Source organism: Pagrus pagrus (genome assembly GCF_965226575.1).
Source record: "Pagrus pagrus genome assembly, chromosome: 11".
NCBI lineage: Eukaryota > Metazoa > Chordata > Actinopteri > Spariformes > Sparidae > Pagrus > Pagrus pagrus.
In genome coordinates, this window is record NC_140195.1 from 18,371,145 (window position 1) to 18,515,323 (window position 144,179).

A 144,179-nucleotide genomic window follows, 5' to 3' on the forward strand; every position below is an offset into this window, starting at 1 on the left:
CTGACTTTAAAACGATTGTGAACGATCGATGTATTATTTTCGGTCGAAGGTCCGGTAGCATTGGGCTTTAAAGCACTCATAAAAATGTCATTTTTCGGGGAGTTATAGATATAAATACATAATTTTATGGTAGAAATTGTTGCCGGGCTTTAAAAACACTCTTTACTCATCTATAAACTGTGAATGTGACGACACAGCTATTCAAACGAGTTTTAGATTCAGTCTCATGCTCACTTCCTCTTGCTCACTAATGATGGTTCCTCCATTTTACGCACCGACGCGCCGTCCCTCGCAGTCCCCCCTCCTCTGCGTGGCTCTCGCCGAGCCTCCGCTGTTTAAATGGGCCAAGTTGAGAAGCGGCGGAGAGTGCAAATCTTGTTTGGTCTGGGTCTGTGAACTTCAGCGTGACTTCAACGACATACACAGGGGTTAAAAACAACTCTTTCCAAAACTTTCAACTGTATTAATGTTGCGCAAATAAGCTACTCAGGGACCTCAAGGCTGATATGTTCGGCTTATGTTTCTGATTAATGCCATATGCCACACTAGGAAAAAGGAGATATGTTTTATTATCAGTTTCTTTTTTTGTCGCCTTCACTGGCTGTGAGGTTGTATCTTGGACAGATTTAAGCGCCCCGTAAGCGAATCTATTTTTTTTATTTTTTTTTATTTTTTAAAGATTTTGAGTCTAATCAGTGAATATTTAAAAAAAAATCGTTCTCTAACTTCCCCAGAGGCAAAGAAATAAGAGGCACGACGCGTAATGATCACCGTAGGTACCATAATGTCCAGGGCTCAGGGCTGCCCAGCATGTCAGGTATTAACAGAGCGAGCGTGATTAAATGTGGGAGGTAGGAGCTGTGAGGCTGGCGGAGCGCGCTGCTGCCGCCGCTGCGAGCTGGAAACTACTGAATGGGAATCTATCCGGCAACTTCACCACACCGCTGTCTGACGGCGGCGACACGGGGGCTCTGCGTAAAACCAAGCGGCGCGTCTCCGAGTCTGGGTCAGCCCAACTCACAGACGGAGAAGAGGACGCTCAAGTTGGATCGGGCGAGCAGCTTTTCACTTGTTACCGGCGCTCGGCTCCCACTAACATGCCTGCCATCAAAAAGGAGAGGCTGGATGGAGACGACATGGCACTGACTGCGTTCAACCAGTCCGAATACCTGGCCCCTTTAAATGCCACCGCGATCCCCGTGGTGACCCCGCATCAGCCGCCCTACGACCACATTTTCGCCCATCACCGCGCGTACTTGGGGCTCCACGACTCGGCGCTGCATCACCAGCAGCACCTCCACCATCACACGGACGACTTAATGCTGGAGAGGTTCTCCTCCATCCCCGACTTTCAGCCCTTCTTCGACAACGGGGAGCCGTGCATCGAGGTGGAGTGCGGAGAAAACAAGGCTTTGCTTTATATCAATAAATTGTGTCAAGGCAGCAAAGGACCCTCAATTAAATACAGGGGCGAGTGGCTCACCCCCAACGAGTTTCAGTTTGTCAGTGGACGAGAGACTGCCAAAGATTGGAAACGGAGTATTAGACACAAAGGTAAGAGCAGCCTTCACTGTGGGTACAGAGGGACACCTGGTCATCAATTAAACACTTTTTAGACGCCGCTTATTCCGGGCACAAACTTAGTCTCGTGGTTGGGTGCTGAGTTTTGGAGTGAAAGGGTTACAGCAGTCAGTGCGCAAGGAGACAGATGAGAAAAGGCGCAGATCCTCCACATACCCTCCGAGGCTTTGACACACAGTTTGGGCTGCGATCGCACACCAAGCCGGGGCATCTGGAGTAGGCTGCACCGGGACTGAGGTGAAAGTTAGACATAGATAATTAATATCTGACAGTTTTAAATATGTTTTTTTTTTAATCGTTCCGTATGTACCGCTGCGCTTGTGCATGGGTGTTGACACTTTTACGCAGCGCGTGTTGGCCGCGAGACAGATTTTTATTTACAAAATTCGCGTTTTGTTGGTTGTTACACGCGATCATTACATTTATAGCTGATTTTATACACAGGTGTTAGATTTTCTCAAAAACATGAACAGCATCAACACTGTTCCGCTTTATTTTTATGTTTGCGCTCATTTTTCTACAATAATTGCGCTTGATGTGCGCACCCCCTCACCACACACACGCATTCACTTACGCACACACACAAGGTTACTCAGGCAGAACTGACACGCGTTAAGATGTGTGAGTGTGTGTGTGTGGTGTGTGGGGGGGAGGGTGTCGCCCCCAGGTCAAAAATGGTAGCCTAATAGTTTAATATACAGATTCTTACAGACAGATGACAGTTGGCTTCTGTCTCTCTGGCTCAACACACTGGGCTGCTGGTGGAGTTCAACTTTATGGTAAAAATGTAGAGAGGTGAGCCAGGTCTGTCTGCAGGGACCGACTCCACAGTATACTGTGTTTATAGGATCATTTTGGGCAGGATGTGTGTTGAAAACTTTAAGTCTTGGAGATGATGAAGGGCCCCCTCGCACCTTATCACATGCTGTGTCATGGAGGACATGTGGGATATGACTGTGTTCTCTAAAAGTGTTTCTCTTGTTTTTTTTTTTCCTTCAGGGAAAAGTCTCAAGACTCTCATGTCCAAAGGAATCTTACAGGTGCACCCTCCAATCTGTGACTGTCCTGGTTGTCGGATTTCATCTCCAGTGGTGAGGCTATTTCATCTTCTGTCGTACTGGTGCTCTGTCTGTCTGCATGTGTGGGGAAGCTTCATAGAAGATTGAGTTTTAGTCTGACTTGAGGACATTGGCTTTGCTGTGGATATGTCGTATATGTATAAAGTATGTTGGGTTAAAAGATGCTGGATTGTTCACTGTGGTAGTGAAGTATTCACCTCATTGGTGAAGGTTGTAACTTTTCATGTATTTCTGTTGAAAAACCTAGATGTAGTCCGGTGTTTCTTATTGTGAGTTCGTCTTTGATAGAAGGTAATGCAACTGCTCTTGATTGTTTTTTGCTCAGTTATATTGATGATGAATTCGGGCTGGGCAATATGTTGATATCATATCGATATTGTGGTATGAGACTATGTATCGTCTTATATTTTGGATATCGTTATACCGGAAATGGTGTTTGTCTTTTCCTGGTTTTAAGGCTGCATTACAGTAAAATGATGTCATTTTCTGAACTTACCAGACTGTTCTACGTGTTCTGATACTTGTCTTTGCCTGCTTCATCATTATCCACATCACTGGTGATTATTTATTAAAAATCTCATTGTGTTATTATTTCGTATTAGTACCAATAGTCATCCCTATAATACTGTCCCAACATCGATATCGAGGTATTTGGTAAAAGAAATGTTGTGAAATTTTATTTTGTTGCCCAGTCCTCGCATTTATGAAGTGTGAAATATATCGAAATATATATATCATGTATCGTGATATAGTCTAAAAATATTGCAATTTTAAGGCAATGTCCGAGTCCTATTATGACTGCTTGGCTATTATATCAAGTCAAATCAATTGTATTTGTATAGTTTTTATATATTCCGAAAACACAATCTGTACTTTTGATACTAATGTTTTGTTTTTTATTTATTTCTTCCAAACTTACCTCAGACCATATAACACATAACTTTAAAGGGGCACTATGTAGTTTTTGGAGAAGAGATTCAAACTCAGAATTTTAATATTTATGATATGAATAAGGAAATAATACCTAATTACTCAGAAATATTTATTTTTTCCATAACTGAATAAACAAACTGTCCTCAGAGGAAAATAAGGTCCCCAGAACACTGTTTGAAGCTAAAAGGTGGCAGGGTCCGCCACACATAAACAAAGTAAAACAGGATGAAACTGTGTTGTCCTTTAAGATCAGTTTATTTGTCATGAAAAGTAAAAGAGTTTGTTTAGAAATACAAAATTAGTCAATGATTCTCTTCCAATCTTCTTCCCCAAAACTGCATAGTGCACCTTTAAAGCTTGTGTGAAAGCAGGACAAGGCACACTGATATTTTATTGTGACAATTGTGTTCACCCAGCTCTGTAAGCTCAAACCAGTGAGTATGAGTATATGAGTGTATATTGGAGCATCGTCTGTCTTTGTAACCTTGACAGTGAAGGACCCTACAGGCACAGATGTCAGCGTTGACACTAATTTTTCTCAGCGTGAATATCAAATCCACTTTCAGCCTCTCACTGATGCAGAGTATCAAACAGCCTTTTTTTTTCCATTCAGAGGCACTGAGCTGTCCAGTCTGGCTGCTTGGCGTTAGGTGTCGTTGGTCGGTGCTCTTTTGTCCCATTGAATCAGTCTCCTCACCTGGCTGTTGAACTTTTGTTTGCCTTGTGCTTCCCTCAGGGCTCGGCCATGGGGCACCATGCCAAACCTTGAGGCCTTGCAGGTGTGTCACGATTACAGCATCACCGCTCTGTGCGTGTGTGTGTTTGTCTGTGTGTGTGTGTGTGTGTGTCAGCTTTGAGCAAGCACACTGCCGGCTCACCGTCGCCAAATCTGTTCACACAGGTGCGGCGGGTTATATGTGTGTGTGTGTGTCTGTGTGTGTGTTTTTATCACCACGAAGCGCATCTGTCGTCGCTCCCAAGCACTAATCTTGAGGGAAGGGTGTAAGAGGCTTAGCGAGCTACTGAGCGTGGCTACTGCTGATTATTGTGTGCGAGGCACGCAAGGCAAAGGCGGTTTAGATAAGCCGGAGGTGTTTGAGTGATACAGGTAAACTGGTGACATTTTTCACAGCCAAGAATGAAGACCTGCACCCTAACACGCTGGGTTCAGCCAAAACGAATTACCTGTGGGAGGCAGGGGGGCAGAGAAAACAGACAGTAGAAATGCTCATGTCTTATTTTTTATTTTTTTTTACACAAGGATTTAAGAATCCTTCGCTTATGTTTAGGCTTATTACAGATATCAGAGTGATTAGGTTTTGGCTTGCTAGAGCTCGCACAGTTCCACTTCAATTATAGCCGTGACGGAGTACAACTTTGTTATTGACGTAAGCAGGGATATGGGAGCCTTAAGGTTGTTGTTGTAGCCTACTCTCCCTCTCTGTCTCTTCCTTTCCTTTCTGGTGGTGAAGCTTGAAGTCTAACCCTGCAAGTGAATACCACCGTGACACTTTCTCACACACACACACACACACACACACACACACACACACACACATACACACACACATACACAAAGTATGTTGGCAGTTCCATGCGAGGCGGTGAGGGTTAGGCGGAGGAGGGAAGGCAGCGGGACTTGTATGGCCTGTACTGGCGTCTCCCTCTCTCCCCACTGACTCCCCTCAGGGCATGGCAGCCAGCACTCCCTCACTGATGAGCTCTCTCTCTCTCTCCCTCTCACACTCTAGCACACACACACACTCACACACACGGACACACACACACACACACACACACACACTATATGCCTGCCTGCCTACTGACACAAATTACCTCATGCAGTCATTTATTTTGAAAGTTTGACGGCTGAACTTTGAGTGATCTTGTTTCGCTATAGGCATGAGGCAAGCGATCATAAAAAAAAGTGCAGCAGCTGGTGGGAAGACTTTTCACCTGCCCGCTCACAACTCGGGGAAGTTAATTTGCCGTGTCGGCCCGGGCACAAGCTGTTTATAACGGCACGACACAAACTGAACTGTTGTTGCGGCTTTGCATTTAAATGTGCCGATGATTTTGATCCGCAGTTTCTGATGGATGTGCTGCTGATAACTAGCTGTCGAGCTGTGTTAGGTGTGTTTGTCGTCACAGGTTGCCCCTTTTAAGTTGTTAGATGCTGCTTATTTTGTGTCATTCTTTTGAGTAATACTCAATATCATGTGTGCATGTTGAAGTTAATTTGTAGCTCTGTATGTTTGTATCTGTGTCTCCATGAGTGCATGTCTGTGATTATTTGTACGCCTGCGATGCCTGGCTGACTTGCCTGCTTGCTGTGTGTGCGTGTGTGTGTTCGTGTGTGTGTCTCCTCCCGGGAGAGCTGGGCTTCCTCTGCTCTGTTATTTCAGCGGAACTGGCGGAGGCCGGGAGGAAATTACACTCCCCTCCTCCGGCTCGTAAAGACCTCCTCCAATCAAGGGCTCCTCTTGCAAAGTGGAACCTAACACACACACACACACACATCTCCACACAAACACAGCCGTGCACGGTTTTGCCTATAACTTGCAGTCTATCTCATTACATTTTCATAATGCCATTTCCAATAGGGTTAATGGGGAAAAGATAATTAAAATTAAAGTGCACCATATTGAGTCGAATAATAGAAGTTGAGCTGTTATGTGATGTGGAGTCGTCTTCGTAGATCAACTACCTACTGTATACTGCTTCTGTTTAATATGTTGTGTGTTTGTGCGCGTGCTTGCGTGCATGTTGCTGAGGCTATGTTGCTATGGTAACACCCGAGTCGGTCATTGGCCCAGGAGTGTGCAGAACTGTGCTCGTGTTGAGTGTATTTGTGCGCTTTTGTGTGTCAGATTAAGTGTGATTCTAATGATCTGTTCATTCACCGTGGGTCTTAATCTCGCCGTTAGAGACGCGTGTCACACATAAAAAATATCGCAACTGTCACATACACACCAACATGCTAAAACTCTCTGGTGCCTCTTGTTGTCTTTCTATGAATAATTCAGTTAAAATAAACACTTTCATTTAGCACATTAGCATGTAGCTTCCACTTAAGGAAGATGCCAGAGAGCTAAATGTGTGTGCAGTGCACGTTGTATTGTGTGTGTAAGCTTATGTTGCACACTGTATAACTGATGATGTATGCGTGTTTGGGTGTGGACCCTGTTAGTAGGCCGCTAAAATAAGATGGAGCATCTGTCTATCAGCCAAATGTGGTTTATCACGACAAAGCCAACGGCAATATTTTTCAAAACCATCCTCCCAACATCTGTGTGTGTGTGTGTGTGTGTGTGTGTGTGTGTTGTTCATTATGTGATTTCCTCTGATAGTTGCAGGCCCGCTCTGTCACATCAGGCCTTTGCAGACAGTTCTGTCCTTTCATAGTTTTACTTTCATACATCCATCAATACAGTCAGACAAACACACACATACTGTGTTAATGTGCACAGCATCACAAGTAAAACTATCAGTGCTCTACAGTTTTATGTACACTTTTTGATTATTATTAAAGTTTGTCAGTGATGTAGTTAGACAAGTTTTGAATTTGTTGATCATTATCTGTGTACATGTGTATTTGAACAATGGCAAACAAGAGCAATATTGTTTTCATTCTTTATTTTGGTGACTCCTTTATTTAGGTACCAACACGATATGTCGCCTGTAATCACGACGGATACATGATACTAAAAAGGCAAAAGCAGGACTTGTGTATTTTATCTTTTCACTGCATTGTGGTTTCAGTTTCATATAATTTGACAAGTGAAATGATACAATGTACAAAAAAGTGCCCAGAGTCTTTGCCTAACGCTGCTTACTACACACACACACTGAATGCGGCTTGTCCACATGCGTCATCATTCCAGTGTAAAATAGTCATAACCCGGCAAAAGGCAGAACTGCCAGAAAGCAGAACAGTTCTGGAGCTAAAATGTTTAAGGTCAGATACAACTATGCCTCACTGAAATTTGCATGACTTCACTCCGTGTGAATTAAGATTTACGGGACGTTTACACCACGAGAAGTCATAAAGTAGTGACTCCGGTTAGTCAAATTGTCAGGGGCATCTGTTGAGAGAGCCTGTATGTTTAAATAAAATATTGATTCGCCGCCAAATTTGCCGATACGATATAATGCTGTATCGATATTTTGTCCCATGTGCTAAAAAAGCCAGTATGAGAAAGAAATTCGATATTTTTAGGGTCATCCTGTTTTCCTTCATAACTCTTCATAACTTAACTGATGCTCATCTTTCAAATTGTGTCGCTGCATACAAAGTTGTGCGTCACTTGTCTAGACATCAGCGAAATGGATGTTCACACCTTGAAGAGGTGTAGTTTTAATAGTGTGGTTGTGTATTTAGTAAGTTGTTGCGATGCAATTAATAGAACTACTTTGTGGTAATCTTTACGTGAGTTTAGATAAAACATCAGTTGAATCTACCGACCACAGCTTCATGCTCGCCTCCGCTTCCCCCCCACGTGTTTGTCTGGGGAGAGAGCGGCTCGTTACCTGTCCGTAAAGCTCCCCTGCAGCAGCCTCGGTGGGCCAATCCAAACACAGAGAGAGTGTAAGGGAGGAGGGGGGAGGAAGGAGAGAGGGAGAGAAACTAGACGGAGAGAGGAGAGCGAGAGGCGCGCTGGCACGCTTGACTGCACCGCCACTGACCTCCCAGCGCCGCCCCAGCAGCCCCCCTCCTCCTCCTCCTCCTCCCCTCCACCTCGCCGCCTCTCGCCCTCTCTGCACCTCTCCCCCTCCCCCTACTGCTCCCCCCTCCCCCTCCCCTTGCCCTGTGCCGCTCCACTGGGCTGCAACTGCCCGCTCGGCTCAGCGCGTGGGGGCCGAGGGTGCAGGAGAGCATGAGTGTGTGTGTGTAAGTGTGTGTGTGTGTGTGTGTGTGTGTATGTGTCTGGGGGAGGCGGGGGACTTGGTCGCATGCCTGTCCGCCCTACAGTGCTTTCTCACTTTTTTTCTCTTTCTCTCACACGGCCTTGAACAACCAAGTGTTGCCTAAAGTCTGTACATAAACCACACACACACGCACACACGCATGCACATACACACACGTACACAGTTATCCGGAATCAGATTTATTTTGCCAAGTATGAAGTACATTTGCACTTATAAGGAGTTTTACTTGATTAGATTGGTGCCTGATCTCCTGGCAAATTTATAGTTGTGTTTCTGAAGTCAAGAACGGTGCTTCAGTCTAAAAGACTTAATCGGACCAAAATAAATCTTCAGGCTTCAAAGGAACCGACTGAAAATATAAAGCAAATTGCTATTTATTTTTATATATATATATATATATATATATATATATATATATATATATGTATGTATATGTATATATGTATATCTATATCTTCAGTATATCCATCTGTATGGTTGAGTGTGGGGAAACATTTACAGTTCTCCATAAATGAAAAATTTGATTTGTCAAGGCTCACCTGTTGACAGAAATATGTGTTAAGTTGATGTTTTTCTGATGCATATAAATACATTAACATATAAATGTGGTTTTGCCCAGTAATTGGAAAATGGGGTTAAAAATGATTCTACTGTATAAATGACTATACAGGGCTCCAGACCAACTTTTATCACTAGTAACACTGGTGCTCCCTGTTGAAATTTTGTGGAGCACCAGCACAAAATTTAGGAGCACCACTGAAATCGACATGCAACGCAGCACATTCATATATTTTTATTGCTTTGGCGGCAAAACGTTACCAGCAGAAACGATGTTGCTGTTTCACATGATTATATGATTTGGGGGCATATTTGCAAGTTGCACTGGTGCTCCTAATTATAAAATTTAGCCGCACTGTCTCCAAAAATGTGACTCCATGGTTGCAGTCTAGAGCCCGTGTGTCAGTGCTAGTTTGTTTGTGTGCTTTTGGTGAGTGCATGTTTGTGTTTGTGGTCGGGGAATGTAAATAAAAGTGTCTATATGAACATTATGTTCACATGCCAGAATAGTTCAATGTGCTTCTAATTATAAATCTGCAGTTTATTCATATTCAGCAGCTCTTAGTCTTTGGTGTTCTTGCAGATATTGCAATAAGTGCGCGCTAATAATTTGATTGTAACCAGATCAGGCAAATACAAGGCTGGTCGGTTTACGTGTGCACTGTACAGTACAGTGTGCCTTTTGTCTGATTTCTTTCACTCGTTTGATTCTGAACATGCACCAGAAAGGTCAGGGAGAACAGTGGATGCAAATGGATGATTTAATACACAAACCACCAAAACTATTTTGGGATGAGAGCAAAGCAGCTTCCATGTCACGATGAACCCAAAGTAATAGAAACTGCATTAAGGTGCTCTGTGAATTCATAAAAGCAAAAACAATAACTGGGTCTCTTTATTTTCTTCTACTAGAAATCCCCACAGACATTATCCTGACTATCAAACACATCATATAAACTTTATTATTAGGTTACCAGGGAAATCTGGTTACTGCGGCCCCATGTAAACACTTTAATCAAACTATTACTTTAATCTGATTATTTGCAGTAATCTGGTTATACTGGTCATGTTTGCATACTGAGCGATCTCAATTTGAGGAAAGCTGACAAATTTGTAGCTAATCACCTTTCATAGGTGCACCTGTGAAAATGTCAGGACGGGTGAGTCAGAGATGAGGAGAATGAGACTAAGCAAAGTAAGAATTAGTCATTTTTTGGAGGATCTCAGTCTCACACAAACACACAGCAGACAAATTGTTTGTTATAGCCTTGCTTCAGAGCTCTTATGTGAGCATGGTAATGACCGCTTCAACCCCCCCACCCTCCTCACACTCGTTTTTTTCCTCTCTCCTTCTCTGTCGTCTCCTCATTCCCCCTCCCCCTTTCCCCTAGCGCTCGCGCCAAGTCGGCCCGCCATCCCGCCTCCACACACACACACACACACACACATGCTGCGAGGTAACGGCAGACAGGCGCGTGACTCATTAGGCATTCGTCCCCCAGGGAGATCGCTGGGGGGGCGCGTGCGAGGGAGAGAGAGCGCCGCAGCTGCAGGAATGTCACGGGCGGCTACCGCTGTGTGTTCATGTGTGTTCGTGTGTGTGTGTGTGTGTGTGAGTACATGTGTGTGTGGGTGTGTGCTTGCTAATGCTTGTTGGAGCCAGCGGCAGGGCACTGCACCTTTCAGGAAATAACGCAAGGAGAAAGAAGAAAAAAAAAACACATGCTTATTAGTCCTCTTTTCCACCAAGAGCTCATTTAAAAGTCTGAAATAAATTTAGAGAGAAAACATTAGATTGCCTTATAATTTCTGCTCGTAGTGAAACGCCTTTGCTGGCCAGCGTGTAGCTGTGATATTAGCCCATATTTCTTTTCACTACAAGAGTGTTTTGTTGCCTTTAAACCAAACCCTTGATATAAATGTATGAATTCAGGCCAACAAAATGAGATACAGAAGCGTATTCAGTGTGGCTGCTAATGTACGCATGTTGCTCATCATACATTAATGTTTTTCTTTGAAATATTAAAGCTTTATTACCCATATCTACCTATTAACTGAGGATGTATGCTGAATGATGTTTTTTGCCCATAAAAGACCAAATCATAGTACTGTAGACTTCTAGCCGTTTCTCAGTGTGAGCTCAGATCGCAGTGTATCCAAAACTTCACTAAATCTCAAACTTGCACAAGACATTTACTGCCATTCAAGACCTGAAAGTTGGCTGAAATCACGATTTTTTTTTCTACAAACCATTTCAATTTCCACATTTCTATCAGATGTCCTTGACTTTCCAAATCAGTTCAGACTCATAATCATTTTACTTTGTCATGTTGGAGTCTTGTTGTTACAGAATCCTAAAAACAGTGAACAACTAAGGAAAAAAGACAGTAGCAATTTGAAAAAGGATACATAATTATTAAATTCCTAGTAAAGTTTACTGTTTCATTCATATTTAAGTTTATCGAGTCTATTGTGAAACTGTGAAACATCCTGCCTCCATTACAAGTTGTTGATAACCACAATGGAGCGATCATTGTACAAAATGTATGCATATCTGTTGATGTAGCAAAGCTCTTAACTCCACAATATTGGTATCAGCATCGGCCCCAAAATATATAGTATAGGACAGGCTCTAATATTTAGAGGCACTCTTGAGCCATTTTAGTTTGAAGTTACTGTATCAAACTTTAGCTGTAATTTGAACTGTATCTATTGGAGAATTCATGTATTACATGAATATTAGAATGTGAACGAGTGTTTATGTGATTGTGGGAAATGTTTGTGAATGTTGTCATGCGTGTGCTGATATGACCATTATAATGGTGTGTCCCTGTTGTGTAATAAGTTGGTCAGTGTGTCCTCATGCTTGTGCATCTCTATGTACTTGTGTCTTTTTTTGAGTGTAAATGTGAAGCCCAGATATATTTCTTGGCTGCCTGACTGTCAGACAGAAAGCGTGGGAGGTGATATTCATAGAGGTGCTTTTAGTGGGACTTTTATGAGAGACTTTTTTCCATGGCTGAAAAGGAGGTTGACCACACACAGTAAGGTTGCCTCAGCTCTGCGCACACACGCGCGTGTGTCTGTGTGTTTGTGCGTTCGCATATGAGCCTGTGCGCTCAGGCGCCCTTCCTTTGAGCGCTCCTACGTGGGCTGCCAGGGGTGTGTTTTGCTTCGTGTTTTGTTTCGGAGAGCCCTCCCCCGTGCTGCGGAAGTGTTGCCGGAAGCAGTGGGAGCTCACCCCCAGTTCTGCGTCAGTGCCACTAAAGAAAGGATCGGGGCTTTCCGGGAGGAGAGAAGAGGGAGGAAGGGGGGGGAGGGAGTGACGGGGGCTGTCAGCCTGGGTATGTCACGGCCATGTGGGTGGTTGTCTACACGCTCATACACACACAAACACACACAGAGCCACAGTCACGACTGGTCTTAGACGCTCTATTCCTGTATACACTCCACTGCTGGCGTGCTCCAAGTAAAATCCCCTGTTTTAGAGGGGAATTCTAAGGAGCAGGAACAGGTGTGTGTGTGAGAGAGTGTGCATGTGCTATTGTGTTTTACCCTGACGATGGGAAGACAGCAGTAAAGAGAGTTGGAGGTGGAGAATTTGTATTTAACAGATGTGTGTGCCTGACAGATGTAACTGTGGGTTGCGTCCGTTGTTTCCGCCCTGTTGGAGCTCCGGCATCAACTTCCTGCAGCCGAGGCCTCGTGTGGAAGTAGCACAACTATCAGAAAGTGATCCACTGTCCTCAAACGCTGGAGCAGAACTTGTAGAAAGCTCTGACAGGAAAGAAGAAAGGAGGAAAAACCTCTTTCCTGGCAAGGCATGATACAAAAAAAGAGAGGAAAGAAATGTGCAGAACTCTGTGGCCTGCTCATCCTGGGGGATGTTTTCATCTTTCTCTGTCTCTCTTCCCCCCCCAACTCTTTTTAATGTCTGCCATTTGAGCGACTCCAGAGGGGCTGCACCTGTTTGCCTCTTGGCTAGGAGCCCCCAAATCCCTCCTCCTGCCCCCGCCTGCCACTCATGCTGCCGCGCCTCCTGGGATGGAGGGAGCGAGGGAAGGAGGGAGGAGTGGTGGAGAGCAGGGTTGCGTGTGGTGGAAGGGATAGCTGGAGGGCTCGAAGGCGTCCGGGAGTAAGAGCAGAGATGTAGGCGCAGAGAGAGGGCGGGGGGGATATAGTTTCAAATCCAAGTCCACTCCACACCGGACAGACCTTACTTCTGTGGAGTTTCTCTCTCTCATGTTTTGACTCCCCACATTCTCTTTCATTTCTGTATTTTCTCTCACCTTTTCTCTTCTCTCTCGCGTACAAGCCCACATCCGCTCTCCCTGTCTTCCCTGTTAACTTTTCTCCTCAGCCTACCCTTCCCCTGCTCTTCTCCAATTTCCTCCCCCGGCTCGGTCCTTTATATTCTCTCCATCTCTCTCTCCCTTCATATCTCTGCTCTTCTCTCCCTCGCCCCTATCTCCCCCTCCTCCCTCCTCTCTGTGATAGGACCATGTTAATCTGCAGTGACCTCTTCAGGTCACATTAAAGGTCGCCCAGCTTCACTTCCTAACGCCCCCAGGGCCACAATCTCCTCTTTATCCCCTCTTCTCTCCGCTTTCTCCTGGCAGCTTTGGGGGAAAATAAACACTCATTTCACCAACCAACTTTTCTGCCCCTCACTTCGGTTTTAGAGGAAAAAAATTATAGCAAATATGACGTCTGTGTTGCGTGCTGGGGAAAGAAACTGCTTGTTTTAAAAGGTAGTTAGTTCATTATTGACCTTAAATAGACTATTGGAGGGATTCCAGTGTTACATTATCTGGCTGAGGGCTGAATGCTAATTTTACAGATTAGCTTGTTTTGGTTTTAGTGTAGCTCATTGGTGCCAGCTATACCGACGTTTCCATCATTACCATTGAGGCGGTCTGTGGTAGGCTCTGATGAGTGTTGGACAATGCAATATGGCAGATGGCCTATGACGATTTCTACAGTTAAACATGGAATTGGATGATCATATTGTTGTTTGGAAGGAGGAGGCTCATGGGCTACTACCATAGAGATACCATAATTTCAGTGGACCCTCGATGAGGTTAAAGGTGCAATATCTTCAAACTTTAGTTGAAAACATTCAAAAATGTATTATTTATATTATTCATAATAACAGTTTTGATATTATGACGTCTATGAATTGTGTTGCAATTTGTCTACTAAAATTAGCATGCTAACCAGCTAGCTTTGGCTCGTCCCATTCCCAGTCCGTTGTAGTTGAGCTAACTAGCTAACAGCAGCTACAGTTAGCAACAGCTAGCGGTTACTCTGATCATATGCTGCCCTCCATTTGTTTAGATTATGAATTTGACAAGTGGCCAATTCTTACATATTGCACCTTTTAACCAGTCGTCAAACCAATATGACGGCTATGCACATACTCATAGAACTGGAGTTACATTCAGAAGCTACCACTCTTACCAACAATATTCTATTGATTTATAGCAGTGGGTCCAAACACTTAGTTGTGATGTACTCCTCCTACACACCCCTGACAGACGGTGTCAGATACCTGTTTATTGAGACTCGCCATCATGTGTTCTTTCTGATAAATTTAGAACTGGATGTTGTTTAACACTTATTATATAAAAGTAGATATGATTAGATAGTTTTTCATCACACAATTGAATTTGTCTGAATCTTTTAGCCATTCATCCATTTTTTAGCTTTTATCAAATTGCAGTTTCTTTTTATCAAATTAGTGACGGATCTATTTTTCCACGTATCTACATTTTAGAGAACTCGGTGTGCTGCAACTCAAAGATTTAAATACATGAAAACAAAGTGATGCAGATGGATTATACACAAGCAAACTGAGAAGCTGTTTCAACAATTTGACAACCTATATATGAATCCTGTTGTTCAAGTGTCTCCTTTTTCTTTGTGTCTTGTGCAGAACCGCGGGCGCTTGGCTGAGAAACGCACCATCCCCCTGCCTCCCAACAGGGTGCCCAAGAAGGAGCTGGCCTCCATCTTCAGCAGTGACGACAGCGAAGGCAGTGAGCGGGCCAGTGGGGATCATGCCCACATCAAACAGGAGGACGAGTTGCATTACAGTATCATGAGAAAGAGGTGAGGCACCTTTGACTTCTATCACCCCGGCATAATGTTGAACAAGCACATTTGACATTTGGGTCCCGTGTTATTCTCATACCAGATACCTGTTGAACTTTTCAGCTATTTTCATCCCCTTTTCTGTGCGTGTTTAGTAGACACTGACACACATTAACGTTAATGCGTAGGCTTTTACTGTATATGACTTGTAGCGAAATCTCCACAAGAAGTAATGTCATGCTAGCCTCTGAGGTGTCACTTGTGTTAGAAATAATTAACAATAATAAATCCCCTGTTTTGCTTGCCTCTCTTCGGTAGAACTTTTTTTTTTTTTTTTTTAAATGGCACCTCAGACGTGTGTGCAGTATTTTCATCAAAAGTGATTTCAAGATAATTTTGAGGTGTTAAAAGGCACATTCTGAGACGAACAGACAAAGAACTGTGTTTCAAAAATACACTCATGGCTTTTGCTTCGGGATGTCTGAAGGAAAGACGAGCGCTGAGCTTTGAAAGTGTTAATTGGTTTGTTGGTTTGCATTTTGTTGCTCCTGCCAAGTCTCAGTGTATCTGTCTTGACTTGATATTGAAAGACTGAGTCACCTGAGTCACCGCTGTCTGCTTCATCACATAGTGAGCGCTGCTTGGGAGCGGTTTCATACAAAACATTAATAAGACTCTACTTCATGTCTTGTTATTGTTATTTTTGACTTGGTAATAAGGGAATAATACAAACAAGACTTGGACAGGCTAATTAATTGAAGATTAATAATAAGAAAAAGCATATGCTGCCTCAAAAACACTTTGAAACACACAGTCCGGCATGTATTTAGTCATCCTCATCCTTCCCACTACAGTCTTTTTGTTGTTCTAATCAAATCAAGTGGAATTTATTAGGAATGCAGCTTCAATGTTTTCAGAAATGTCTCCGGTTTATTCATGAAATTAAATACGTCGCAGTTTAGTGTGAATCGGTCATTGCCTGTCTGACTAATTGTCAAAACTGAAATTTTCCACAATAATGGACACAGAAGAGTGCTCAGGATCTGTCAGCTTTTGTCATACAAATGTGGACTACATTTACTAAAAGCCTGTTTGGATTCAAGTGAATCATCATGTTCACATCTCCATACATGCAAACACACTCGCATGCGGGGTGACAGTGAGGTCACCTTATTAGGATGAAGCAAATGTGCTCTGAGGACACCGCCGCCTCGCTCTGATGTAGTTAGGCAACTATAAATTTGTGGGAAAAAAATGTCGATCAGTGTTTCTCAAAGCTCAAGATGATGATGATGATGATGACGTCCTTAAATGTCTTGTTTTGTACACAACCCAAAGATGTTCAGTTAACTGTCATAGAGGAGTAAAGAAACCAGAAATATTCACATTTGAGAAGCTAAAATTCCTTAAAAATGTATTTAATTCATAAATCGACGATCAGAATAGTTGCTGATTAATTTTAATAGTTGAAAACTAATCAATTAATCATTGCAGCTCTACTGTGACGTGGATTTATGTATATATTATGTTTTCTTTTTTCAGTCTGAGAATAAACATCACATGGATTTGATTATTCGGTATGTACATATACAGACTTGTATGATTCAGAAATCAGACAGGCTTTGGACAGATATAATGCAGAAGCCGTTCATTGATTAACCTCAGAAAGTCCCCAGCTGCATTATAAGCAGCTTGTGCAACCTCATTACAGGAGGGGATGTTTTTCATGTCTTGAGACTTGCGTGTGACACGGCGGACAGCACAGCAACTGTGAAGCTTTAAATGGATCCACTAACCTCATTTAGGAGGGCTTCCCCTCCCCCTGACACTTGTGCCGCTGGCGTGTTAAGATGATAATGAATTTAAAGAACACTTATGACTAATATGTCAGGCTTTTACCCTTTGAAAGGCGACGGACTCGCTGGAGCCGCAGCTCCGGTCTGTCCCGGGCATCCGTCTCAGCCCTGCTTTATCCCCCAGCGCAGGTCTGGACGAACGGGATAATGGGATGTCCAATCACGGAAATGTGATTTCCATTGACCGCAGCTTCGTAAGTGAGTCGTAGAAGGGTCTTAACAAATTGGATTTGGCCAATGGATGTGAAAAATACAGGGCCTCTGTATACATGTGTGATGTATCTGTGCTGTCTCATCCACACATCATCAAGGCTGGCGGCAGCAGTGTGTCACACCCACTTGGTTGCTGCAAACCTGCCTACTGTAACTGCACTTAAATCTACATGGACTCATCCAATCCAACCCAATCACCAGAGTAAAGGCTGGCAATATACGTTTCAGCAAAGCACGGATATGCTGAAACTTTCATTTCTTTATGTTGCATCTTAACTTTCTTTAGGTTCAGTTTTCAATTTTCTGTTGTAACAATGCTGTAATTATTGTCTGGTTAGGTTTAGGCACAAAAACAACTTGGTAAGGCCTTAGAAAAGATATTTTTTTGGCTTTTTGGCTATTTTTGGCACAAACATGGCTAAAAAATGGCCCAACATCTCATCAAAAATATCTCGTTTTCAATTTATCAGTGCCTTTTTTTGTTGCCATAGTAAAGTAAAATGCCAACATTGAATTCTGACATCTGCATTACACTAGGAGACTCTATTTTTCCACTCACTCCAGTTCTTCAGTGCATAGTTGAATATATATATATAAAGGAGATTGTTTGGTTCGTTCAGGTGGCCAACTGTTGTGCCTTAAGAGGATTTGTCTGTCAGTGTCAACAAGCGTTGCTTTTATAGCCCATCAGTCTCATCCGGATGTCGTCTCAAGTTCATTATAAACCGATCCACCTTCTTATAATCAGATTAATGTTAATAGTCGCCGGCTTTACAGACAATTAGTTTACTTGGTGCTCCATAGATCCACGCTCGTCCTGCTGAATAAGCACAGAACATCTAGACTCTGAAGTGCAGCCAAGCCACGGAGCCAACCAAATAATCATTATCACATAAGGTGTGCTGTACACAGAAGCTCCTCTTGGTTTATCAGAACTAAAGTCCTGTGTGTCTTCTGTAAACACCACATGACCTGAAAGATGGAAGCAAAATCTAGTTGTTGTTATCACCTCGGTATTGCTTTGGTATCAGCGCTGCAGATTGTTTGGATTCGTTAACTCTGATTTATGGATTTCATTTCAGGGACTAAATATTTGATGGCGGTAACTTAGGATTTTAGTGTCTCACTCAAGGGCAAAACAAAGCCTACCTTAGTGTTTGTTTCAGTTGGCCGTAGATAACAAGGCTTTGATTGAAAAGTGCTGACTGAGAGTCTGGGTAATTACCCAGCAACCACCGTGGATTTTATAAGTTACACCCGCTGACGTCTGCCTTTCAGCTGTAGAAGAGGGAAAAAAAATCCACCATACCCATTATTAACGCTCACCTAAACAAACAAGGGCAGTTTTTCTGTTTCGCAATCTTGATCACTTACATATGCAAATGCTTCCATCTACAAAAAGTCTCAGTAGATTAAATAGGAAGGAGAAGGCTGTCTTAAAATCTGCAGACCTCTACCACAGTCTGATGAAAGCAAAAAAAACTCCAGCTGTTCGACATAGTCTGCCTGTCAGAGGCTGTCACGGGGTCCCCTCATACAAGACCCATCTTGTCCTCTGCTCATCGAATCAGCAGAGAGTAAATTTGATTCAACTTAACCTGCTAACATCCCTAATAACTGGTTTTGATCCAGCATTTCCATCTTCAGCAGCGAGTTTTTGGTATGGCTGGGCAAAAAATGTAAAAACATTCTTCTATTCAGACTTTTAATTTTAGTTGATTTGATTGTTATTGTTAATTTTAAAGGCGCTCTGTGGAGCGTTTGTTTGCAGACTCCATTTCTAAACTAACATTAGCTACTGTTACTCTCTGTTAGTGGAGCGGAGAGAAACATTGAGACGAGGCACTCGAGAACGTGCAGAAAGTCACATCCTTTGGACTGTTGCAGATAATCCTACCTGAGTCCTTCACAAAGAAATCCATAGTCCGGCAGCAATCAACAACTTAAACAAATCGTCCACAGGCTTGTATCGTAGGTAATCGAGAGACTGAGAATTGTCATTTATCACATTATGTTACAATCCACACATAAAAAAGTGATTAAAACATGTAAATTGCTACAAAATGTTACACCTATTTTTAATAAAATTCAGGAGAGAAAAAGGTTGAAATTTTTCTTTTAACATTGTAGTTTTATGATTTAAAAGGTTTTAAAGAATTTACTTGTAATTGTGCTTTAGTAATTGACTTATTCATCCTGCTACTAATGCGGCATAGTCTGGTTAAGTGAAGTTGCTTCACTATAATTCGCCCCGAACCAAAAAACTGCCATACTGGTAAACTAGTCTCACATAGCTCACCAGACACACTTCTTTTTTTTTTTTCTTTTTTTAAAATTAACAATTTCCTGGCCATCTGCACCTATTTTCTCACCCCACGCTGTTTCCGTCATGTCGTTAACACATTAAATGATTGGCTGTTTGTGTGTGACTTGTACCATGCTCCATTATCCAGGGATATGATTGGTGGTTCCGAGCCAGGGCGTATTCGTTACGTGCTTTCATTGTGGTTTACATTAAATGTATTTTAGTGAAATTATTTAACTTTCTATCTAACTAATTTCCTTATCGCTGTTGGTGAAGTGTCTATCGCTGGTACGTATCACTTTCGTTTTATCGCCCAGGCCCAGCATTAAACATTATAGGTGTCATTTTGAAAATAGCCTTGAACTGCTGTCTGCTTTTTACCCCAGTGACATGTTGATGCAGCTGTGGTGCTTACTGAGAGAAAACAGCAGCTGATTAGTGACATTAGAAGCAAACAGAGGACGCTCATGTTTCTTAACATTGAGAAGAATCTGAAGTTACTGCTGCTGTTTTCTCAGTTTCCCCTCACAGCCCTCTTCTCTGTATGAAAACACATCTCATGGCATTTGTTAATGGGTATGCTGCCCTAAACCTACGTCACAACCTCAGAGAGAGAAAGACACTGACGCTGAGTTAGCTACTGTATGTCTATTGCATTTGACATTTTGTCCTCTGGCTTTATTGAACAACTGTGTCATTGCCTTATGCCAGTAAGAGGTCACGGACAGTGTGAAATTACTGGAAATGGCTCTCCCCTAAAGCACTAATTAGCGAGCTTGGAGGTTTTTTATAGCTTTCTAGAGGAGCTTTCCACTTCAAGAATTTTTGGCCTTGTTTACACGCGTTTGCCATGGCAACAGAGTCACAGCAATTTAGTAGCTGATTGGGCGTTGGCTAGCAGCAAGACGCCCATTGTTTCCCGCATAGAGCAGTGTTTTGTCCGTCAACTCCGTGTCAAAACATTGGATCAACAAAAAGATGGTCAGCAGTCTAGTCTCAGATTTGGCGTCGGCGTGAAGTGTGAGGTTCCATCATTTCCACATGTAAAGAACACAGTGTTTACTGTTCATGTGCTGTCATACAGTATGTTGAAATCAGCTGAAGATAATAAGAGCTTTGGTCTTTCGTACAGTCGCTACAGTGTGATCTGCTGTAAAAAACTGGTGATTTCCTTTTTCAGTCAACATGTTCCATTAAAACTGTTGAAGAGTTTCTTTCTGTATAAGAAAAATGAGACAGATCATAGCAGTAAAAACAATAGAATTAGAAAAACAAGAAAGGTAATCGCTCAAAAAGTGTGAGCCAGAGGAGAAATTAACAGTAAAACCAGCAGCGTGTGCAGGAGAACCTAAATGCAACATGGTGGATTTACCGTATCTTCTATTTCCTTGTACTTTTCTCTCCTCCCTTGGCTGCCTTATCGACCTCATGTCAGCCTGTAGAGCAGAGGAACAACAAGGAGAAGAGAAGCCGGGCTACTCTTACTTATTTATGTATCTATTTCTGTATTTATTCATTACCCCCTCCGCTTGCAGGGATCCCAGTTGCGCGTTGCATTTCGATCCAACTGTGAGCAGCATGACAATTGTTTTTTTCCGTTGCTCATAGGAATCAGACAAAACATTAAATGTATACGGAACCGATCCGTATCCCTGCTTTAAGCTTTATGTGTCCTGATCTCTAAGTAATTCCTTAATGAAAGACTTGCAATTTATGTTTTTTTTCTGACAGAACATCAGAGAAACTTTACTCATTCCCTCTTTTTCTCCGCATATTGCCCAAGTCCATACCTTGCTTTGCAGTGGTTGTTGAATATTACATATTGCTTGCCTGGTAGTATTTGAATGAGCTGTGGACCACCTGTGCAGGTTGGAGTGTGTTCGGGCTGTTGCCTTGAGAGCAGAGGAGGGCGCACAGTAAATCTGCGAGCACCAGATGTTACACAGCGCTTGCGACCTGTCTCTCTCTCTCTCTCTCTCTCTCTCTCTCTCTCTGTTTCTCACTCTCTCCCTCCCTCTTTTTTCTTTCTTCTCTCTCTCTCTCTCTCCTCCTCCACTCCTCCACCTTCACTTCCCTGCTGTCTGTCTGTCAGCACTTTCCCAGTGGTGGTGTGAGACATGGCGTCAGGGCGCCTGGGCTGCCAGCTTCTGCCAGCTCACACTGTGACCTCCAGCCCCGCCACCTCAGCTCCGCGTGCCAATGCCGCAGCAGGCCACTGCTGGGCTTTTATACTGAGTCGACTCCCCGTGCCAGGAGGAGTCTTTTCTAGCTGTTTGGCCCATTTAAATCGTAATGCCTTCTTTAATGGGTCGAAGGGAGCACAACCTTTCTTAACTACAGAAAGAGCACCAATAACTGATCTGTGTTAATCCATTCTTACAGGAACACTAGACATTATATGGTTTTCTTATTTCTTTTTTATGGAGATGCATTATTCAGCAATACATAAAGATTTTAATCCTAAAACTGTAGAAACATCATTCAGAACATATTGTAATATTGAATCTTATTGAAGTTATCCCCAGTAAGGTCCAACCATGTGACTTTATCTCAGGACAAATGTGTGGTAGAGAATGGTGAGAGACAAATAATTATTTGATCCCGTTTGAACTGAAGAAGTCATGGTTTGTCATAAAACTAATCAAGTATAGGACTGTGAATGTGAACTAGAAAGGCAACACACCCAACAGTCGCGCAGGTGATGTTGTTTTGGTTAACGTTCACCAAAACCCAAACTGAAACCTTGCAGAGCCGGTCCAGTGTGTTAGCTTGCTCACAAAACTGACTGACTCTCCTTTCACATAACTGTAGCTGTCAATATTGCCAGACTTGTTTTGATTTTCACCTTTTTTAATATGTTTTCTGTGCCAAGGTAATGGCCATGTAGGTGTTGGTGACATATATTGAGTGAGACGATGTAGCTCTGAGCGGTTTTATAAAAAAAGGCGGTTACCATGAGTAAAAATTATGGATTTCTCTGAACATTGTTGGAAACGTTTAGTATAATGTAAGAACACAACTCAACAAAATGTAAAACATAGGTTAGGTTGTTTTGAGACATTTTGATGCGATATTTTTCCTTTAGGGTGAATACATTAGAAGCATTCAAAGTAGAAATTAGAGCTGGATTTCACCTACAAAAGTGTCTGCAGCATCAAGTATAAAAAGGTTTCAAGTACTGCAAATGCTTGGCTGGATTCTTTGCTCACACACTTCCTGACGTAATCAGAGGAATTTTTGACCAATATTCACTTTAATACAGAGTTTGTGTTATCATCTCAGTTGTGCTGGATATTAGTAGTATCCATGAGTATTAAACATATTAGCTGTCCGAGTGTCTGGGTCAGTGTGTCTGTCCTGTGGCCCGGGATGACTATTGACCAGATCGGGGATGAGCTGAGGATGAGATGATTGTCTCCGGCGTGCACCTGGATGATAAGAAGGCAGCTCATGTCCTTCTTAGCTATCGGGCCCAACAGCCAACAATATAACCCTCCCGCCCCGCCTCCATCCTCTCTGAGTCCCCCGTCCTTCCCAGCTAACCCCAAGCCTTAGGAGCTCCTTAGGGAGCGCTGACTCAGGTGACTGGGTTTTAAACACCGTCCCCACCCCCCCCTTCATCTTCCAGGGCTTGAGTATGACCTTGCCTCCACCCAGAGAAATGGAGGGGGGGAGGGGTTCGAGGGAGGGCAGAGGCGGGTGGGGACAGGGCTAGGCCCTCATTAGCCCAAGCCGAGGCGGGGCAGCTCAGGAAAAGTGCGCTAATTACCCCACTAACAATGTCCTTGCCGTTCATGGCTTAGAGCGGCCACTTCGCCACGGGATAATAACCCCATCACCTCTCTGAGAAGTTCAGGATGGCATTATCATGATCACTTTAAATGATGGACAGAGGGTGGGGTTATAACGCAGCCTGCTGATGGATGGATTGGGCTGCAGTCTCTCACAGTGGAGTGTGTAACTGCAGTGTGTGTGTGTGATGGGTGTTTTGTTGGAGTCACTGGATGACGCAGATACATTATTATATGACTTAAAGCACAATTAAAAAACCTTCCCTGCATCTCATTTTCTTTTTGAAGAAAAAGCTCGCAGACACAGATAGCTACTAATTTTAGCAAGTTGCACTCTAAAAAAGAAGTCTGTCATTAGTCTAAAAAGTTTGCATTCGCCGTCCAATCAAGCGTCTCCTCGCTTAGCAACCGGCGGCGACTGTTTTGTCTGAGACTGTTTTCTGACTCATTGGTCCTCTCTGTGACTGAAAGGTGACTGGTGAAGCCGGCAGTGGCCAACATTAGGCCCCTCTATGCTTTCCTTCATCTTTGCTGTTAGCGTGTGGAAAACAGCTTGGCGACCGACAGCCTGACATTACAGCGGGAGCCTGTAATCATGGGACTGTAAAAACCCAAATCCAGCAGCCGCAAACAGTGTGGCCTCGTCATAGTGGTGGCAGCTAAGAACCGTTCACCGCTTCTGTCCCATAAACTGTGCTTGCTGTGTCACACCAGACCCCCTTCATAGATGATTCTGCTTTCAATAAAGTTGCCCGTTAAGGCTATAAACAAGATTCCTGCTGACACGAGAGGATGCCGATACCGTTAATCTGACAAATGTCTAAATGCTGCACCTTCTCAGGCTTGAGTGTGCATGAACTTTTGAGCATGAGCATGTATGTCACAGTCATTTAACAGTACATGATAAAATATGCAGCCCTGCACCTCTCCTACCGCACAAGCTGTTTGCCATTATACTGTGACTACGCTCGCACTGCGCGGCCGCTGTGCTCCCCTCAAACTCTAAGCGCCTATTTCCCATCATTATGCCATTTAATGCGATCAGGATGGTAATCAGATTGCACATGAAATACCTCCATGACACAGTTGTGTGGGTCCACTGGTGTGGGGAGGTTAGAAAGGCGGCTGGTGGAGCATTTGGAAGGGCAGTGTGGCTCCAACCAGATTTGAGCCTAATCTGTAAGACCTCCTCCTGCTCCTCCATCGGGTGCTGAAGGGCAGGACAGGGTGTTTGAGAAGCACAATAGAAGATAAGACAATTTCTTTCAATCGCCAGTGTCATATACCACATATTCATTGTGTTGCCCTTTGAATATTACATTCCTAATAAGTAAGTCAGTCCTGTTCAGGGCTTAATCGTCTTTTATCTTAAATATCTGTCGTCTGTCATTTCACATTATTCAATTGTCATCGTTCGCTAAAACAGCTGTCGGCGGCCTGAATTTAAAAAGAGCCATAATCAGGTTTTAAGCTGCTAAACGACTTATGAGTTGTGAATATGTTCGTTAATGCATCTTAGTGTGGAAGATGAGCAGGGATGAGACCCAAAAGTGCTGGATGCGGTAGTCTGTCAGAGTGTATTACACACCTCAGAGCTAAGAGCCGGTTGACAGGACAGCCACTTGTAGCTGCTGTGTCTGTGTGGAGGTATGCATTTTTAGAGAGGATGTCGCTGTCTGGATGGAAGATTTTCAGGGTGAGCAGTGTGTGAAATAGTATGAATTTATACACCGGTTTGGATTTGCGTTGTGGAATTAAGTTTGTTTGGGGCTGCTTTTAAATGTGTTTATCCTCTCTTTCCTGTGCGTGTGTGTTACAGTCGTGACAGTGACCTCTCTACAATCATCTCCAACCTGCACCACACCAGACAGCACGGCATGCCAGAGGGCCAGTCAGCGTCTGACCACAACACCAGTACTGGACACACAGGTAGGACCCCAGTGGTGTTTGTGTGTGTCTGTGTGTGCGTTTGTCAGGATGTCTTCTTTCTTCTCCTGCATCTTTTTCTTCCGTCACATCTAGGTTGATGATGTATCCCCCTCGACATCTCCTGTAACATATGTAAACGTTCCATTACCAACTTAATTCACCCTAATTTGTGTGATTGGGGGAATTGAACATAAGCTTATTACTCATTCCTTAACGTCGCTCTCAAGTTGATTACTTAATGTTCTTCCCACACTCTCTGCCACACTCCAGGATTTTTTTTTGTTAAACCCCCTGTTTTAAATTACCTCTGAATAAATAGCTTTGTTTGCCATTAATCCAGTTTCATGTGAGCATGTGAGGAACCATGGTGTGTGTGTGTGTGTGTGTGTGTGTGTGTGTGTGTGTGTGTGTGTGTGTGTGTGTGTGTGTGTGTGTGAGTGTGTGTGTGTGTGTGCGTGCTAAGAGCTTTTTCTTGCAGCTTACAGACAGAACACAGACAGCATTTAATCACAGCTATTTGTCAAGTAGCTTGTATGGGGATATTGTGCAGCCATCAAAGACATATGGTTGTAAAACAGCCTCAGTGGGTATCACTATTCAGCGATCAACCTACAGGATTGGATGTCTCTGGGTTATTTGGGCCTATTTTTAGGACATAATTTTGTGTAATGTACTGTATCCTAACAAGGTATGATTAAAGGCAAGAATGCCTCGCCAGCACCCTGAACAAACTTTACATTATCAACACATTATCATATTATTGCACAGTATTTACTTTGTGGTTTTTTTAGTACTTTTTATTACCATTTTGATCTGATGTGTGAGTCACACTTAGGTCATGAGTTTTGTGGACAAACCTGAAGTTTGTCTCAGCTCTGATTAAGGGCACTGATTTTACAAAATGTATCAGTCTTGTTGCAGGCTCGTAGATTATTTATTCCTCATCAAAATATTTGCCTGGACATCTTTTCTCAATGCTCAGTCAGTTTACTATCATTTGTAGTCATTGTTATCGACGTAGAATATAATAGTTGAGATATTTTTATCTTTAAGATCTGTGCTGACTTTTACCAGCAGGAAAAAAGTTTATCTAATATTTTGATCCTGAAATGATTCTGATCCAGAATCAGCCGAATTAAATACAGGCCACCATCAAATCCAAATGCCTTTTAAACAAATACATTTTTCGCCTAATTAAAGAATAATTTGCTTATTTGTCAGTGAAGGCCCCACCTTTGCCCGGGGTTTGACCCTGTCTCTTCTTACACCATGAGCCAGAGGCACAGCCAGTGCCATAATCAGCCCAGCCCCGACACCTCCGCACCCTCTCTCTGTGTGCTCCTCTCTTCTGTCTGCCAGATTAATTGTCCATACGGTGCCTGTGATATCAGCCAGGGCGGGTGGGAGTTGGAGGGTATTAGACTGCTCAACAGCCATCCCAGCCAGTGTCTTAAACCCCGGTTTGGGACGGATTTCCACCCAAATACCGGCCTAATCAGCCGCTAAACTTAATGGAGAAATCAGAGCCCTGAGTAGTTATCCTAATGGAGGAGGACACAAGGGGATAGAGGTGGGTGGGCGGATGGGGGGGTTGATGGAGGAGGAGGTGTGAGCACAGTGTGGCCTAAGCCACAGGGGGTCCAAGACCCTTAAAATCTGTCCGTTTGACCATTAAAGGGAGAATTAACAGGGCGGCTCGCTCCGTGTCTGTAAACAAGTCCAATCGGATCAGCCACCGGCTTTAATTCTGTCTGCCAGTGAAATTAGACACACACAAACACACAATTACACACAAATGACACATAGTTATACACATGCGTGCCCACGCAAAATCAACACAGGTTCAAATTTGCGTACAAATACATAGGTGGGTGTCTGAAGCTTTAGAGCAGTGGATTATTTGACTTTGAGATGGAGGAGACGGTAAACGCGGCTCGCTGTCTTCGGTATTGTGTTTACTCTGTTCTGTCAGTCAACCCTCCTTATTTGACTTATCCTCCAAAAACGTCTATCAATGAGCTGTGGATGGAGAGAAAGAGAAAGGAAAAGAAGGAAAAGTCTGCAAGAGAGAGACAGAGAGAGCTGCGGTGATGGAAGAAACATTTGGAAATGGAGAGACAGAGGAAAGAGAGATGAATGAGTGCGGTGGTGGTATCAGGGGAGGGCAGGCGGCAGCTATGGCGGCGGATGGCTGTGTGTGTTTGTGTGTGTGTGGGTCAGGAGGAAAGGGAAGCAGGCTTGCCGGGTCGTCTCTGCGCCGGAGTGGGCCGTTAATTAAATCTGAGGGACAGACAGGAGGGCTGCCTCCCTCCTTCTCTTCTCCACTCCCTCCCTCATTCGCTCTCTCGCTCTCCAGCCGCTGGCTATTCGGAGGCTCTATGAGAGGCGCAGGGGAGGGAGGAGGGAAGGAGGGAGGGAGGGAGGGAGGGAGGGAGCAGGGGCGCCGACGCTGAGAGTCTGGCTGCCTGTGGAGACTGTAAACCGTGGCTCTGCGGTCAGACCGGAGACTCAAACAGGCAGATAAGGTGTTTTTGGACCGCCACACTCCCTCTCTCCTCTGCTCCCTGCACTCAGACTCCCAGAGGCAGTTACAGCCTGTCGGTGTGTGTGTCTGTGTGTGTGGTTGGGGGGGTTGCAGCAGTGGTTTGGGGCTTGAGCACATTTTTGTGTGTGTGTTTGAGCGCGCACACCTTTCCGTGTGTGGTTTTAAATGCCTGGTTTTAGATGTTTGCTTGCGTGTGAATCTACAGCCCAGCATGTTTGTGCAAGACCTTTTTTTCAAGCTGATTGTGAGTGAGGATTGCTTTTAAAGTATTACCAGCCAGTTATTACATGATCAGCATAGAAAGGCGATATTAAACAAAAGTAAACACTCCAGGATTCCTGGATATAGAGGCAAAATAGGAAATGTGGGCTGTAAATATTTGAAAACGTCCCACTGCTTAATAGGAATGTAATTGTGCTGCTATAACAAAATGGTTTCTCATGGTTGGTGTTTATTAAGGCATGCTAATGCTTCTGCCAAGAGATGAAATTCACTGACGAATAACAAGTTGCGAGTCTTATTTGTGCGTTTGAGAAACAGTAACTCGTGTTTTGCGAGTGCTCTGCTTAAACGAGTATCTAGTTAGATAATTTACTTTATGTGTTTGAGTGTCGTAGGCTGAAATGTTAATATCTGTACTCGTGATGAAGGAAAATCCTCAGCTGACTGAAGTTTATTCATTCGAGTTCATAAAAACTTGCTCTGTAAATAGTTCTCTTTGTCTTATGTTCAAAAACGTTGATCTGAATCAAATTCACGCTTTTAGTTTAAGCACGGATATAGATCATGGCATACTCACTGCTTTAGTGAACTTGAATGTGAAAATGTTAATTGCGTTAACAGCCTTTGATAACCTGGGACCTGAGCCTTGTTTTGTTTATGAACACTCAAAACAGATGAAAGCTGGGATGACAGACACGGAAAGATTAGACAAAGAAAGCAGTACATTAAAAATGGCAGCGGATACCAGGTGATTAAAAATGTAGATATACTTCAAATTTCCCATCAGAAAGACTTCATAATGAGGTGCAAGTTATTTTCAGGCCAGACACACGGTTCATATAATGCACTGAGAGGTTTGCAGCCAGTTTATCTGACATAGAGTTTATATAAACAAACTCAAAAGTGAATGGTTCAGTACTATCTTTTATCAGAGAATAATTTATGCTATTACAAGTAAGATAAAGTAATTAGTAATTTACTTTTTCCAATTAACTATGATAATAAAGGTTGTCACAGCCCTGGACTTGCTCTAAACAAACAAGTGTCAGTGCTGTCTGAAACATCTTTTCTTGTGCAGCACCATCTGTCAGGATTTCCATTCTTTAGTTGTGTTATTTTCACTCCATCGTTCTTAAAGGATAAGTTCACCCACGATGGAAAATTCAGTCATTATCTACTCAGCCCTTCACGGCAAAATACAGAAGTAGACAGAGACTTGGTATAAAACGTAAAAAATAAAATAAAAATAAAACTAAGAAATGGCTCCACACGGCTTGTCCAGCATAATCCAGCATCAATCCGAAAATTGATTTGAGACGATGTGACTTACACCCTCTACGTGCGGTCGAGCTAATGTACTCACCTCAGATGGGGTGAGCGCTAATGCCTTTAGCCTAGCAGCTGCAGTGAAGATTTCAGCTTAAAAAAAAAGGTGTAATGAATTTGTGATCTCTGGGCCTCCAGAAACAGCTTTGCTGTGAAGCTCTAGAAATGTTTTGTGGACTACGACACTTCACTTTCCATTTGCATGGCGGTGGGTAGATAATGACTGAAGTTACATTTTTGGGTGACCTTTTCCTTTAATGTCTCTCTTCCTGTTGAAAAGACATAAAACATGACAAACAGAGGAGCGGTGTTGCTGTGTGCGTAAATGTTCACGTGACGGCAGTGGCGCATCCTCCCCACAGCGTGAGTCTCGGCACCTCTCTCCCCATCTCCATCACCCACCCTCATCCCCCTTTCCTCTCCCAGCTGCATCGGCCTGTAAGCCAATCAATGGCAGGGCTTTCAGGGCCGGCGGAGGCCCCGGCGCACGGAGGGGGGATCAATAAGTTATTAGCACCATTCTGTCAGCTGTAATGTGGAGATTGATCGGGGGCTGCGGCTGGCGGCCCACCCCGCGTCCCCGCCTGTCACTCCCCCCCTCCTTCTCTCCGCACAGCCCCCCTCCCCCCTCCCCGGCCTGATAAAGATGACAGATTAACGGAGTAAGAGAGGAATTAAGGAGTCTGGCTGTCTGAGCTGTCACCACGCTCCATGGGATGGAGAGAGGAGAGGAAGACGACTAAAGTTTGAGGGAGGAGAGGAAATCAGAGAGTGAGAAAGAAAGAAAGAGGAATGCTCCCCCTGCCTGATGGTTCACCCTGGTGGTGTCACATGAAAGCGAAGAGGTTTAGGTCCTGCTGTTTTCTCTGTCTCGGTCTGTCCAATGGTTTTCATCCCTCTTCTCTCTCAGCGGGAGGAACGGCAGATTGGGAGGAGGTTAACTAGCAAGGAGGAACTGAGGCTGAGGCTTGTGTGTTTAGGTCGACTTCTGAGAAAAAAGTTAGCTTGCAGACCAGAAATAGCAAAGAGAGCTATATCATAGCTCCTAATGCTTTTTGCACTTAATTACCACATTCTTTTGATGCTTAAAATCACAGCCTTGGAGCTGAAATAAAACTCTTGGCTCCATAACCACTAATTCTTCAGCCATATTAACAATCAGGTGATAGGGAAATGCCCCGGGTAGCAAACTTGACTGTAAGCGGTGTTAGTGGGAGTAAAAGGGTTAGCATAGGCGCTAGCAAGAGCTCAGGGTTGGGCATTAAAAGGGAGCGCCGGTGCTCTAAGAAGCCCCATTTAATTGGCTTTAAAAGCTTTCCGCCCTCAAATCTCGGGCCCTCGGGCACTCGCTCAGGAGACGCAGTGTCTTGAGTGAGGTCGGTTCAAGAGACGACTCGAGTGTGTGTGTGTGCGTGTGTGTGTGTTTGATCATGAGAGGCTCTGGGTTTGGGCGTGTTTGGGAGGAGAGGGGGTTTAACTAATGGGGGTGCTCTCTCTCTCTTTGTTAATATTTCACTAATAGGATAGATGGAGACCTTTTCAGTGAAAGAAATGCACTGAATATGATTTGAAAACAAGAAGAAAAACAGAATGAGAGAGGTGACAGAAGAAGTAGACATTGTGAGAGACAGTCACTATGTGTGTGTGTCCATTAGCGCTCACCTCCTCCCCTCACCGTCTCTTCAGGATGGCACAGGGAGTGGATCTCCTCAGGACCTGAGAGGCAACATCAAACACCGGATCATTAGTGAACCTCCTCCCTCTCCTTCTCTCTCCCTTTCTCGTTTGCTCGCTCGCCCTCTCATCAACACCAGGGCTCCTCCAGCAGCCCAACAAAATCCTCCGAGTCCCCTCTAAACCTCTTCTCTGTCTCTTCCCCCTCCCTGTCTATCTGTGTCTTGTTATAGAGAAGAAAGAACATAAGTTTGGGTGATAGGTTGAGGGTTAAAGGTCAGACTCCACTCCAGCTTCGCTCCTCCGTTGCTGACTGTCCACCAGTAGCCAAGGTAACAACAATATCAGGAGCGGACACATGACAGAAATCGCCAAATGTTGTTTGCTCGGGTATTGCGATGAAATTACGGTGTGTTATTTTTTTCGTACTCCCTGTTCTGTTTACACATGCTGTGCAAATGATGAAAAATTGCTTTGTTGAAAAAGAGAGACAGAGGGAGAGAGGAACCATTCTCCTTGAGGGAAGGTAAAAAACAACGCCCCCCCACCCTCCACCCTCCACCCTCCACCCCCCATCCCTAAAAATACGCACCGAGAAAGTGAGAGAGAGAGAGAAAGCGGGAAGAAAGAGAAAGAAGGGAAGCAGTTGCTGCTGTGGCTTGGCAGAAACGGAGCCCGAGAAAAAGCGGAGATAGAAATACAGAAAAAAAAGAAAGAGAGAGAGAGAGAGAGCAATGACAAACGGCTTTTTCCTTCCTGCCGGCGCTGCGTGCGATGTGCTCGGCATCCCCTCCCTCTCTTGATTAGGCCCGTATTGATTTGAGGTGTGTTTGAGAGGGGGGTTGGAGGTGAGGCGACTGGGCGGGAAGGAAGAGAGGGATGAGAGGGGAGGAGAGGAGGTGGAGGCAGTAGGGGGTGCTGTAATTGTACACTAGATGCTCCTCTTTGGTGGCAGGGGGGGGAACAGGGGAGGAAGAGGAGGGTGTTAATGGGAGGAGATACAGAGAGCTCCTGATGGGAGGAGGTTTCAGACGCAGCTAGAGGAGAGGAGGAAGAGGAGGAAGCAGATGGAGACACAAGAAGATCAGAAGTGTGTTTATGAGGGGAGGACAGCAACACGAGAGAGGGGGGAGTGGCTGTTGTGGAGGTACAAAAACTAAAAATAACCATATGATATAGACATAATGTAGGCTGAGAGGGATTTCTCAAGCAGCTGAGAGGCTCTCGTGCACTTAAGTTCAGTCAGAGGCTTTTGTGCAAACATCTGGAAAAAGAGAAGAAAGGAGAGAGAGAGAGAGAGAGAGAGAAAGAGAGAGAGAGGAAGAACAGTGATAACACTTGAGGACAGACTGTTGGAAAGAGACGTTTGAGGAGACACAGAGAGACGGAGGCCTCAAAAACACACACACACACACACACACACACACACACACGTGACTGAGCCGGGCAGATCTGTCATCCATGGCGGTGCAGGCCCCCTCTCATTTCTGACAGAACAGGCACATCTCCAGACGCCCGTGGCTTCCTTCACTCGCTCCGTTTCTCTCTTTCTCTCCACCTATCACTTTTTTCTCTTTGGCTCCTTTTCTCGCTCCCTCTCTCCCAACTCTGCATTTCTGAAGCAGCCGCCATGTACACAGGTAGACGTGGAGCAGAGCGTCAATATCAGAGCTTTTACTTTGGTCTTTTTTTTTTTTACCGACCGCTAACTTTCGCTATCTCTCTGTGTGTTTACAGATGACCTTCTAGGCAAGAGGAGAAGCTTCTCTCCCAACAGCAGCAGCGAGTGTCCCTCTGACAGCAAGAAGTCACGTAGCGTTTCCCCCAAAGGTAAGAAAACGCAGGGTACGAGTGTGTTGTGATGTGCTTGGACGTGCATTTTCTGAGAGGATACGGAAGTAAGAATGTAGGAAAGAAGACAGGGTGAGTGAGCCGCAGATAAAAAAGAGGGAGAAATGAAGCGTTATTGGTTTAGCTGATGGTGCTCAGTGTGTTTGGGTTAGTGAGGCGATGGGAACACACACACGCACACACACACGCACACACACACACACACACACACAGTCTCACTTTCTCACATACTTGAAGACACACTTCCATGCCATCTTTCTTTTAACCCATTCCTCCCTCTACATATTTACAGTTGCACACACTGCCTATTCCTTCCGTGCGTCCTTCACATTGGCGTGGACGTTAAGCAATACAACCACTAGGGGGCACAGCTAAGAGTAAAACCAGTCTTGCATATACCTCCATTTTTCCTTCACGACCGTCCAAACTCCTCCCGACCGACTGTTTGTCTCTGTACCTGGGCGAAGTAACATCATACAGATGTTTAAAACTTCTTACCGACTCACATAACCTCTCCTCAAAAAGTTCTGTCATGTGGTTGTGTCTTGCTTGAACTTTTGGCTACACTGCCCCCCACAACTATCAGAGGTACTGCCCCGTTTGTCCGTATCTGTAAGTAGGGACAGAAGGCTCCATCCGTACCCGTATGTGTAGCTAGCGTAGAGCATAAATGAGCCTTTAGTTTTGTCTGTAAGATTCAGCTGAGATGGATATTCTGAGCATCAAAAATGAGAATCTTTGGTGCTCAAAACATTGAGAAATTATATTTTAAACACTGCAGCAACTTTTCCGTCCATGTACAGTCACTGGATTACTCAGATCCATCAAATACTGCGCATGTAATCCCAATGAAAACTATCATTTAGAGAGCATGGCTGGTTGTCATCTCTGCGTTCCTCCAAACTTATACAGTAATATAATATCGAAATGATAAAATATCTTAGACAAAAAGCCCCTGTAAATAGAATAACCTAATTATAAATCCTAATAGATACACTTTATTGATACCATCTGCTCTCTATACGACAGAACAGCATAAATAATGGACCCTGAGAAGGCGCACCTTCCTCTGTAGCGCTGCAATCCGGTCGCCATCCTCTATTATTCATATCTCCTTCGTGGGGCGTGAAACCGGGCGCCCGGCATGGAGCCAGCTCAGCCGCCGGGCCCGTCCCTCTGGGCTCCTGAGGAAGACTTCCTGACTGATGCATTATACAGCAGGCAGAACCGCAAAAACCAAGGGCAGCTCGCCGCACATCCAGCCTGAACAACATGCAGGCATACACATACAATATCAAATAGCTCATGAGTGAAACGTTCCTCTATGGTGGTTAAGAATAGATAGGTGAGAGCGTGCGAGTGTGTCTGGACGTCAGATTGATTGTAGGGCTCAGCAGGAGCCTGCTGTTGACCTTTGCCCTCTGGGTGACCTTTGACAGACAGCAGCCCCGCCTGGAGCCTCCCTCTCAGTACTCATTCCTGGCCATTAAAGTCTTACTCAGACACATCCCGGCTTCTGAAAGATGCATGGGTTTTCGTGAATGTGTGTGTTTATGAGTGTGTGTTTATCTGTGTCTGTTTGTGTACTCAGACTGGGCTTCCTTTTAAGGCAAATGGGGGCTCGTGTGTTTTTATTTCGACTTTGTGTTCTTGCGCTTGTGCAGTTAGGTTTTTGGATTTTAAAGCAAACAACCTCTGTATACGCCTTGTATATATTCTTCCTTTGCTGTATATTTGCATACAGGAGACAGATAAGAAAAGACTGTGTGTGTGTGTGTGTGTGAGAGAGAGAGAGAGAGAGAGAGAGAGTGCAGGCTGCTGTTCAGAGAAGTGCATTTAAACCATTTCAACCCCCCCTCCCCAATCCTGTGTCTTAACCTTGAGCTCTGTCCACACCCAAACCCAAACTCTGCACCTGCATGTGTGTTTCTATATGCGTGTTACATCTTCTTGTGTCCAAGTTTGGCGACAGACGCTATCCTTTAATGACTAATGCAGGTGGGGAAGTAGATTGAGAGAGAAAGAGGGGGTAGTGTTTGGATGGAGCCAGAGAGATTGGATGCCGCTGCGTAAATGATGTCTGTTTTTCTTTCTGTGTGCAAAGTCGGCACCCCCCGCTGTGTTTAGAGAGCAGCAAAACTTTAGACAGGCACAGACTAGTTGCGTGCACACACACACACACACACACACACACACACACACACACACACAAACACTTGAGGACCTTGGGTGGATTAGCTGGAGCTCGGCGGTGGAGACAGAGATGCCTGCGTGCTTGCTTCCTCCCCCACCACCTCCACCTCCGCTCCTCAGCGCCACTCCTGCTCGCCTGCCCGGGGCCAGGCTCAGGTTTCAATAAGAAGGAGGGTGGTAAAAATAACCCCTGCTTTCTTCTGCTTCTCCCTCCTCCTCCTCCTCCTCATCCTCTTTCTCCCTCTTCTAACTCCCTAACCACCTCCCGTATCCCCCCACCACCCTTACCTTAGATCATGTTACTATTGACAGAGAGAGGGAGGAGGGAGGTCAGAGAGAGAGATTAAGTGTGGGGACTGACAGCTAGATAGATATCATACACCACATCATCTTCACAACAGCTTAAACACAGCACAGCAGCACTACACGCACACACACATACGGTAGAAGAAGCTAAGCCTTGTTTTTAAAGTCTTTTGGGTTGTTTTTTGTATTAAAAACAGTCAAAATACTGTATAGTACGACAATCCAACAGAGTTCGTGCTAGGGTCAGGCTCAGACCATTAACAATGCATGCCTCATCCAGAGAGGTTTCCCGTCCATCAGCGCTGTCTTCTTTATGAATGATCCGTGCACATGCATGTTTCCTGGCTGATATTTGAGGAAGCCTGAGTGCAGTGATCAACAGAAATGTGCAAGATGGAAGGTGTGTAAACTGAATTCAGGGCAACTCTTTGCTCTGTGCTTACAATGACAAGAACCGCATGAGTAATACTCCTAAAAATACACCTGTCTCATCATCCAAAATCACAGAATGTGACAAAAACAAAACCTGTTGATACCTCCGATTGCTCAAAATCACTCACATGAAATTCTAGTGTTTGGTATTTAGTCCCTGATCTGATAACAAAAATATGCAAACTGCTTCCTGAGAAACAGCGAGTTGGACTGAAATGTGATTTTTGGATGTTTTGGACTACAACTTTTCCAAATCTCTGACCTCTGGCTGCGATTTTAAGCTGCCTAGTGGAATTGATGCGACTTGGTGCTTGAGGCAAATTCCTCACAATCATGACTGACACCGAGATGAATGTGGATGAAAACGTAAAGTAATAGTTTAATCTGCTAGAAAGATAGTTGAGTGTTCAAAAGTAATAGCAAGATGGAAGCCTATTAGAGTATTAGATTTTATCACCTGATGAGTTATGTTGACAGTCTCTGATTGGTCGTAATATAAGTGTCTTCTCTCTTCAGAGAACTCCCAGAGCCCGGTGGTGGAGGCAGGTGGCAGCCACGGCCACATGAGCCCTGAGGAGCACTACAGGCGCATGATGTCAGCGCTCAGCGAGCAAGGGTCCTACGAGGAGCAGCAGCAACGGCTCTACCAGCTGGCGAGCAGCATGGGTCTGCAGGGCCACGGTCAGTCCATCATCATCCTCCATGTCATCGTATTGGCTCTCAAATATCTGCACTGCACTCAGATTTATCATGTGACACCACAGTTGATTTTTACATTCAGAATAAGGTTTCCTACTCTACCAGTAAGAATTGACTCATGAAAGATCTAGAGGCACTTTTCCTTTATTTTTCTTTCTTTGTTTTGAAGTAACTTTAGAGTTAGTTTGAAGAAACTTGAGAAAAAGTTTCCTTTGGAAGCACTTCACCAGCTTCCTTTATAAAAAAAAAACCCCTCTTCCATCACCTGTCACTAACTCGCTGAGATGCAGCGCTACTTTGTAACCCCAGAGTGTAGTGCTGTGCTCAGGGTACCATGTTAAGGTGTGCCACGCTGCTGCCATTGTAAAACCCCAGCCATGGAGACGGCTGACATTTCTATTTGCCGTGCTTGCCCACCCCGTGTCAAAGTGTCACTCAGGGTGATTTCTGACCACCATGGCTCTCCGTTGTTAACAACACCAGCAAGCCGTCGCATGCATCAACGCCACGATTGATCCGGGAGCTCTCATTGGCCGCCTGCCAGCCCTCTAAATCTCCCAACAGCCTGGAAACCTCCCAGTTTTTCTCAGTTTCTACAGACACATAAAATTTACTGGTTTTAGCTTAAGAGAATTGTAGTTTGATAGGGAAAAGGGAAAATGAGAAAAGTTGCCTCGTTTGGGTTTTATAAGTGGGCTTTTTATTCATTTCACTGTGCCTGCCATTAAATGTTAACCTTTTTCTCACATTTTTGTACAGAATGTAACATTAAGTCTCACCAGTCTTTATGAGCTCTTTCACAGTAGCATAAATCCGATCGATGCCCCGGCCGAATTGTAGTTTGAGCTACTTTTATTTTTATTTGATTAGTAATGATTTTTAATTGCTGGCTGCAAATCTAGGGGGCGAAGCCTATAAACGCTTTAATTGCCTTTTCCCCGTGTCTTAGCGGAGTTAGAAGCAAGAGGCAGTGCATTGTGGGGGTTTTATGGCCCAGGGTGCTGTCTGATCGCTGGCTTCCTTTCCCAGAAGCCTTGCTTGGTATGAGGCAGACGCTCTGGCGCAACACAGACGCACTCGCTTCCACATTCCAAATCGTTTGATAGTTTCCACACTATCCTTTATTCCGCGCACGTGCATTCTTCTTCCAAGACGCACTTTAAAAGCTCTCTATGTGCAGGAGAAGAAGAGAAGGCGGTAAAGAGAAACCAGGAATAGGAATAAGAAAAAACACCTGAGGGGAGAGGAAACAGAGGCGAGGGAATAAATAACTTCTCCTGGGGCGAGAAATCAAGAAAAAAACATACAAGTATATTAATGATGCTCGGGTCACACACACTTTAAAACACAGCTTCACAGTAAGATTTCCTTATAGTGACGTGTGTGTGTGTTCATGTCCACTGCTGGGTTGGATGCGTCGTCAGATCCTGTAAGCGGATGATGAGCTGCGGGCATCGCAGGCTTTGCCAGCGCTCCCTGACAGCCAAGCCTTTGGTGTGGCTAATATTCCTTTTCTTCCGCACCTGGCAACTCCCTCCATCTATCCTGCCGACTGCTCACAAGTTTATGTAGAAAACTTATTTTAACACCACCTCCTCCACCACATCCTCCCAATCTCCAATTAACAGTTTGAGCTTGTGAAGTAACTGACACTTTCAGACACAAACAGTCTCGTTGGTGGGACAGAGGGGGGCGGCTGTTTTGTCTGCTGAGAAGCTGACGTGAATCACTTCAGCGAGAGCCCCTTGACATTGACCTGGTCTCCCTCCTGTGACCCCCACCCCCCTCCCTCCACCACCATCTCTCCTATACATCTCCATCTCAAGCACTGCTTTTATACCCCCTCCTCCTCCTCCTCCTCCTCCTCCTCCTTACCCCCACCTCCAACTTTCCCTTTAGCCTTGGTCCCCGCAGAGCATCCTTTCATGTGTTTGAAGTGTAGGGCACCGAAAATTAAAGTGTGTGTGCGTGAAAGAGGCAGGGGTGAGGAGGAACCCTGTGTGTGTGTGTGTGTGTGTGTGTGTGTGTGTATGAATGTGTAGGTGGAAGGTATTGTTTGAGAGGTTCTCTCTGGACCTGATGGGCAAAAGAAGAGTAGGGGAAGAGGGGGGTGGAGGTGGATGGGGTGGTGGGGTTGTGGAAATGGCCAAGAGGGCTTTCCCTCCCTCTTCATATGATGAAAGGAGAATGAGGGAGAGAGAAAAGAAAAAGAGGGGCGGGGGGAGAGATCCAGATGAAAGTGAAGGGAGGGGTGTGCTTCTGTTTTGTATCCTGCACTTTAGTCTGATTTGAAACATGAAGCTGTAGACAACATCCCTTATTATATTATCATCATCATCATCATCATCATCATCATCATCATCATCATCCCAAAGAGGCTGAAAACTCCATGATTGGTCAAAGTAGAGACATTCAGTTTGACAAACTCGCCACATATTTACTGCTGGCTAAGCCTATGATACTGGCTGAATACCTCTTTCCTGAAAAGATACTTAATTTTCTGGTGTACGGTGTGCTTGAGCGGATGGATGTCGGCTTTTGTGTACCTGCCAGTCCACCAAATCCATCACGAGGCCGGCCAAGCCGTATCAGTGCAGCGCTCCTCTGCATTCTCACGCCGAGAAAAACCCGGCTTAACCGAGGGGATTTAGGCCCAACTCGCGGAATGATGGCGGGGAGAAAAATGGAATGGCACAAAAGAGGGATAAGCGGGATGGGTCCGAGCGGTAAACTGGGACCTCCCAAAATAACTTGTGCAAAAGGGAAGATGTGTTTGTGTGTCCTCAATTAGGACGCCCAATTTGGAGTTGGAGGGACTCTCCCCTTGTGTTCCAGCAGCTGCAACACGGAGAGTTTTCAAGGGGGAAATTCTGAGTACTTACTATACACACACACACACACACACACACACTGGAGGGTAGAGCCCCAGGTGACCCTGCTCTTCTTTAGTTCACATGAAAGAGAATTAGAGAGAGCTGGGGGGAGAGAGAACAAAATATGGAGCCAGTGTTGGAGTGAAGCTTTACAAACATGGATAGAAAGAGAATGGAATAAGAGGAGACAGAGAAACACTAGACGGAGAAATTATCAAAATCCATTTTAATTTCAACAGTTTTATCCAGCTTGTATTGTCATGGTTCCAAGAGGCACTCAAAAGATGGTACATGTCAAAGTCAGGGCAGCTAACTGCCATTGAGAACTCACATCTTGGATTCTTAAGCCTCATTTTTAAGTTTTGAGACTAAAATAAACTGAATAGAATGAAAAATACACTCAAGAAAATAGAATTGAACAGTGAAATGAATTCATAAAATGTGAAAGTTTTTAATTTTTGAAAAAGGTTCACAAAGTTTGGTTCAAGGCTGAGGTCAGTGGGGCTCAGCTTGTTGATTTTGGAGTCATAACGTCAGTATTTTTACTGGTCAAAGTGAATTTTACAGTATTATTCAGCCTTGGAAACAGTTGCAAAAACTCAAAGACGATGCTCTCAGAGGAGCTCGGTGAAAGTCGCTGTTGAGTTGCATTATGGGAAGCGTAGGTTCCAGTCCAGCCTACAGTCAGCGTCTCTCCTTTGTTTCATATTTTGGCCACAATATAGTCAGAATATCTCTGCAGCATCGATTTTGACCGTTCTTTGCTTGGAAGTACCCAAACTTTATACTAAATGCTGTAGTCCCCCTTTAACTCACACAGTCATACACAAAATAATTGGTGAGGTGGGATTGTGACCACAGGAAACTCACAGAGGTCAACTCCTCCACCCTGTCACCCCTGCACCATGCATAGCAGACTGTGTGTGTGTGTGTGTGTGTGTGTGTGTGTGTGTGTGTGTGTCTGTGCTCTGGGGCTCCAGTTCCCTCTGATCCCTCCCTTATCTTTCACAACCCCCCATACACACACACACACACACACACACACACACCCTTGTCTGCCGCCAGCCGAGTCCCCTGCGGCCTGGCGCAGCAAACAGATCGATACACCGGAGCTAGGCCGCATTAATATCTGTCGCTTCACCCCCCCACCCCGGCGCCCGCTCAACTGCTTTAGCGCACACACACGTGCACACAAGATACACACACGCACACACAGACACAGTCAGGCACACACATGCAAGCACCTAAATCACACAGACTCACACAAACACACGTCACACCCGTACCGGCGGCGGAAATGGCCCCTAGCTCCCGAGGGATCTGTCTAATTAAAAAAGAGGGGGAGGGGGGTGGAGGGGGAGGGTGGGGGAAGAGCGGTGAGAGAGGATAGATAGATTGAGGCAGAGAGAGGGAGGAGAGAGAGAGAGCAGGATGGATTTTTCTCTCATTAGAAGCCATGTCTCCTGGTGTGGCCTGGCCTGGCTGATAATGATGAGGCCTCTTCTCCTGCGAGGGTGAGAGACAACCGGGGTTGCTGGCGGAGGGAGAGAGAGAGGGGATGAGCGGAGAAAGAGGTGGAATGAGGCGAGTGGTAGAGGGCAGAAGGTGGAGAGAGAGGGCGGGCAGAGATAAAGGGAGAAGTCGTGATGGTGGCGGAGGTGTGGAGGGGTAAAACCACTCTGTGCCCAATGTGCGAATTCTGTTTTTGCTCGCTCGCACAGAATCACACCGGTCAGTATTTGTTGAGAAAACATCGTTACACACCGTCGTTTTTCATCTTTCCTCTTCCACTTCACATTAGCTTGAAACTGGTCAGCTCAGTCCCAAAGCGCGACGGATGGATTTGAGCGCTATGAGCTAATTTCATACGTCTCGGCCAAAACGGCTGTTTTGCTTATCCTTGTTCAGTGTGTGTGTGTGCGTGTTTATGTGCTCGTGTGTGTCTATATGGTGTAACATGGGGATTAGAAAATGCACGGCAGTCATTTTCAGTATTAATGTGGAATGAGCCGAGTGGAGCTTTCTGCATACTTATGCCTCACATACCTCACAATAGGACAATACACAACTTTTTAAAGTATGCTTCACTCGTGATTTTTGGCCAGAAAACTTGTAATGTTCACTCTTGGAGCTCATGTACAACACACTCCAAATGTGCCATCAACTGTAAGTTGGTAAAATGTATAGTCGGTGGGATTTCCTGTGTAAAATGTTCCATACAAAGCTTCTGTTAATGTATTATTATAGATGTGAGCAGCTGGATACTGAATTAGTTTTTGTCCTCCCCTCTCTTCCCCTCTCCTCTCTGCTTTTTCCCCTCCGACTCCATCTTTTCTTTCTTCTTTGCCTCAACTATTAATCCTTCATCATCTTTGTCATGTCAACTCTATCTTGCCATCTCTCTCCCTCCTCTCTGCTTTCCCCGTTTCGCCCCTCCGCTCATTATTCAGACATGCTGCGTGCTCGCCAGGAGGCGTTGGCTGCGGCGGTGAGGAATCCAGCGGCCTTAGAAGCTCACCTGCCCTCTGCGGGCAGCTCCTCTTCGTCCAGCCAGAGACGCAAGCAAGGCCTGCCACAGCACCGTGACGCACATTACACCGACAGGTGAGAAACTGATGTAAAACACACACTCTCAAGCAACACAAACCTCTATGTTAGCCGGGCCAAAGCTAGCTGCTGAAAGTGCAACCCTGCCCTGCTCACAATACCAGCATTATTCATCATTAATAAGGCCCAACACCCACATCCTCCACACACATGCTGCATTAGAGGCCCCAGTTGATGTGAGCACATGTAAAATCACAAAGGAACTGTGTTGAGATTGTTCAGAAAAAGCCTGTCAGGAAGAGAGAGTCGAGTTAATCACCTGCCAGTTTGCATCACCACACCGCGGCACTTTTCATTCTTCCACCGATTCCAAGCTTCCTCAGCAAGATCTGATCTCATATTTGGCTTTTTCACTGTGCCGCAGTGCACGTTTGTGTGTGTGCGTGTGTGTGCGTCTCCATATACATGGCTAAACTAAGGATCCAATAACCTCTTGGCTACCACTGTGGAGCTGCACGCCTGTATCGCCCGGCTCTTCCTCCCTCCTCTCCCCCCAGCGCTGGCCCCTGCGCCTCCCAAACAAAGCCGGGGGCAGCGGGAGTGGGCGGGTAATTGCTTGTCGATTATTTATGTGGCGCGGAGAGAGGCGGGGGATCGATAATGGGCCGGCGGTGCGGCAGCAGGGGGGGGAGTGTATTTGTGTGTGTGTGTGAGACCGAGGAGGGGGTGGTGAGGGGTAGGGCTGGGGATATAAGCAGGAAGCAGAGCGGCCAGGCGCTGTGTGGTGCAGCTTTGGGAGGCTGTGGGGGTGTATATATATTGTGTGTGTGTGTGTGTGTGTGTGTGTGTGTGTGTGTTGAGGGGGCGCTGATTGTTCGCGTGTGTTTGTTTGTTCCATTTCTCAAGCTGGCGGTCTCTATGCGTGCTCATCTATGCGGATTGAATTTGGGTTTGTTTGTGTGAGTATGTCTGCTAATTTGTGTGTGTGTATGTGTGCGTGCGTGCGTGTGTGTGTGTGTGTGTGTGTGTAAGGGAGAGGGAGGCCAGTAGTGCAGTGTGAATGTAGTCAGTGAGCCGCGGCTGTTCTCCGACAGCACACAGAGTAATTAGCCACACAGGACCGGGGAGAGTTAACTAGGCCTCACCCTCCCTTCCTTCATCCATCTCTACCTCACTCCGTCCCCCTCTACCTCCCCCCGCCTCCTCTTTAACCCTTTCACTCTCAATATGTTTCTTTTTGGAGTGAATACAAAAGGACTTAATGAGGAAAATATGTTGAAGAGCTCTTTCCATCACTTGTGCCATTGTTCAAACGAGAGAATACGAGAAGAAAAAGAATGATGCAAAACCTGTGTGATATCCACCTGCACACACTCATGTCCACGTCCATTATAGGGCCAAAAGTAAAAATGGACACGTACATCAGGTCTGGGGCTGTTTTACTTCATATTAAAAAAACATAATTTAGACAGTCGCATGCTCCAACAGGAGAGTCCCCTCATGTTTCAAAATGATGATGGCCCCTGTGCGGGGTCAATAAAGAAATGGATTCCCATGTTCTCAAGAACTTGACTGGCCTTTATAAAACCCAGACCCCATCCAGCAGCTTCGGGATGAACTGACTCACAGACTGTAGGCCAGGCTCCTGTGCTCTTATGGGATGATTGAGATCAAATCCCTGCAGCCAGGTTCCTAGCTCCTTCACAGAAGAGTGGAGGCCGTTATAGCAACATATTATTAGCCATAAGTTGGGAATGAGATGTTAAACAGTCTCACGTGGGAGTAATGTCTACATACTTTTGATTAAATAGAATATACAGAACCTGCGAATAAGAGAGAGAGGCAGGAAATTAAGAGGAGACTTGAGAGTGGGATGAGTGCAAAGTGAAGAGAAAATTAAAATCGAGATAATTGGCGAGTAAAAGCAAAAAACTGCGAATGTGAGTGTGCGATGGAGGCTCTCCCCCTCTCTCCCCCTCTCTAACTCTCTCCGTGGCTCACCTTTCCATCGACCCCTCATCATTGATTATCTGGGGCCCATTAGGGCCCATTGTTAAAAACAAATCATTAGGGCCGCTCGATGGGCTTAGAGCCTGGCGCTCCATTTGTCTGGCCTTAAATGGCACTAAGCTCACCAAGCATCTGCAAGGCAAATAAGGGAGGGATGGAGAAAAGCAAAGAGCGAGAGAGAGGAAGTGGAAAACATGGGGGCTTAAAATGGGAATGAAGAGAAGGAAGCAGAAGAGAAGAAGAGAGGAGATGGCGGGAGGACGAAGTGACGGAGAGAGAGATATGAACCAAAATAGGGAGCGAGGAGATCGAGAGAGTGTGAGATAAAGGGGGGGTGGGGGGGGAGTGAGGGAGCGAGATAGAGGGCGAGAGAGAGAGCGAGCGTGGAGGGAGCCTCATCCATTTTAATGAGCTTCCTGTGTAAATGTGTTCCTGCGGAGAAGGAGCCGAGGGCGGCCGCGCGGCGCTCCTAATCCCCCCACGCTCCCGTCATTAAGGGCAGCCCTGTCACACACACACACACACACACACACACTCACACACCAACACACACACACACACACACACACAAACACACTTATACAGGCGCACACACACTGCCTGGGCTGCTGCGGGACGGGACCGCTGTCGCCACTCTGACAGGTCGTCACACACCAGTGAATTCCCCAGGAGCCCCTGGCCTCACTGCAGGCAGAGAGAGAGAGACATAGAGAGAGAGAGAGACAGAGAGAGACATAGGGAGAGAGAGAGAGAGAGAGAGAGAGAGGGAGAGAAAGAGAGAGAGGTTATAGTTTAGTGTGATTATGAGCCCACCTTACATTTGTGAATCTGCCTATTTTGAGTCTCGTGCAAAAACTAGGTGAGCGTTTTTGCCTCATCTTTTTATAGCATGTTAGTGGTTTTCCAACAAAATGCACAGATAGGCCTAAAAGAAACCACACGCACACACAGACACGCACGCACACACAGAGCCCCAAAGCAAAACGACTAATGTCTGCCACTCCTCCCTTAAAATTGCCTCCTATAAAAGGAGGAAGAGAGGGAGCGATGGAGGAAGGGAGTGGAGGGGAGTGTCAGACACACTCTTTCTCTCTCTCTCTGTCTCTCTCTCTCCGTGTCTCTCACTCCCCGTGATTAGGCCTAATTATGGTGGCGCAGACGCCTGGCAGCCCCAGTCATGCAGCTTTAATTGACCGTTATTCATCTGCGGGCTAACGCTAGGCAAGGGTAGGCGGTGCAAGGAGAGGGAAGAAAGAGAGGGAATATCAGAAAGGGGGGTGGGGTTGTGTGTGTGTGTGTGTGTGGTGGTGGTGGTGGGGGGGGTGATGAGAGTTTGGCATGCGGGAGCCATGGCGGGGGTGGATGGGAGTTTTGCGGGCGCCTCTGCGTAGCCTAGTGGAACTGCGCGTCGCAAGGCTAATTGCTAGCCCCGAGGGATTAGGCCAGGTGATTACACACTGGGCGGTGTAATTACATAAGCAGCGGCTAGCGGGGCCCCGGCTCGCGGCTCCGGGGTCACGCGCCGCAGCCCTCACCCAAGATTAATTGGAGCTGCCACTGGAGTGCGAGGCACCGCCGGAGAGAGCGGTTATACGATTAGCATTAACATTTCAGCGGCGGAGGCGATCGATGAATGGTTTTCACCCCCCCCCTTCAGTACTGGCTCCGACTCACCCCCCCCACTCCATCTCATCTCCCTGCTCTTGTATGCGTGCCCTCCCTCCTTGGAGCTCCTCTCTCTCTCCTCCTCCTCCTTCTCCTCTTCCCTCACCATTTAGTGAGGCAGGAGACATGCAGGCGCTGGCTAATTTGAACGCGTTTGCAAAACAATATTTGCGGTTGCGTGCGTCCCAGTGTTGGTTTTGATTTTGTTGTTTTCCTCAGCTTGTTTCTCTTGTACACTTTTGTGTGGCGGCAGTCACACACAGCTGAGCTCTGATTGGTGTGATAGCAGCAGCTCAGGAGGAGAGGAGCGAGAGACAGGAGAGAGAAGAGAAGTGTGGGTAGGAAGCTCAGGAAAAGGCCCTGGAAACAGCTGTGGGTTGAGACAGGGAGCGGGCAGAGAGCATCATCATCCACTCCAGGCTTGAGGCCTCACACACTCTGACACTCTCAAAGGGTCAAGGTGCAGGATGCCTCAGTCTTCTGACAGCTTTTTATCCGCTTCTTCAAAACCTGTCCCTGTACCGATGAAGATGTGCAGGCAACAGGGAGAAAAACAGAGAGAGAAGAGAAAGGATTATAATGAAAAAAGATGAGAAAGCAAAACTGAAAGAGGCAGGAAGAGACAGGATGATATGGAGTGATGAAATGGGGAGAGAAAAATACATCGTGGTGAAAGAAATAAAAGTGGAGGAAAAGAAAAGAGGGAACAAGAGAGGTTTTAAGAGGTCATAGAGAAGTAGAGAAGAACAGAAAAAAAGATGGGTAAGACAGAACAAGAGGCGGAGGGAGAAAGGTGAGAGGCGCCTTTCCCCCTTAAGGAGGACAAAAGACGAGGCCAATAATGGAGAGGCCTTTTCAGAAGCAGAGGTTGCAGGACGCTCCATCTTTTCACCGGCTTCAATGCAGCCTAGAGAGCGAGAGGGAGAGAGGGAGGGAAACGGGGAGAAGGGCGTAAAAAAAGGGAGAGAAGAGAGGAGGGATGAGTGTTAATTAGAAGGTCCTTCAGCCCGTGGCCCCGGTCAAGACGCAGGGGCCGCCCCAGCTGTCGGAGCATGACACACTGGCATTGTGCATTCAGCCCTCATTATGTGTGTGGCTCTAGAGTTTGTGTGTGTGTGTGTGTGTGTGTGTGTGTGTGTGTGAGGCGGCAGGGGAAGGAAAGGCTGCAGTCCAGGGTACAGCAATGGCCAGCGGCGCTTGCTGCGGCGTGACAAGACTGATGAGGCACTGGGGCGACACGGGGGCCTCTGGAGCTCCACTGATAAAAATACACCGCATTCATTGGTGTGGCAGCACGCACACACAAACGAGTTGAGACGTACTGAGAGCAAAAAAACCCCACAGAATTATTCTTTTCATACATCCCTCCATGCTTTCGTCAGTTTAATAGTCATTTCAAAGCGTCCAATGAAACTTGAATGTTGTCCTTTTTCATTTTTGTGTCCACAGAGACCTGTCCCACCCTCCACCTCTACTGTCCCCTCCAACTGCGCCTCACATCGCCTTAGGACCTCACCTGCGGCCTCCTTTCCTGGGCATGCCCTCAGCTCTCTGCCAGGCCCCTGGTGAGTCATCAGTCATTCGAAGGCTAAATAGATAATTCATAGTACTAATGTGTATGCATATAGTATGTTTGAAAAAAAAAAAAAACATTGACACTGAAAAAAGGAAATATTCCATGGCTCTCTACCAAACCATTTGATTAAATTATACATTTTAAAAGCTCATAAAGGTATGGTAGTTGCAGGATAGTCATTACAGAATAATGTTTAACATGACGAGACATGAACTGTAGAAATGTTTTCTTGCAGCGTACCTTTCAGTCACTTTCTTTGAACGTGTTTTCACGTAGATTTGGGAGCATTCGTGTCACTTTTTAAATGTGTGTTTTCTTGCTGTTTCTCTCACAGGTTACGGTTTCCTCCAACCAGCTCAAGCTGAGATCTTTGCTCGGCAACAGGAGATGTTGAGAAAGCAGAATCTGGCCAGGTATGTTATAGTATGCAGTAATAGCGCAATTATGGCAGCCATGTATAATGGTAATTAATGGCAGCTAAAAGTTAAAGGAGACCTATTGTGCTTTTTTCATATTGTCCCTTCCTATCAGCGTGTTATAAATGTTCCTGTGCATGTAAAAGGTCTTGAAAGTTAAAAAGGTCAAAGTCTGCCCCAACAAAAGCTCCTCTCTCCCACAGAAAACACTGCTCCTGAAACGCCTCGTCAGTAGTCTCGCTTTAATTCCATGACTTTGTGACATCACACTACATCGCCATGTCACACATTTGCAAAATTTATGCCTAGCGGCTTGTTTGGCACATAAGAATTGATTTAGCTCAGCTGGCTCAGGCATGTGTGAGCTGACCAATCAGAGCAGACTGGGTATTCAGGAGGCGGGCCTTAAAGAGACAGGAGCATAAATAGAGGGTTTCAGACAGAGGGGGGAATACAGTGCTGAAGTACTGGACAGTATGAGAACACTGATGTGTTTTTTGAGCTTTAAGATATGTAAACCTATTCAAGTAGTCACCCAAAATAAAATTATGAACCTGAAAATGAGCAGAATATGTCTCCTTTAAAAGTAGCCTCAAGATGGGGAATTGTTTTATAATGTACACCCATGCAAAGCAGTGTTGTAAATTTGATAGACTGCCTGTACATTAAAGTCCCGGTGTGTTTCACTGCCTCAGACTCGAGATGTCGGCAGAGCTGCTGAGACAGAAAGAGTTGGAAAGTCTCCACCAGCGACAGCAGCATCAGCGTCTCCTGGGCTCCGACCATCTGGGAGCTCTACCTCCTGGCCTTCCCCCCGATCATCCAGCCCTGCGGAGTCTCCACGACATCCCAGAAGGCCATCCGCTCCGTGAGGAACTGGTCCGCCGCTCGAACGCAATGCTGGTGCTTCGCCATGGGGCTGCCACACCCCTCCTAACCCTCAACCACCAGCAGCAACCAGGGGCGTCCTCCACACACAAAGACACCCAGGCACAGAGCTCCTCTGTGGGTCCAGATGCCGACTCCAGGAAGACCCCCCGCAGGGGTCCCCTGACACATCTCCGTGCTGGGGATCACATGGGAAGAAGAGAGGACAGAGGAAGGGAGAGAGACAGGGAGGTGCAGGATGAGGAAATGAAGGACTCTGACAGCGAGGCAGAGATGTGTGAGGAGAGGCAGGACAGCGTCAGTGCCAAGTCCAGCAGTAAACCCAGGGACAGGGAGAGAGACAGGAGCAAAGAGACTGGCAGCAAGGGAGTGTGTGAAGGTGCCAAGGAGACCGGAGAGAGCTCAGGCCGGCTGAGCGCCCCGTGTAGTTCAGCAGGTACAGAGTCGCCCAATCGCCACCTGTTCACCCCTGGACTGGGCAAGGCTGATGTCAAGTACCAGCTTCCACCTGGGTTCATGCCACCGCTGCCTGCTCTTCATGCCCAGTCGTTGCCCTTCGGATTCCCCTACGCCAACCCCTACTTTCACACGGGTGAGAGACTCAAACACACACACACACACACACACACACACACACACACAAACAAACACATGAGGCTGAAAGGCGACATGTGAAACCCATTAGCGTCACTCTCTGTGTGCGTGTCTCCAGTGTGGAGACCTTTCCCTGTTAGGGGCCCTGCCTCTGACCCCAGTGTGACCCTCATGCACACCAGCAGCAGCACGGCCACGTGGGCAGAGGAGAGGGACGAGGGGGGGTGTTTGCTCACATACTGACACACAATGTTATTATGTTTTTGATTGTCAGTTAATAGTTTGAAATTTATGAAGGAAAAGTCTGAAAGGTTAACTTTCCCTTTTACCAAAGGAATAGTTTAACACTATATATTTAGCTCTCAAGTACTATTAAATCATTTATTTTCTAAATTTAAAGGTTTCTTCCTCAAATTTATCATAACTAAACAGAACAAAACAAAATGTACTTTCAAATGTGTGTCTGTGGTGTCTGAAACAGCAGCAGGATCCTCCGCCTGAATAGCAACTCTGTACCCTGTGTTGATATTGACACATCATTTTCACCCACTGCTGCTCTTTCAGGCTCTATGGGAGGTCTTTTCATGGATGGGGAGGACTCGGCCACAGCAAACCCTGTGGAGGACATAAGCAAGTGGAGTGTGGAGGACGTGTGCGGCTTCATAAGCAGCCTGGCCGGATGTGCTGAATACACACAGGTGAGGACGTAGTGAGAGGGAGGAGGGAGAGAGGAAGCCAGGGGCAGGCTGACGAATAACCATAGAAGAATAGTGACCAAGATGTAGTACATACTGCAGCACTACTGTAGTACTTATCACTACATGTAGGTAGAAGCACTACACAGCAGTTTTTTCATGTTTATTGTGAACGTGTGCAGGTGCATGAATGCTCTTGTTGTGCATGTACGTGTACATCCTGTAATTTGTGTGAATGAAATGTGTGTGTGTGTGAATCCATATATTGTTCCAAAATGCGATATCCAGAATTTGAGAAAAGTGAACCAGTGTTATGTATCTTTCTATCTTTAACGAAAAAACACAACAAAAAATATGAATCGAAAAAAAGAAAAAGTAGTAGTAAACCAATATTCACATGATGATCTACGTGTTTAAAGATCTTATCGTAATCTGTGTGATGCGTTTCCTGTGGCTCCAATGTAAAAGAGCCATAAATCTTGTTCCATGCAAAAATGATTTGTAAAGTTCAGCTGAAGCTAATGAGAGGCGACAATTGTCCGAGTCAACTGAATAAAGTGGGTTAGACATACAATACAGTCTTCTTGAGAAGAAATTTTCTCTCATTAGCTTCAGATGAACTTTCAAAAAAGCAAGACTGTGAAATCTGCCTCTCTCGCCTCTTACGCTGACGTCATGCGATCAAAGACTTCCGATGAATGATTCCAGTGATCATTAACACTAAAGGGCAATGCCACCAATCTTTACATGCAGCTTCCTCTGCAGCCACAAAAGGCTTTATATTACTTTTTTCACCTATGAATCAGTGCTCCCCAAGACCTGTAAACACACTTTATTGTGTAAAATTGGCAGTTATCCTTTAATGCACATACAGGCATGTGGAAAGTATGCGAAAAGACAGTTTAAAAATCTGATATGTTGCTTGATAAGACAATATTAGACCACATTTATTATTGTAAAAGCGTTGGGTTATAATCTTTAGCTTTCCCTCTCAAACTGGCTGTGTAACATTTTGGAACAGAGCCACTGTTTTGTAGGTTGTGTGAATGAACGTGTAGGTTTGTGTGAGTGTGTATATGTCGGGGCTGAAGCGGCTGTGTCTCCGCCAGGTGTTTCGGGAGCAGGCCATCGATGGAGAGACATTACCGCTGCTCACTGAGGAGCACCTGCTCAACACCATGGGACTAAAGCTGGGGCCCGCGCTCAAGATCCGCTCACAGGTACACACACCACAGACCCGCGTGTGTGTTTGTGCGTGAGCGAGTGGACAAGTCGTGTGTGTGAATGTTTCTGTCCGTAGGCCCAAGATGAACCGTTAGTGTAGCTTAGATTATTCCCTTGAAGTAGCCAGCCCCACAGACTGCAGCCTCTCTTCTCTCTCTCTGTTTAAAATACAGCATTAGTCCATTAGTCATTACTCGACAGGCTGAGCTGACACTCGTATGGTTTCCTCTCGTCTCCTCAGGTGGCGCGCCGGGTTGGCAGGTTTTTCTACATGACTGGATTCCCGCTGGCGTTCCCGTTTCCGCCTTCTGCTGCGCTGCGCCCCCCAGAACGGGATCGGGACCTCCTCACCACGCCGTCTGACACACCCTTGTCGCTGCCCCACAGACCCACCTCCACCAGCAGCAGCTCCTCACCGTACAGCGGCCCCAACCCAGGGTGCTCCTCTCCCAAGCAGGAAAACGGTAACGGCTCTGCGGTGGGGGGAAGATACGAAGCCAAAACTCCTTCGTAGGAGAGGGACAGGCAGGGGTGAAGAGGGCAGACCTGCCTCGAACTAACCATAGAGGGTGTGAAGGGGGAACATGAACCAGAGAGATTGACTCCCAGATCCCCCTCACACCTCTGGACCGTTTCGCTGAAATTTATGGGAAAATATTGAACTGGAATAAAAGACAGCTGGACCGTATCCGACAAACCAATCAGCCTCTGAGTTCCTCTGCAGTGGCTGTAGCCGAGCAGAATCCAAACAAAGTGGGTTGGGGAAGGGAGACACGTGAAGCGACAGAGAAAGAGGAAAAAGGAGACAGCTGGTCACAGACAGCCTGCCAAAAAAAAAGGAGCGAAGCCCTGCCACAAATGCGACATTCTTGCAAGTCAGACAGTCAGACGCTAGCGGAAACTCTTCCTTCCTTCCTGGGCTGGAGGAAGCTCCGCTCACTCACTCACACCCCCTTTTCTCTTGTCTCTCTCTCTCTCTCTCTCTCCGACTGCTCTCACCACAAGCCCTGCAGAACCCAGGAATTAAAAAGAGACGCCTCTACTCTCTTCTTTTTTTTTTGTTTTAATCTCCCTCCCTTCCTTCCTTCTCTCTCTTCGCCTGTTTCCCCGAGGCCAAAAAGCAGCGTGGAGCTGTCTTTTGTAGAGTTGAAGCATATGCTGAGCAGCACCAGATCTGACCAGCTCCCTCTTATCACTGCAACTATGCATTCCACTGTCCCGATACCAAAGATGACCGGACGTGTGGAATTGGAACCATGTTTCACAATGTGTCTGCTTCTTGTTTTTTTGCATTAATGGTCTGAGAGAAAGACTGATCCAACAGGGAAATGCTAGGCTAGTGCCTCATGTGATGGACTGTATTTGAGGTGACATACAAACGCTTACAGACGTTGGTGAAATGCTGAAGCCTCACTGAGAAGAGGCTCGTGACATTGTACGCTTGTGTTGACTACTGTGGGAGGTAGGGAAAACATGCAAAATTGTACAGAATCATGCTTAAGATGAAAATATCCTGAAGGTTACATACGTGGTACTTTTACTTTTTGTTAAATGTAGTTGCACGAATAAGGTTTTCTTTACTGAAAAATGTGACTTGCTGAACTTTGGTGGTACTTTTGTTCATACTTCTTTTTGTTCTGCCATTTTTAAAAAAAAGTGTAATATTAAAAAGACGCTCCAATCTTGATGAATGCTACTTCAGCATATAAATATGAGGAAAAAAATATTTATAGGACTTTTGATGTAGTAGATAAAGCAGATTATGATATGTATTATAATTAGCCCTTAAGATGGATTCCAAAGATACTCTTACTTTGTTTTCTCTTGGTTGCAGGGAAAAGAAAGGCACAAAGCTCTTAATGCAAATGTTTTGAATTTGTTATGGATTTTTTTTTTTTAAAACTACGCAAGCAATGAATTAAAAATGGTCTCTAGATTTCCCTTCAAAAATTTTGTCTTCATCCTATTTTTCTATTCACCACACAGGTGAAATAAATCCTAAAGAAATTTCTCTGCTTTCTCTTTTCTCTCTCGTGTCTGCGTCAAACGTATATTCGCCTTTTCCTCCTCAGGTGTTTGTGGTTCTTGTGTAAAAACGTGCAGGGGGGGAGTGTGCAGTCTCCTGATGTGTGTGTGTGTGAAGGGGAGGTGACCCACAGGGGGCACAGTTCAGGTCAACACCAGCTGTCAGAGTGTGAGGTTCAGCCGCAGGCCAAGGCCTCCCTTGCCTGTGGGGATAAACCTGACCCTCCTCATCCACCCACACACACACACAGAACCAGAACGAGGAACAGCCCCCACTCACTCGTACCTTCCTCCTTCAAAGAGTTCACACTGAAGCAGTGCGCTCTGCTCACTCCACTGGGACTTCCCCTCGCTTAAGGCTGGGCCTCTGCACCACAAGATTCTGTATTCACTGAAACGACTACAGAGGAACTGCGACGCCACAAAAGTGTTTCTCAAATCATACCTCCATTGTGGCGGTTAAATCCATGTCAAACACCTCACCTGCCCTGCATTGTACACCAATGAATGCACGCAACAAAAGGCTGGTATCACCTTTAGTTTAGTTTAGCTGGTGCAGCGAAGTCGGGATAAGTTGGAGTAAGAAAGCGGAGTCTGAGCATGTGAATACACAGACAGAAAAGACAGTGGTCTGGGCGGGGGGTGGGTGAGGAGTTGGCACAGAAACAGACCAGCCTGTGTTGCTGCTCTACCACCTGGGCAGAGAGTCTTGGCACGGCATCAGACGCCACCCTGCCAGCCTGGCACAGCACTGCCGCCTCAGGGCTAAACACCCGCCTCTCTGTAGCCCCCTCCTCCTCTTGGCCGGCCCAGCCTGGCTCGGCCCGGCTCAGCGAGGCTCATGAGCTCTCTCCAAAATAGCCCGTCCTCAGAGCCCGAGGGTGTCTACAGGTGTGCACATGTATGGAGGACACAAATGACTTGATTCAGGTGCATCAAAATGTTCGTACACGCTTAAATTAATTTAAAAAAAAAAACAGGAAACCAATGTGGATTTTTGAACTCTGTCTTTTCTTTTACATTTTCAATGCTTAATAAAATTACACCATTAACATGTTTGCACTGTACAGGTCCAATAATACCAAATACAAAAGGAGAGAAAATAGAAATAGAAAGTCCAACATTATTTGTCATATAGATGGTCGGTAAGGTTGAGAGCAACTGAGCGTGTGTGTGTGCGTCCGTGAAGCTCAGTCGTCATCGGACAGCTCCAGGTCCTCCACCAGATCCTCGCCTCCCTCTGCCAGCTTTATCAGAGCAGAGGAGGACAGCGGCTGAGGAGCCTTGGAAGGCTTTTCGTCATCTCCCTCGTCGTCCTCATCATCATCTAGAAAACAAACAGGAAGCACTTTAACTTCACATTCAGCCAAATGGGATTATTGAAGCGTGGCAGGTACAGAGGTTAGATTTTTGATACGTACACACAGAAATTAAGTAATAATAAAAAAGTGTTTATTAACTTACCGTTTAACATTTTTATCTTATTAAAGCTTTTGATATTATTACAACGCAGTTACAGTTGTTGATCAACACATTAATAAAAACTTAGAGCTGTTTACAACTATGTTATAGTGTGTTATACAATTTATATAATGCTTATTAATGTGAAATGGGAGGAGGATCTACGTAGAGGTGATACAGAATAACTAAGTTTTTTCTCATGAATATTATGTCACCGTATTTTTTCTCCTAGACTTTCTCATTAGGTTTTGATGCTGCTCTGGTTTCATACACTATTATTTAGACTTTTGGACTGACCTATGTGGATACGTCTTCTGTTTTGGTCAGTTAAAACACTTTGCAGAGAGCTGCAACAATAAGTCGATCAATCGATGTGTTGTTAACTATTAAATTAATTTGATAACTGAGTAATTCTCTGTTTTCGGCCTCTTAAGTGTTATTATTTTCTTGTTTCTTCAGTCTTCTATGATACTGAACATCTTTGGCTCGTGGACGAAACAAGACATTTGATCTTGGGCTTTGGGAAACAACACTGATCGACATTTTATGAACTAAACAACTAATGAATTAATTGAGAAAATAATCAACAAATTAATCAATAACTGTTCGTTACAGCCCTATATCCCTTATAGTAGCCCTCGCACACTCAGAGTAATAGTTGTTCTTACACTATTTAATTTTTAATCACTTTATTTGGCAATAGTCACATTGTTATATACCTTGCAGTTAGAGTACGTCAGTTTGCAAATACTCTAGAAAAATGACCGTTGTGGTGGCTGGACTACGTCTTCATTGTGGTGTTTTGATCCTTATATTCTTGTATTTACTCTTAAATTCTTTCAAATTTCCCTCAGGATCAATTCCATCCATCCATCCATCCATCCATCCATCTATCCATCTAATCCTGTAAAATTAATTTAAAGCATGACACACGTTTCTGTCAGCTTGTACATAATAAATGTATTTCGAGGAATTCAATGAATAAATTAGAAAGTAAGAATTTCAGTGCAAAGGTTATTCATTTGATCTATGATTTTGTCATTTCAATATACAAATGCAGGGCTGCAATTAATGATTGAATCTTCTTTTAATTTCCTGTTAAAGGGTCCTATTTGTAAGAAAAGTTGATTCGAGTCTCATTCTCAACTGGTCACATAAAAAAACGACCTCCAAGTTGGGAATGAGACTCAAAAATAGACTTTTCTTACAAATAGCACCTTTAATGTGTAAATAAAGTCTATAAAATATCAGAAAACAGTGAAAAATGTCCCTTACAGTTTCCCAGAGTAAAACGATCCATCCATTATTAATATCACCGGCAATTAATCATTCATCGACTAACTGATTAATTATCTATCTCAGCAACAAAAATGATCTAGAGTTTAGCCTCTTATACCTGTCAGCCTCCGTACTAATGAGTGTGTATATACATGCCCTGATAATATGATAATACAGCTTCTTCTGAGTACTCAGTGATACAGTAAACTTTAAAATGTGATTAGTTCCCTCTATATGCTTGACGCTGATATTGCACCAACCTGAGTCTCCGCCCACCATCCCCTCGTCGTCACTCATGTCAGACAGATCAAGTTCATCATCATCATCATCATCATCTGAGCCACGGTTGCCTTTTTTCCCTGAGGGGAAGAAAGTGAAAATCATTACACAATGCACTGCATTTTGTCTAGTGTAACTTTCTTCATTCCTGAGTTTGCGTTGGTGCATCGCTGACGTCTGAGGACTGTGGAGACACCTATATGTGGGCCAGGCATCAGAGGCGGTCTATTTCCTCCTGAGATGGAAGTGAGAGTCGATTACAGACGCCGCCGCCGCTGCTGCTGCTGCACAAACACCCATGACAGTTTACTACCGGCAATTTCAGACATCTTATGCTCACGGCCTAAATATAGCAAAATGGAGATAGCAGGCAGGTTCTACGGCTACGATGATGATGGCAGAGTCGGCGTGTGTGCTGGTGTGTGCGCCAGAGAGAAGTTGGGAGTTTTTCTGACTTTGTGTTGTACTATACTGTGTGTGTGTGTGTGAGAGAGTGTGTGTGAGTGTGAGTGTGTGTGTGTGTGTGTGTGTGTGTGTTTAGCCAAAGGGACAACTGGGGTCCACAGGCTTTGAAGTTGAGGTGTGATGAGAGGCTGGGGGCGTCGAGGAGAGAGAAGCAAAACAGAGCTACTTCCTGCAAACACACACACACGCAGAGTTACACAACATGTGCACACACACACACAAACAATGTCTATTAAAACATCGGGTACTACCCCTCCTATCTATATTTAAGATGACAAACACTCTCACTCTCTCCCACTCTGTGTAGCTCACATGGTGCTAGCAGAGGTCAGAAGTACCTTAGAGGTTGCCCCCAAATGACCTGGAAGACTTATTACCACACACACACACGCGCGCACACACACATCAATCTAAATCATCAGCCCCCCTCCACTCACACTCCCCCTCTTTCCGGGAGTGTGTGAGACCACAAAGAGCTTTGGTGAGCTGCCCGAAAGCTTTTGGCTCTTCAAGACTGGACGAGAAGGTGGTGGGTGTGCGCTTGTGCGCTTCCATCGAGATGTGTGTGTGTGTGTCTTTGTGTGTGCACGTGTTGCGAGGACATGCGGGGGCAGCTGGTTGAAGCCCACGGAGCCAGAAAGAGAGAGCGAGAGAGCTAGAATGAAAGAGAGCGAAGAGGGAGAGAGAGAAAGAGAGAAGTGGGAGCGGCCACCTCTGGCTGTTCCACTGGACTGGTTTGAATTAGGATCCCCCGCTGGGATCCAAGCCTGTACTTCCTGTCGGGGGGTTTCAGTTCATGTGTGTGCGCGTGAGAGGGGAGGGAGTAGGGGGGGGACAGAGAGTAAGAGGCGGGGGCCCGACGCTTGCCGGCAGCTGCCCATCCGTTTGTGGGGACTCTCCCTACAATGAAGTCCAGATGCATTTTAAAAAAAAAAAAAATTCCCCCTGCCTGCCGCCTACTCCTCTCCTCTGTGACCTTGCGGAAGGCTTTTTTTCAGCTTGGAGCGTGTCCGAGTGTGAAGTTGTAAAGGCGAGGCTGCAGCTGCCTGTGACCTGTGGATGACCCCGTCAGGACAAGACACACTCGGGTTAAAGGAGGAACTGGCCGACGGTTCCTCTCTGTGGTCAGAGAACCAGACTATCTGACGGGAGGGGATTTTCTCTGGAGTTTAAGTTGGGATTTAAAGAGCGCTCTCTTGCGGGTACACAGACCTGCAGCTCTCGGTCACGAAGGAAAAGCCAGGTTAGGAGGTCTATATGTAGCAACGCCATCATGCAGAAACCTACATCATGTTATGTGGGAAAAAGTTTTCAGAAGGCTTCAGAAAATAGTATTTTTTGAAATTAGGGATGTCAGTTTTGGTTAATTTTGCTTTCAGAAGAGCTGACACCCATCAACTGGTAAGTAACCAGTTAATTATTAAGGGGAAAAAAGCAAAATGACGTGAAATACAAGAGGTGTTTTCTCCATCTGGCACACTGTCTGACGTGTGCCAGATGTCACAGCGTACTTGTGCTCGAGTTACCGTTACCAAAATTCTTTGAATCCTTTCCCCTCGACCAAACTGACTGGCAACATATATCTTCGGCTGTGAGCCATCCTCGGACATGGCAGCAGGGTAGTTGTTCTTAATGTGGTGCAGCATAGTGCTTAAGTATTACTAAACTACTACTACTTTGGCTTACACCTGACTTTGTTGCCTGTCTGGAGGAAATGTTCCGACTGAGTTTCTTTAAGCATGCTTCATTTTTACCTCTGACTGCTCTCCTGTTAGTGTACTGTGTTTGTGTATGCAAATTAACCTATTGACAGACATGCGAAACCTGTCAAAAATATTCTTAGCGCTGGCGTCCCTAATTTGAATACACGAGGAACAACTGGGAAGCTACAGAATGATATAAAAACCTCAAAAACAAAAAAAATAATGGACATGCCCTTTAATTTTCTGTAACTCAGAGCCTCGTGGTTGCTGCTACAGTGGTTGAATCTAACTGCAGGGTTCAAACAGCTTTAAGAGTAAAAAACACTTTCAAGGTGCCTCAACCAAAATCTTCAGACTCTCGAAGCCACTAAATTCTAAACTGATGCTATAAATAGAATTAGGAAACATTTATATAATTCCTTTATGCCCACGGCAATCGATGAATATTATCACTTTGTTTTTTTTAACCAGCTAGACATACTCGCTTGATTTTTTAATTCTTGCTTATTTCAACGGCAGGAGAAAAACAAACAAACATGACGATGGGCCGCTTCAATTCATCAATTAAAAGATTTTTGGTTTACATGAGTGTTTGTGTCGATGAAACACTGGACAATGTATAAAATTAAGCATTTAAACTCCACTACATTTGTCTGACAACTCGAGCTACTTTTCCAATTATAATTTCTCATGACTTATTTGGCCATTCTTGATAATCCTTTAGATTCAGCGTTCCTTTATGGGTTGGGAAAATTCTCCGACTTCTTCAGCTAAATAAACTGAATGAAAGCGGTTTGTTCGAGCTCGTGAAAAGTTTCTTTTTTTAGAGATGCACGGTTTCTCGCAGGACAGCGGCGCTTCACACATATGATGATTTTATAGTATATGATGCGTCACTGCAGATTAAAATACCCAACAGTATGTAAAATAGTTCAAATTAACACCTACAGCAGCGAAAGATACATTAACGCAGCAGCAATATTAATCCAAAAACATCCGATATAATAGTAAAAGGGATTTCTGCATAACTACATTTACATGTATTACTTTAAATAAATGTTGCTGATAATAATAGATGGTTTGAATGCAGGACTTTTACTAATAATGGAGTATTTTCAGTTTGGTATTAGACCAGGCTGCAACAAAACACAGCCCCCTAGAGGCCAAGACATCATAGCCTTCTGTTCCAACATATAAGTGAGGAGAGCATGTGAGTCAGCTTGCCTTTGACTTTGAGTCCGTCATCATCGTCTGAATCGCTGTCGGACTCGAACAGATCCTTGAACTCCTTCTTGTCCTCCACCTTCTTGTCCTGAATCTTCCTACGTTTGATCTCAGGGAGGTCCAGATCCTCCATCTTTACAAAACACACAAAAAAACAGCAGCAGGGTGAATACACACAGAACTGCTTTCATTGTTAACGACAGTGATCATAAGTTTATTGTCTTGCCAGTAAAAGTTAACTCTGTACCATGACTGTTTCATGATTTATGTAACACAGAATTTCTTGTGGGTAACAGTGACGCTCATAAAGAAAAAGCAAGAAGTGATTCATGATGACTGAGTGGGATGAGGCGAATGTTGGTGGGTTTTTTGGTGGGATAGTTACCCTTTCTTTGCCAGAGATCTCCAGCTGGATCTCCTTCTCTCTCAGCTTCTTCCACTGGCTGTAGTACCTGCTGAGGGGAGTCCCCTCCTGCTGGATCTGCTTCTCCCACGCCGCCTGACGGAGGACATGGAAATTAAAGTTTGTTGATACAGGTGTGTGTGGGTATAGTGTGTTAAATAACAAGCAGATCTCTCCCTGAGCATGAATATCCAGGCTGGTGGTGATTTTTCAGGTTGTAAAATGATCTGGCTTTCCACCACAAATTCACATTGAGACAGAGTTGGACAGACGAGACAGTGATCTGTATCAGAAGATGCAGAAAACAGATTGAAGATGCCTGAAAGGGGAGACCAGCGGATCTTCTCCAGCCCCTAAAGGTCTTTGTGGATGATATTGATTAGGTGAAATCACATTATCTGACCGACAAATCCAATAGAGCGAACAGACCGCGACCTCCTGCGCCCGTTAGCTTAACACATTTACCACAATTTGCCGTGTGGCTATTAAGATGGGTGACACACACACACACACACACACACACACACACACACACACACACACACACACACACACACACACACACACACACACACACACACACACACACACACACACACACACACACACACACACAAAGAAAAAACAAAACCGGAATGGCGACTCAGAAAACAAAACATTTTCTCACACAGGCAGCAGAGAAAGACAGCAGACATGAGAGCGACCTGGATGGAGGCAGGGCATCGTTAATTAGGCTAGCTCTCAGTTTGGGTGACATGTCAGTGGGGGGCTGGTGGCCGGAGGGGGGCCGTGGCCTTTTCCACAGCAGCAGCGGCAGCAGCAGGGCTGCCTGCTCTCCTCCGCCTGCGGTGACACCACCTCCACCGCTGCCACGATGCCAGGGAGTGGATGCCATGGTGACAGCCTCCGCTGAGCAGAGAGCCGTGGCGACAGGAGCTGGCGCTGCTGCGGTGCCACGCTGTCTGTCCGTTCATGTGTGTATGCGCACACACATTTTCTCATCAGCTAAATTACACAGAGACCGTCCTCTTTAATTTCATCCTTAAACACTCTTAAATATTAATCAGCACTACACGTCAGGGCTCTCAGCAGCAAAGCCACATAAAAGCATGTGTGTGGACAGGTAGCGCGCACACACACAGACAACAAGTCAACAGAGAAAACACACTAATGGCTGCTCATTAAGGCTGAGGCGCCTCTGGTTCAAAGGCCCACAAGAGCTTCCAATAACCACAGGTCATTTTAACCAGACTTAGAGTTTATGCAAGGAAGTGTCGTCCATTATCGCTGACAGCAGGGTTCGACGGTCAGGACTGTCGGGCGGCATGCAGCCTCCGGTTCAACTGGACAAGAGCCCAGAAGAGAAGTTTATACTTTGTCAGAGCTCTGTTTGAAAACACACTGCTCTGTTGCTGATGCTTCTTGAGAACAATCAGATAAGACACCACCTACAAGTTAGTGTTGAGTCAAGCAGACATGACTCATCTAAATAATAAAAACATTAACATCACGCTGTATTGTTGTGGAAACTGTTATATTTAGCAGAGAACACTGAGTCAAACTCAGACTGACTAATAAAGAATTCCAAGTCGAGCGGATTTGAGCTGGTTGTCGTCAATTATCGTGAACACCGATCACACCCACCACAGCGGCTGACACCATCAAGTCAAGAGCTGACAGAGTGACACCAGACAGCTCCTCATTAGGTCCGATTTATGTGTAACCAAGTGGGGCAAATGGACAGACCTCAGCCTAATTCATTTCCAATCTGAGTTTTGCTGATTGTTTTATTCTTCCGTTACTGTGAATACATCTTGGCAAGATCAGTTTCGAGATCTCAGGTAAGCACAAAATAAGTGAATCAATACTTTTTAGAGTAAATTTTCAAACTTGTGATTTAATTAAAGACTTTAATTCCAAATTCGAGGGTTCAAAGCTGAACATTAAAAGGGGCTCTGTGCAACTTCTTTGCTGTTTTTAGTTAATGCTGACTCCATGTATGACTCCATTTGTAAACTAATGTTAGCTACTGTGGCTCTCACAGTAGCGGAGCATAACAGTGGTATGAGGGCTGATGAGGTGAACTCATAAAAAAGCGTGTATCAAGTAATAATGAAATTTGCCCCAGTGTAATTAAAGTGTTGCTATCAATGAGTAGAAGGCAATAAAACCATCATACATGACAACAGATTAATCATAAAACATATTGTTACATGAAACAATAATTGCTACAGGACTGCAATATATTTTTTACTGATGTAATATTTAAACTACATAATAACACACTAGGATATTGTTAAATCTTGAGCTAATAATGCAGAAATAGCTTCGATGGTCACAAAACAGATGAGTCCATGCAGGTTTTATGAGTCAGTTAAAAACATTTGACTCTGCAGCCTTTGATAAATATTCCTGATGTCCATCTTCATCCATCTATAATGACAACTGCAAATATTTTTGTTACCTTTTTAAAAAGGAAATCAGTAAGATGCTATCAATTTATAAACAACAATTTCTACATTTTAAAGCTATTAAGAATTCTATTACTAATTTGATTACATTTTGATGCGTTTACATCATCTTAAGCTCACAGATATAATTGTGTGTTGATGGACGAGCACCTGTCTGCATTTATAAGATTATTTCCACAAAAAAACTTAATATTAGGAAACAGAAGAGCTGACACGAAATACTAATATAGAAGAGGTAAAATGAGGACTCGGGAATGCCAGCCTGTAAAATCAGGACAAGACAGTCTTCTCCGGTCCCCCTCCCTTCGTCTTCCTCTCTCTCACACACACTCACCACAGCGGTGGCATCGGCCACTCCGAAGGCGGCCTTCTGTCTCCGTCCTGTGATGTGGCTGCTGTTCTCCTGTACCTTCTCCAGCAGCTGGCGCACCGGCTTGCAGTAATTGGCCACTTTGCATTCCTTCAGGAACGCTTTCAGCTGCAGGGACATGGAGGGAGGGGGAGTATGAGAAAGAAGGAACTGGTGTAAAGGATCATCCCATCTGCACATACGGTGCATTGAGGCAGAGCAGAGGAGGGTTTGTGGTTGTTTCCCCAGAGGGGAGCAGATTCAGTCTGGCAGGATCCTGAACCAGATCCTGAATCATCTTTGCAAACAGGTTTTAAACTCTGGAAGGATGTTCAGTACCATCGCTTCCTCATTAGTTCAGACTGAAAAATGTTGAAGTTCTGTAAATGTGGGGCGATAAAGTTATTTCATTTCCCAGACCTCGATCACTCCAGGATCAGTTGTGTTACCTGAATGACGGTGGGCAGGGCGAGCTCTGGGAAGCCGATGGAGCTGGCCTGAGTGTGGAAGTATTCCAGTATCAAGTCATACAGCTGGTCGATCAACCCGTCCTGAAATGCAGCAGAAAAGCAGATGCGTTAAACTTCAGTTTATCATTTGCCTCTTTGCTGTGCAGTAAATTGAGTGCAAAATTGCAGAAACCACAACACATCGAGACTGATACTTGTCTTATCTAACGATGACGCAAGGAATCTCTGCCTGTCTGTCTGTCCAGGTTTGTTGCTGAGAAGGAAGTGCAGTGTCGAATTTGGTGCAATTTGGAAACACAGCACGTTCAATATTGATACATTTTGAATAAACAGGACACCGCTCAATGCAGCAGCGGGGGCGTGGCTCACACTGAAGGACTTTAATAGTTCTCACCAATTTTGAATTTGCACACATAAGGAGAAGTTCAACAGATTTTCCTCTCTCTAATCTTAAACATGCACACCCTACAAGATTTTAAAATAATGGCACATCACACACTACAGATAAGGTTATCATACCAGAGGGAGTAATGCCTGGTGGGAAGTGGAGGTGAGATTAGAAGTTTCCATCAAAAGCAGTATGCTAGGTAACGTTAGCCTCAAAGGCTAGAATGTTTACCATTGCTTGGCAGCACCGTCAGCTGCTCTGGGATGCCTCATCCAGATTTTAAATCGTAAATATCAAGTCTGTTTGATATTATCGGGGCAGCCCTGATGAGTCTGTGGGCAGTTCAGGAGGCTTCAGACTGGAATTATAAATTAACCCAAGCATCTTTTTCTGAATTATGTTTTGTAAAAAAAAAATGTTTTCATATCTGCGTATATTGGACAACATACACATGGACAACACTCAATACCAATATATCTCTAACAGGCCAGTATCAGCTGATAATATCTGCTCTAGTGCCCACTGATGGCTGTTTCCACCCGTTAGGGGAGCGATCAGAGCTCAGTAGCTGGCTACCTAGCTACATTAATTAAAAACAGTAAAAGAAACTATCGTGATTAGTTGTTGTTGCAAGCCCACATTAAGAAATAACATCTCAACTAATATTGATGTTCTGTGATCCATGGAAAAAAAGTAAAGTGGTCCATCCGCAAGTGCAAAACAAAATAACTCTCCCTCCCAAACAGATATTGACTAACAGGATCTAAGAATGAAAGAATGAATGAGGTTACAAGAAATGGTGATCTGATTACCAGGCTAAGCTTAGCTGTCATGCAAACCATCACCTGATCTCGGTCACCTCTGGCTTATCAACAGAGGGGATTCACAGGTTACTCTGCAGATCGTGCAGTTGGAAATAAAACCCCCCGTCAACACGCTAGACAAAGAAAAACCAACACTGTTCAAAGTATTAACAGTGTAGCATCAACAGATTAGAACCAGCCTATGAAACAGCTGGCAAAAGTGAGATCATTTATAAGAGAAGCTTTGAATCTTCATACAACCTCTGCAGGAATTTACCCCTAAAACTGCGTCTCTCAACTGAAGGATGGACCCTATATGTATTTAATGGAGCCCTATGACATCCTGTACTTGACTGATTCATGTGCAATTTAAAAAAAAACAAAAAAACACACACTTGGCTACAGTAAGTAAACACAAAACCTACAGTACTAGCTGCTTCGTCTCCTCTCTTCGGGAAAATAAATGCAAACATTTCTTCTATGAAGTGTTCGGGGTTAGACAGATCAGTGCTCGTTTAGTCAGGTCTGATGTGAGTGCATCGCGGCAGGGGTTCGTGGCAGCTGCCCAGGTGACAGAGTGAAAACAGCCCTAGCGAGCGGAGTGTGGGGGATAATCCCAGAGGGCCGTGCTACAATCCTCTTGGCTGCAGCGTTGAGCGTGGTGACCGAAGGCCACTTTTAGAGCCCTGACAAGGGGCTTTCAGCGCTGCCCTCAATCCCCTTATGTACACACGCAGGCTAACACACAGAGTCAGGGAGCGACATGAGAATAACATTCACTAAGACCTGAACCGCTCATCTGATCAGCTGCTGCTCCTTCACAGCGCGAGAAACATCAGTAGCACACACACCAAAATACTCGTCATGGTGGTGGAACACAGTCACCACTCACCTTGTAGGCTTTCTCCAGTAGGTTGACCTTGCTGAGCTTCAGGATGACTGCAAAGTTGATGGGTTTCTTGCTCATTCGCCCTGGTTTCTTGTTGAAGTTCACCTGATGGAAGATCTATAAAGGAAAGACAAAAACCGGCAATGTTGAACTCAGACAAAACTGTTCATAAACACCTAGGGACACAGATTTTTCGGCCATCACCAGAATCTGCAGATATGGGGGTGGCCAACCGACACCGGCTTATCAGCAAATAAGGTGGCATTCACCGATGTCCTTAGCCGATGTTAATCTGTCGCGTCTCATTCATTTTGCGCTCTGTAAATGTCTCACCTCCCCACAGACCCCATCCATATACTTGCATTACTTTTCCACAACTCTGGCAAAGTGCCACGTGAATGTGCTCGAGGGCAAGGTTATATTAAATAGCATTTGATAAATTTGTATGGTTGACTCTCATTGACTGCTCATTCACAGATAGTGTAATGAAGGGCTGAATGGCTTTAAAACAGCTTCAATACAGATGATTTCTTTGTTCCCTTAACAGAAAAGGGAGAATAAATACAACAACCAAGAAAAGTAAAAATATTGGTATCAGTCATTTTAAACATCGGCATCGTAACGGCCCATAATTTCCATACTGGTGCAAACAAATTGACAATTAATCGATGAATCACTGCAGCTGTACTACAGTGCCTAACTGAGTTCAAAACTACGGCAGTAAGGAGAGAAATGTGTGTGTAACCTTTTCATGACTCTGAAGCTCTGAAAACAGACTTTAAATGGACTTGTTGCTTATTTTCTGTTGGACAGGAGACGAAATGCATTACTCCGTTTCAACAAGTCAGCCTATTAATAATTTAATTTAGCACTAAGCCAATAATTTCCAGTAACAGTTGTTTGAAGGTGAGGAAACCTCTTCAGGGAAAATGACTGCTCCTTTTAGCCTCGCCTCACCACAACACACACACACACAGACACACACACTTACAAAATTATCAAAATAACTGGTGAAAAAAAAAAGAACGCTTATCGTTGCAGCTCTTCACAGAATAGTGCTAAACATTAGGTCACCATGTGACCCGATAACCTTTGTTTACACTGTTATTTCTTCTTATATTTATTGTAAAGGAAGTAGTTGTTTTTTTTTTGGATGACTCCCCTCATCACTGAACTGTTGTCATAATTATTCCATCAGGACACACCCCATACTGAAGGAATCTAACAAAAAGGTCAAGCTGGTGGCCTACAAAAGGTCAAAAACAGTCAATGTTTTTCCTTCTTACCTGAAAAGAGATCAAGATAAGGGACCCAAGAAACAACCACAGTTACAGTATGCAGTAATATTTCATCAGATAAGTTGATGGTGTCCTTCAATTATCATCTTTACAGTTAATCTTACATACTGCAGCGTTACCGAGATGACACATTTCTATCTTTGTCTGCGAAAGTACATTCTAGCCAGCGTGTGGGCTATTTGTCTACAAGCTTCAGCTTTCACATCTGCCCACAGTGCGCAAGTGAATTTCTGCCTTGTATTTGTGTATCAAGCTATTTCTGACTCCCCGTATCTCTGTGTATTTCTGTGCGTTTGTGTGTGTGTGTGTGTGTGTGGTCGTTAATGCGCTCAGTGTGCGAAGCAGAGCAACGTTCCTGGCCGGTGCTGTCTGTACAAACATAGGATGTGGTGGCGGTCTGCGGGGGAGCCAGGGGGAAGTGGGAAGGCATGGGCCAACCCTGGTGCACGCATGTACGCGCGCACACACACACATACACAGCTACTGAAGCAGGAAGCTCCAAATCATACACCCCCCTCAGAGATGCGAGAACACACACAGGCACAGACACACAGGAGGAAGGGGCTGCTTCTGCTGCTCTAATTAAAACAGTAGCAGCGTACCTCAGCCTGCCTTTAACAAGGGGAACAGTAAAGGAGAAAAAAAAACAGGAAATATCGTGCGTCACAAATAAACACGCTTTGCTGTTGGGGGTTAGGGGAGGGGGCTCTCCGTGTGTGTGGGGGGAGAGAAAGAAGGTGGGGAGTGGGCCTTAGGCAGAGAGGATGTGGTCTGCACAGCGTGTTAGGACCAGAGTGTAAACCACAACCAAGCTTTTATCGCTTCGGTCAAACTGCTGCACGCACACGCACTTTCAAACAAACACACGCACTACATGCATGCACTGGCCACTCCCAGCAGGCCGAGCTAGTCGCTGTCGCCAGCACGCTGTTCTCCTCCGGCGCACCACAACACCGCCCCCACGCCATGCATAAACACATTCGCTCACACATACACGACGCATACCGCACAATCACGTGCTCAACACCTGACCCAGAGACAATGCTGTCAGTTGGTGACCTGTGATTGGTCTGATAACAAAGGTGTCTCTCACACACATACACACAGGCCTAGCCTTTCGATGTGTTTCCTCCTGAGCTTCTTCAGTTGTGGCCGTTGAGACCAGAATGCATCTCATACGCCACTGATGTTTTTCCGCAGCAAACCACCGACGGAACATTTCATCACATCTACCTTTTCATTGTTTCCACTTGTGACAAAGAAGACCAACTGACTGTTGTTTATACTGCATTGTTTCAAACTATTTGAGCTCTTTCACTTTGGTGTAACGGTGCAGGGAAACACTTCAGGCTGCTGGAAACTCTGCAAAATGATCCTGTCAGATAAACATTCATCCACTGTGACTGGTGGTTACTGGGGGTGACGGGAAGTCTTACCTCCAAGAGGAAAGGCAGAACAGGTACAAATGTGTTGGTGCTGCTCGACAGCAGTGTGAGGGCTCTGCAACAGTGCATCCTCAGAGGGTAATATCTTGATGTGGGCACCAGTCTGTTCAGAGGAGAAAACAGTGGTCAATGTCTCCACCTGCTGTTGGCAAAATGTACAGCAACATGGTGGCTTCACAAATAACTGAGATTTTACACTGCATATAAAATTAATGCAAGACAAATGTTCTTTGCTACAGTTTTCGGGCTAACAGATAATCAACAAAAGACTGTTACTGGACGCGTACTGTAATGTTCAGTATTATTTATTAAACATTCTGTTTGCATAAAAAACTCACAAACGGGGTTTGAGTTCCCACACACACACACACACACACACACACACACACACACACACACACACACACACACACACACACACACACACACACACACACACACACACAGAGTCGTGACCATCAGAGCAGAGATGCAGCGATGGAGACAGTGGTGTGACACAGGTCATGATTACTGAAGTTTACTCCAGTTGACAGCAACAATATTTGTGACTAGAAGTGCAACAAAACCTTTCCAGTACTTAATCAATACACCTGTTCAACAAGCATAAACATGCAAACATGGAGAAAGGGATATTTTAACCTGCCCTGTCCACAGTCTCTCATCCATCATTGCTGTTTAACACAAGCACAACGGCTAATAGCGAAATGTTATTAAACAACATAGCAGTACGCTTAAACCAAAACTGCCTGTATATAATAGCTATATAGTTTAGCTTAGTTTGTTTGGTACCAGTGCCTTAAAATGTGTTCCTCCCTCTACCAACAGTACGTGTTCTTCATTCTTTCTACACTGTTTTGATGTCGGGAGTTTAGAGTGATTTTGCTGTTGTAAATGTTACTGCTGCTGCTCTAAAGACAATATAGTTATATCTAAAACATTGTAGTGACAGGTATTGCAATTCAAGCAAAAGAAATGTTGATTTTCAGAAAAGGTTACCAGCTACTTGTTCATTTAAGAGACCTGTCTTACTTTCTCTTTTGTATACAATAGAACTATTGCTCTCAAATAAAGCAAAAGTAATTTAATGAAAACATTTATTTTACAGCCCATGTAATATATCTTGTGCGATTAATCGCTAGAATAATTGCTAGGATACTCCCATTACCAAAATAATTAATAGCTGCAGCCCTAATGAATCATGATTGTGATGTGCATTTTTTTTTTTGCCATTTATATTGGTACAATATACAAACAATCATTAAATCAAAGATGAAAATTACTGTTAGTTACAGCATTACATTTGTTTTTTTTTAAAAAAAACAAACAAACGTCAACTTACATTTATTCATTCATTCAAAAACTATATTAAAAAACAAACGTCAAACTCATCAATCAAAAACTATATTAAAAAACAAAACAAAACTATACGATGCCTTCTAAATCAATTAGCATCTATATACAACAGCTCGGAAATTACTTGCATTCATTTCATAACAGAACACCAGTAATGTTCAACAAATATCAGACCACTTCACCTGGGAAACTCTGTAATGGATTATTCACTTAATGGGGTAACAGAATTACCTCTGGGAAGCTTGACTTTTTGAACATTATAAATGCATTTTATCCAACAGGTGCATGAAGTCTAAAAGAGCTTTCAGTAATGCAGTTTGCATGTACATATTACTCACTTGATGGTGCCAAGTATGACCTGGCAGAGTGGATAGATGAGAGGCTGGAGGACATCACTGGGGTGCAGGGTGCTGAGGACCCGACACCAGAGGTACAGACAGTGGATATACTGCCAGTTATACACCGACTGGTACGTTTCCTACAGATCCGACACAACACAGTCAGTGTCTTAATATAGGTGCTTATAAAGGCTCCATAAGAACTGAACTCTGAGGCGTTCATTCAGTTATGTGCTATTGAAAACATCAGGCTGATGTGTTGAACATGAACGTAGCAGAAAGCAGAGCAAAGCAAACCATCTCCCTGAGCACATACATGTAGTCAAAAACCAACCTTTTTCTTCATTGTCATGGCGTTTCTAAGGTGGATGGCCATCTGTCGGATGTAGATGAAGGCGTGCTGGTAGGTGGCTTGTGTGTCCAGGGAGTACATCTCTGTTAGAGTGCGTTGCATGAAGTTGATCAATGGCAGCGCGTTGGGAGACGTGAACTTACAGTTTTGTACGTAGGAAATGTACATTTGCTGAAACGAGGAAGAAAAACACCATAGGGACAGGATAAATGAAATGTGGCTAGGTGTGGTTTTCAGCATCAGGAATGATAAAAAAAAAAAAAAAAGAATACTTAATAATGTTTATCTCACACCAGGGAACTTCCCTTCTTACAGCAGCTCAAGATTCAAAAATAAAGGGGCGTTTTTTCCCTCTGCGTTTGATTTGATTGAGTAAAAATTAAACAAGATAAAAACAAAACAAAAATACAATAAACACAAAAATAAAGACTACAGTCTGCTGTTGACCCTTATATTTCTGTATTACTCTGCATTTAGCTTACCTTGACAATAGGGTTAAGATACGTTTCCTGCTTGTGTCTGCAGATTTTGTTGAGGGCCAGAAAGGCGAGAACCCGACTCGTCTCCTCCCCTGTGCTCCACTGCTTCATCAGTTGCTACAAGCAAAGACATAAGATGACTTTAAAGTTTAAAGAAGGGATGCACGACATATATTAGGCCCGATAACAAGAAATTGATGTTATCAATTAGCAATAATTACTTTATAGCCAATGAACAGAGCTGACAATATGAGGCCAACTTGCTTTCACTGACTTAACAAGCAATCAAGTACAGTAGGTGGTGGTAGACAACATAAGACCTAACCCTAACACTTGGTTTGAGACCAGAAGAAGAAGACGACAACAACAACTTTTGCGAGACACGTTCCACAAGAGGTCAAAGAGGAGGGAAAAAGCTCAGTTTTCACACAACAAAACTTTTAGAGCACTGGGATATTAAATCATCCATCTTTGCTCAGGTGTGCATAAACAACAGGTACTTCTACTCAAAATACAAAAATGTAAAATTATCAGCCAACTTATTCATATCAGCCAAGAGAAGCAGGTAACATGTTAAATTTATCAGCTGAAACAAATCCATATTATAATCCCTCATAAAAAATGATGTTAAAAACTATTTTACAGAGTTAGTTGAAACACTCCATCTTACCTTAGTCAGGTGACGACACTGTTTGGGCAGACAGAGGTAATAAGGCACAAGCTGGTTGGCGTGCCGCAAGACGGCGCTGATGACTGTAGACTCTGTTAAACAGGATAAAAGCTGCAGGTGGAGAGTGAGAGTCAATACAAGGATGCGTTCAAAATGCAAAGAAAAGTGTTTACATGTACATCTCTACACGTTATCTACTGTATGTCACTCTATCGACCTCACAGGAATACATGAAGCAGAGAACAAAGTAAGAAAACCTAAACAAACCTGAACTACTCCACCAAGATACATCTTGATGTCGATCTGATTCTTCTGCCACTTTGGACTCGACGATGGGAGCACCAGCCTGACAAGAAAACACAGGGAACAGAGTGAGGGGTGAACCGTGTATCCACAGTTACATTAGGACTTATCAACAGGATGTAATATTAGCAGATGTGACATTCACTTCATACTTTTTCTGGTCTTTTTCTGGCTTCAGGTTGAGCATCCTCTGCAGGGCCACATAGATATCTCTGATACAGAACAGGACCAAGGCATTGAACACTGCACACAGAAAATGGAAAGAGATTATTGTAAATTCATGAAGTCTAAAGTTTTCTTCCTCTAATCTTTGTGTTTATTGGCAGATCGCAAAAACAAACTTCAAAAGGTGCATACCACCACCTACAGTATCAGTAAATGAAAGCAATTTGGCTTCAGATTATCGTCCCCTCCCAGTATTGGGCTGATACATGTTGTGCATCTCAAATCAAACATGGTGTCCTACCTGAACTGTCGGCCACTTTGTACCGACACTGACCGCCTCCTTCACCCTTGGTTGTAGCCACGGCGGCCTTAAAGGCCTGGGTGACTTCTCTGAAGAGACGAGCTGAGGGTTCCTTCTTCATGGCCGCCTTCCACTCGCTGATCATTTTATCTGTGACTTTGATAGTCTCCACTGCCTTCTTGGATTTCTTTGAAACTTTCTGGCCCTCATCATCGTCCTCTTCATCACCAGAGCTGGCCTCCTGCATGACAAGTACAACAGTATGAGGATCTTTGATTTCTCAAGAGAACTTATCATCATTTCACACACAAGGAGCCAGCCTACCTCCAGTGCGGATGGCAATCTGTGGTACTTTTTCTCATCTTCATCCTCAGAGCTGTCTGTGTCGTCAAAGTTGAGGAGTGTTTGGTCATTCTGTTGCAGAAATTTGAAGAACTCTGGATCTTTGTTCTGTAACCTGGACAGCTGCTCCTTGTGCTCAGAGGCCTTACCCTTCTTCTTCGCATCACTATAAGGAAGAACAACATAATGAGGTTTGTATATGCAACTATTATCAATGCGACAATGACACAGTGGGTAAAAGTAAATGATCCCATAACAAAATACTCACGCCTCAGAGGCTGCAGATTTCAGATCTTTCTTCTTGTTCTTTTTATTGAGTCCATTCTGTTTGGGAGTCTCTTCTTCAGATTCACCTGCAGAGTCAAACCCACCTGACAGCAGGAACTCATCCACACTGAGGTCTTCTAATTTCCTAAGAAAAAAGAAAGAAAAAAGAAAAAAGACAACAGTTCAACAGATGAAGTAAGTTGGCAAACATTTGTGTGAAAACTTGATACAGGTCTAACTTCAATACAACATTTTGTTCTGTAGCATCTAGCATGTCAGTTAGCTAGTAAGCCGCACACGTTTCTTTTACCATTTGTGAACAATACGTTTTTATCGAGGGGAAAATACTAAACATGTGGCTGGTATTTGATTTAAGCTAGCTGCGTCCGAGAGCCCCCAAAACTAAGCTAGCTGTAATAGCACGCATGGCTACGTATTAGCTAAAACGAGTCGCACAAACCCTTCTTATTCACCGACTGGACTGACAACACTTTAACTTATACGAACAACATGAATTTTGCTATTAAAACTCAAAATGTGCGGCAAATAGTCAAGACAATTTCCACGTACCTTTTCTGTTTCCCTGCCATGCTGGATCCAAAACGTGACTATCCAACCTCAATACCCACAATCCATCGGTGCAAGCTGGAAGAGTTGGTTTTATGTTTCACGGGTGTTATCCTGTTTTCGACTGATTGTTAAAATGTAATAATTCAAGCATACTGTTTTGAAACAGCACTACAGGCGTGTTTTGGATAATTTCTTCCTAATGAATGTACAAATCAAAATCAATCATCATTAATACTTAAATGAATCTGAATTTAAAAAAACAGCCGTCGAGCACGACAACCTCAAAATTACACTGTCAAAGCTGTATACAAGAACAAGGGGTGTTTTGATGCCACACGTGAGGTTTTAAATTAAATGAACAGCTGCATTCACGAGACACGGGCAGCTGTAGAGTCGCAGAGAGAGAACTGTCCCTTTTTTAATTGTTAGTCAGTAAGTTAAACAGCCACAAAGCTGGGCAAGCTTACAAACAGGAAGAAATCATTGCTGCTGTCATATCGACACCGACGACGGCTGGTGGTGAGAGCTGGTTTTAATTGTTCTGTAGGTGGAGCTAATGTTAGCTTAGTTATCTACATACATAGACAGTCATTCATGACGTTCATTTTATGTTAGTAGTAGGATGATAAATGCACGGTTGCCATCAAAAAGAATATTGACCACTGAATTTCTGCGAGTTGTTCGTTGTTTGTTTCATTTATTGTCCTGTGTGACCGAGACGAGGGATGGTTCGGGCTCTGACCAATCACAGCCCTTCTAGCTAACACCCCGCCTTTCGCGCTGGCTGAAATGAATTAATCGAACGCACTTCCGGACTCTGTCCAGACAAAAGGGGGCGCTTAAGGTCGTCCGCGTTACGTCGAGTAATGAACGAGCATCCATCGTGAACGTTTGACATTTGCGCCTCGGCGTTGACCTCCTTTGTTTCTCATGTGCGCCTCTCTCGTCCCGCGGCATCGTATGTCAACATCATGAGCAGCGTCTCTACTTTCACCTCCGACAGCTCCAGCGCCACCTTAACAAACCGATGTCAGCTTTCATGCAGTTTTTTTGCATTGACGTCAACCACATACAGCACAAAACAGAGGCTTTCTTCATGTATCGTATGCTGGAGTCAGAATGTGGACAGATAGCTAAACACAGGTACCAATTTTAAACCAATCTGACTGCGACAGCTGCTGCTTTATTTCTCATCACATCGAGGAAGACACCGTCTGCAAGGATAACCGCGACAAAGCCACCGGTAAAGAAATTACACATTCATCCTCTCTATTGCTGCTGCTGCTGCAGCTGATAGCTGCTGTTATTCAAAATAGATGGAGTGGGGGTTGGGGGTTCTTGAGACATTAGGTGGCTGATTTATGGACAGAAACACCCTTCTGTCCAAAAGAGATCTCAGTGCATCCAGCAAGATTGTGCATGTTTGTCAAGGATCATCAGAGCGTCTGTGTGGATAGCAGACAAGGTTTAGAGCCAGGGAGGCAAGAGGAGAGCTTAAAGGACAAGGTGCTCTGCTCTGTTAGTTTTAATGCCACAATTATGTTATCACTCCTGCCTCAACCTCCTGTGTATCCATGTCTCTGCAGCATTGTCTCGTGTTATCCCCTTGGGCACCAGAGCAGATTGTTCCCCCATAGAGGAGCACGGCTGGTGTGTTTTTGTGGTCCATTGTGTTTTGGAAAATGGGACTCAAAGCTAGTCGCCAGGCAGCTGTGGTGACATTTGAGATGGTCCACAGTGGGACAGTGCAGAGTATTGAGTTGAAAGACTGTCTCTTAACAGATGACAACATGATTATGATGATACTCAGTGAATAGTCTATTTGACTGAGGAGAAGAGCGTGACTTAACTTTATCAGAAACCACAATAAGTTGTGCTTTCAGTCTTGAGGGTTGCATTTCCTGGACTCCTATCAGTCCTCACTAGCTTGTGCTGTTGTCACAGAAACCTCTCTTTATATTTACAAACATAAATGATGAAACATAGTGAGTAAATCATCACTAAAGGACAATATTTTTCCACATCGTAATGTGGGAACCATGCTCAAATAGCAGGAGATAAGGAGTGAAATAGTGATTATTTTAATCTATCCAGTTAAGGATATTTTAAACAGCACATCATCTATGTGGATGCTGTCCATCAGAGCAGTTTGGGGCCAGTAAGCTTCTGTTCGTGAGTCTGTTTTTCTGCCCTTACCAGGTATCAGACCATCATTTGATTTCAGAGACATATTTTCAGAAGTATGATTTACTGTGGTGTCCAGTTTCCCTCATCCAGTAGTTTGCCTTAGTGCATCCTAAATATTCATCAGACAACAACTTTGAAGATGCCGCGTGACGATGATGGTTATGCAACACTCTGAAGTGTGTTCTCCATCCGAGTGCAGGGCGGATGAGTGCACAAAGGAAAAGGCTAACTCAGGCTACATCCTTCTCTCCTCCCACCCTGCCTGACCAAGGCTACAGCTGGGGTGAGGTGGGGGGCTTCACAGCAAAATCTGGTGCAATTTAACTCGCCGGTCAGCAGTCATTACTATTAGATAAACCAATACAGTCCAATAAATGAGAAGCCTTGATTGATTTCATTCCAATAAAGTCTATCTTCTCTCTGTTGACATAATGAGATTTAATGAGTCTCGACAGTGAATGTCAAGTAACCAGGCCAGCTGACCTACAACACTTTGTAATTGTACTGAGATTTGTCATGCTGGTAGGCTTCCTGACATAGCTGTCAGGATGGGTACGATAACGGTAACAATAGGTGCAGTGATTGGTCAAGACACCTGTCATAACACCTGCATCCTTGCACACCCCTTGTAGGTCGAGTTACAGTCTAACCCCTTGTAAGTTTTTCTGATGACAAAAGACATTTTAAAAAGTTAATGACATTGGTATTAACTAATGTGAAAATGGTTTTCTGCATCTTTCAGTTGCCCAGAGTGCGGCCCAGGCAAGAGCCCGTGACCGCCACATCAGGCACCATGATGGAAGGGGGCATGCAGCTGCTCAACCGCGACGGCCACAGCATCTCGCACAACTCAAAGCGGCACTACCATGACTCCTTCGTATCCATGAACAGGATGCGACAGCGTGGCTTACTGTGCGACATCGTGCTCCATGTCTCCAACAAAGAAATCAAGGCGCACAAAGTGGTGCTGGCATCCTGCAGCCCCTACTTCCACGCTATGTTTACCAGTAGGTTCAGTCCACCATTTTATTCCTATTACACGCCTGCTGTTTTTCTGTTGCTCAGAGTTTGATGACACAACAATTCGTGTGTGCAGTGAACGCTACCTCATCCTTCCAGCATCATCACTTCCTTCCCCCCCTTCCTGTCTGGGGCACAGGTGGTCAGATGAGGTCTGTGAGTCTCAGATTTCCTCCCGACACTAGACCTTTGTGAGGGTACAATGTGTCTCCAGACAGTCAGCTGTCTGGCTTTTGAGACTCAGCTGCGAGGCTTCCTCTCATCTGACCCAGTCTCTAATTAGCCCATGTTAACAGACTCTGCTGGTCTTTAATGGTCATCCAAACAGCAAAATCCCAGCTCCCCTGCAGATATTGTGTTTTCAGCTTCTTCTAACTAAAGGAGATGAATCATTTGATTGTTGATTTAGAACCCTCTGATGTAGAGTCCTGCAGGAACATCTGTGTTGGGCAAGAGTGTATATGTTCAGGAATTTCAAAAACCACACAAGAACTGATTAAATTGACTGCAACAAATGAGCTATGCTGATATTTGGCAGCAGTGCTGTATACATTCGGAGCTGCCACGTGACAGCATGATGGAACAGGGAGGCAATTATATCAGCCAGAGTTTTACTGGCTATAAAATAAAATGAAACTGCTCTCGTTCTGTGCGGTCATGCAGATGAGATGTCAGAGAGTCGGCAGACCCATGTGACCCTACATGACATCGACCCTCAGGCTTTGGAGCAGCTGGTCCAGTACGCCTACACAGCAGAAATTGTGGTCGGGGAAGGCAACGTGCAGGTAGGAAGATGGTCAAATTAGACTCTTTATTTGATCCCCATTCATCACATCTCACAGAGCACAAGTCGATACAAAAGACTCACAGTGTGTATTCGTCTGAAATTGCTCTCTTCCTAGACGTTACTCCCAGCAGCCAGCCTGCTGCAGCTCAATGGGGTGCGGGATGCCTGCTGTAAGTTCCTGCTCAGCCAGCTGGACCCTTCCAACTGCCTGGGCATCCGAGGATTCGCTGACACGCACTCCTGCAGCGACCTGCTCAAGTCGGCGCACAAGTATGTCCTGCAGCACTTTGTGGAGGTGTCCAAGACCGAGGAGTTCATGCTGCTGCCACTGAAACAGGTAGGGGTGATGCTTTTTCTGCTAACTGGTGCTTGTTAAAGAAAGCAGTTTAAAGGGTGGCACGTGGTCACGATGGTGAACTTATTGCTGTTTTTGGTGTAGTACAAGGAAGGGTTAGTATAGGCCATACATTAGTACAGCACAGGGTTGTCAATCATACAGACAGTAAGTTACATCCAGCAGTGTGTAGACCATTGTTCGAGTATTTTATGTATTGTTTAGATTGTTGTCTTGAGGAAAAGGTCAATGTCTCCATACTGTGTGTTTTGTTGACAACTGAGGTCTAGTCATCCTTGAATGGCGGGTTTGCCAGCAGCCATTTCCATGTGATGGCTTTCTTGCTGGCAACCACAAGTACTTTATAAATATAAATGTCCAGGGCTGTGAGTTTTGCTGGGATTTGTCCCAGGTATAATGTGACAAAAGATCATCCAAGTTCCAATTTCTATTCCAAAAATGTTCCCCATCACCTTGGCAATCTCCTGCCAAAATGAATGCAGTAGAGGACAGCCCTGAATTTTATGAAAGTGGTCTGCCATTGATTTGCGTCACCGCCTCCAACATTTGTCCTGTCCCTAAGATCCATGCTGGATGAATTTTAAATTTTGAGGTCACAAAGTGTCGTATCATATAGTAACAGAATTCTCACCAGGATGTTGAGTTGGTAGTCCTCGTCTGACTTTCCCAAATATTCCAGTCGTCCTCAGATATCTCAAGGACATGAACTGTAGGAGAACTTTGTAGAGAGTTTTGTAGTCTATTATAATTTGTGATACAAGCTGTATGTTGTCTTCGGTCTTAAATGCATCAGTGATTCCCTATTGATTAGATCAGGTTCACAATTGGGGATGGGACGATAAAAGTTTGTATGGCAATTGTGGTGAATTTTTATTATTGAGATAACCATAAATATCCTCAGATAAACAACTTGAAAAAGCTGTCTAACTCACTGATAAATATTTGATCCCTAACTTACTTAGAATTGCCCAAGTCTGTGAGCATGGCTGAATGCACAGCTTGCACATTGTATCCCCGACCAAAACAAGTTAAATCGGATGTGTGTAAAATACTACAGATTCCAACCTGAAAAACGACAGGGAGATGAGGATACCACCGTTTATTTATCCTTAATTTCTGCAGGAAGACCTCATGACATTTCCTGATCAGGCCTAGTCTCATTACTTTAATCATATTACTTTAAAATGTCCTTCATTATGAATTCATGGCAGGAAATTATCAACTTTTGGGTTATCAATTTGCTGCTTACTTCAGTGGCTCTACTGGAGTAATTCATCTACTTGCTCATAAATACACCATAAAGAACATTAATATGACCATACAGTAATATTGAGAAGCTTTCAGTTTATCAGCTTCTCCTCATTATTATATGTATCCAAACCAGTCATGTTTTCCATCACAGAGGCTCCCCAAGAGAAGTGGCCTCAGCGCTGTGTTTTTACCGTTCATTAGGATGACCTCTCTTCTTCCTCAGCTCGCTACATCAATCACTGTCTCTTGTGGTTTTATCATCCCAGTGTGCTGCCACGGATAACTTTATCTGGCACATCAACTTAGCCAAACTATCACTTATTCATCCGCTGGGCACAGCAGTGGCAGCGTTGTGGTTGCTGTCCTGGAAGTGGTGATTAGGCAAAGCTAGTGGCATTTTCACAGCCGCTGCACTGTTTATATGCTAACAGCATGGCTTACTTCGAGGTTTTAAAGCGTGTTTTCTTTTTTGGTTTCAATATTTTACTGTTACCGTTTTCAGCCAATGTTTGTATGGAATTAAGTTTAGACTTATGCTTGCTAATTCAGCACTAGCCATCTGGTGGTGCAGTGGTGGCTGGTAGGTTGTTAATTTGATTCCCAGACTAGCAGAATAAACTGCTGAAGTGCCCTTAAGCAAGGCCTCTTGGCACTGACTGCTCCATTGGAGCTGCTCATTGACCACAGATCAGACTGGTTGAGCTGGCAGCCTTTAGGTGTTAGTGTGTTGAGCAAGGGCGTAGCTAAAAAAACAACACGAAACACCACATTGTTCTCAATGAGAATATCTTGATTAAATAAAGGTTAAATAAACAATGTTGGCACATTATCTGTTCCAAATTTAAACATAAGGGATGTCTCACTAGGGCTGAAACTAACAATCATGTTTACTGTTGATTAATCTGTCAATTATTTTTTGGATTCATTAATTAATTATTTGGTCTATAAAATGTCACAAAATGATAAAAATGTGTCTCCCAAAGCTGAAGTTGACGTCCTCAAAAGTCTTGTTTTCAGATATTCAGTTAATGGTCATACATCAAAAAAGTATCTGGTTACAAATCACAAATACTGGCTAATCAAATATATCAAAATATAATACAAAATACTGGTATGAAAAAATGTAATTTAAAAAATACAAAAAGATATTCTCTACAAACCGATATTATTACATTTGAACTACTTGGTAGCCTCAGTATGAGTTGGTGTTAGTTGGATCAATTGTTGAATAGCAACAGACAGAAAGTCAAATAAAATGAAGTAATTATTTTGTGTAATTTGATTTAGTTACTTGATGTTTACTTTATCTATTATTTTAAATCCTAATGTAGCCTGCTCTGATTTTGAATCAAACATATATCAAGTCAGTGCTTAAAACATTTAAAACATCCACCATATTTCATATATTATTAATTATTAATTGATTGTTAAGGCACCTGACTATCAGTTCAAGAAATTGCTTAAAATTTGCATCTCTACGGAGAATGTGGGCTTTTTCTTTTCCTTGAAATTTGTTTTCAAACTAAGTATGAGCGTCAAAACACCACTGTGCTAATTTCTCACCTGTACCTCTAACTTTTTAGTTATGTGAATAGTCCTGAATGATAAAAAGTTGCTTGCATTACATTTTGTTGTTTATGTTTTTGCTTTCATTTAAAATTGCCTTCACAATATTAGACTAAATCTACAAGTCCAGCTGGTGATGCAATAGGGTCAGGGTGATTCGTTCCTCCACTCGTGTGAAGGAGGAGGAAAACTGCATCATGTCTTACATGTAATGGTGTCTGTTTCAAACAAATGCCTGTTGAGCCTGGCCAGGTGACGAGAAATTTAAGTACCAGTGAAAACAAGTAACAATCAGCTGCCAGCATCACTTTCCCATTATCTCCCCTGCTCTCTAAGGAACAATCCCCACAGCACTAAAGAGATTGTGCTCAATAAGAGAAAAAGCTTTGCTCTCTGTCTGTGGCCTTCAAAGCTCTGAGGCTGAATCTGCAATCGGAGTGTGTGGGCACAGTCTATTAAAACAGTGAAAGTTAAGCTGCATAAAGGGAGATTAAAAATAGACCATTTTCTTTTCTTTGTTTTTTATTCTTAAGTCTCTCTGTTTCCTTTGGCTCAGAGCCCCATTATGTCTGCAGCTGCTCTGTGTCTGTCATAAATCTGAACCAGACCTGGCTGCTCTAAAGGACTCTGAGCTCACAGAGCTGTGAAATACGCCCCATATTTCTCTCCATGTTCTGTGAAGGAAGTGGCAGGGCATGGAGGGGTTGTGACTAGTCTGCTTTAGTGATACTTCAGTGATGTAGCATCACATGCACAGCATTATTAAGACAACAAAGGATGGATGCATCCTATTATGTGTGTGTGATGCAGCTGGAAACCCCTTTAATTCATCCATCTATTCCTGCTGTCATACTGCAAGGGCAGTCATAAAACCAATTTTCTTTTACTTCTCCTCCACACACACAGACACACAACATTTGTTCTAGTTAATGTGATGCAGTATGTGCGTGCAGAGGTAGGGGGGACTGCAGGGTGGGGCAGCAGCAGCAGTATTTCTCTGTGTGACTGGATTAGTCGAGGCTGTTCCTGGGAGGCTGCTAACTGTTGCCCTGATCTGGCCAGCAAGACAGCAGCTGGCTGCTCTGGCCCCACCCAGCCCTGCCAACTTTGGGTTGATCTGGGAACAGTGCCAGCCAGCCGCTCAGACTGCAGCACTCGCACACAAATATATAGACCTTGATAAAACACACAAGCATTCATGTGTTAATTGTCAAATGGTGCCTGAAATTATTTTGTTTTGCTTTATTTTAAATGTTTATTCCACCTCATTTTATTTTGATGCAGACAAAACACAGAGCATCTCCCTTCAGTTTGAAACACAGCAAATTAAGGGACAGAGAAGAGAAGCAACAGTTCAGCAAGTCAAGTACAACATACAGGAACCGGTGCTGTCTGTGGAGAACACTTCCTGTGTGTTGACATGTTTGGTTTTTCTTTCACTGTTTCTGCAAGAGCTCCTCTGAAGCTCACAGTTGAATTAAAGGCGCTGTGAAGGATTGTAAATGATTATATAAAAAGTCTTCACCAATCTGCTTTGTTTTCTCTATCCAGGTCCTGGATTTGATCTCCAGTGACAATCTCAACGTGCCATCAGAAGAGGAAGTGTACCGGGCTGTGCTGAGCTGGGTGAAACATGATATAGATGGACGTAGGCAACACGTACCGTGGGTAAGACATGTCTCACCTTACCGGAGAGAATTTCTATCCCGCTTAATTTTTTAGTTTGACTATAATTTGTAACACACCTTCATCACATTTCCTTAGCTGATGAAGTGCGTGCGGCTGCCGCTGCTGAGGCGAGACTTTCTGATGAGCAACGTGGACACAGAGCTGCTGGTGCGTCACCACTCGGAGTGCAAGGACCTGCTGATCGAGGCTCTCAAGTATCACCTGATGCCTGAGCAGAGGGGAGTCCTCAGCAACAGTCGGACGCGCCCGCGACGCTGTGAGGGCGCCAGCCCTGTGCTCTTCGCCGTTGGTCAGTGTGCCCCTGAAGGTACCCACTAGGGTACACTTAGACCACACATCAATTAATTTTAGCCTCATAATGTGTGCAGATATCAGAGTTTTTATAGCTGGGATATAAAAATGCTGATATGATAATATGAGACTAGACATTGTCTGGAATGTTTATAGTGTTGTCATATATCTGAAATGTTTCCCAGGTTGTACTGGGTGCGTTGCAGTAAAGTGAAACATTTGTTTGAACCTCTTTGACTAAAGCAGTATTGTATCCAAATCAGAAATGGTTTATTTTACTCAGAAATAATATCATTCATCCTTTAGTTTATAATAGTTCTATAATAACAAAAGTTTACACAGCTGAAATAATGTCACAGCGTTCATATTGAAGTATTTTCTCCAAATATCGGAGAGTCTCGTTGCTGTCGTCTTGCATTGCTTCAAAAATCTAAATTAAACCAAGTAAATACAATTAAAGAATCTTGGTTGAAAACATTCAAGACTTCCCTAAAACTATGAACAGACTGTGGAGGAATAATAGTTTTGACGTAATGACGTCTATGTATTGTGTTGTTAGCATGCTAACCAGCTAACCCCAAGCCCATCCGGTTTAAAGCTGGTAGTAGTGTAAACACCAACACTTGCCTGGTGCTTCGGACTGGTGCCCAGCCCAAACTGTAGCTGCATGGCTAACAGCAGCTACAGTTTGCAGTTCGTGGCGGTTACTCTGGTGATATGCTGCCCTGTATTTGTTGTGAGTATGAATTCAACAAGCTGTCAATTCTAACCTTTGAGGCTAGTCTTAAGCCTAAAAACTGTTTTGTTCTAACATACTTGTTCAATATATCAAGATATAATAATAAAAAAAAAATGCCACTCCAAACTGCACTGACCAGAAGTGAACCTTGATTTCTGACGAAAACTTTACAAAATCCTGCAACTTGAAAATATTCAGTGTATACTGGCCGAAATCGCGAAATTCTGGACTACATTTTTTTTTTTAAAGAACTGCTTGATGTATGAGTATATGTTTTTCACCATCCTGTGGTGGTGTATATGTTTCTGCAGGTGGAGGCAGCCTGTTTGCCATCCATGGAGACTGCGAGGCGTATGACACCAGGACAGATCGCTGGCACATGGTGGCGTCCATGTCCACTCGGCGGGCACGGGTGGGCGTGGCAGCCATTGGGAACAGACTTTATGCTGTCGGAGGGTGAGTGACGATAACCATAGTGTTGACCTTTGACCCAAAACTAATTAACCATCATCAAAACATTGTATTATGTGATGTTATCTAAACCTTACTTTTATAGAGGCAGGTGAACATGTGGACGATCTACATGTGTCGTGATTGTTGTTTGAATGCCTGTTTAACTTGACTTAACTTCAATCATCAAAAAGCCATTTCTGTTTTATTTATATCCACATCTCCTCAGGTATGATGGCACCTCTGACCTCGCAACTGTGGAGTCCTATGACCCCATCACAAACTCCTGGCAACCTGAGGTTTCCATGGGAACACGGCGGAGCTGTTTGGGTGTAGCCGTCCTGCACGGCCTGCTTTATGCTGCTGGAGGTTATGATGGAGCTTCCTGCCTCAATAGGTACAGACAGACTGACATTTTAGTGATGAATGCTGAACATTCCTGATACTTAAAGCTAGATTTGCAACATTTTTGTATCCAGTTGCAGCCTTTTTGTTTGTTTTGATGCAGTTTTCTAGGCCAAGTCTCAAACACAGTTTATATCAACTGTACAACCTTACAGTGTTTTTATATTCAAGTCATTTTCTCCTCTTTCAGTGCAGAGCGATATGACCCTCTGACCAGTACGTGGACCTCGATCGCTGCTATGAGCACCCGTAGGAGATATGTACGAGTAGCAACTCTGGGTAAGAACTTGCCACAAACATAACATTATGAACACACTGTTCCACTTATGTTTATGTTTCGCTGTCTACATTTGAATGTCTGAACTCAAGAGGGAGTTGCCAACATGGTATTTGACTGCTAATATTTACATTCTGAGTGCTAACTCCCTTTTCCCCTCCAGATGGTAACTTGTATGCAGTGGGAGGTTATGACAGCTCCTCACATCTCGCAACAGTGGAGAAATATGACCCCCAGGTAAAGTATATGCTGTTAAATTTATCATCAAAGCAACTTGTCCGCTGCCAGGAACGACTGACGGTGGAGGCAAAATCATACACATTTAATGAATATATGAACATGTGACCAATGCTCAGTCTCCTGATTTAACGAGCAGAGCAACACATGGACAGCCATTGCCAACATGCTGAGTCGGCGCAGCAGTGCCGGGGTGGCCGTGCTGGATGGCATGCTGTATGTCGCAGGAGGCAACGACGGCACCAGCTGCCTGAACTCTGTGGAGCGGTTCAACCCCAAGACCAACACCTGGGAGGGAGTGGCTCCCATGAACATACGCAGGTTAGTCTGCACCCACAGTTCATATTGGAACAGAATGGTCCTGTCTTTTACAACAGTGACCTTACACTATGATAAGGGAAGGAATTAACTGTGAGCCATATAGAGAATACAAAATTTGTATCTGACGACATGACAGAGGACCTTAGATTGATCCAGGGAACTTAAGGAAATGAAACTTACCTTAGCCAAGTGATCAGCCAGGATGGCCTGGTGCTACATTTCCATCTGCACAGTTCAGCTCACACTGATGAAATGCTGAAATGTATTCACCTCAACCCACTTTCTACATTTTTGATAAGGCCTCTCCAGCTTTTATCCTTATTTTCATACTTCATAAATATGGACACCTTAGTGATGGAGAGGGGGAGAAATTAGCTGGTCTGTATTTGAGAAACTCTGTGGTACCCACAGACAAAACCCCTGTTTTGCCTAAAACTAAATGGAAGATAAAATCTCCATTTTAAAAGCAAAAGACGAATCTGTGGTGCTGTCTGTAAGGAGCTTGTCAGGCGGACCCCCCTGCTGCGAAGATTTTGCTCTGTGGAAAATCTTTACTCTTCAAGGCGAGGGATTTGGGGCATTTGGATGTCATCCTTACTGTCTAAATCGTCTTGCGGCATTAACATCAAATGACCTATTTTCCACAACAGTCTACTCTTTCTTATTTCTAAGAAGATGAAACTCGTCTTGAGGGTGCTTATCAAAGCAGGTGTCAATGCACACACACTCACAGCATTGTATTGATACATACAAGAGATTTAGTGAAGTAGCTGTCTTGGGTTTGAGGACACACCAGCAGATTCACTTGCTCCCCAGGCCCCTCTCATGTGTTTGAGTCAGTGTACTGTAGGAGCAGGGAAACCTGACAGCAGTTGACTGTGCAGCCCCATGAATAACCCATGTGTTAATCAGCTGTGTGGCTTTGAGAGCTTTTCTTATGCTGTTGCTGAGAGGCTCCACTTACACGGTACACAATATCGCACTGTGTTGACAACTAATCTATCACTCTTCTCAAACGTTTTAGAATAAGATCTGTCGTCTCTGTTTTTGTCTCTGCCAACAAACCATTAACTTTTCCACTGGTCCTGTGCTATGATTAATAATGAACTAAAGTATTATTGGAACCTCCTCGTGTCCTCAAACTGTTATTAGTTGCTGCCATAATAATGAAGCTTCAGTGTGTTTTAAAATAATCAGTTATTGTCCCATTGTTCATGATAAGAGCTGCAACCATTAGTCGATTAGTTTTTAAAATAACAGCTTCAAACTCAATGTGATGGTACAGTGTCTTGTAATAGGGTGAATGGTGTCTCTGTCTCAGCCACTTTGCCCCCTTATCACCTGTTTCTGCACTGTGTAACTTCAGTGAGAGGGTAGGATCACAGCGTTATGTAAATGTTTACTTCAAGATACAAGTTTTCAACACATCACATTGTTATGATGTAATGAGTTTTGTTTGTAGTTAGCACCTACATTACATTCTTTTACATAATTTGTATTTACGACAATGGTGTTGCTCTCAGAAAACTGTGGGGGGCGCCAAATCACACAAAATGACAATTTCTACACAATGATGCTTGAAATCTCACAAATCTTTAAATGCAATCTTTAAATTTTTCTTGCATTTTGGTTAGTTACTCTATAATTAATAGTAAGATCAAAGGAAATGCATAGAAATTATTATTTATTTCAGATAAAGCAACAAAATGAATTTAAATTTGATGACTATAAAAATAAGACGATTATTCGCGTGGAATTTAGATATTCTGTTTGGATCTGTTTCTCCCTCCAGGAGCACCCATGACCTAGTAGCGATGGATGGCTGGTTGTACGCAGTGGGAGGTAATGACGGCAGCTCCAGTCTCAACTCCATCGAGAAGTACAACCCACGCAGCAACAAATGGGTCGCCGCCTCCTGTATGTTCACGCGGCGCAGCAGTGTGGGCGTGGCTGTGCTGGAGCTTCTGAACTTCCCGCCGCCTTCCTCGCCCACCCTCTCGGTTTCCTCCACCAGCCTTTGACACGGGGTAACCGCTTGGCTGACCTCAGCCTCTGCTGCTACAACCCAGACTGGCTCTGGGAAGAGACGCAACTGCTCTGTTTGAGACGGGGAGGAGGAAGCGGAGGAAGACAGGAGTGGACAGGTAAATGGATAAAGACAGAGGGATGGTGTGGATAAGGCTCCTGGCCTTGATTATTATACAGCACCCTCTAGAAATAGTGGCACTCATGGTAAAGACTAACTATGGTTTAAAAAAAAATACCACATAAGTTATGAACTTTAATTTCAAAGCAAAATCTTTCAAATCTTGGCAATTTAAAAAAAAAAAAAAAAAAAGTGCCACACATAACTTTTCATTTTTCATGACTAGTTCAGAGATGCCAGATACTTCCTGAAAGATTTTCAAGTTTTTTTTTTAAATTTTATGGTCAAACCAATGTGGCTGCACTTAACCAAGTTTGCCATTATTCTGGACTGCACTGTATCTGGTCTGGATGCCTGAAGCTCCACTGTACAGCTCCACCATACAGATACCAGCTCCTACTCTCTTCAGGAGATGTTCCTGGATAAAGATGTGTTAAAACTGACCGATCTCTCCTCGAGCCTCACTTTCTTTCCCCACCACTCTCACAGTGTTTGACACACTCATCGTGAACTGTGGTGGACACTTAATTCTGTCATGTGTGATGTAAATGTTTTTGGTTTGATGTTGTTGTCCTCTGCAAGATTTTTTCTTTTGATGTCAGGATTTTTTGCAATAATGTATAAAAAAAAAAAAGAGAAACTGAATGATTTTAGTTTTGGAATGTAGCTTTTGACTGGTTATACCATGCATGTTAACATGTTGGCACCGACTCCCAACAGGAGGATAAAATGTTGTAGTGCTGCTATGTCACACTAGGTGGCAGTAACGGGCAATGTAGTGAATCCTTCCCCAGGCTACAAGAGAGCATGGACACCAACAACACAGAGAAGTTAGGCCCTCGGAACTGTAAATGAGTCCTTTTATTTATGTATTTGTATGTATGTGTATATATGTATATGTATGTACACATATACATGTATATGTGTATATATACATATATAAACAGAATAATTTTGTTGAACCATAAGTATTTATAAAAATGTATAAATCCTAATATATTCTGTTTTAAAGATGCTAAGAGAAGGAAACAGATCAGATCTATGCCTATTTAAGAGTGTTTTTAATATATTTATTTAGGTGTGATGTGCATATCGGCAATGAAAATGACAAGGAGAATGTCTCGGTAGGAGAGAGGTAGTCTTTCGGTTTGTGTGCATTTAAAATTTCTCCTGGTTAAGAGAACTGACCGTTGCATTGTAATATGCAGCATTCGGTTTGCATTTCTTAATATTTCTTCACTGCCACAAGCATGATCTCACATGAAACTGTACCTTACGTCCACCACATTTGTGCTAAAGGCTTCAGTCGCTTGCAAACCTATTGACCAGCCAATGAAAGGACTCTATATGATTAAGTCTACATCTGAAGCACTAGTTTACTTACAGTATACCAACACTTGACACTAATGAGTAATGCTGTTGACACTTGGTGCTGTCATATTCCCTTCCACGCTCCATCAAGTGTGGTGTCTTGTTATATTACCTCATTGTTGAATTGAATCCAACTCTATTACAAAGTTGAACTAGAAGCAACTGTATAATCAACCACAAATATACTGGCTATAGAACGTGTGGTCTGTGATTAAGGGAACATCACCACTGAACTTGCATTATCTGAACATAAATTAAATCTTTTTGACTCAGTTAATAGCCGGGTTCAGTTCAGTTTGTGTGTAACGCAGTGATATCATTCCAAACTTCTGAGAAGTTATCTTTCTTTCCTTTTTTTTTTGAAGGATTTAGTTAATCCGTTTATCTAAAGCTACTTTACGTTTCATATGGTAGAGCAGACCCAGTAGAATAGGGGCTGTGAGGGTCTTATGGAGATTCTGTAATTATGTTATGATTTGGAGAGAAAGACAAACAAAACCACACAAGACTTTGGCCTCCACTCTGCTGATCGAACTGTAAATAGAGAGTTCGCTTATCTTAAATCCATTTGTGCAATTTCAATGTGACTAGTTTTTTTTTTTGTTTTTTTTTGAGTGTTCAATGTGGTGATAATTGTTTATTTATGATATGTTTGTTATTTATGAGGAACTTTAAAATATTGAATTTTGCACTATTGCGAAATGGAGCAATACACTGTAAAAAAATAAATAAAAGATGTTTTCAGATGTGATAACTGACGTGTTTGAACACATTTTTCATGCAAGGCGGGACAAATCTTAAACTTATCCTGCAAGTTTTGTCCCTGCATCTGCAATAGTTTTAACCAGTGTGACAAACACTGAAGCCGCTAAATGCTCAGGGCAAACACAAACAACCACAGACACACTCAAGGTTGTGTTGCTAAGTGTTCGTTGCTAGGCTCACTATACCCGCACTGATGCTTGGTATCTTTCCAACATACTCCTCTTTCATATAGTGATCTAAGCAGACAGCTGAACACTCTCACTTTACCCTTCTTGACCTCAGTCACATGGCACTCACACCTGTGGCTGCCTCTGCACACACTCAAACCTATGAACTCCCACTCTCCCAAAACACACACAAATACAGACCAAATATACACACTGCAAGACAGCTACAGCTTTGAAAGGGAGAGAAAAAGGCTACAGCTACACACACAGCTGGTATATTCTGTGGCTTTGCTATACTTGTGGCATTAGATTGCACAATCAAACGTGTCATGGTTGAACATACTTCAACAGCTAACTTACCACTTACATTGTGACAAATGTTCTTTTAATTTTTGTAAGAAAATTTGTTTTGCAAACCTCAAACTTTCAGAACTTTAAAGGGATCATGCAACATTTTAGGGAGATATCCTTATTTGTTAGATGATAAAATGACTCAGCTCTCATGTCTGTAGGGTACAAATATGAAGCTCCAGCCAGCCGCTGATTAGCTTAGTATTAGCAAAACCACTGGAAAATGGGGAAACCGCTAGCCTGACTGAGGGTAACAAAATCTACTGTACAGCAAGCTCGACAAGTAACGCTACGCAAAGCTAACCAATGGATATAAGTGGTATTATGCATTTCCTAAAATGTCAAAATACGTTTTAACATCTTACATTTTCTCAAAGTTATACCTTTTAAAGCAGGCTACCCAACCTTGGAAGTTAAAGGTATATTCCACCCAAATCAAGCACTGAAGGCTTAAAAGGTGGCAAAAAACAAAAACTAAGACAGTGTCGTCAGAAATTTCTCAAGACATTCCAGCGACATAATCTCCTTCCTCATTGTCCATACATATGCTCAGTCTGTTATGAACATTTATAGGATTACTAGAATATGGCGAAATATGAATCTTCCAGCAGACTTTTGGGGTTTCCAGGATTGTTGATAGTACAGCCAGGAAGTCAGGTACATACCAATCAGGCCTGACAGGGTAAGTTTTTCAAACTAAAATGTTAGTACACTTTACTGTGTGTGCACATGTGTGTGTAAGGATTTAAAGATGTGCATGGACTGTTGTGTCTGCATGTTTCGGATTGCTGTAGCTGTGAGTCACCTCCGCTGCTACATTATGAGATGCTAATGAGTTTACAGCATTTCTACATGAATGTGCTCACTCTGGAAGAGCTGCTGCAGTGGATCCGGAGAGGGGAAGGGGATGGGGTGAGTTCTTTCTCTCTGTAGCTTCCCAGCATTCCTGCCACTGGAGCCTCTCCTCCTTCTCCTGGTGTCGGCCGCTGCACAGCCCTTATCAGGCCATGGAGATGCGGTCAGCCTCTCTGGAAGGACTGGAGTGTCAACTGGACTGCTACACTTACCGAGAGAGGCCATACATTTTTTTACCAGCCACTCAAGATAAGACAGGGCTTTGAATGGAAAATCTGTCAACCCCATCAAAACTATTTAGGACTGTACAGCTTACGGAAGTCAGAGCAGAAATAATGTGGAAGGCTTTGATGCTGTAGTTAACACAAAAACAGGGTGTGGCCGATAGCTGACCTATAGTGGGTGGACAAATTGATGTGTTCGCTTTGAAAGATGTCAATCTTGACAATCCTGACAAAACCATTTTTAAAAGATTTTCAAAATACTGTAAGGCAAATTACTGGAGGCCAAAGATGCCTGACAGTGTATTATGTACATTATTTCATTTGTGCAAAGACCAAAACATGAAGTGGTAGAAAAGTTAAATGAGCTATGAAAAACACATGGTAGTAAAACTATCTGAATATAAAATAGAAAAAAAAACTATGGTAAAAAAGATCATGTGGCCCAAATTCCAATTGTCTGTATTTCTTTTTCATAACCTCTTAATAAAAACAGTCTTATGTTTGGTCATTTCAAAACTTTACTATAATCACATATATTTGAGGTTACAAAGACCGGGATGTATAGAGTTTAGAAACTGAAATAGTTCATCTGACTTTGACTGATCTTGCCTTCAAAGCAGGGCTGAGGTCCAATTAAGATTCCTTTACAGTCGTCCTGTGTGAGAACTTTGGCACGTCGGAGTCTCTGTTGGACACCTGATGTTGGGGGCCTCATATCCAGACTCCGTTTTTGTGGCCTGAGGTGTGACTTTAGCACCGCTGCTCTCACCCACTGAGTCTGGATAAACACAAGCGAGTGACTTCTCGGGGAGGGCCAAAGTTTAACCCACCACACATGGAGGGACTGACATGAAAATGTAATTTAGGTCTCTTCTTTTGAACAGATGTGACACATCTAATCAAATGAAACAGGAAGTTTAAACCAAGAATAAGTATAATTTACATTGGTACAAATAGGCAAATAGGGTTGAATGAGACATATATTATACTGGTGAGCACAGAATGAATAACTTAAAAATAACAAATAATAAAGTCATTATTTTTAATGGGAAACTATGTGGGCTATTGTTAAGAAACAGCTTATTCAGGAATTGTGAGCCCCACCATATAAAATAGAGTGGGACAAAATGAATGGGCTGTTTGTCTTTCTACATATGGTGTTGCTTTTGGCAAAGTACCCGGTATTTCCCCTTCCCGCTGAGCAATTTGACATAAAATCTATTAAAGCAACCTAAACTTACTCATCATGACTTGTCTAAAGGGCACATTTGCTGCTATTAGGAATATGCTATTGCTGCTATTAGTTTATGGTCAATATTAATTATCTTTAAAATGTAGAATATAACTCATAACACATCACAATTTCTCCCTAAAGAGCTTTTAATGTGAACACAGGAGACATGGCCCTACTTGAGTGGCATCATCACCCTGCTTGTCAAGCTTGGCAAGTTTAACAAGCAAATACTTGCCATGTTAACTTGCAAACATTTAGTACGTGAACAAGGTAATACTTATCATAGTAAGATGTCAACATTTAGTATGCTAACAAGCAAACAGTTATCATGTTAACATGGTATGTCAGTATGTTAACAAGCAAACAGTAGCTGTTATCATGTTAACATGCGAACATTTAGCGTGGGCTAACAGTTAGGCCATCATGTTAACATGCTAACATTAGTATTTTAACAAGCTGTTGTCATGTTGACGTGTTAAGGTTAGTATGTTAACAAGCAAACAAATCTCGTGTTAACACGCTACTACAGTATGTTAACAAGCTGTTGTCATGTGAACATGCTAACATCACTATGCAACCAATAAAGCGGTTATCCTGTTGACATGCTAACACTTAGTCAGCCTATGTTAACAAGCAGTTGTAATGTTAAATGTTAGCAAACAGGCCTACTAAATGTAACATCTTAGCATGTTAACATATCTAAAGTTATAGTAAGTTACACTGCAATATGCACAGTTAGTGGAACCCTAGGTGCTAACATTAGCACCTAAAGTACAAGTAAGTGTTTCCTGAACTGAAGTGTTGTAAGTGACCAAAGTCAAGATAAGATCTCTGTGGGGACCTTTATTAAAAAAGTTTAAGGTAGTGACTAATATATTATTATATTTTTGTGAGCAGATTTGTAGCTACCCGTCACCCTCCCTTAACCTGACAGAGCCATTATAGCTTTCTCACGCAATGAAAGGTGGAATTCTCAGGAAAGATTCACCGTTTACCTGTTGATTCCTATCTTGGTTAAGAATGGATGATGCATCTCACCTGGAACATCAAACTGAAACTGGCCTGACCTCACAGTAAAGAAAAAAAATCCCCTTGATGTTTTCTTTCCTGCTGCCTTCCCCATATTTAAGGAAAACTGCAACAGAGGGGTGAGTCACCATGCTTGCTCCATGTAAGCTCATCCACCAGGTTTTCCATGATGATCCACAACCACACTTGAAAGCTTCTTTCACATGGATAGATATGACCACGTCATTGGCTGTATTACACTGATCACAGTGTAATGAGATGGATTACTCAATTATTAATCTGATTACTAACAAATGATCTAATCAAAAACGGGTGGTTATGTTTTTGTCCATGTCTGTTTGTTGGTTGCTTAGTCAGCATGATTACACAAAACCTACTGAACAGATTTACACAAAACTTGGATGGAGGATGGGTCTCTGCCCAGAACAGACCCCTTTAACAGATACAGGGATGGACACAGGAATTTTTTCTCACTTTCTTTAACAGCACACGAGATAAAGCATTTATTGACATTTAGGTATTAAGGTGGCTGCTATCTATTAGTGAGAACAATTTGATGCAGATCCAAATAAAAAGCTGGTTCTAGCTGATTTATACTTGTTGCATTTGATTTTGGATTAGGTCTGATTTAACTAAAGGGCACTGTTGGGCTTTGGCGTAGGTATCTGCTCTTCTAAGTGCCATTCCAGTCTTTCAAGGATTAATAGTTAAGACAATAGTTAACAGTTAATATTTTCGACTATATTTATCTCATACTTCACTAGGGTTACAAAGGTATTGGTATTATTGTTAATTTGTGGACGATCAAACTTTGTAATCTTCAGGCCACATTCAATAAAGTGAGCATAATTTACAAAGGAGGTTAGGACATTTTCTGTCCTCCCTAGATTCTTAAAATAAGCCAAGTTGTGATAAGTTAGGATATATATTTACATGAAGTCATCTGATCAAACACGTCCCTACTTGTTGGAGGTGTGTTTCCCACGTTGCTTTCTGCATTCTGAGGAACAATCTCCACTCAGTGCCAAATCATGTGAATGGCAAAATGATAACTCAGTGAAGGCCGTTTGGCAATATAAAACCATTTAATCAGTCTTCACTTCATCTACTGATGATTCGCCTTTACCAAGATGCAGTTCAACCAGTATTCTACACTGATTAAATTACTTGTCATGAGCTCTGTGACCCATCAAGAGAACAGTAATAAAGCCTCTGAAAGGCTGGATGGTGAAAACGAATCAGCTGTGGTTTTAACGGGCTCTTGACTGTTGCTGCCTCAGGTGCATCCGTTTGAACAATCCGGCTGAACTGGTTGCCATTACCTGACAGCGAGCAGTACTCATGAAATCTCATGACTACAGCACAGCATATCAACTCAGACAATGACCTAATTAATGAGCAAACACAAAATGATCATAATCATGAGTGTTTGACTCCTCAGTCTGATTGATTAGAGCACATGTCACGATCCATTTAAGGAGGCCAACCATGGAAAGTTACATGTTTTCTATTGTGAGTCATGAGTGTTGAAACCTAAAACCAATTTTATAATAACTTAGTTCCTTAAATGTTTGAATGACAAAAGTAAAAAAGGGCCTGTTGGAGGATTATCTTCACATCTTTATGCAGAGTAGGCTGTGCTGTCTAAATTAAATGCAATATTCCATTATGCTGAACATCCCCTGAGAAGAAACTGGAAACAAACAGTAAGAAAAGCTGATTTTATACATTTTAAAAGATTGTTTTTGTGTGAATGAGTTTCACTTTTTACGTGTTGATACAGGAACAAGCTCCCTACATGCAAACTACATATGTTTGCATACACCACTTCACCTCTTGCCTTATGAAAATTAGAGCCTTTGAATACACAAGCATCCTGTTTAAACTACCCTCCCTTCCCTTCTTACTGACAGATGACTTCCCTACAGGTAGGGTCGGGTAATATGGCTTTTTTTAAAGGTAATATCACAATCAGTTTGGGCAAGTTACTTCCAAAGTGTATTACATGCTACCAGTTACTATCATTTGAAAGTAATACCTTTCTTTACAATGTTACTGTCTACGCAGAGTAATGCATTAAATGACATTTGCATTACTTTCACTAAAATAACCACAGAAGTCCAACCAGGTATTATAAAATGGGACAGGGTAACATTGTAACATCATATTAAACTGGTCTCTATTGACTTTAAAACTTTTAATTTTAATACAAAATATATTGTTTAACTTTTTTTTTCTTATGTTCTGCGTTCAGCTGCACTAAGAAAGCAAAATTTAGGGTAGGGAGTCGCGACTTTTTTGGTCTCTTCTGCTTACCTAAGTCTGAATAAATTATTCTTTGGTTGTTGCTTTCCGTCAAATTAAGTCAATAACTGTATTGGGGAGAAACTAACTGTATTGGGGAGAATCTAACCATGTACAGCATGTCCATGTTGACAAAAATACATATCGCTATGATCCGTTTTGAACTTGTTGTTGGCAACCCAGTGGTCCTGACCAGCTTGAAAAGCATCTATAGACACCTAATTTCGGGTGGTGAAGGAAAAAAGATAGGGATACTCAAAAGAGGAAAACTGTACTCAAGTTATACATGATGTAAGTGTATGTTTATTTATATCTAACATATTTAAAGTTTGTTGACCAGATATGACTGGGTTGCCATTGTATCTTATTTGTTTTTTGTCTTCACTCGTTAAGATTGTGTGTTGTTGTTTTGCTTGTTTTTTGTTTTATTGAGCACTGAATTCAAAATAAAAATCTTATGCAAAAAAAGGACAAAACAATAAGGGATTGTAAAAGAAAACTTCCTTTAGTTTCAAAATGTCACTGACGTGTTTAAAGTATGTGGGTCAAAAATAAACAGACTACTTAACTCTGAGGCATTTTTCATGTCTGGGCATGCCAGTTGAAGCTCTCATCTTCCCCTTTGATTGACACACACCATCCACTGGGTTTAATGACCGCTCACTGCAGTGATGACCCCAACAATGAGACCCATTTGGCTCCTGGAAGGTGTGAAATGGCACACTTCTCCCTGAACCCTGCTGTCTTTGTTGCTGGGATTGATTTAACAGACAGAGGCAACTCACAGGAGGTGTGAGTCCCTCTCATTATTCACCACACAGCCTATGACACAGCACCCAAACTCCACCCCTTTTACGCAGACACACTCTCACTAAACAGCCCTCTCCCTGCCCACCTCTCCCTCAGTACAAGTCAGACTTCAGCAGGGAGCACACCGCACTCTTGGATTACACTCAACCATCACAGAAGGAGCACAGTTTGTCTTCAGAGCGGCACAAAGCCCCACGGACCACAGCAGCATGGGGAGCAGCATGTCATGTGTCCCCCAGCACAACTTCAGATTCTCCAGCAAGAGTTTCATACGCAGAAACAGGTAAGAACTATACAACTTGTCCAGGTATTCTTACTGTACTTGTGTCAGTGTGTTTCCTCAACACATGTCATGCCCTTGACTGTGTTTCAGCTGGAAGGAATTCTTGGTATTTCTCAGGGTTTGAGCAGTGGGGTTAAACAGAGGTTGTGAATTTTGTGAGGCCAGGGTCAGGATCAGATGGTAACATAGGATAGTCCCAGAGTCGTGCCTGCAGTGGTGTCCGTCTGGCCAACGGTGTCAATGATCCAGTTACCATTTGCCTCCACTTTGCATCTCTGTGAAGATGATCTGCCAGCTGTCAGTGAATCTGGTTTCCCTCCAAAATCAGGACCTGACCCCATTCATTATCAAGATCACATGTGGGCAAAATAGTTAATTACTGATAATATCTGGTTTATGACACCTGATATATAAGTCAATAGCTTGTAGTGATCTGACCTGAAAGCTTTATGTGTACAGGAACTGACTGACATCAATGGGTCATACTATTTATTCTCACTGGTTTTCTTAAATCCTCCACATTTATACGCCTGGGCATGTTACATGGTACAGCCGACTTTGCTGGATCACCACATCTGTTTCCAATTAGCTTCTCCTCCAGTCTTCTCTCCTGTGTTGTCTGATGAGTCAGGGTCTGGTTTTGTCAAACGTGCCATGTAGCTCTTGGTTTTCAAATGAAACAACCCTCAAATAAATGTTGGGTTTCAAAAACCCAACGGCTCAAGCATGAACAGTGATACACCTTCCAAGTTGGGTCGATGGCTCATCGTGGACAATACGTCCAGTGTTCTTGTTTCCCGTGTTCCCTCCTTACTCTTTGTATTAGTAAATCAGGCCAGGCTCAGGTATTCCCCACAGAGAAAAGAGGTGAGTAGCAGTTGAATGCCACAGCAGGGAGTTGGAGAATGTGGGGTGTGCAAATTCACTGCCTGTCTATTATCTACATTCCTCTTTCACCTTTCAACGGTGAATTGCATCAGCATGCATGATAATCATATTTTCTCTGTGTATCCATTCACTGAAAGAGCGGATATATCGCTCACTAAACGCTAATGAATGATTGGTGCTAGACATGGACTTCCTGATTAGACAGACCTTGATTCCCACCATGTAGACAAAAGCCTGCGTTGTTGCGCGAGGACACTCGCACACATATGTGCAGATAAGCAGATAAACTACAAGCTGAGAATGTAAACGCAGTCTCCAAGCCTTATCATTGCAGCGAGGGAGCTTCCTCATAAAGATGTGACACTAATGGTAACGGATGAGGGTCACGCAAAACAAAGAGGAACATTGAATGCTGATTTTCCTATGCTTATCCTCTGCTATCAGAAACACAAGACCTGATTGTTCTTATCACTTAAAAGGCTGGCATTGATGGAATGAGGACAAAGGAAGGGGTCTCTGGTTAATTTATATGACACGAGACACAACTCAGGATTCAGATATGTTAATCTGCTGTGAAAATTGATTCAAAAGATTCAGTGTGTGACTTGATTATTATAGAAGAAGGTTAAAACAAGGAAATAAGTCACTAATCCTGAATTTGAAATGCAAAACACTTGAGGCCAAAGATCGTGAATTTAGGTCAACTCTCCATCTGACAACAGTAGATGACAGTGAACGCCCATAAACAGGAAATGTTCCTTGTTGACACGGCAGTTGTGAAGTCAAACATAGATTAAATGGTAAACATTGGAGAGTGAGTTGTAACACGTGGTCTCTCTCTCTCTCTCTCTCTCTCGAGCAGCAGTCGCCTGTTTCGCAAGAAGAATCCCCAAGAGGGACAGGAGAAGTCCAACAGCATCATCAACATCCTGTGCACTGTCACCCCCAGGAAGGTAAGGACCTCACCTCGCAATAACAGGAAACTCAATCATCAATCATCTGTATACCAAACAAAACTGCTCTCCTGTACGCGACAGCCTGTGCGGGATTTTTATTGCTGTCTTATTTTAACAGCAAGTCTAACTGGTTTACTCGTGTCATGTCTGAACTTCACTAACATCATGACTGGTTGCAGGAAATGTCCCATAAAGATCTGCAGACGATAGAGAACATAAAATGGGATCCTCCCTACGACCCGGCCAGCGGCTGGAAGAAGAGCAGCATCAATGTGAAGAACTACGGAAGGATGATTCACAGCTCCAAAGTTCGTTTCCGTTTCCTTCACTGCCAGGTGAGTGGAGCAAAATAACTTTTTAATGACTCTTATGTTGAAATATCAGGAAAGCAACTATATGAGAAAACAAAACTAATGCTGCACAATCCTCACTGTGTTTAATGAGGTCTTAAACAATGACCAAGCCTACAATGACACATCAGGCCAGTCAGCTATGAGAACAAAGTGATTGTCAAAACATGAAAACAGGTGGAGGGTAACAGGATGTTTCTCTGTGGCCACCACACAGACTGAAACTTGCTGTTGGCATTGACGTGGTGGCTGCCTGTGAATAATCCAATCAGTTTTCCACAAAGCGGACCGCAGCCTGTGTTTGGACATGCTCGCTTCTGCCGCAGTTGTGAAACATCTCTGAGAGAAAACCTCGGGGTAGAGAGAGTTCCTCTGATCCCAGGGACTGATAGAGGACACGCCAGCTCCTCACTGTGGGAACTGTAATTTGTCAGAGCTGTGACACAACAGCTCTGTCAAAAAGCACAAAGATTGATGGAACGGATGTCGTCATGACTTAAAGAACACATTGTGTTATTACAGATAGTAATCCCAGGAGGAAAAGAAACAAGTATTACCTAAGTGTCGACATAAAGCCATTCATGAACCTTAAATGAAAGAGAGGATTGCTGTCAAAAGGAAGTGTGCTCAGTGAGGGAATTCCTACATTTCAGAGAATCCTTATCCGACCTACTAAATCCCAACATTTCCTGTAGGAGCTCCATGAATCAGCAGATGATACAAGAACAAGATGTTCCTATATGACATGAATAAACATACAAAACGCCTGCCGGGGATTTAAAGAGTAATTAATCTTACATGCCTTATTAGGCTGTCATATATGTAATTTCCTCATTGGAGACACACTGAAAAAAAATATAGAACATCACAAGCTTGCAGACATGAGCCAATGTGCATGCAAGGTTTATTTCATAAACACAAAACCAGCTGATTTCACAAATTCATTTTCTAATCAAAAGTGTGACAATCTGGTAAATCAGTTGCCCCACTGCTTGATTGGAATTAAAAACTCCACACACTATGTAAATTCTGGCAGCATTGTAAGGGAGTGACTTTGTCATCTCACATACTGGGCTAATTTTGTCAGCGCTGTATCTGCATCTGCAACTCTTTCTTTCTTTCCTTAAACCTCATTTATTATCTCTGCAGGATGTACATGACTGCTACCTGGATCTCTTCCAGACACACCTTCATTTCGTCTCCAACAACACAACCGGCTTGACATACCAGGTGAGTTTCATCACGCACAATCCCCCATCCCTGGTTCAGAGCTAATATCAGTTAATATCTCAGGATTGGTTTTTATAGTTTTAAATTTCCTTTAGGGCAGAGTTTTACATCATGACATCATACCTTCTGACATGCGTACCTTGTCAACCGACACTGTGTTGGTAAACAGAAAGTATGATTGAGCTTCTTCACCTGTCTCATAAAGCTTGAGCAGCCATTAATCATCGTTTTAGTGTGTCTGTCGAGAGTTCAACCCCCATGTCAAAAAGAGACAGCTCAGCACCTGTCTGCAATATTAGTCAGTACAGTAGATGACGGCAAATGCAAGGCAGACATGAATACATCATCGACTAACAAGGCTGACCTCATGTAGTGCCATGGTGATTAATTTCTTTGTTAACATTTTGAGCTGAGCAGTTGGCTCAAATAGAGCAGAACAGCAAAATGTTGCACAGATTGCTTTTTGGCGTTTGAAAAGAGCTTTTTGTTGTTGTTTTGTGTGCAGGGAACTCTTCCGCTGAAAGAACTCACCATCTGCAACCTGCAACAGAACTGCAACCACAGCCAACCAGAGGAGTACGCCTTTCAAATAAACGGTAAGTTTCAACTTCACCAGGAAGGACACAAGCAGTTGGCATCAAGCCCTGGAATGTTTTAATCATCCCCTTTGAGTTTTATTAGTTGTGATGACTGAGAGCTAATCAATCATTTAGACTGGAACCAGCTAATCCAGTACAATGTTTATAAAGCCAGGGACTGACTTTAAACTTCCAAAGAGGAAAACAGAAGAAAAACTAGGCTAGAGCGAGAGTCTTGGTCATTTATCTAATTTTAATACATATATTCTGTGGCTATTCTTCATCACCCCTGCTGGTGGTCTGTTATATTTGTCCCTCTCATCAGTTCTGAATCAAAGTAAAAATTCTACTCACTTAAAAAACCAGAAAGAAACCGCATGCTATTTTCAAGCTGCAGCATTTCCTATGTTGTCACATTCCAGTGATTCAAAGGTGCCGCGACCTTCTTCACCTCCACTCAACCCCAAGACTAACTAGAGCTGGGCCCCCTTCACCCTTGGTCAGGGGGCCAAACAGGCCTTAAAGACCCTTCTTGTTAGACAACAGGTGCACTTCAGTCAGCCCAGCTGTCGCGCAGAAAAGACCGGCTACCGCTCTTAGCCTTGTCACTGCGTATAATCTATGGCACATTCCAAAAACTGCTCAGGTTAATAGCTAGCTTTTGAACTCTAAATGGACAAAAACAATATGAAACTTAATTTCTTTTCAAGTGGAAATAAGCTGCTGTCATGTCTAGATGGATCTGACCACAACAAAGTCAGCGAAGTTTGGAATTAATGTAAACCTACTGAATTAAACAAATCCACTGTGTGAAAAGTCAATCCCAGTCATGAAGAGTGTTAGGTTTCTGTGTTTTGACTTCTTTATCTTTTCTATCTCACTGAAATCTGAAACATCCCTGCTGTCATAACACTGACACTCTTTGGTGTTTCTTTCTCACGTTTAACTTTGCAATTTCCTCGGCTCAAGCTTGTTATTTTGTGGTCTTGTATTTTGGTTGTTTTCATTGTTCCGTGTGAGCCTTTATTTACCTTCTGTGAGGCATCACTGACAGGAAGCAAGTAGAGGAAGCATGAGTCAAGTGAGAGATGTGATGTAGAGATTTTTTCTCGGTGAGATCTCCGTCTTCCCTTCAGCTGAAAATATGAATCAGCTTTATCGTAAAGTGGTGTTGGTGAGTTAGACAGTGACGCAGCAAACGCAGCAAGAGGTGGTCTGTGAAGATTCCCGGAAGCCTTCACGTGTTTTGAATTAACAAGGCTGTGAACGTGAGATAATGATAGTTAATTACTTTTAACAATAGCTAAGGAGCTCTTTAAACTTACTCAAAGTTTGAAGGAGAGAAAATCTCATTATGTGCTTCCAGTCAAGGCTTTTCACACATCCTGCTTTAAATCTGGAAAAACAACTGGTCAGGGTAGTGCTATGGTCAAGGTTTACAATTAAGAGTTTGTATGAAGAGAAAGTCAACAAATGAGTCCAGAGCAGTTAGTGGGCTGAAGGCTCCTGACAATTACAGTACAAAGCCACAGGCTGAAATAAAATAGGCTATCTTGGCTGGCTATCTCTGGTATGTGTGGGACTGAAAGATAGAGGGAGATTCCAGCTCTTTTCATCCCGGGTTCTGTCCATTCCTCCTGGGTAAGCACTGTGTGGGAGGAAGAGCCTGTTATGACTTTTAAATACCAAATGGAGCAGGTCAAGAGGGCTCTTCCGCAAGAGGTCTTACATGTGTCTTGAGCATGTGTTAGCATTTATTGTATTTATTGCATAACATGTTGTAAACAGCGAGGCAAGCAGACTGTTAAGATCATTAATGAATCACCACCATGACAGAATGTCTGAAAATGGCTCAGAAAGAGAAAGGCTGACACTTTCCATTTTTGACCTTTTGACCTTTGCACCCTGCAGGTGTCAGCCTTAACCCCATCATCGTCTACTGTGCCAACCAAGAAGAGATGGACCTCTGGTTTGGCCTGCTCAAAGAAAATATTGAGGCCAATGGAGGAACTGCAATTGCACCCGAAAACTACACCAGAGTGAAAGTAAGTTCAACAACACTCCAAATAGCCCATGTAACATTACATCAGGCTGCATAAAATAGTGGCTCTTTTGCTGCAGCAAAAGACTAACTTCTCCTTTTTAAATCAAATTCGAGCTTGCGAGAGAGGGTCATCTTCATGACACACTTGCACGTGGTCACCTTTTGATCCACGTGGCGAATTTGCCAGGAAAAATGCTTCGGCTTTAACCACTTCTGATACAACAGGATGTGTGTGTGTGAGTGTAGATTTGGTGAGTCAAGTAGGTCACTGCTGGCTCTCCCTGAGGCCTGGATACTAGGGAGCGGCCTTGACCGCATCACAGCCTTCATCGAACTAACCCTCACATCTGCAAAGGGCTAAAGTGCTGACTCCACACCCACAGGTGTTGAAACACGTGAACCTCGATGTGTCAGGACAGAAGAAAATGACTCGTGATTAATAATCTTTAGCTTAGGAGCCTTAACAATGAACAAACAAGAGTGACATTCTGGGAAAAAAAATCCAAATCAACATGTTTAAATTTGCTTAAAGGGCAGAGCTCTGTTCATATTGACTTTTCTAATGATTCCTTCCTGTGTATCCTCTTCAGCTAAACCAGGACGAGACCCCTGAGGGCAGAGAGGAGCTAAGAAACTCCATCAACAGAGAGCACATCTACGAGTGGGAAGGCTCACAGCGGGACAGCCTGGGCACTATAACCTACGTCACTAAAGTCCGACTGCAGCACCTGCCCTGCCAGGTAAGACATCACTGCTGCTTATCAATAATGAATCACTGACCGGTCTCACGGACGTTAAACACGGCAGCTTTACTCATGCCTATTTATGGAAATGTACAGTAACGCAGACTGTAACTCATGATACATACGTGTTTTCAAACACTGGGGATTTTTCACACTGTGAATGCACGCACGATCACATCAGGTCTAAATCCAGGTGACTCACGTAGTTTTCAAATTGCGCAACACACACATTACCTCAACACAATGTAAGGAGTGAGTGAAAAGGGTGGAGTCCATATTTTGCTAAATGGTACCTCTGCTGCAAATATAACTCTGTTATATTTATTTTCCTGTCATGGTGCAAGACTGTGTCAGACACCTGCAACCACCTGGTAAAAAGTATAGGACTCCTCGCTAACCAAATCAGACATGAGCACAAATAAATAACGCTGATGCAGCATCACACAGCAGCCAGTAAAAACAGTAGTCATGACACGGCTTGCATGGATATCAGTATTTAATTCTCTGTGGGAAACAGCGGCAGCCCTATTGAAGTGTGTGAGATTTAGGGCCTGGGTGTGTAGGAGGCATTTGCCCAGCTCACGCAGTGACTCGACTCACCTCACAGCTGGAATGTCAGCTGTCTGTCCAGACACACCCTCCAAGAGCGAAAGAAACATAAACTGTGTGCCGCACCTTTAAATGCCCCACTAACTGGTTTGACTGAAGATCTGGGAATCAAACTGACTCGACTGTTCTAATGTTTGCACCAGGTCTCACGGTCGCATGTGTACTTTGTATTTTTCATAGTCTTATCTTCACATAGCCAGAATAACTGGGAGTTATCAGGGCTCGTTTTCTCGCTACCACAAGTATTTGGTGCCATTCTTTCTTGTACAATATCAAAACTGTCATACTTTGAAAATTGACAGGTACAGGGCTACTAATACATTTAATAAATTAAACAATTCAATATACATTGATTGCTGTGGGTATAAAGGAATTCTGTAAACTTAATTTAGATGTGATGAGATTCAGGATTCTGGAAATTATTGGTTTAGGTACATTGAAAGTGCTTAAACTTTACTCTTAAAAAGTTGCAGTTAAAATGAAGCTTTAATTTGAACCACTCTTAGTTTCTCTTATTGTGCCAAACTTTTCTTTTCACCTTGCACAGAAAGAGAGAAATTGACATCTCCACAAGGAAATAATCTCTTATGTTGCCTTAGAAATGTTAAGACTATGTCAGACTTTTGACATCAAGTTTAACTTGATGATAAAAAATTATAAAATCAATACAAATCATAGACGACTGTTAAATTGTATGACTTACACATGACTCTAGCATTCTGTTAATGGATAAGAAAAATGTAACAGGGTCCAATAACTTCAATGAAACCCAACCCAACATAAAGCCAAATCTCTCTCTACAGGAACAGAGTGACAGACTGCTGGTGATGTACCCATCAACACTGATCATCCTATCAGAGGAGGATGACGGACTCTTCTATAAGGTACCACTGACCTCACCAACCTTTTTCTCTTATATTTGATCATATCCTGAGCTGTTTACTCAGAGTTTGTGTCATTATGACTGATTACAGGGAAAACTTCCACTCAACATGATCACCGTGACCACACCCTGCCAAGACATCAAGCCCAACACCTTTATGATTGAAGGTAAATAAAGTGAATCAGTGCACTGCTCTGTTGCAGTCCCTTTAGCACGCCGGCATTTAAAGAGACATGTTTAAAGGGATTTTAATGAGTGTACATTCTTATGCATGGCCTTTTCCATGAATCCGCTAGCGTCACAGAGCGTGACCCTCCATGAATGAGCTGATTTTATCCTCAGAATGACAATCCGACTATAGCACATTCCACTGAGTGAGTAGACCGAATGACAGACTTTGTCCTCCCCCTCCTCTCTTCCCAGGGAAGCTGATCAACCCCATAGTGGTGTCGTGTCTGGATAGGACTGAGTTCTGCGACTGGATCCAGCATTTCAAAGCTGCTGATGTGCCCGTTCTCTCCCCTCCTCCCCCTGTATATGACATCATCTACACCCCAACGCAGAGAGAGGTAAGGCCCGCCCTCCTTCCTTTCACAGGCCAAAAATAATTACACTATTCACAGCTGCTGATGATCCATAACTATCGAGCAAGCTATCTCCACCTGGTTTGTGAGCCTGTGGGTGGAGTGAATTAAAGTATGAGGAAAAGTCATAAAGGATAACATGGCCCTGCCTCTTTTGTAAAGCAATGATTATGAAATGAATTACAACTACTACTACTGCCATTACGTCAACGGTCCAACAGACTTAAAAAAAATACAACTGTTGTTAAATGTTTTAATTTCTCATATATTTTTTGTCCTATAATCTCTAGGCACCACAGTTTGACAGATGGAGTGGAAACAGCCAAGGACGATCTGAGTCCCTGAAGTTCAGACAGTCACCCACGGGACGTGGGTCCCACAACCTTCAGTTACCCATTCATGAAAACGACCCTCTCTCGCCAGGATACTCCGAGCCCCTCTGTGTAAGTCAGCTGTTTGCTACTTTCTTATGTTCAAGTACTCTTGAGCTGATAAAGTGAAGCAAACACACCAACACTTCAATATTTGCAAGGATTGAAATGTGGTAGTTAGTAAGGACTTAGTTGGACATTTCTAAAAGAGAACGTGTGTTTGTTTTGGTGGAGCTGAGCAGCGACACCTTTCTTTGAGAAAGTTAATTATTAAGCGAGGACGAAAGACCAAACTGCTCCTGTTACAAAGGCTCAAGTGATGACTCTCAGGCCTTCCAGTTCAAAAAATCATAATGTCAAGAATTTTTAACCAAAAAAACAAACCAAAAAAACATATACACTGTAAACATAAAAACAACTTTTGGATGAAAGGAAAATAAAAGGCTGATTCAGCTATGAAAAGTATGTTTATTCAGTCGCTTTAAGTACTGAAGCACTATCACACATTATCAGGACATTTGATCAAACTCCCTCAGAAGGGGGGCTATGTAGGCCGACTGCCCATCCAATTAGCTTAAAGTGGAGAGGGCTCAGTCCCAAGAAGACATGTTGTTGTCCATCTTCTGACCTGAACCATTACCCTCTCAATTGAACTAATGGACACTATTTTCACTCACTGTCACAGTTGACTGTGTTTGCTAAAAACACTAAAGCTGCAGTGAGGTGAAACAGTTTAAAATGTTCGTCTACTAAAACTCAGTGATGCTGCCTGTGATGCTGACTTTTGCCCTGGGTGTGTTTGTTGTCCCTACAGTACAGCTCCAGTCGTCCCTCCTCGACTGAGACCGCCCGCCTGGGCAGCAGGACCAACAGCGTGTCTTCCCACTCCAGGCCAGAGCGAGACCTACGACCTTTGTCACTGCGCTACTCCTCCCCCCAGCGCGGCTCCTACCTCCAGCCCATTGAGGCCTCAGTGCTGTCTCAGATCTACAGCACACCCTACTCTGCCATGAATCGCGCCAGCCCACAGCGGCTGGAGAAAGCGCCGCTTGTCAAGGTAATTCAGTCTGGCGTCTAACGTGATAACCGAATATTCCCCTCGAGGCCGTTGACTTATTTTACATGCCATGTGCTCAGAAACTAAAATAGACTCACCAAGCAGTCAGCTGAGAGGCGTCATAATGGGTATGGTGTTAACAACTGGGGTAATAGTGGCATTTTTGCAGAATTGAGGTTGAAAGACTAATCGTCTAGACGAGGCAAGGAATGAAAGCTCTATTATAGTCCATAAACAAAACCTAAGCCGCCAATTAGAGAGCATTTCCTATACTTAGTGGTATCGCTCCATTAATGTGGCTGTTAAGAGAGCAGTTTTATACACATCAGTGACAGCTAAAGCAGGTCTGCTGCAGATCATGACTGATATTAGTCCAAAACCCGTAATCTGATCCTTAAGTGTGGCTTATGTGATTTCCTTCTGTGAACCCAGAGAGCGTCAGATAGACTGAAGGAAAATTGGCAAATGATTGTTTCAAGCTAACTTCTGGATCTCTTTGAATCTTTTCTGATCAGTCTAACAGCTGGAGCACCCCTCAGACATCCCTGAACTACTCCTTGAACCCCCCTCAGCGCCACTCGGACATGTGCGCCCCCCGACAACCGTTGTCGCCCCTGTATGATGAGCCCTGCAGCCCCGAAATCTACTCCCTGGATGAGGCCAAGCCAGTGGTAAGTAGGACAATGATACTGGATCCATAGGTTCAATTTACACCTAAGCAGCCAGTCTGATATCAAGCAGTGCACACACACAGATACACACGTACGCACATGGTGTCTAATAGACTGCTGAAAGTGTTAAACAGCCAAATTTACTAAATCTAAAATTTCTAAATGACTTTGCATTACATTTGACTACATGGAAGAACAGGAGTTATTTTTATCAAATGTATTATATTGCCATTTTACCCTTTTCTTTCACTACTCTACTACTGAAATGACACTCAATGTTAATCATTTAAACTCCTGTTTTAAGTGCTTGTACCTGCTCTATTCTAAAATGCTTCTCTATGTTCTTTAGCAGCACAGCTGGCAAGAGCCGATTCAGCTCCACCACCACCAGCAGGTTCCTGAGCTCCTTCCCTCCTCCTTCCAGCTCCGCACACCCCCAATGGGCAGGCGCTGCAGGAGAAGCCTGATCCTGACCAACTCTCAGGGACAAGCTCTTGGCCTGGAGATGGAGACTTCTCCGAGCCAAGCGGAACAGCGAGCCGAGGCCGTGTCAAGGCTAAAGCTGCTGCCCACGCCCGGCCAACTGCAAGAGCAGGTGAGAAACACAGAGATACTCGTCTCCCAGGACACTCTGGTTTCTGGAATGCTGTAGTACAAAGAGCAACGATGGTGCGCTGTGTGGTAGCAGACCGTGTGTATGTACTTGTTCTGCAGGTGATATTTGAACAGGTGCCACACATGAAACAGATATTTTAGGGAACATGAGAATGTTTGTTATAGCTGATCGCAGGAAGTAACTGTCTCTTGTTTTCACATCTGTTGATAGATTCTCATCCCGTCGAGCTCAGTGAGGAACACATCTCAGATGCCTTATGGCTACTCACCAGGTAAGAACTGAAGGCATGCAATCATAAACCTGATTAAACCATCCTCTGTTTATGTTTTATGTGTGGAGTTCATGTATGTTGGACAGTTTATAGTTTACAGTTTATACTTATATGCTATGTTTGCTTAAAGATTTTTGGTCTTTAAAATGTCAGATAACGATGAAAACTTTTGATCACTTGCTCAAGATAACGTTCTCAAATGTCCACAAACTGATAATATTCAGTTTCTTGTCATATACTTTTTCATATAAAGTTACTTAAACAAATTATTTGATTATCATCGATTCATCGTTGCAGCTCTCCTTGTCAAACAAACAAAAAAACATTGGCTCAATAACATATATATTTCTATTGAGAAACAATGGGCACTCTTTCAAATCAGGGCTCTATCACTGTGGCATCATATTTCCTCCCAACTCTGAGTTATGAACGTCAACACAGTCAGCCGCCTTTCTAAATACCACCAAGGACACAGAACATTGCTCACAGTCCATTACATCTTAAATTAAACACTGGAAGCTCACTGGATTGATTGAAGTCTTGGGTCTGTCAGCAGGTAGACAGAAGGCTAAAGGCTACAGAATTGAAAGTGCAGGAAATGCACAAATGTGCCAATGAAATGGAGCTTAGTGCAGCTCTAAATGCCACTTGTGCAGATGTCCCATGTGGGGGAAGCCCGGCGTAAGAGAACACTGTTTCACAGACAGGATCTGCTCCTGAACTATGATTGACATGACACAACTGTGCATGGTAACACACTTATCTACGAGCTCTTTTATCACAAATGAAAACACAACTAGAATTTACCTGATAACTGCATTTCACGTTGATTTACACAGTAATCCTAATGTGCTACAACCAGATTATTTCATGTTGCGTGTTTCTGTACTATGACAAACAGAATATAAATAACAAAGGAAGGTGGTGCAGTAGTGGCATGTTACACTACTGGTTATACAGTAAGATTATATGTTGGTACAAGGCCAATCCCACATCGGGACTGAAGTTTATTTAGTCAATGCGATGCTTTTCTTTCATTGAATCTTCTCTCGCTCCTATAGATCACCACTCGTACCTTGAACCCACAGAGCCAGATGACCAGGAAATGGACTATGACAACATTTGGGAGTACGACTGTGATACTGGAATGATTCAGCCAACGTCTGGAATTTCGACACACCGGACAGGATTAGACTTTGGGGCCAGAGGCCTTAGTGCCATGGCAACCCAGCAGAGATGGTCATAAAACAAAACAATAGCCCGGCACTCGTCTGGACGTGTGCAAACAACAGATCTCTATCAGGGAGATAATAAAAGCCAGCTAACACAGCCTGTGTCGCTCCTGCTGCTTACAGTATGAACCAACAAATCCCATGAACTGCATTGTTACATGTTGGGTAGTCAAGCAGAGGAATGACGGGTGCAGGAATGAAGAGGAACAGGCTAAAAACAAAACAATATGAAAGCTTCAACTGTCTGTTTAATATGTAGCATTCAAGAGAAAGGACAGAAGAGTGTACATACTGTGTAGATTAATGTTATTTTATTAAATGTATTATATAATTGCACTAAATGTTCATATGTGGTGCAAGAAGTATTTTCTAACATGCTGTCCAGATTTCTTATTGTTATAGTTTTGGTTTGTTTCTCATTTAAGCTATAAAAGCATTCCATCAGAGCTTGTTATAGTAACGGATGCATTTTTGTAAATGTTGTACATTTATTATTTTATCATGTTACATTACTGAGTCAAATAGATGCGTCTTCAACTGATTGCCTTACAGGTGCTAATATTGCTATCACAACTACAGAGTACTGATACCTGTGTGGCTTCTTTATTCATTTTTGTTTGAGGTGTTTATTTATATTTGGAAATAAAGATGGAAAAATTAAACAACATGTTAATCTCTGTTTTGTCTGACTCTATGATAGTCTTAAAACAGCTGTAATCAATCATTTCATGCCAATGTATCAAAGGACAAAGTGAAAACAATGTGTCTCCTGATGTCTCCCAGGGACTACAGACGTAAATTATCTTATAACTAACTCTGGTAATCTGCCAATAAACTGTGCACTGTCCCTGTCAAATCACCAACCCAATAATCACCCACTCAGCTTTATGACGCCAAACAGCAAGTCTCAGCTCATTGTTTAGCTGTCAGGCCCGCACCTTTACAGGTTGGGCTTACTCTCTTTGCTCTCATAGCGTTGTTTTAAACCAAAGCTGGTGAACATAGTGGAGCATTTAGCAGCTGAAGAGCCGGATATTTCCCCAAAAACGGACAAAAAACACAGAGCTTAAAGAAAGTGAATCACAACTCCAAATTAAGGATGAAGTTGTTCGGTATCTGCTGAATGTGAAAAATATGCAACTCTTCTGCAAAAAGTTAAATATCAACTTAATACGTGAAGTTTAAATCTGTGGAAAAACATTTCAGTACTATAAAAGTTTATTGGCTTTTTTAAAAACAAACTACAAGAGATGGAGGAGATGGATAAAATAACAAACTCAGGATTTTTTGAAAAACCAATGGCACAAACATGTTTTCGCTCACAAGTGATCCACTCCACTGTGGGGCCTTTTCTTCAAATTCGTTCATGTCAAGCCCCCATGGCTGACTCATTTTAAATTGCATATTCCAGCTGTGACATGCACTATTTTTGTAGATTGCATCAATATCTAATTGGCTGAGTATCGTGTTGTGAGAATACAGCTTTATGTGTGTGCTCAGGAGCAGGACACTTTATATTATATAGCTCAACTTTGCTATCTACTGGAGAACAATGTGTATAATTTGTAAAAATGTGTAAAAAAGAGGAGATCTCCCGTAAGTACTTAGCAATAATGTATAATAACCATGTTATCAGTATTTGTTGTGCTAATTAATACCTACTTGAACTAATACTGATATCATCATTATAGTGGAAATCCGATATTGTAAATAAATAGAGCTCACTCAGCTGTGATACTCCAGGTTCTTGCATGAGCTTACATTGCCCTCTAGTGTTTGAAAAGAATACCTTCAAGTCTGACAGATTTTAGAAAAAAACAAGAAACAGACAAAGCACACATCTCAGAGATGCCGTTTACTGAGACATCAACAGTTCACAGAGCAACCCACATGACAAAATACTGTACAGTCTACAAATCTATTAATTATCCATCATGGAAATAAAATGCCCTTCATACCTATAAAACTGATACTGGCACTGATACAGTCCCCCAAATGAGTTATACATTTGTAACAGTGTTTTGTGAAATTACCATTTACAATATTATTTATATTATCTTTTGTTAAATATGCTAAATTATTGTTATTGTTATATATTAAACACATTATTTCACTTTGGATAAAAGCATCTGCTAAATGAATGCAATGTGAACAAACAGACTCAAACTCTTCCATTGCATCATGTTAATCCTTTTATCACATTTCCATCAAACATCTTAACTCTGTACAGCTCTGAGTAAACCTGCTTCTAATCTTCTTTCAGTATATACTTAAACCTTACGTACAAATGTCTAAAGCCTTCTTTCTGAGGAACACATGTCTTGTCTTGCCTTTGGTTGTTTCATATTTCATGTGAATGCTTCCAGTCATCAAAAGGTAAGACTGAAATTAATCAAGCAAGGAGCAGTGACACTGCTATTAAACATACCCTCTGTTTCAGTGTAAATACGTAAAACAAACATGTAACAGCACATCAAGCATCGGACAAATTATAATTATTATTAATATTATAGGTCCTGCAGTGACTCTTATCGGGTGTTCATGGAAAAATGTCTCATTTTAAGCGTGACGTATTGAGAGGCGGAGGTGTCAAGAATCAGACGGGGCGGTGAGATATAATTTCCTCTCACTGGCTGCTGCCTCAATCTTGACGTATTTACGCAGGTATCGGATGGCTGACAGAGCACTCACATTTGCCAGCAGAACTGTGTGAAATTACAAATGAAAAGTGAGTCATCATGTTACTTTACAAGACTTTCCAACACAACAATTAATTTATCTTTTCAATAGAAGAAACACATACCAGCCTTCCAGGCATCTCCAACTTGTGGGTTTGCAGTCTTCAACACCCACGAAGCAAATGCAATACAAACCAGACACATGTCTGACTGTTTGAGAGGAAGGAAAGAGGCATCCAACCCTTAAAAGAAAGTGAAAGCGTATTATAGAAAACACCTCAAACCATTTAGTGGTCTTATACACCTCCATCGAGAGGTCAAGGGTATTATAGTTGGCACTCACACCAACAGCTGAGCACAAGCCCCCAATAATATGTTGAGACTTCCTGTTCTGTTACACTGTGACCTGCTCAAATCCCAGCACCTGCACAGATTACTGTTACTCAAACATACAAGGCTGATTGATGCTACTGATATTTGAAATTATGACTCGACTAGCATTAAACATAATCCTTACAGGCAACTGCTGCACTTTGGATTCTATATTAGTAGCTTGTAAGTTATTATCTTAATTACAGCTCGTTGGAAATTTAAGAAGAGGGATTTACATTCACACAAAGACTACTCAAGTTGAGGTATTTTCATTTCTCTTCACAGCTAAACATAAATTAGAGCGCTCTACAGGCAGCTTAGAGAAGACACTCATTGACTGAAGTCAAGTTATCACGTACAACCGATGCTCTCGGCTTTCACCACTACGTGCCTGCAGTCCTGTCAGTGACAGCTGAGGTAAGAGAGTCCGTCCCAGTCAAGACTGTAACAGCTGACTGAATGGATGACATATCCTACATTACAACTGTACACATATGAGGAGGCACACTGAGCTTAAGGGAAAGGGGTTACACACATTTTTATTAACAAGGGCTGAACAACATGCAAAAACATCATCTCGAGATTTTTTTTTTTTTTAATAAATATTGCGATTGTGATATGAGTCATGATTTTACAGGGAAGGGAAATTTTTTGCATTTCTTTGTACTGAAAAGAAATTAAATGCTGTGATTTTTGCTGGGGTCTGTACTAAACAAGCATGTTCCCTTACATCTGGTGAATAGGATGGAACAGGCTGTGTTATCTTTTGCATCACAATGCTACATTCATAGCATATTAATTGTGACACATTTGACCTTTATCAAAAATTTGATATTGCACTTGGCTATATTGTAATTTTGATAATATTTTGAGTAATTGTGCAGCGTTATTATGAAAACATAATTTTCACATCCAGCTGTGAAAAAATTTACAGGTTTGATTAAAAAGGATTTTTTTTTAATGTATATGTATATGCAATTAAAGAGTCACAGTTACCTTTGTTAGCTTTGCTATAGACCTTAGCCTCCCTGGTATCATAAATACTATTATACTTTAATGAGAGTTGCACAAAGTTATTCATTATTTCTAAGCCTAGAGTACTTGAACTGAACTACAAGCCGTGTTTCCATGCCAACAATTAACACCGCCTGTTGGATACTGAAATAAACAAATATGTAATTTGTTTACACAGTTTAAAAACATTTACACTTTTACAATTCCTTTCAATTTGAAATAAAACATTACTAACACATAATTTAACCAGAATGCAAAGCCATGTACTGCTGGTTCAGAAAGAAGAACTAAAAAAGCTTTTTGCTAATGAGGAATTTAAAAATCAATCCGAGGTCTGACTATCTCTGTAAAATCTTTAGGTCTGCCTCATATTACCCCGTGCATACTGTGGTAGCTTTCATAAGGATAAGTTGGTATAAAGAATGGATTAATACACAACACACAAAGTGTGTCTTTGTCTGTGTATCTTTTTTTATTCCATGGATTCTACTTCCTTGTAAATACTGCCGCCTACATTGACCACAATGCAACTCAATCTCTGACAGTTTGGTCAAAGATTCAGCTGTGTTATGGTAGTTGCTAATGTAGCTTTAAAACGTTTAAGCTATACAACTTTTTTCAAAGATGCTGTAGTACTCTCAAAGACCTGTAAACAGACTTTAATGTGTGCAGTTTCTCCTTTAATTGGTTTGAACGTGAGAGAGGACGCATATCTTGTATTTTTAATTTCAGTGATGGTGCTAATGTTTTGTTTAGGGCTTTTCCCTTTACTTTTCCCTTTATTCCATGAAATTTCTAAAATCCTGACACAATTTTGTGTAAATGTGTCTAGACCTCAGAATCTAGAACTGTGTGTTGTATAAACACACTCACAGCCCAGTTTAATGATGGACAATAAAGATGTTCTTAATTGATTGGGATCTAAATAAAACTACTCAAAACAGACACTTTGTAAAGAACTTTTTAACTCTGTTAAAATAACTTTCATACATATTTCACCACTGTATAAAAATCCACAATGACTGTAACAGCATATGTTAAGAACTAATTCTAGTCCTCAATGATGCTTCATTGAGTGAACCAGACTTACTTGGATTTGAAACAGCTGTCTGCAAGTCCTCGTATCTGAAAGGCTGCTGCGCTAGTTGTCTGGAGATCCTGTCCTCCAGGTGGTAGAGAAGTGGATCAGGAAATCCCACATCCTGATTTCCCAGAGCATTTACAGCATGACCTGTTCTTTGGAGGGATCTGCCACTTGGCCTCACAGGTACAAGAGAGTTTGAGAGAGTCTGCTTCTGACCTGTAGATCCAGCTAAACTAATATTCCTGAAGGAGAATGTGTTTCTCCAAAAGAAATTCTGTTTGAGGTCGCCATCTGTGAAGAAATTGTCATATACGTCTGTAGAAATTTTTGATGCGCTTGACGTACGACTGAGCCTGTTTACCACCTTCACAGGACCGCAGATATCTTCTTCATCAGACTCCACAGAAGAATCATCTGAAGACGATGATGCAAAGAAGTGATCATAAGCTTCAGGGTACTGTAGATTTCTATTAGCTGAGCGGGAGTACGAAAAGACGGGAACCAGCTCGTCTTTGACCTGATCTGCTGTGATGAGAGGGTAGAAGAAGCTTTCTGTATCAAACTCCGAGAAGAAATGATCATAAGTTTCTGGAACAGAATTTCCCTCAGTGTAGCAGGTGGTTTTGTTATCTGTAGCTGATTTTTCGGGATTTGATTTATTTCCACCAAAGAGGTACTGAAATATATCTGTGAGAGAGATTCTGTAGCTGTCTGTCATAGATGGAGCTGAACAGTCCACGTCTTTGTCTTGCTTAGGCAAATGTCCATCAGTGAAATACTCTCTACTTTCTAATTCTCTATCATCTGGGGTTTGTAAAGTTTGGCCTTTACATGTGTAGCTGAGAGTTTCCAGGGTCTGTAGATTGTGCATGCTTACATTTTTGCAAATCCTTCTGAGGCATGTTTGAGCACTTCCAGGTAAGACTGGTTGAGAAATGTTACCAACAGATGTCAACATCATGTTCTCAGTGTATAAATCAGCATCTAGATTCATCGGGACAGGTTTACTTTCCCACGTAACACCTCTTGAATAGTCTGAACTTGATTCCATGGAATTAGGATAGCAGGACATGTTCTCTGTGGTCTGCTGAGGCTTGGGCTCGTCCAAAAAGCCTGAATCCGTCATAGTCAGTACGTCATTCTCCTCACTTTCCTGTAAAGGTGGGAGGGAGCTGGGTGGAGCAGCTCTGCTCATCATTTGTGAACCCAGAATATCGTTTATTGTCAGCTTCTCCATCTCACTCCAAAAAGACGACATCGCAAATACTGAATGTTTTGAATCTGGTGCATTTTCAGGTTCTGCTTTAGATACTGTGATGGCATCCTCTGCTTCAAGTACTAAATCACATTTTGAATCTGTTGCATTGTCCAATTCAGACTGGCTTTTGAGTCCAGATGTGTCATCTCCTTCCTTGAGTTTTGCCAGTATTAGTGATGTTTTATCGCTTTGAAGTTCACAGTCATTTTGACTGACGGATAAATAAGAACCTCCTGACAAATCTGTGATATTGTCATTTGAGAGTGACATGAGAGACTCTGTGTCCAGAGTGCAGCAGGATGATACTGGTGTCATGTCTGAGGGACTCGTTAGAAAATCTTCAGACATGGACGATTTGGTTTCCCTCCAACTTTTGCCTGTTAGATTAATTTCACCAGATAGAAGTGGATTCCCATTATGAAAAGCTGCTAATTGAGCTCTCTCAGCTGTTGTGTTTTTCTCTGATAAAACATCCAATGTGGTTACTGTGTTACGCACCAGAGGACGTTCTGTTTGCTCCCCAGTAATATTTATATCTAAACTGCAGGGGCCGTTAGACAGACAGCATTTAACAGGCAGTGAATGGCTGGTGGTTAATGTTTCAAATTGCTTGGCTTTTGTGTTGTGAGTGCTCATATCATCTGCAGATGGAGGAAAGTGAGTCTTTTCCAGTGTGAAGCTATACTGGTCTTTGTAGTGACAGTGAAGTTCCAGCTGTTGTTGGGGCTCAGTGTCTCTTTGACACGTAGTATGTTTGTCTCTGCCAGAATTTCCAGCCTCTTCAGCCAGGACTGACTTAGCAGCGGATAGTTTGTCACTTTGGCCAACTTCCACAGTGGGCTCATTTGACTTTGTGCTTTGTAAAATACTGTGACTTAGTGGTTTGACCTCTGCTGTACATGATTTTTCGTTTTCACAACAAATGATAGAGTGATTCATTTTATCATTAGTGTCTTTTTGTCCACAGATTGCTGTTTCTCTGTCCTGGCCTGATTTAGCAGTTGCACTCTCAATAATTGAAAGGTGTTTATTCAAACCAGCTGATTTTTCAACCTGTAATTTGCTGCATGGCCTGAAATTTGTTGCCACATTATCACTGTTGTTTAATGCTGATATTACACTGTCATCAGTTTGACTAAGTGGGGTTACTGATCTATTGTTAGTCGGATTGTTTGCAGCTGAGCCTTCACGTTTTCCCTGTTGGAAAACGCTCTCTGGTGAGTATTGGTACTGACTTTCAAATTGACAGCTGTAGTGAGGAAGATCATTTCCTGTTGTCTCCTTAGCAGATACATTCAATGGAAAATTGCTGGCAGCTGAATATGCAATTAAAGAAGACATAACATTTTGTCGTGGTTCATTTAAATTAAATACATTAACATCCTCAGATCCTCCTCTCCATGCATTCCGCTCCTCCTCTGAGTCACAAACACTCTCAGCTGGCTCAACGCTGAGTCGTCTTTTCTTCCTCCTCTTCCTTCTGACAGAGGCAGATGGAGATGATTCTTGGCTCGCCGGTTTGTTTGTGCGTGTAGCGTCTGACCGTGAAACATTCAGGTCTTCCTTCCATTTAACATTTGTCAACATTTCCAGACTACTCCACGAATCAGTGCCGCACTCTTTACTGAGCTTCAATTGACTTGACCTGAACATATCCTCCTGTTTAACGTTGTCCTGATGTGTGCGCATTTTCACCTTTATTACTTCGTCAGTGTGAGGTGTTGTTTCAACCCCGTCCGGTGAGTCATGAGACTGACTCTGCTGTGTTGCGTCATTGACTCTGGTTTCTGTGCAGGTTTCCTCTATGATTAATAACTTGGTTTCAGGGTGAGCTGATTTGTTAGTCTTGAGCACTGAGTTACTGGCTGCAGGTTCAGGGGAAATGTTGGAACCAGGCTCATCTTTTTTTATAGTTTTCATTATGTTGCTGATAGTGTAGACAGGCTCAGTGGTCTCTTTGCCAACTGCTGTTTCACCCCTGGCAGGCAGAGAGTTTAACTTGGGGATGTTTTTTGGCAAAGCAGTGCTGCTGGCTTGCTGCCCATCACTACAGTGCTTCTCCTCTTGTATTACCTCTCTGTTTTTTCCAGCTCTCACTTGGCTTGGCTCAGTAAGCCTCTCAGCCTCTGTAACATTTTTCAGCCTTTCAAAGAATATATTGACAGACTGCAGGTGTATATCCTCCTCACTGCCCGAGAGAACGCTCTCCATTCCACCGACGCCGTGTTTGCTGAGGTAATGCTCCACAGGAGAGCCCTCACAGTCTGGGGGCCCATCGATGGGGCGCTCTGCCTCTGAAAAGTCTGCTGTCAGGTTGACTTTCTGAGCCCTCTTAGCAAGAATTGACCCTGTATCGTCAATGTCACTCATCCCAGAGTCATCCACACCTGCTAATGAAGGAGGAAGCAGGTTACACTCCTCGCACTCCGCAAAGAAGTATTCCCAGTCACGGTCAGAGATCTCCACACTGTAATCAAAGTCTTCCATTTTGAATCAGAGGGCACAGGACAACCTGCAAAAGCAATAAAAAAGAGCTATATTTCAAAAGTAATCACTGGTAAAAGAATTGCGTTGTATTTCTTTCAGGTAATTGTTGCTTCATAAAGTTAAAGATTTTCTGAATTAAAACTGCAAGCATGAATACTCAACCCTGAGCTGCCACAAGATAAATAAATCAATAGACTAATAAAACAATTTATGTGATTAAAAAAACACTTGCATGCTGATTGTAATTATACACAATTTTGCAGCATAATCAACAAGATGTAAGCAATATAAAGCAAATGCAACAATATTTAAAGCAATATAACATAACATAACATAACATAACATAACATAACATAAAACTTGCCAGTGAGCAAAAACTATCATTGTTTTAAAAAAAATAAAGGTTCAATTAAAGCGGTCTGCATATGTACTTGTACGTCCACGCAGGTTTCCTACCTGTTTTGCTGCAGCTGTGGTTGTGGTCTACAAGTGGAGGTGAAGGGTTAGGGAGTCTGGAGTCTCAGCAGCACCATGTTGTATGCCCTTTGGTGGGCGTTCTTTAGCACGAGCATTCACCACAGCAAGCCCCATGATTTGATAAATATAGAGCGGTGCTTCTGATCACGTATTACACGCAATGTTCTCAGTCATCTCCAACAGCGGCATAATGTTCCAGCACTTTAAATAGACTCTGCACTAGCAAACTGCTTAACTGGGTACACATTAGCTTAAATTTTACTATTGATTTGGCACATATCGTTGAAATCTGTCATAAAACTGATGTAGGTTATATCTAAGTTTGTTTAAGGCCTTTATTTAAATTAATTCTATATCAAGATATTTAACCAAATAAGTGATAAAGAGCTCAAAACACAGCACTACCTACAGCAGCTGCTGCTGTATCCTAACAACAGTCAGTCCCTCAGCAGATATGTGTGTCATGCGATGTGTGTGTCGGTCAGCTGATACCTCTCTGGTGTGATGTCATAGGGACAGTGGACCTGAATTTTTCCCATGCTTCAATCTTTCCAGACGCAGCAGGAGAGCCAGAATGATGAGGGGATGAGATTGGAGCTTCATCATGTGAGACTCCGGTGACTCACCTAAACCTAAACAAAAATAATCATGTTAATTTCATTTAAGAAAAAAATAAATTGGTTCCACTTTCTAAAAAGGTATACTTTCATGAAAGTACTGCAAATTACTTTAAATTCCCATTCTCTTATTGTTCTTTCACTTGGATATTAGAGCGTCACTTTTTTTTTTTTAACATCAGTTCACAGACTCTGAGAATGGACATTTCAGTGAAGCACAAGATGTTTTGTCTGGTAGTAAGTTTTTCTTTATTTTCTTAAATAAAATATATTTGCACGTTTATAGATTTTTTTTAATTTTTCAATGATGGAGGAGGAGCGAGTAATTTTAAGACTTTTTGATGAAAACTTTTTACAATTCATTATTCAAAGCAGAGTATTTTTATGTTTCTAAAAACATGGCTATAATTAGTTTATTAAGGTTATATAGATCAGTAAGACCCGCTTTTGTAAAGGTTAAGAAGTTGTTAATTAATGGACTTTGGCCCATATGCCCTGCAGCTCTTTTTGAGAAGGTAAGTTTTTTGAGAAGTCTTCCTGATGAATTAAAGAGTGACAAGACGGGACATTGTAACCTATGCCAGAGAATATATATTAGATACTAATTACACAACCTGGCAACCTGAACATCTGTATTAATTACTGATCTATAAAGTGTTAATACATGTATAAATGTGCCTTATGAGAAAGCAGTAATCAAAAGACTACTGTATAAAAAATATTTCAAGCTCAAAACTTGTCTTAGTTGTTTTTTGGATGCAGTAAGGCGTTGTTAAAAGCACCTAATAAGAAAAAGAATGTTTGATTTTTTGTTTTACATACATTACAATTTTCCAAAAGGTTAAGCATGCACTTGATCAACAGACTTATGTTTTTTAACTAGGAGTTCCTGCAGGTTTTAACTGTGTCTGCTTTGCTTGTCATGACTGGAATCTAAGTTGGTCTGTCTTCCTGACATGTACATTTACTTTTTATGACAATAAGTTTCATATTTAACAAATTAAAATTCTGGTGAGCATTGGGACAACCTTTAGCTCGTGGGTAGCTGAAATTATGGCACAGATGTCAGGTTTAAACCAGGTCTTATTTTCTGCTTAAATGTGAAATCTACCATTAGGGAGTACAGCTTATCTGAGCAGAGTTTGAGCCTTTGTTTACAGCTATCAGTAAGACTTAGTAAAGACAATGTGATTACGGGACCATCCTTGCTGTCAGAATGTCACTGACACTAAGAGATACCAAGATAACCTATCAGTCCTGATCTCATTATCAACTGTTAAACTGTACTTAACAGATGCCTAATGTGCCTTAATTGTCGATGAGTGTATTGATTAACGATGAAGGTCTCCCATTGTTAATTTAAAAAAAAACCTTACATGATATGTTTTACTGCTCGTTGACAGTGCTGTTTGGTGAATTAACTGTATTAAAAGTGGGGGATTTTGTGGATTCTACAAAATAAAAGTTTTTCAGAAGCAGGTTAACTAAGGCTATCACAGAACTTAAAAGATGAAATTGAGGAAATTCTTGCATTTAAAGACACACATTAACCAGGTTTTCTTCCACAGTGTCACTCTACATTCAGAATTTGCATCTCACACTTTCACAGGCTTTAACTACAGCCTTTATTTGCCTAATTTTCATCACTATAGATATTTATGAGAAAACAGACCCTCTAATTAGCCAAACCACAGCCTGGGCTGTGTGCCCAAGAGGGCCCTCTCAATTCATCAGCTGTGATAAAGGGAGACAAGCCAGGGCCTGTGTGACTACTGCACCTGGGGCAGCGGGCCGTTTTGACACGGGTGGGATTCTGTTTCCATCAACAGGATTAGGCTCTTCTGAGTCACTTCTTGGAGTTAAGATTGGAATCTGTTTGGGCTGTTTCACACTGGCTAATGCGACCGAATTTCACCCTAATTGTTTTCCATGTCAGCCCTGGCAATTCAGCGTCAATTAAACAAAGCCCAGTAAACAGACACATTCAGCAGCAGCTCAGTGACATGATGTTTAAACAGAGAGGAGTTTGTGTTTGGTCCCGTTACCAAGCATTCTCGGTTGGTGGCATCTTACGTGTCAAATAGGGGTGCAAAGTCGTAATTATGGCAAAGTAATGGGCAGAAAATGAGAAAACAATAGACAAAGAACCCTTTTTTGGATCTTAGGGACTGTTTAGAAAAGCATAGTGGCTGTTAGGCAATTGACAAATACCCCACAGGTTGACATAGACTCTTTACAGGAGGCTTAACTGCTGAGAGTTAGAAGAGGGTTCAAAACAATTTGAGACAATGAGGGGGAAAAAAACTTTTTGCTGCACAAACGTGCAAAAGAATGAACTAATGATTAAAAACTAGACTGAGTTGAAATATATTAGTAATCACTCTCAGCTTACTCATTGTCTAAGGAGCAGACTTAACAGGATGTGACACAGCTTCTGTAAGTGTTTTTCTCTTTTTCAGAGGAAATGTGCTGCAGCATCAGGGCCGAGTAAAGTGACGTGGAGATTCATTAGATAAAAACGTGTTTATCAAATGAATTATTATCTACACAAATGATCTGGCTTTTACTTATATTTCAACATTTTGAAATAGAAAACGATGCTCATAAATAACCTTGAACCTGAATATAATGAATTAGTTGCTGCACATTAGCCTACTATATGTTCAGTAGAACTGCAACGATTTATTGATTTATTGTCAGCTATTAAATCAATTGCTTCTCTTTTGGCTGATCATTTGAGGGACTGATCAACTAATCAGTATCACCATTTTCTGACATTTTATTGACAACTAATCAATGGATCGAGAAAATAATTGACAGTTATAGATGAAGATAGACTTCTGCTCGAGTAAATCTGCTCTTAAATGAGGCAACACACGGTTTCAAAATACCAGGAACTAGTCTAGTCCCAAAATGAAATCTAAAATGATTGTACCTGTCGCCTTCTGGTTCATCCTGAGTAAAGCAGGGAGCGCCTGCAGGCACTCAGGGGGATTATGCTTCCTGACAATGGTGAGATTTGATCAGGCGAACTAACAAAACATCATTGTCCTCACCTCAAATGTCACCGACAACACACACAGCAGTATCACTGCTCGAGCCGTTTGGGGGTCATGTCATAATCCAGCGAGTCGACTGTGCACATTTTCGACTGTACCTCCAGGCTACTGTCCCTGACCCACTGAGACCTGCCTTTCTCATGAACAGAGCCCAGGTTGGTTCACATGGCTGCCACAGGCCTCGTTACTAGCTACAGCTCGGTCTTAATGCAGAGCTGGCTGAAAGGTTCAAGAAGAAGAAACTGACTCTTGTGACGACGTTTATAACACTATGTTGACTGAGAACAGTAGACAAATTGAACAAAGGTATTCTTAAGGCCGTTTTTGCCTGGAAATATCAGAATAATTGTACTTACTGAGTTTTCTGTCCAGCTGTGAAGCGACCTCGATGACTCCAACGCAAGACTGAAGCACTTGTTGTCACCCACAAGATGGCGCCCACCACCGTCTGACAGCCAACTGTTAGTCAGGACCACGTCGAGCTCAACCGGTGTCTAACGAGGACGTTTGACGTGTACTGACATCATTCAGGGGTTTCACTTCAGCGAGAAGCGAAACAACGATGCAAAACACTGTAATGTCCAAAATAACATGTTATTCAAGAAACGTACAGAAATACTCAATGTGGAGCTAATTTGAATGACTTCATATAGCCTCTTGATAGGTTGTTTACTTAAAAGTCAACATAGTTTATGAGCTTATCAAAGGTTTTTTTGTTAAAATCACTTCACACCCTTGACTTATCTGCCTGCAGTGCAGATGCTTGACTGACATCTCCCTCATTCTCCTGAGAGTCATGATCTACCTTTCTTTTATCAATAATAGTGCATGTACATTGACTAGCTTGCTTTATTCTAGTTGCACCCAGCTTTGACCTTAGTACCTGCAACTGTCTTTTAAAGGAAGTGGAGTGAAAATGCCTCTTAAATGCCATTCAGTAGAAGTAGAAGACAACAGAAAATGGGAATAATTTGAGTAATTTACCCTTGTAAAGTGCTTGTAAAGTCCTTGAATTGTATAATTTCAAAAGACTACTAACCTCTTTCTATCAAAACATAACTTGTGACATGTTTTCTGTACCTACTGTAAGTTGTGATGACATTATCTGAACTGTCACGTCCCTACCGCTAACACAAAGTGACACCCTTGCAGTTTGCCACTGGGAAAACCTAAGGCTGCGTTTCCTGCAGTGAGCGCAACAAATGCACCCAATAACCCATTTAAATGCATTTATTCTTCAACTGAAGAAGATCCAATAAAATCATAAGTACATTTTTTGTGCATTGCAGCTAAATTACAAAAGCAACCATTTTAAGCAGAAGAATACCCAATTTGACAAATGACAAACTAATCTGTGTTTTCCCTCTAATCCTGTGTAATGTTACAGGCTTCTGTTGTCTCCACAGTATTCAAATGCAGTAACAAATGACCAGACGACCCACAATAATCTTTCTGGATCATTTCACTGTCATTTTACAGCTTTTGTGTCTGTTCCAGTTCATTGTCTGCAGAGCAGCCGATATCTTATTGACAAGACGTTAACCTGTACATTTTCATAGTGGAATGTTCCTGAATGAAGGCGATGTCTGTGCATTAAATAACACATTTAAAAACTTAAATATTAATATATATATATCATAATGCTGTGTCTAGGTTTATAATCTTTTTCACTCTACATGTTGTTTTTGATCAGAAAAATGAGGCGACTTGCTGGGAGCCGTATGGTTCAACCTACAGATGCACAAAAGATTCTTTCACAGTGTGCAGAGTAATCTTTAGCTGTAGCTTCCATCTCCAGTGCTTCCTTCCCCCTCTCCATTACACATACAACCACATCTTTACATATTAGCTGGTGTCAAGGTATTTTTAGACCTCCAGACAGCGGGTCAAATTCTTCTTTCAGTTTCCAGCCTTCAGGCAGTCGGACTCCCTGCACATAAAACAATTCAGCCCATTTTCACCACTTCTTTCCTTGAAGTGAAACAGCTGAAGTGATTGTAAAGCAAGCCGAGTGACACTGGCGAGGCTGAACAGTACACAATTAAGGCGGCAGACGCGTGACATCCGCTATGTGCCTGAGGTGTGGGGTGACCCTGGCTGACTCTGGTGTGTCTCTGGTCTCTGTCTGTCCTGAACACACGCAGCCCTGCAGGCCTCATCGGTTGGGTTAATTAGTGAAAGACAGCCAACACTGTTCGCTTCATATGCTTTGAACGGCGCTTTTGATGCTATCGTGACAATAATTTCTATTTGGCTGCGTACACATTGTACACATTGAAGTCGTGTGATGTGAAGTCGTTGTCAGCTGTGAATTCACCTTCCTCTTCCCCTGACCTTCTCATTATGAAGAAGTATTGCTTGAATTATTTTGTAAAAACTGTCCTAAACGTGACTTTTCCCCAAAGCTCTGACATCGTGAATCGAGGTATAATTTCTAATATCAGTCCATTTTTCAAACAGTTTGTCTCTGTATGTATTCATGGCTACTAATGGGCTTATTTCCAGTTTATATAAGTTAAGCTTGAATTGAATGAAAAGTTGTGGTTTCTTTCATCCTGGCAGGTTTGTGTTCACTTTCCATGGAGACCAAATAATACCCTTCCTTCCTCGTCTCTATCTCTGCTTCTCCACAGACGGACTCCTGACAAGCTGTTTACTCTGGGTTAACCATACGGCGAGCCATGTGAGAAATCATTCTTCTCTCGGCGGACTTGGTGGGTTAATAAGTTATCTGAGGACAAAGAGCTGACAAACCCACCACCACAAACAGAGCGATGGCCTTCCTTCCTTCGTCCCGGGTCACCGGGGTTATCAGTGACAGGGGAACAATTGGGAAGTGGTAAGACCAATCACATCGTAGCACTGTCACTCACCTCCCGCATGCCTCCACACAACTCTGAAGAGTGCCGCTGCATGGGAACAGAGCTGTCCGTCCACTGCTCTCATCACGGCTATGCTCCTGTGCTGTCACCACGTTAGCCAGCATGACACATAGCATGAAACAGCCCTTTGACCTGCCATTTATTACTACTGCTCACTGTTGCAGGCTGACAACAGTCATGGCCTGGTGTGGATGTCTCGTCAGAGCATCTGTGCAGAACACATGACCCACAAACGACTGAAAGTGACAGCAGATTTATGACTTGCAAATATTTCCAAAGCTATTACACAAGTCGAGAAGGCACTGAACGAAAGTAAATGAAAAAATATTAAAGAATCATGAATATTAAATCTTACTGTATTTTTTTTCTGCACCACGTGTAAATGTATGTATTTTTACTGAAAGCTTTGTAATCAGTATTTTCATATCAAAAATGTATTAAATGACTATGTGAGCATTTTAGTTTCGTTCAGCTCATTGTTTTGGTTTTACCGCTAGAAACTTTACAGCTCTCATAACATAATTTCCAGCCGCAGCAGTCAGAAGTTTTTAGCTAAAAGATCTAAAAACCCACTGTACTCAACTTACTCTGCACTAAACAGCAAACAGACAAAGTTAGTGGTTAGCTTGTTAACATAATGGATCATTCAGATATTTCCCTCAGGAGCTGGTTGAGACCAAAAACAGAGCTAAAGAGGGTAATAATGAACCAGAAACACAACTCTAAATGAATGCTCTATTTGCTGGATGTGTAAATAACCAAACGCTTGCTAAAACATTTGTCATATTAGCCTTAAAGGCCACTGTTGTGTTTATGGCTTGTTTTCGCTGCTTCCAAGTAGCCAAGAAAATCCATTTAATGTGCAATTGCAAGAATAGTCACTAGCACGAGTAACCACTAACTGCTGCTAACTGTAGCTGCTAGTTAGCTCAGTCAGCCATGCAGCTAGTGGTCCTATTAGCTGACTCTTCAACACAATACAGACATCTATGACATAACATCAAAACGGATATTTTTTCACATTTTGTTGATAATTTTGGTTAAAGCTGCTGTTAGCAAGTCCTTTCTTTTTTCGAGGCAGCTCTCTGTGCCTCTTTCTTTTCTTCAAGCATTATTCATCGCTAGAACCTGTTTGGTAGTGTAAGCCTTCACTGGGACTGTAGGTACAACAACAGGAGGAAGAGATGCTCTCTTTGTTTTCTCCGAGCAGTCAGGACCACCTCTTTGCAGAATTCTATGTCCTGATTGGTATAAGTGGGCAGGGATACCAGAAAATGTATTTTCTCTTTTACTGCATGAGCAGGGGGAGGAGAGACATGGGTTACTGACCAAACACTCTACAACAGAGCTATTTAACACTTATTTCAATAAGAAAATAACACTTCCAGCAGCATTAATTATTGGATGTTTTGGATTATTGGATGTTTTACAATACTTACATATTGCTCCTTTAATGTAGATCTAAGTAAGATTTTGAAGTCACTTGACATTGTTGTTGACAGGATTGTACTGTGTATAGAGTATTCTTTGGACGTTACATTTTAGGAAGTAAAGCAATATCTAAATACACACACCAAAATGTGCAGCTGACTTAGCTCACCTTTAATACTAGTTACTGAGGACAGATTTGATATGCATGACTTCCACATGCTGTTATTTCTAAATTTAGCTGGTGTTTAATCTGAAAAGATAAATTGCGATAGCCGTGAAATGAAAATTTGCAGCTGGAGATGTACACAGTGATGAAGGTATCTTGTCTAGCTATGTTTATCTTCTCTGGGTTTAAAACAATTTTAATGTCATTACTCAGGAGCCAGTCTAACGCCTCACCCCTTGTAAAAGTGTTATCTTTAGGGCTGTAACATGATCATGAAGCCAGTTTTCAGGCTGTCTCCTCCCCAGTAAGGAAAAGGCATACTGCACAGGTTGCAACCTTGTCAGAATCAGCCTGTAAATCACAGCTGGAGTGCACAGCCCTGCAGGGCACGCCCTCAGGACTGGAGTCTGTGCGCAACAAGTCTGAGTCAAATGCCTGTCTGCGTGTGCTGTGCCCTGGTTGCCCTCTGGCTCTCAGTCAGCCGGCTGGTGAGAGTGGGCGTTTTGCGACTGAGGGCATGGGCTGTCCCCTAAGTAACCTAAGTCTGAACCTCCAAACAGCTTCATCAGAATGACTGAGGGCACAAAATACATCCACTCTGTGACCTATTTGTGGTTTAAGAGCCACATATTTCCACCTCCTCCAAATCTTCAGCTTGTTTGCTTCCTGTTGATTTGGATCACCCACCGTGTTAAAACGACTCTCCCCTGAAACCACTCAGTGCAGGTTATCAATGGCTGACAACAGAGCCTCGACAGTGAGGTAAACTGTAAAGCCTCCCTACCTCCCTGGTTTGTTTAACCACAGCTGGTTGTTTGTGGCCTGACATTTGTTAATGATGCGTCGCTTCGAGGCTGAATGGCACATTCTTGCGCTGACACTTCAGATGTTTTTAACTCTTTTGCCATTGAGGTCCAGAAGATTGTGGATCAAGTAGGACTGAAAGGCAGCTAAATTAACACAACCAGTCCATCAATGCTGGCCTTCGCCGCCTGTGAGTGTGGAAGAATTTGCATTGAGGCCACGCCATTCACGCTACAATACGGCAGGTCCCTGACAAGTGCTCCAGAGCTCGTCTGGATCCAGGGGAGTGCGGCTCTCCAAGGAAAGAGACTCTTCACTTGTATGATGCCAGAGGCCAAATGGAGAGCTTAGGTAACAAGAGGCAAGTTGAAGCTTATTTGCTTGCTAGTTGCCATAACAGAAAGGGTAATAAGTAGTATTGGCTGATGTGTTCCTCCTGCTTAATGAGGTGCAACAAAAGCAAACGGTCAGAGGTCAGCGTTACCAATGCTGTTAGCTCCTGAGACCTCTTAGAGCCGCAACCCTTTCACACTGCAGAATAATCAACGCTGACTGTCGGGACTGTATGCTCCAGTGGTCAGAATGTGTGTAGTGCTGCATTTACATAATGTCTGCAGAATGGGAAGAACTGAAAAACATGCATTTATTCATAATTTTGAGCATCAGTCCCTCCAGACAAACAGCCTAAATTAACTACTTTCGCTGTTGCATATTTGTAGCGGTTTGTTAACAAATGAATCCAGGTGCAAACACTGTCCAACTAATCTTTGATTACATAAATTAGAGTCAATATATGAAGCTATTTAAATAAGTGCAGCCATGGTGACAGAGGTCTGTTGACACTTCTTCAGCTCTGTTCACATAATGGGAGATATTATAGCCATCAAAAATATCCCAATCCCCTGCTGACGTTTTTTTTCCCCCACGCAAATATGATTTAAAATATGTGATGGGAGAGCTGCGTTGCAATCAACATATTTGAGCAGATCAGAATCAGAAATACTGTATTGATCCCCAGGGGGAAAGCTGGGATTTTCAGTTTAAATACATTTTGAATATATACTTGGTATATATCCGGTCTGTAATATTTTCCATGAAATGATGTGTAATATAGACAAGAGTTGGAAGTGGGTTGTAAGTGAAGCAGTGATTTTGGTTTCCACTGCGGAGGCTTAAAGTGGAAGTCCCCCAAATTTACACACAGCGGTCAGTTTACTCATAATGGAGACTGCTAATCAGCCTGTAAAACGGTTGAAATACGTCTGGAGGAGATTAAGGGAAATGATACATGATTGAAGGAAGTCGGTGAACGTAACTAAACAAAATGTGAATAAAAAATGACCTGTTCAAGAACAGTTACATCTGCAATGGTGGTTGTTTAACAATAAAGACAACAACTCCCATGATCCCACGCTACTTTGCGACACTTTTTCTATTGTTTAATTGTGTGACCCCCACACTGTGTGTTCAATAAGTGCTGCCAGGTATGAGTAGCAGTGGCAGCAAAAAATACACCTTCGCCCAGAAGTCAAGATAATGTTTGTGGAAACTGAAACTGCTTTGCTCCATTTCTGGTCGAGCATGAATCTGGAAAATAGTTGAGTTTAACGTGAAGTTCATGAATACATTAAACTGAGTTTAACCTTGAAGGCTGCCACGTTTCTATGCAGCAGGAAAATTCCTACAAATCCTACAAAGATTACATCATGCAAGCTATAATTTTGCCATCCATTACATTGAAACACAATCAGGTGTAATGAATTAGCTGCTGACTGGATTCTCAGTTTTTGACACAGTGCACTTGTTTTCACTGAAGACGTAACACATCAGTATGTTCTTTTTCTTCTTCAGTGACCCGCGGTTCGGTCCACTCATGTTATTCATCACGCTGGACAGACCCTCCCTTTCCAGCACAGAGACTGTGTGGGTGAGTATAATCATGGCGTGTTTGACAAAAAGCTACAGTACCGGCAGTGAATCTGTCACCACTGTGAGTATGCACAGGTGAATGCATCGACATGTTTGGCTCTTTTGCGTGGATCTACCCAGGTGCAGCAGTTTGGACGTCATGAGCACAATGGGCTGCACTTCTTCTTCTTCAAGGTGCAAACAGTCACCTGCTGTTATTGGAGTTTGTAAATGCTATGCTTGTTAAGTCAATTAAAGCAATTTGGCTCTATTCATCAGCTAGAATTTCACTGTCAATTTATCGTTCCGATAAATATCATGTATCCCTATTTTTTTAAGTCCTAAGGCTTCACCTGACATCAGTGATTTTCTGCGAGGCTGAAGAAGAGCCAGGAGACAGAAACACCTGCCAGCTTCCTGGCTGTGCTGGTGCTGATGTCATTACTCACCCAGGGTTCACTGCAAGTCCTCACCTAATCTTGTATGATTGTTAAACCACAGTGGACTGTGACAGTGTCGTAATACCGGTCGACAACTATACACCCGGGCAAAACCTTCTGGTCTGCAGTTCTTCAGCAATCTGTGACCTTACATGTATGTGTCATCGCAAAAATACTTCAGGTTGCAAAATCATGGCTGTTTTCACTCTGCGTAATTTCATCATGGAACCAATTACCTTCAACATACTCGTTTCTACCATGTGGCATAATGTTTCACCACAAACACAGTTTTGCTTTGAATAATGTCACCCACTCTATGGTTCTGAGAATGAGTACTGGGAAAACCCACACAGGGTTCAGGGGGTCACGATGCCAGTTTTAATTTGTGGCCACTTCTGACTCAAGAAGCTGTGGGTGATGGGTAGACCATATACTTGAGCAACTCTGTGTACTGCACAATTTTAATCAAACTACACAGAAAGTGGCATGCTGGGAGACAGCCCACCCCCACTGTAGCCTGGGAAAATGCCAGCTTGTCTTGAGAACTTCCAAACAATCACTGCTTCCCCTCCTCTCCTCTCTCAGAGCTCCCGCTGTGTTGTAATATAACCTTAGAAGGGGGCACCAGAGCTGTGAGGGGTTAGTGCTGTCAGTGGGTACATTATAGTCCAAGCTGCTGGGCTGCCACACGATATTACTAAATACTAGCTGTCGCTTTGAGGTTGCTGAGGTGAACCACTCGGTTCTGGCAGGTGGGGAGCCGGGTGGGGCTCGGGCTCTCACAGTAGGTTCTGGTTGATTAAAAGTGTTTCAGCACAGTGGTGACCGGTGGTACCCAACTGCTTGCCATGAGGAAACTAACAGCATCATATATTACAATAATCAGCTGTGGCTCGAGAGTGTTCCCACAACAATCAGAACATGAGAAGGAGAGCATGTGGAGACGGAGATTGAAAGGGGTGAGGTCTTTTTAATATCGTCTCACTGAAAGGATTGAGTCAGTGTCTGTCAGCTTTCAGTTGGTTTATGAGCTCAGCGCTTGGTTACTGAAAATACTCAGTTTAAAGTTCAGTTAAGGCGTTTACATGTTAGAATAGAATAGAATAGAAGGACTCTGTACTGCATTTCTGAATTATAATACATGCAGTATCCAGTATCCAGTACATGCAAATCAATGACATACAACACAACAACAAATACAAAATACTGCAGGCAATATACTGTACATGCAGCATGCAAACACATCTGAACACAGCTCTTGCACAAACCCTTGGATCATCAGCAGCGTACACTAACAACACCAACACACCCAGGGAGAAAATAATTTATGTAACAATTCATTTCCAAATCATAAACTCCACAGTATATCTTGCCTGATGACACAGATGATGGAACTCGCACAATAAAGAACCAACCAGTCCTAAAAAATTACATATACACACTTTGCCCTTATGACACATATAAGTATTTTCTGATCTGAAGGCCCCAATGAGTCATACAACATCTTTCGTCACTGCCTCTAAAACCGCCACAAATCACTGTTTAAAACCAAATATCTTTTTTCTGATCTGACACCTCAGTGACTTCTCACACTGAAAACCTTCATCAACACGACACCTCTATGGTTAAGGTTTGCTTAGGTTTAAGTACAAAAACAACTTGTGAAAAATGATGGTTTGGGTTTAAGTGCATGGTTAAGGTTAGGAAAGTATCCATGATCATGGGGAAAAGAAATTAACCTTGACTGTAAAAAACTGAAAAGGAATGGCAGTCTGTTTTGTTGTCCCATTCAAACTAACTCCATATAGAGAGGCTGTGTCACTTAAATGTAAGCATATTTTGTTGGCATTTATTAAAACGACAGGAACATGAGCTGCATCGGAGACTATCTTCAGGCTCTGTCTTGTAAGACACTACTCATACTATACAGGTGATTCTTAAGGTTGTTGGTGCAACACACCGCTATCAACACAACTCCCTGTGTATTTCTTGTTTTATACACAGGGCTGCGTTTAGTCTAAGTGCCCATGATTTTCAGAATGCATCAGGCGAGCAATTTGAGCTTGTACTCAAAGAAGCAGTTTTAAATGGTAGCTGTTATGATCCTTTGATTCAAACCTACTAGATTGCTCTTGTTATAGTCAAATTCATGTAGAAACAATCTATTATTGTTAACAGGGACGTGGAGGCTCAAGCCTGTTGGACAACAGCCTCTGCTTTCACTTAACCCCACTGGTGAACTCCTTCCTGATTTCACCTGAGGCCAGAATGTTGCTTTTACTCCAGCTGTTTCACCTTCTCTTATATGACCATCCGATGTTCCCCTGCTGTGGGCCAACCTGCCTTGTAAAGAACCGTCTCCGTGGTAAGATGGACTCCACAGGTAAAAGCGGCCTGAGGACCAGCTCTCCTGCTGGGCCGCGACACATGCTCACACACTGCTCTTTTTCTGGTGAAAGCCGTGATTTTACATTTACATTTGCATTTGTTTTAAACTTGCCTTAAGGGACTTGCAATGAGTTTATCCAAGCCACACAGGAGCAGCATGAGCCAGAAATCATCCACAATTGAGAGTGTATCTCTTACAAATAAATGACTAAAAGCATGCTCAGTGCTACAGAATAGGTGTGTAAAGATGTTTTTTTGCAGTTGTAGGCACATATGAAAGCGAAATGACTACAAGAAGAATCCTAAGAAGTAAAAACATTCACAATTCAAAGTGTGGTTTTCAGTAATATGTTATGTTGCTGTGTGTTCTTGTTTTCTCTCCCCCTGCCCTCAGCCACGGCACGACACAGTCAGGTTGGGCGAAGGGACAGAGTGAGGACTCAGATATAGACGGCCACGCACTCGGCCGCTTCCTGCTGCGTCTTGCTTTCAGTCTGGAGCTATTTCAGAGGTTATTGATGTGTCCGCCAACTGGGAGCTTTCTAAACAACTACCCTGCTGCAACAGGTTACAAGTCCAGCTTCCCGCTCATTAGGCTCTAATTGATTGTAATCTGGCCTTTGAGAAGTACTGGCCCGCTATGGGGTTGTTCTGCACATGTGAGCGCCCCCACTGTCCCTTCTACTTGTCCACCTCACTCACCAGCAGGGTCTGGAGTACAGACACAATTGGCCCTCTCAGATGGAATCATTAAAGCGGGTGGGATAGCATGAGCTCTTTCATACATCAGGCCTCTGTGGACCAGCTTGAGACCAGGGACAGTGGCCACTCTGCCTGCCCAGTGGGAGAGCCCCATCCTGGGCAGGCTATTGTTGGCCTCACCCCTCGACTGGCTGCCTGCGGTTCTGGCTGCATTGGCTTGATTTGTATGCCAAGGTCCTGGACTAAAGACAGCCACACAGGGGAGCTCGGTCAATATTGGTTTTGAGAGCTGGAGGAAAAATGTCAAAATGTTAAATTCTATTGACTTCCCCCTACTGTTATTTGTTTCTGTGGCCAAAGGCCTAGTGGGCCATTAGTGTAAACAGGGCTTTGTCTTAGGGCTCAGCTTCCAGCAGGACGCTCATGGAACAAAACCCAGAGATAGAGGCTCTAGTCTGGCTTAAAAATGGCTGAGCTGTGGGGCTGAAGAGAGACCTTAAATGACAAAGACAGAGACAGAGAAAACAAGCTGTTTTGATCCCCTCTGACACTGGTGAAGTACGCCTGACATCTTTGCAAATCATCACTGGAAGTGCTTTTTTGGCATTTTCAAAGACCTGCAGAAGTGAGTGAAGGCTTGAGTGTCGTTATTACCATTCTTTAGTCGCTTTGTCTCATAATATGACACAGTAGCTGCCTTCACATGGACCCTAATATTCCACAAAAAATCAGAGTAGATGCCTGATCAGAATAAAAATGCCTCAATCGGCAGAGACTGATACGATCCGGCCAAATGTGATGGCTCAGTGGGTGGTGTAACCGTTTACCGTGAAGCTCAAGCTTGACAGCAAACGCTAACGTCACAACAGTAAGCTAATAGTTAGCTCAATAAACATGGGCGTGAAAAGTGTATTGACAGACACCGCAAATGAATGAATAAACTGAATATTCTCAATACAACTGGAAAAATATTATATTATATTTCCAGCAGATTAGATGCTTCACAGTGGGAACCATTTTGCGCATGTCAAAAGTTATTATTTATGGGGTTACTTTTTTAGTGTCCATGTAAACAGTTACTTTCTAATCTCGAATCAGGATGATTTCAGTCAGACTGAATAAATACTGTCCATGTAAACGCAGCTAGTGTAAGGTTCAATTATATATTTATAATATAAGTCATTAATGTCTGATGCTTTTCAGTTTCATATGTATGTAATGGCATTTCCACAGTGTCTTTGTTCAGAGGTCCACTGGGTAAAAGTGGCAAGCAGCTGTTTTACAGCGGTTCATCCCTCTTCCTTTTTTGCCCTGCAGTCTCTCCTGTCTCTTTCAGCCCTCCAGGAATATGGGATTCTTTTTTAAATCGCTTCAATTAACATGGAGCCATAAAACTGTTCTCCTAGAGTGTTTTCACACCCTCATCCTCTTTGCTTTCTCCTCTGGTCCTCCCCGCTTTCTTTTACCTATTTCCCCCTAACTTTATTAGGTGGCAGGCTTTTGTGCCGCAGCAACAAGTCACTTCCTCCGTGGGCGGACAGGGAGGGAACATGGAAATAGTAAGGAAAGGGCACATAAAGCCTTGAGGGGGCAACTCTTTCACTGAAAACTGTAAAGCGGGTTTTCAAAAGGTTACTTTTAGCTATGACATGTACAGAAGTCCATGCCTCAACCTCAATTGATTTAACTTTTTCGTAATGTGTTATCTATCCACACACGTATTTTGTATGTATATCCAATTCAATCACTAATGGATTACTTAGCACACGACATACTGGAAACAATGCATGTGTGTGAAATCACACGTCACTGCAAGGTGACACATTTCTCTCATTTGGCACCAGCGAACGAGAGAGAGCGAGAAATCCACCTACTTACCGACACTTCTTTACCAACTGTGCAGTAAAGTAGTCTAACAATGTTTGCTTAGCCCCCTACTTCTCAAGCAAACAACGTTTTCATTGCATGTTGGCGTAAGTAGGCATAATCTTTGAACCCACCTTTGAAGAGCACTTTGATGGAACAAACAGATGAATCAAAGAACAGATAAGATCTTCCTCGACGTTACTGCAGCTGATGAAGACAGAAGTGAAAGTGCATGCAGAAACAGTGAATATGTGTGTGGGTTGTGTTTAAAGCTTTCACTGTAGGTTTTAAAAGTTGACTCTATATTACTTCAGAATCACCAAGTAAAGCAGACTATTAAATTTAAGTTGTACAAGCAAAAAAGTTTCAATAACTTAAATTTATTAGTCTACTTTACTTAGTAGTAGTAGTAGTAGTAGTTTTGAGGTAATCGGTTTCCTAGATTGTTCCAGTTTTTACAGTGTTTGCTCTAACCAGGTCAGTAGGTTTATACAGTCTCTGGAGACCTAGACGACCGACTGGACAGGAGCCGACCTGCTCTGCTGCTGCAGCAGACAATAGAACCAGTCAGACCGTCCCGTCCACTCTGTGACCCTGACAGAAACGGCCTGGTTTGATTTCATGCATAACACCGCTGACTAAAGGCCGGGGTCAGGTGGACAAAAGCTCTGGCCTTATTTTCAACACAAGAAGTGAAACATATAATATAGTTTAGTTGAGTTGGGTACTTACATTAACTGAAATGTTTCCAACAATGTTCAAACCTAAAGAAATCCATCATTTTACTCAGGATAAGAAATCATTGGGTTTCCTGTCGCTATCACTTCCGTGGAATCATCAACAGAGTGATGAAAGAAAAATGTAATATTGTTTTTGTTTTGATTGAGAGACCCCAAGTGGTAATATTTGATTACTGTGCATTTAAGTGCTGCAGGGTATGAGCAGCACGGCGGTAAAACTTACTTTCACCTGGAGGTCAAGATAGCGTAACTGTCTTGATTGATTTGCTTCATTCTTTGTAATGCGTGCACAACAAACAATAACGCTAGACTGTTTAACAAGAAGCCATTTTCTGCAGTTCATTGATTAAACATCATCCAGACAAACAAATCACAGTAATGCGTTTAAGCGGTAGAGAGGTTTTAATTTGTTTTGTCTGTGTAACATATGAATTCTTTCATCCAGAGTTTTCATATCATAGATTTATCCCATTATGCTCTGCTTGCTACAGTATCTATCCATTTATGTCCATCTCCATAAACTGGGTTGAATGTGAAGTCGATGTAGACAGCAGTAAATGAAGTTAAACTTTGAAAGATGTAGAAGAAAGATGTCGTAGAAAGTATCAAAATTGCATGAGGTAACTTATAATCTTGCCATCCTTTATACTGACACACAAGATGAGTTCTTGCAATAGCTGGACAGTTTTTGACACAGTGCACTTGTTTTTACTGAAGACGTCACAGTACATCAGTGTGTTGTTCTTCTTCAGTGACCCATTGTTCAGTTCACTTATGTTCTGCATGACACTGGACAGACTCCCAGGACAACTCAGAGACTCTGTGGGTGAGTATGAGCATGGTTTATTTGACTCAGGAGGACAAAAAAGCTACAGTACAAGCAGGGAGAACAGCATCTGTCGCCACTGTGAGTACGCACACGTGAAAGAAATATAACAGTTGTAAATGTGGGGGCCCATGTGGTCACAGCCCAGCCAACAAACAACCCGCAATTCCCTTCACTAGGGTTGACTTTGCATGAACATATTTGCTCATTGTGATTGTCAGCTTTCTGCCAGCCCCTTCTGGTGAGAGAGTGAGCAAACATGCCCCTCTCCCCTGCGGACTTGCTGTAAACCAAAGACTGAAAGACGCATGACAAAAGGAGGGGAAAAGAGCAGTCAGAAAGGTAAAGACAAGTCGGGTGAAGTTTGAAAGCATCGAAACAGAAAGAATAAATGGACTGTGTTTGCCTCCACTGCTACTGATACCAGTGGTACACCTCTTTACAGCTGCAGAGTAAAAGGAAGAAAAGTAAGTAACCAATAAAGGACCTTTTCTTTATGGGCAAGAATAACTGAGTTGTGTCCAACTAATGATCACCGTGGCTCCTCAGCATCCTGCGTTTCCTCTCCGCAGACTCTCCACATGCAGAGTCAAAGGAGTCAAAAGGCAGCCAGCATGTGGGATGAAGTCGTGGCCCACTGTGAGCGTCGCCCCGGGGAATTGTTGGACAAAACCCGACTCTAACACCTGACACCTCACTGTGAATGATCCTCTAAAGAGTGCACATCCTCCTCTCCCAGGCCAAATCAACTGAGCCATTTACCAACTCAACTCTGAGGTGATTTAATGGGTTTGTCTTGTTGTTTTTTGCTTTCCTTGTGAGAATCTTATTCAGTTTTGTAGCTTCAACTTGGCTGTTTTATGTCAAGTGGGGTCATTTCACTTAAAGAGGCACTATGTAGTTTTGGAGAAGAAATTCAAACTCAGAATTTTAATATTTACAATATGAATGAGGTAATAATACGAACTCAGAAATATTTATTTTTTCCATAACTGAATAAACAAGCTGTTCTCAGAGGAAAACAAGGTCCCCAGAACACTGTTTGAAGCTAGAAAGGTGGCAGGGTCCGCCACATATAAACAAGGTAAAACAGTATGAAATTGTGATGTCCTTTAAGGTCAGTTTGATTATTCAGTTTATTCAATCATGAAAACAAATAGTTTTTTTGTTTTGTTTGTTTTCTCTGCTGATTAAAATTTCTTCCCCAAAACTACATAATGCACCTTTAAACTCAATTCAAGCTACTGCTGATTGTAGCATTGTGTCATTTTGTACTCACTCATAAATACCAGCCACCCTAAATACGCCTTATTTTTTCATTAAGATCGATGCATTTTTGTCGAAAAACGCATTGTTAAAGAGTGTGAGAAAAAATCCTGGATCCGTCCTTTTATCTGGATCTGCACCAAAAGTTAATAGGGTCTGTTCTGGGCTGAGAACCGTGCTCCATCGAAGTTTCGTGGAAATCCATCCTGTCCTGCCGACAAACCAACCAACAAACAAACGGATATGAGTGAAAACATGACCTCCGTTGTGGGAGTTAAACTAAGGATCGAGTGAGCGCTTGATTTAGTTCAAGTACAGCAGAAGAGAGACATATACAAGACGGGATGGCATTAGTCACCTGGAAACTCAAGTTACTTTTCTCATCTGATAAAATGACATCATGAGAAAGCACCTGCTTGTCAGACACAGAACACGCTGCGTGCCCAGGAAACAGCTGCCCATCTATTGTTGTCTGGAGTTTTGGTTTATGGACAACATGAACCTCTCAACAAAGCCAAGTCCCTGTGGACGACAATGGCCTAAGTGAGAGGCAGAGCGAAGGGCATGCAGTGTTAAATGAAGTGCAATGTCAGCCTTTTTACTTGTTTTTATGGGGCAGTCGAGTGGATGCTGCAGCTCTGTTGGGGGCTGCAGTAAAAGAGGAGGGAGGATTCTTTCACACTTAGGTGTCTATCCTGTTATCAGGCCCATTCATGATGATGGAAGTGGCCAGAGGTGGCAGCAACAAAGTCCCTGCTCACCATTGTACACAAACACACACACGTATACTGTATATATACACAGCCTTGTATCATTGTGATACTTTCCTGTGGATTGAGCCGTGGTTGGGATGCAGAGGGTATCAGTTTTTTTTTTCTGAAGCAGCTTCATCATCCAACAAAGTGAGGTAACACCAGAGCAGAGCAATTCATTTGGATAAGCTGATGAAGATGAAGAATGGAAACCAAACATTTCTGTTAACCCAACTGTGTTTATATTCTATTATTTTGCAACATCAAGAGGAAACATTGATAATTTATGTATCTGGAAAGTCACCGAACGTTAAGCCAGAAAGTTTTCTGCCAGCTGTTTACAGACAACCTGTTTATTTTTTTCCTTCGTTATCTGCTCTTGCAATACAAAATCTGCTCAAAGCAACTAAATATTGATGAAAGGGTTTTCATGGCTGAGGCTGGGCACTCACGGCAGTTGATTAAAGGTTGAGGAAAGAATGAGGCCTTTGTTTGATATTGAAAAAGTCCACAGTGACTTAAAGCACAAGACACAACATGATTATGAACATTGAACTGAAACTACCCCCTTTTATGCAACATTTTTATATCAAAATACCAAATAAAGACTAGGCCTTTGTTAGGGATTTTGTTGGGTTGTGCACTTGTATGTGTCCCACAACCCAGAGAAAACCGTTATTTTATTAAAGATTATATTGTGCTTCATTGAGGAAATAGACCCCAGATTCTCAATTTTCTAATGGTTTAAATACTAATTTTAAGCAGTATTGATACACCAGCACTAACTGCGTTTGTTCCTCTCAAACAGGAAGTTTACACACACACACACACACACACACACACACACACACACACACACACACACACACACACACACAGCTTCAGTGCCCACACAGCCCTACCTCCTCCACAAGTAATGTAACTTTGACGGTGTTGTTCTTAACACACAGTACACAAGTCTTGTGATAGTTAACTTTTAATAAAAATCTAAAATGTTAATGTTGTGATTTTCTCCCTGTGGTTTCGAACATGGTATCGAATATCGTTACTTTTCAAGGTATTGTATCTGAGTTAGAAATGAAAGTGTCTTAACAACTGAAAATGAAAATAACGAAGTTAAATGAGAACTCAGATTGCAATTATTCACTTTATGTATGATTTCATGTTGTGAGCGTTAGCTGAGGCTCTCACATTATTGCTCACTTCATTCTGACATAACTTAAGTAGTGCAATTATCAGGTAAAAGCCCCCAAACGTTTCTGGCTGAGCGAACCCTTCAGTGTTTTAAGATCCTAACAACACCTCTGTTTGTTGGGATTGACCATTCAGACTATGATCCAGTAACAGCCTAACCTGTACTAGCCTGTACCTGCTACTTAGCTGCTTAACTTAATCCTACAGGAGGAACATTTATTTACATTCAGCTGACTCAAACTTGACAGCAGAACAATGACTTCATCTCTACTGGTGAATAATTTATGTTTTGTGTTTGATGCTAGATAAATCACACGTAATAACTTGTGTTCTTTCTGATTTTTAGCCTCTGAACTTTTTTCCCATCCAGTAACAAATAAACAGAACATGCAAAGGCCGACAGCTGGATGTTATTTAATTCAGGCATTACTCTTTTCTGTACTGAGGGAGGCACTGTTGGATTTGTTGGATCGTTTTTAAAATGGTCACTCAGCGCTGAAGAAGATTTCAGCAGCTGTTAAGAGAAACCTGGTAGATGTGTCATCTTGTCATGAAAATAAAGCCATCAGAAACAACTCAAGACTTGCATCAGCAGTTCTTCACTGACTACCTTGACGTATCGAAGCTGTTTATTAAAGTGAAACAGGAACACTTTGAAAATCTAAGCTTTTACAGCTATTCAGCACAGGATTAAACAACGTTTTCAGTCAGAAACCTGGCATTAAATATAACTCACAGTGCTTATTTTTGCACACAATGAAGAAGCTGATCCACTAATCCACTGCCACAGGTGCACAAATACCTGTGTAAGCAGAGTTAAGACTGATAAAAGCTCTTGGAAGAAGAAAAAAGGAAAAAGGAAAAGTTCCCACACTTTGACTGTTTTGTTTCTCTCTGTCTCTGTCCTTTCTTTATTTTTTCAATCCTGCCAGAATGTAAAGCAGTGTGCCAGCCATGAATGATGATGGGGTGGGGGGGAGGGGAAAATAATAGACTACAGAAAAACCAACATTGACTCGTGTAACTCACCTGTTGCTGAGAGTTTTTGTTTGGTGTTCATTCAGACAGCGGGCGGCTGGGGGCCCCTCCCTGAGGCAGCACCGGTTCCCAGGTAGAGAGAGCAGCGATGGGAGGAGAGTTCCCACCACGCTCCCTAACCGTTCTCACCGCAGCTCATTGGTCGCACGTTGCGTCACCGCTGAAACGTGACACTCCTCCAGCAGTGCGGGCAGGTGTATGAGGCTGCAGGGCACAGGGAGCAGGTAAGTGTGTGCGCTAGACACGAGGACAAAGAGACGTGCGAGGAAGGGGGGGTGGTGATGAGCGAGTTTCACTCAGCTTTGTCATACCTTCAGACTCTCACAGTATCATACGTGTGTGAGGCGTCGTTGAGCGCCTTGTGTTGAAGTGTTAGGGAGCATTCACCTCAACTCTCACCTTTGTGCGTTGCAGCTGCTCCCACCAACCCCAGGACAGGTGTACACAAACAGTGGATATTTTGCCAATACATAGGCAAATGAGCCCCTTGATGGTGGTTCCCACGAAACTTTCACAATCACTGTTGCCTCAGAAGAGAGCTGGGAAAGTTAGTTCATATCATCACTAAGCTGGCCTTTTTATTTGAGTCTTAAGTCCCAAGTCTGTACAGATCTGCTCCCTTTGTCATTAATTCCTTTATATATATTCCGGAAACAACAGAGAACAGTAGAGAAAAAGGGTAAAAACTGCCTTGGCAGAAGTGCCAGTCGAGTGCTGATAACAGTCAGCGACTAAATGTGGCATTCCACCCCCACTTCTTCCATTGCATTCACGTCAAACACCGTTGTTGTTCGCGTCATCTGCCCCCTCAAGTGGTTAACAGTTTGTTGTAGCTACATCGCTATCGCTAGCTAGCCAACGTGAGCTAATGCTAATGTCGCAAACGCTAGCTAACATTAGGGCAGTGCAGTATGCTTGTCACTACCCGATGCGAGTGGCGCATCTGCAAGTACATCTGCCATCTTGGGCAGCTTGGTACGGCAACACGACTCAGACAAACCACATATTGACCTGTAGGAAAAGCGGAAATTTAGATTTAAAATTACTGTAGAAATCAGCCATTTTTACATTTTTCCCCACTAAGTGGCAACTACCAAGACTCTCTGCTGACAAAACACAGATATCACATGATACTAACGGTGCTACACTATTGACCGTCAATCTTTGTCAGAGCTGGAACCAACTGTCAGAATTCTTACACAAAGATAAACAAAACAATCATTTTGGACGCGATAAACATTTTAAAATTATTAATTCACAATCACAGTAATGTTTTTCAGGGAAAGAGATACTTTTATTCCGCACCTCTCTACAAGCTCTGCAGATGATGTTACCAATATGACCTTTAATGTAAATAGAAAGTATTTACAACTGTTTTGAAAATGCCAGCTTGGTTGGAAACCTTTATCAGATTACAGAAACATGAGGCTGATGTAAAATGTGGAGCAGCTTGTCAAGGTTTCAGTTCTAGTATTGATCAAGATCACTCGAAGGAGGCTGACTCATACAGGTGAAGCCTTTCACTCTGTATTTCTGCTGAAACTGAGCATGACTGTGGTATTGTTTTATTTTTTTACCCTGCGGAAAACTATGCAAGTCCAGTGCATGGTTAGAGGTTCAACAAGTCAGCCGTGCATTATCTCAGGTGAGGCTGGTGTTTGTTTCTGAATGAAGAACAGGTACACCGAGATATGAGTGAACTTGCTCTACACCTGGGAACGTCACGAACTCCTGGGTAAGCTTCCTGCAGTCAGCTCTTATCACAGGATATCACTTCAGCAGTGCACGGTGACAGCTGACTTCCTGGTGTGGGTTTCGACACAGTATGGTTCTCATGCTTGGCACCGGCAAGTCCGCACCTGGAGATGTGTTTACTGTCACCTCAGCCTGACTGACAAGGAGCCACAACAGGTGAATGTTTAACCACACAGTGTTCCCTTGTCAAATATAAGACTTTTTACAAAAGGTTTTTACAATATTGTGTTTTTCACAGGAAAATGTCAAAGAATTCAGACTTTAATGAATTTTCATGGCTTCCTTTGGTTGTGTATTTAAAACACGGTCAGCATCTAGTGTGACGTTTTACATACACGTCGGACAGCGGCCTCTAAAAAAACAGCATAACAAAGTATAATAACATTTACAGTCCATGATATGAGGCGGTTGATCTTGTCTTCTGCTTTGAATCCCTTTTTTCCCGGTTCGTCACACACATTATTAACACGTCACACCCTTGTACACAGATGTAGATTCTGTGGTGTTAGTACCTCTGCTGCCGGCTCATAAGTGAACAAAATTGACACCCTACTCCATCTTCATACCTTTGATACAGGCGGAAAAATGCCACAGTCCCATCTTGAACAGGCAGGGTTAAAGCGGCCAGTGAGCCTCTACCTCTGTTACCGATTCGCCGCCACTGGCATAACATATCAAAATCCCAATTAAACTGTCGGCGGTTGAGCTGCATCATGTGTATTGTTGTGGCCAGTTTTTGGAATGAAAAAGACGATGTCTCCGGTTCTTGTAAGTCGATTTTGAATCTTTTTAAAAAAATTTCCTGTCCATCATGAGGCAGACAGACAAGGCTATAAGAGCGCAAAGCTGAATCTAAAGCAGTACTCTTTTAAGAAGACACACACAAACATGTTGATGCAGATTCAGGCTGAGTCAGAAACACACAAAGCACAAAGATACTGCATGCACACACACACACACACACACAGGGCATGTTGTTGACCCTAGTCTCGACACTGTACGAGTCTTTGTTGTCACTATTCTCAACTCAAGTCCACTTTCTAAACTGAAATTACACTTTTTTAAATTCTTTTGTTTAATGGCGTTGGGCTGTACACAATTTGATTGACATCTCTGATTGACAATTAACAACCTTGATGCCTTGCTAGGCCTGAATGAACTGGAAAACTAGTAGGTGATCTTGTTTGTCACGTGTTATTATATCTGAAAAAACAAGTTGTTCTCCTTAACATATTTTACTTCTGGCGAATAATCTAGATAACTCATCCCTTTTACTTCCTGGATTCAGTGTCAACCTGTTGGAGGTTCTGAGCTGGTGATTTTAAACTTGACATTTATTGAGGACACACATGAGTATGAATAAAATATGATCTATGTGTACAAAAGCTAACAACACAGTTATAAACTCTACTGTTTATATGTACCTGTTTGTGGCTGTGTGAATGAACAATTTAATGTGTGTGTGTGTGTGTGTGTGTGTGTGTGTGTGTATGCGCACGCGCGTGTGTGTGTGTGTGTGTGTGTGTGTGTGTGGGAGGGCGGGTGCCTCTGGCTTCTGCCTCTGTCTGTTAATGTGTGTCAGTCTGCAAGCGAGGCAATGAGCCCGGCTGTGTGCCTGCTGTAACTGCGCGTGTGTGTGTGAGGGTGTGTGTGTGTGTGTGTGTGTGTGTGTGTGTGTGTGTGG

General features: G+C 43.0%; 5 protein-coding genes across 11 annotated transcripts; 3 read left to right on the plus strand and 2 right to left on the minus strand.

The window, feature by feature from the left end:
- The first annotated feature begins 414 nt into the window (after positions 1-414).
- Positions 415-52,939, plus strand: samd11 (sterile alpha motif domain containing 11). 2 transcript variants are annotated; one of them, XM_084367990.1, is made up of 13 exons: positions 415-1,554; positions 2,581-2,672; positions 15,016-15,191; positions 25,158-25,267; positions 32,772-32,864; positions 36,333-36,497; positions 41,839-41,992; positions 47,060-47,175; positions 47,521-47,599; positions 48,298-49,082; positions 49,649-49,782; positions 50,889-50,999; positions 51,245-52,939. In XM_084367990.1, exons 1-13 carry the CDS (start codon positions 843-845, stop codon positions 51,515-51,517), a joined length of 3,000 nt encoding a protein of 999 aa, XP_084224116.1. In that variant the 5' UTR covers positions 415-842; the 3' UTR covers positions 51,518-52,939. The 2 variants fall into 2 exon arrangements, with proteins under 2 accessions (XP_084224116.1, XP_084224117.1); XM_084367991.1 differs by lacking the exon at positions 50,889-50,999.
- A 1,079-nt stretch (positions 52,940-54,018) lies between these two features.
- On the minus strand, positions 54,019-73,263 carry noc2l (NOC2-like nucleolar associated transcriptional repressor). The gene is made up of 18 exons (XM_084365985.1): positions 73,095-73,263; positions 72,526-72,669; positions 72,240-72,423; positions 71,916-72,156; positions 71,602-71,692; positions 71,414-71,492; positions 71,147-71,257; positions 70,480-70,593; positions 69,980-70,168; positions 69,646-69,785; positions 67,946-68,057; positions 65,215-65,328; positions 63,111-63,212; positions 62,647-62,790; positions 59,824-59,937; positions 59,439-59,571; positions 56,028-56,126; positions 54,019-54,355 (listed from the first exon to the last, which is right to left on the minus strand). Exons 1-18 carry the CDS (start codon positions 73,112-73,114, stop codon positions 54,219-54,221), a joined length of 2,268 nt encoding a protein of 755 aa, XP_084222111.1. The 5' UTR covers positions 73,115-73,263; the 3' UTR covers positions 54,019-54,218.
- Positions 73,264-73,394: 131 nt separating this feature from the next.
- klhl17 (kelch-like family member 17) lies at positions 73,395-88,940 on the plus strand. 3 transcript variants are annotated; one of them, XM_084365989.1, is made up of 12 exons: positions 73,395-73,613; positions 76,024-76,288; positions 76,965-77,086; positions 77,204-77,425; positions 81,812-81,928; positions 82,025-82,256; positions 83,291-83,435; positions 83,659-83,826; positions 84,025-84,113; positions 84,275-84,348; positions 84,488-84,669; positions 86,462-88,940. In XM_084365989.1, exons 2-12 carry the CDS (start codon positions 76,075-76,077, stop codon positions 86,688-86,690), a joined length of 1,794 nt encoding a protein of 597 aa, XP_084222115.1. In that variant the 5' UTR covers positions 73,395-73,613; positions 76,024-76,074; the 3' UTR covers positions 86,691-88,940. The 3 variants fall into 3 exon arrangements, with proteins under 3 accessions (XP_084222115.1, XP_084222114.1, XP_084222116.1); XM_084365988.1 differs by lacking the exon at positions 73,395-73,613 and adding an exon at positions 73,621-74,337; XM_084365990.1 differs by lacking the exon at positions 73,395-73,613 and adding an exon at positions 73,621-74,337 and having other exon boundaries at positions 82,025-82,238.
- Positions 88,941-96,034: 7,094 nt separating this feature from the next.
- On the plus strand, positions 96,035-109,940 carry plekhn1 (pleckstrin homology domain containing, family N member 1). 2 transcript variants are annotated; one of them, XM_084365986.1, is made up of 16 exons: positions 96,035-96,208; positions 97,959-98,049; positions 98,232-98,387; positions 99,552-99,632; positions 100,138-100,228; positions 102,122-102,255; positions 102,845-102,994; positions 104,410-104,490; positions 104,581-104,656; positions 104,913-105,058; positions 105,364-105,516; positions 106,259-106,501; positions 107,017-107,172; positions 107,522-107,767; positions 107,999-108,059; positions 109,121-109,940. In XM_084365986.1, exons 1-16 carry the CDS (start codon positions 96,135-96,137, stop codon positions 109,303-109,305), a joined length of 2,124 nt encoding a protein of 707 aa, XP_084222112.1. In that variant the 5' UTR covers positions 96,035-96,134; the 3' UTR covers positions 109,306-109,940. The 2 variants fall into 2 exon arrangements, with proteins under 2 accessions (XP_084222112.1, XP_084222113.1); XM_084365987.1 differs by having other exon boundaries at positions 107,525-107,767.
- Positions 109,941-111,131: 1,191 nt separating this feature from the next.
- Positions 111,132-122,796, minus strand: perm1a (PPARGC1 and ESRR induced regulator, muscle 1a). 3 transcript variants are annotated; one of them, XM_084365982.1, is made up of 6 exons: positions 122,694-122,796; positions 119,154-119,293; positions 118,641-118,741; positions 114,446-118,209; positions 112,095-112,211; positions 111,132-111,996 (listed from the first exon to the last, which is right to left on the minus strand). In XM_084365982.1, the coding sequence occupies exons 4-6, from the start codon at positions 118,182-118,184 to the stop codon at positions 111,881-111,883; spliced, it is 3,972 nt and encodes a 1,323-aa protein (XP_084222108.1). In that variant the 5' UTR covers positions 118,185-118,209; positions 118,641-118,741; positions 119,154-119,293; positions 122,694-122,796; the 3' UTR covers positions 111,132-111,880. The 3 variants fall into 3 exon arrangements, with proteins under 3 accessions (XP_084222108.1, XP_084222110.1, XP_084222109.1); XM_084365984.1 differs by lacking the exon at positions 118,641-118,741 and having other exon boundaries at positions 114,446-118,087; XM_084365983.1 differs by lacking the exon at positions 118,641-118,741.
- Positions 122,797-144,179: the final 21,383 nt, after the last annotated feature.

What these genes read in the sequence shown, in the direction of transcription:
- samd11 (XM_084367990.1), top strand. Translation starts at nt 843, where the DNA reads ATGTGGGAGGTAGGAGCTGTGAGGCTGGCGGAGCGCGCTGCTGCCGCC. An exon ending in CACCAGTACTGGACACACAG is followed by an intron (nt 25,268 to 32,771) that starts GTAGGACCCCAG and finishes GTGTGTTTACAG; the next exon opens with ATGACCTTCTAGGCAAGAGG. An exon ending in ACGTAGCGTTTCCCCCAAAG is followed by an intron (nt 32,865 to 36,332) that starts GTAAGAAAACGC and finishes TTCTCTCTTCAG; the next exon opens with AGAACTCCCAGAGCCCGGTG.
- noc2l (XM_084365985.1), bottom strand. Translation starts at nt 73,114, where the DNA reads ATGGCAGGGAAACAGAAAAG. An exon ending in GATTGCCATCCGCACTGGAG is followed by an intron (nt 72,157 to 72,239) that starts GTAGGCTGGCTC and finishes CTTGTCATGCAG; the next exon opens with GAGGCCAGCTCTGGTGATGA. An exon ending in GATGGTGGGCGGAGACTCAG is followed by an intron (nt 54,356 to 56,027) that starts GTTGGTGCAATA and finishes TTTGTTTTCTAG; the next exon opens with ATGATGATGAGGACGACGAG.
- klhl17 (XM_084365989.1), top strand. Translation starts at nt 76,075, where the DNA reads ATGATGGAAGGGGGCATGCAGCTGCTCAACCGCGACGGCCACAGCATC. An exon ending in GGAGCTTCCTGCCTCAATAG is followed by an intron (nt 83,827 to 84,024) that starts GTACAGACAGAC and finishes CTCCTCTTTCAG; the next exon opens with TGCAGAGCGATATGACCCTC. An exon ending in TGGAGAAATATGACCCCCAG is followed by an intron (nt 84,349 to 84,487) that starts GTAAAGTATATG and finishes TTTAACGAGCAG; the next exon opens with AGCAACACATGGACAGCCAT.
- plekhn1 (XM_084365986.1), top strand. Translation starts at nt 96,135, where the DNA reads ATGGGGAGCAGCATGTCATGTGTCCCCCAGCACAACTTCAGATTCTCC. An exon ending in GCACTGTCACCCCCAGGAAG is followed by an intron (nt 98,050 to 98,231) that starts GTAAGGACCTCA and finishes GACTGGTTGCAG; the next exon opens with GAAATGTCCCATAAAGATCT. An exon ending in CCGGCCAACTGCAAGAGCAG is followed by an intron (nt 107,768 to 107,998) that starts GTGAGAAACACA and finishes ATCTGTTGATAG; the next exon opens with ATTCTCATCCCGTCGAGCTC.
- perm1a (XM_084365983.1), bottom strand. Translation starts at nt 118,184, where the DNA reads ATGGAAGACTTTGATTACAGTGTGGAGATCTCTGACCGTGACTGGGAA. An exon ending in GACAGCTGTTTCAAATCCAA is followed by an intron (nt 112,212 to 114,445) that starts GTAAGTCTGGTT and finishes CTTTCTTTTAAG; the next exon opens with GGTTGGATGCCTCTTTCCTT. An exon ending in TGGAGATGCCTGGAAGGCTG is followed by an intron (nt 111,997 to 112,094) that starts GTATGTGTTTCT and finishes AATTTCACACAG; the next exon opens with TTCTGCTGGCAAATGTGAGT.